Source organism: Rhinatrema bivittatum, chromosome 2 (assembly GCF_901001135.1).
Source record: "Rhinatrema bivittatum chromosome 2, aRhiBiv1.1, whole genome shotgun sequence".
In the NCBI taxonomy this organism is placed as follows: domain Eukaryota; kingdom Metazoa; phylum Chordata; class Amphibia; order Gymnophiona; family Rhinatrematidae; genus Rhinatrema; species Rhinatrema bivittatum.
In genome coordinates, this window is record NC_042616.1 from 8,881,550 (window position 1) to 9,025,728 (window position 144,179).

The 144,179-nt window shown below is 45.2% G+C and overlaps 1 protein-coding gene across 1 annotated transcript; it reads right to left on the reverse strand.

Annotated features, from left to right (window-relative positions):
• Positions 1 to 27,407: 27,407 nt before the first annotated feature.
• On the reverse strand, positions 27,408 to 94,853 carry LOC115086065 (zonadhesin-like). Its single transcript, XM_029592617.1, has 9 exons — positions 94,747 to 94,853; positions 86,581 to 86,637; positions 85,730 to 85,780; positions 79,964 to 80,379; positions 58,067 to 58,226; positions 42,535 to 42,567; positions 40,132 to 40,188; positions 39,276 to 39,326; positions 27,408 to 28,851 (listed from the first exon to the last, which is right to left on the reverse strand). The coding sequence occupies exons 2-9, from the start codon at positions 86,618 to 86,620 to the stop codon at positions 28,376 to 28,378; spliced, it is 1,284 nt and encodes a 427-aa protein (XP_029448477.1). The 5' UTR covers positions 86,621 to 86,637; positions 94,747 to 94,853; the 3' UTR covers positions 27,408 to 28,375.
• Positions 94,854 to 144,179: the final 49,326 nt, after the last annotated feature.

The window sequence follows — 144,179 nt, forward strand, 5'->3', positions numbered from 1 at the left end:
GTGTGTAAGTGAGAGAGAGAGAGAGAAGCAGCCAGCCTGTGTGTAAGTGAGAGAGAGAGAGAGAGAGAGAGAAAAGCAGCCAGCCTGTGTGTAAGTGAGAGAGAGAGAGAGAAGCAGCCACCCTGCCTGTGTGTAAGTGAGAGAGAAAGAGAGAGAGAGAAGCAGCCAGCCTGTGTGTAAGTGAGAGAGAGAGAGAGAGAGAGAGAGAAGCAGCCAGCCTGTGTGTAAGTGAGAGAGAGAGAGAGAGAGAAGCAGCCAGCCTGTGTGTAAGTGAGAGAGAGAGAGAGAGAGAAGCAGCCAGCCTGTGTGTAAGTGAGAGAATGCATTTGATTGAGAGCATGTGTGTGATTGAGAGAAACTGGTCAGTGAGCTCATGTTTGTGAGAGACAATGAAAGTGACTGCTCAGAGAGATGACTGATGTGTATGTGAGTGTGTGAGAGAGAAAAAGCATGGAAGTGAGAAATCTGGGTATGTGAGAAAGCATGGGAGTAAGAAGCCTGATTATGTGAGAGAGAGCATGGGAGCGGGAGGACTGGCTGTGTGTGTGTGTGTGTGTGCGCGTGCATGAGAGAGAGACTGGTTGATAAGGTGACGGTGTGTGTGAGAGAAAGAGACTGCTGTGTGTGAATGTGAGAGAAAGAATGTGATTCAGGGAATGAGAAGCCTGTGCACGTGGAGAGTGAGCATGGAAATGAGAGAGAGACTGGTGTGTGTGTGTGTGAGACAGAGAAAGTGATTATGAGAGTGAGAAGCCCGTATATGTACGGTAAGCAGAACACGGGAGTGGGAAGCCTGTGTGTGTGTATGGCATGAGAGAAACTGTTCAGGAAGGTGTCTGGTGTGTGTGTCAAAGACTGTTTGGGAAATGATTGGTGTGTGAGAGACAGAAACTGGTCATGGGGGCATGACTGGTATGGTGTGTGTGTGAGAGACATGGGCCCTAAGGAAGAGGAAGAGGAATAGGAGAGCTGCTGGAGGGGGTAAGGAAAGGTGGCTTTTTAAGTTTATTTTTCTTGATTGACTGCCATTTTAATTATTTAATATTATGTGATGTGTCTGCTTTTTTGAAATATTTTATTGGTGTTTGGAGAATGTTTAATAGTTTTTATGAGTTTTTAATTGTTGGATGTTATTCTGTTCATAGCTGTTTTGAAACATTTATTCTGCTTATTAGTGTAGTTTTACAATTATTTATGTGTGGGGATCTATAGCTGCTTGCTAGTTCTGTTTTCCTAATAAGAGGTATATTGGTTTTTAGGGCCTGATATACGGTATTTGTAGTGTTGCCTTTTCATAGATAGGGTTGCTCCTGTTTGAGTGTAAAATTATTTTTTTTCTTAAAAATATGTATAAAAAAGGGGGGGGTCGTCTTATACGCCCAGTCGTCTTATACACCGGAAAATACGGTAAATAAAATAAAATAAAAATGATTCTAACTAGATCCCACTTGGAAAGCTTGTATATATAACCAGGTTTTTAGCGTTTTCTTGAACTCTTTTAAGTTACTTTGCAACCTTAGTTCAATGGGAAGTGAATTCCAGAGACCTGGTCCCGCTAATGACACAGCTCTTTCTCTGACGGATGTAAGTCTGGCTGTGGAAAGCGAAGGGATTACCAGAAGGCCTTTACCAGCTGACCGTAAATTTCGTTGGGGAGTGTGAATGTGAATGGCTGCATTCATCCAGTCCACTTGTTCAGCATATACCGCTTTATGTATTAGACATAATGTTTTATATTAAATTCTAAATTCAATTGGCAACCAATGCAACTCAGCAAGGACAGGGGTAATGTGATCTTTTTTATTGGTGCCGGAAATGAGTCGGGCAGCAGAATTCTGTAGAATCTGAAGCCGTCTAATCGATGTTTTTGGAAGACCCAACAGCAAAGAATTGCAATAATCTAGGTTTGTGAAAATCAACGCTTGTAACACAGTTCTAAATTCCTCATAATTTAACAAAGATTTTAGGCATTTGAGTACTAATAATTTATAATAATCTTCTTGAATTTTTACTGCAATGTGTTTTTTAAGTGTAAATTCAGGATCCAGCCAGACACCTAAGTCTCTAACTTTATTCCCTAAAGTTATGGGTACATTTGGGGCGGATTTTAAAAGGCCTGCGTGCGTAAATCCTTCCGGATTTATGCGCGCAGGGCCCTCGTGCGCCGGCGCACCTATTTTGCATACGCCACCGGCGCGCATAAGTCCCGGGGCTTTCGAAAAGGGGCGGGAGGGGGGGTGTCCGGGGGCGTTCCCGAAACGACACGGCGTTTCGGGGGCGTGCCGCGGCGTTTCAGTGGCGGGCCCAGGGGCGAGGCGCCGGCCCGGGGGCGTGGTCGAGGCCTCCGGACCAGCCCCCGGGACCGGAGGATGGAGCAGGGCTGCCGGCCGGCGCGCGCAAAGTTACGTTTGCTTTCAGCAGGCGTAACTTTGCCGACAAAGGTGGGGGGGGGTTTAGATAGGGCCGGGGGGGGGTGGGTTAGGTAGGGGAAGGGAGGGGAATGTGGGGGGAGGGTGAAGGAAAGTTCCCTCCGAGGCCGCTCCGAAATCGGAGCGGCCTCGGAGGGAACAGGCAGCGCGCGCTGGGCTCGGTGCGCGCAGGTTGCACAAATGTGCACCCCCTTGCGCGCAGCTACGTGCGTATCTTATAAGATCCAGCGTACTTTTGTTCGCACCTGGTGCGCGAACAAAAGTACGCGATCGCGTATTTTTTAAAGATCTACCTCTTTAGATTGATCGACTGTTGATATTTTACGTTCCAATAGCATAATTTCTGTTTTTTTATAGTTCAGACTCAGTTTCATTTGATTCAGTAGCTGCTTAACGATATTTAAATACATGTTGGCAAGTTTAAAAGTCTTATCAATTGAATTATTTACCGGAAGAACGATTTGGATATCGTCCGCATATATATAATAGTTGTTGCATGCTTGACAATAATTTACATAAGGGTAACATATATACATTAAATAAAGTAGCCGAAAGGGCAGAGTCCTGGGGTACTCCTGTTTCCAGTAAAACAGTTTTTGAGTACGAATTATTAATGAAAACTTGGTATGATCTATTAGAAAGATAGGTGGTAAACCAATCCAATACTTTGTTTTTAATTCCAATTTCTGGCAATCTGTACTGGTAAATGTTAATCTAGTCCCTAGATTGAGGTACATACATCCGTTACCTGAGTTTGGTGTTTCCTGTTGGTTGAGTACAGTAATGGTTGAATGTTTTTAATCAAGTTTTTTGTTAGTCTGTCCACAGTTGCTTTTGAAGAGAATATGGGCAGGCTGGGGTCACTGCAGGGTTATCTATATACTGTGACGTCAGCTTGCTCTGTCTCCTTCTGCTGGCAGGGGAGCATAGACTCAGGACCAGTGGGTTTATCTGTCTACACTAAGAAAAACAAACAAAATTATCAGGTAATTTCTCCATTCCCCTGATGCAAAAAAATAAAATGTGTGCCTAACATGCACATTTTACCCTAAAAAATTAGCTCCTGCCCGGGAGCAGGCATTAATTCTTGAGGAGCCCAATAAGATTACAGAAAAGCAGAAAATACTACTTCTTCGTAGTTCCTCCGCCTTAATATCCTGGCGATATTATGTCGGAGGAACCGAAAAAGGATATCTTAAAAAAAAAAAAAAGCGTGCTGGCAGTCAGTTTATGAAACTCAGTTAACACTCAATTAACGATCCTTCATTTTCCTTACCCGCGCTGACAGCTACCTCTCCTGGGCACCCGCTGCGGAGGCGCAAGGGGCTCACATTTTCTCCTCGTGCCTCCTTTGTACACTGGCATCCCATTTGAACATCGGACGCCCCGGAGTGGAGTTAAATAAGCAGAAGTAATAGAAACCAAGCCATTTTTAAAGTTTTGCTAAAAAAATCTTTACATTAAGGGTTATAAATGAAAATGCACTAAAATGTCTCCCTGCTACCACGGCTCTCTGTATTCTCCTGGAATACCTAATGCCTTTGTTTACATGAGATTTGTATGCACCTGCACTAAGCATATCAAAAGTTTCTTTGTATGGGGGATATTTCGGCAATAACACTCCTATTCCCTGTACGTACCCGGTTCAGTCCAGACTGTGGATACGCCTCCCTTCCAGCAGGTGGAGACAGAAGCCGCACAGCTTATTACATCGGCCCCCATAGTTCTGACATAAAGACCCAGATAGCATGGAGGAGGGGCAGAGGACCAGCACAGTCCCCACACTTGTTAACCTTGAGCTCCCCAAAAATTCGATTTTCACTACTCCCCTGGCTGTGTCTCTATAGAAAATCCCCAGTTTGGCCTCTGGGAGGGCATTCCAGGCGTCCACCAGTCTCTCCATGAAAGATGGACTCCATGGAAGAGCCCCCCCACCCGTCCACCACCCCGACGCTCTCAGTGATTTCACTTAACAAGTTTGGGGAACCCTGGATTAGATAAAGCATGGGAAAAGAATGAAGTTTATACATTTAACATTTCAGGCAAGCACTGTGAACACAGCAAGGTTGATCCAGCGAGCTATAAGATAATTCAGATACAGCTGTGGGTGCTACCAACTCGGGTCAGAAAAATACATTTATTTAAAATGATTTCCTACCTGCTCACTCCATAAATCTTGGTGATTTTACAAATTAAAACATATATCAAGTATTAAAACCATAAAAACAAATGTTACACACATCCCATTTCACAGAAAAATAAAATCTTCGTTCACGCTTAATGTAAACAGTCATTGTTTCACATTTTGGTTTTAAATAATGGCATTTTTATGTTTTTTTCCAGATCTTGATATTCATAAAAAAAAGTTAGCTGCACCAAAGGCTTGTAGGTACAACCAGGTTTCTAATCCTTTTTAAAAAATCCTTGCATCTATTGTAGTTCATTAGTATTCAGGCATCAAGTTGCACATTATTGGTCTCACTGGTGAGATCGCGCATTCTCTAACTTCCCCCAAATGAGCTTGGTGGAGCGTAGGAACCTGTGAAAGCCTTCGTTTGCAGATGGTAAATTCATTTGCGGAATGATTGATTGATTAATTGAAGGTGTAAATTGCACCACTGATTACATAAACAGGAATATGCACAATAAGAGATGCTTAGTCACTCAGTACAAGAGTTCATAGATCTAATTGTGCAAAAGGACGTTACATAACAGAGAAAGAGGAAGTAAGAGCTGGAACATTCACATGACTCACAGCATTTAAATTGAAAGGAATCACCACTCTTTTTTTTAAAATTCTTTATTTATAAGCTTTATAAAAAAAAATGACTAAGCCAAACAAGTTTATACAGAAACAAGGAAATACATTTACTCTTAATCTCAATTCCCACAAATATAATCTTACAACCTAGACCACAAAGGAAAGAATAAGGCAGAAATAAGGGAGTTTCAACAATAATTCTTAAAGAAAATGCAATAGCATGAAAAGTCCTGCACTTCTAATAAGACATTTACCCCAGATTCTACCTATGGGACAATAGCAATATTTTCTTAGGTTCCTCAAAGGATTTTAATTGTTCTGGAAAAAAGAAAATCATACGATTCATTCTGAAATTTTACAAGACACTTGCAAGGATACCGAAGGAGAAAAGTAGACTCCACAGCAATGACCTCCTGATGCAAGGCCAGGAATCCTCTCCTCCTCTGCTGGGTTGCCCTTGCAAAATCAGGAAAAATTCTGATCGCTTGACCCTATAAAATCGTTATTTACATTTTTAAAGTAACACTTCATTACACAGCTAAGATCATAATCAGAAGAAAAAGGGAACTAGCAAGGTTGTCCTCTCCAAAACTTGAAAAGCAGAGGACTCTTAAAAAAAAAGAAATTCCTGAGATTCTATGTAGAAGGCAGAAAATATACTTTATTAAAGGCGGGAATGTTCTCTGGTGGTATGTAAATTCTCAGTCAAATATCTTCTCAATGTCAATTTGGGTAATTCTCCCAGCACTCTCAGGGAAATTAAGAAACCTTGGATTGAGTCTTCTTTGAAAATTTTCAACATACTCCAAGTGATAGTTACAGTCCCTTGTTCTTTAATAATAGCAGAATTAACTACCTGGACGGCATTAAGTTTATCCTGTAACGCAGAAACTTTAAGAGACATTTCTTGAAATTTAGGCACCTGAGCATTTTCCAAGTCTAACCTTGTCGAAATTGAATTTAGTTTTGTGGAGTTCTCAATAAAGCATTCCCAAGCTTATGTATAATTTCCTAGAGTGAGTCCAGGGTCACTACATCTGAAGGCAGTGCGAGCAGAGGAGCTTGAGGAGTAAAACTCGCCTCCCAATTCTTCATGATGGCCAAAGATCTCTGTAGACGCTGTCGAAACCAAAGGGCGCGCAAACTCCATAGCCAAAGCTCCCTCTAACGTGGTTGCAAGAATCGCCTCCGCGGCCTGGTCTCAGTGGTGCCCGGATATGAAGGAACATGCTCAGTCAGCAGTAGGCACTCATTTACGGGGCTAAGGGAAATCTCGTCCCCAGCAGCGGAAGACACTCCCTCGCCAACCGCCGCATCGGGGCCTGACCCCCTCCGAAGCAGGAGAGAAACAGATGCACACTCCAAGATGGAACAGTGAACCAGGGAGAATTGGGCTTCAGAGGGATAAACCCTAGCTCTCCCTTTCCTTTTTGGGAACATCTTGCAAGAGGAAACTTAAAATTAGAAATGCAAATAGGAGCTCAAGGAACCAGCGTCTGGTTCATGCCACCATTTTCATCGCCACTCTTTTATGGTCACCTTCAACTAATCATTGTTTCCTGACCGACTCATCCTATTTATACAAAATTAGCAATCCCACATTCCCATTTCCAAAATATCAATACCACATTCCTGTTCCCTACAAGGGAACCCTTGTTTCACCTGCATAGTTCTTCCTCAAGGGCAAAGTTTGTGAATTTAAAATCAGTTTATCTGACTAAAATGTGTCCGATTCTTCTTTCATTCCTCTCCCTCACATAAACATCCTTGGTCAATGAATATCTTCATTTCCTTACTGTATCGAATAATGAATACTTCTGCCCAGCATTTAATAGAGAGTCCTCAAGCCCCTCGATTTTATCTGGTTAAATGGACAATCTATACTTGTAGCACAAACTAAAAGTTAAATAAAGTACACCCCTCACTATTGTACTCTAATATCAAACTTTAATTAGCCCGCGTTTCTCCTTTTGTTTAACCCCAGGTTGTAAAACCCATGGCTTCACATACTGCAAGTCACATCCAAATTCCTTCTAAACTTATCTAACAAAGAAACAGAAGCAGCCTCTGTACTATGCTGAGGCCGAAAACCTGACTGGCCATAATCTAGCAGGTTATACTCTCCAAGAAACTATCCCATCTGAATGCTGACTGCTTTCGCCATACATTTGCCCATATACTGTATTTGTGTAAAAGGTACTACCTTCCCTTATCACTAATTTTCCATGTTTCCATCTCTAGAGTGAAAGTTTTGTCATTTTTAAGACCCATCCCTAAGATTTTCCCCACCTTGGGTGCTGAGATTGGTTAAGCTCCCCCGTATAACTGGGTTGGGCACGTGCAATGTGTGGTTGGTTGTAGTTTTTTGGTTTTGAGCAGAAGGAGTATTTTTCTGATAGAGCCCAGTAGGCCCCACAGCCTGCAGAATTGAGGAAACTACAAGGACAGCAGCCTTGCTGGAGCCCTCATGGACCTGGAGGGTAGTGCCTTGGGCGAGAAGAGAAAAGAAGAAAGAGTTGTGACTTTGAGCGAATGTGTTTTCTTTTTTTTTTTTTTTTTTTACCTACTTCTAGCTCAGGAGGGCAAATACCCCAGCCTGAGGGGATTGGCGTAGGCTGCTACATTGCCCTGCATCCAGTTAAAGTGGGATTGTAGTACTCCAGAGGTAAGAACTGTTTTGAGAAGTATTTCCCTTTATTTTCGAAGGGTGAGGATATTTTTACCACTCCCATACTACCCATTTTTTTAAGACAGAGTTTTACTTTTCCTGTTACCAGGAAGGGACAATGACTCGGAGTCGGAGAGACAGAGAGTAGGACTAAGGTACTTGAAGCGCATTCCGTCTATATCAATAGTCCATCATTTTAGCAATTTTGAGATTTTCTTTTTTTATTCTTTAATGTAACAGTAAACTTTTTATTTGAACACCACTTTGAATGTCCTCCCTACTTGTTTGGAGATTGAGATCTACAATGAGTGAGTACTACTGTGGGAGGACAAAGTGATCCTGAGAGACTGCAGTGATCCCCAGTCTCCTGCACCTAGGGCCCTAGAGGCCCTTTCTCCTCCCCATCAGTGGAACTCTGGTTACCCAAAGGCTTACCTATTGTGCTGTACCTGGAAGAGCAAGTTAGAGGTGTGGGCCTCTGTGGAGTTGAAAATCCATTACATTGGAGATGTTGTAGGCCAGCACTAGTAGAGGTGGAGTTGGAGATGAGCAATGGTCAGTGCGGGCAGACAGGGTCAGGTTATGGCCATGGTCAAAGGCAAGAAGAGTTCACTCAGTCATGGTTCAGGCAGTGGTCAGGGCAGACAGAGTTCTATCAGATATGGTAATCAGGCAGCGGTCAGTGGCAGGCAGAGTTCAAGCAGCATCAAGGTCCAATCTGATGTCAAGCCAGAAGTCCAATCCGAGGGGATGAGGAAGGACGAGGAGAATGGAGGAAGATTAGGAACCATGGGAGCAGGACAATTGCTGAAGACAAACAAGAAAGGGACTGACCACAAAGGCGAACTCAAGAAGAACCAGACTGCCAAGGGAACAAGTAACAGGACACCAGAACTCAGGAACACACAGCAAGAAGGAGGAAGCAGGAACCAGGAACATGCAGAGGCAAAGCACTACTTCAAGGAGTCTACCTATTGCCAAGGCACAGGAGAAGTGTTAGGCAGGCCTTAAATACAGAAGGGCTTGTGATGTCATCAGAGGGTGCCATGAAGGACTTCCCACCTCGAGCCCTTTAAATCCTGGCAAGATGGGCACATGCCTAGGGAACTCCTCACACATGCAGCGGTGGCCTTGGCCTAGCTGTGCTGTGATGGATGAGTGTATCTGGACCGTGGGAGCTGGGCGTGGCATCGGAGAATCACATCGGGGGACACGAGCTGGAGGAAAGAGCGGCGATCCATGGGATTAGACCGCCAATCGCAACAGTGACATTCATTTATTCATTCTTTCAATTTTATATTCACTTTTCTAAACCCAGAATGGAGTACAGAAAGATAAAAAAAATACAAAATAAAATAGAAATATAAAATAGGAAATGCAAGTGACAGAATGAGAATCTATAGCCAACTGGTTATGAATACATCCAAAACTGAGTACCAAATAACCAGAAAATTCCTCAAACAAAAGTCGAATCGTCACAAATAGAAACCCAAATATTAGACTAAGACAACCGAGCTAATCAAACGCAGAGAACAGAGCCAAGTTTCCAAGCTTTTTCTAATCAGAATAAGATTGGATGAAACAAGAATTTCCTTCAGGTTGCTGCACCCGAAAAAGCCTCTTTCTAGTGCTCATTTCAAATCTTGCAAAGGAGGAACCTTTAGCAGATGATCTATGGTACAATGAGGCAGAAAACTAGAATGGGCCTTTATTAGTCTAATCTTCTAAAGTAAGAACGCATAACTTTAAACTCAAGTTAAATAGGCTTAACGTTTTTTACTTCCATAGGAACCAGTTGACGTTGGGAACTTCTTGCATAGTCTAAGCCTGAGGTGGACAAGTCCAGTCCTCGAAGGCTGCATATCTGGTTGGGTTTTCAGGATGTCGTAAACATATTTATTTTCTTCGGGGCTGCTCCGGCTAGCAGATTACATCCCATGCTTGACTATCCCATGGTGGATTCTTTTTATGGAGGGAAGCTCTTGCTTGTGATCTGGACCATGGTGTCTTCCCTTCAGTGTACAGGAAGGATACAGAGTTACTTAGGACTGTTTTGTTGTGAATTTGGGGACCCCTCCAATAGGATTCCCGGTTAGCCATCGGGCGAGCTTTGCACACTTGAAACCACCTTGGGAGCTCTACCCAGATGCCTGAACATAAGGACTGCTCTCTACAGAGAGTCAGATTTAAATTCAACTTTTTGGACAAATGGACTTTAATTAATGATTTCCAATCAGTAAACTTTATTTTAACACCCAGAACCTGGTTCTGTCTGATTTATCCCAGCATCTCAAGCCATGGGATGCCCCCACTATCTGTAGACACTGAAAGGAAGACCCCATGGTCCAGACCATAAGCGAGAGCTTCCTCCCCTCCCGATAAAAAGAATCCACCATGAGATAGAGAGCCAAGCAAGGGAGGTAAATTGCTAGCGGGAACACCCCCAAGGAAAACAAATATAGTTGTGTGCCCTTGGGACTTAAACACCTCCCCCCATCCAGTAAAGGTTGCATAAATATACAAGAGAAAGATTTGCATGCACACTGCTTCCGATGTATGCAAATCTAGTTCATGCATATTCATTAGGATTATCCTAAAAACCAGACCGGTTTGAGGACCAGAACTGCCCACCCCTGGTCTAAGCAGTTTGAGCTCTATCTGTATTGTCAGGGAGGTTGGGGTTCTGTGAGGCCCTCACTGAGGAGGTTACAGGTGAACTTTCCGTCTGAGTCCCCTGCAATGAAGATTATTTTCAGCAAGCTTTTCTTTTCAGTATCTCGGATATCTACAGAACCACCTTCCCCCTCCACCAAATCCAGCACATTGCACTTCATCGTGTGCTGCACAGTCTGCTTGTATGGTTCCCTAGGCTCGACTCTGCTCTGTCTACCTACTCCAGGTGAGAGGGTCCCAGGGCTTTAATAAAAAGAAAATTAGAGTCCTGGCTGAGACCGATGAGAGCCGCTGATCCAAAGCAGCCCAGCTCCAGCTGGAATCCTGTGTGGAGATAAGGCTGGTGCAAGGGTATTAGGCACCCTAGGTGAACCTTACAGCCTAACAACCCCCACGCCCATCCCTCCCTACACACATTAAGAATTGTGCATTTATAATAATAGTACTTTTAATGTCATTTCATGAAAAATCATCTGAGGCAAAAATATCACTTACAACCACATGTATGTTCTATTTATGTGACCACCAGATGTTACTATCCCTGTATAGAACACACTATTAAGGAGCCATCCACCCCCCTCAGTCCCTGGATTGGATTCCTCAACACCATTAAACCCAGCCATTTTAGGACACTTTGGGATCAGTTTGAGGAAGCCTTGTAACAGTAGGATGCTTGAGTTTTCGACTCTGGTGAGATCACCCAAACGGAGTTTCAGTTAGAAGTGACCCCCATGGTTGGGAGAGGCCTCCAAGATGGCTGCCGGCAGGGTTTGCCCCCACCGAGGCTGCTTGTCTTAATACCCACGCTGTTCAGGTCCAAAAAATACTTTCTTGAAGTTAAAACCGGATCCATCTTCTGCCCTCACTGTCTCTGGCAGCAGGATCCATCACTGGTGCCTGCCCACTTAGGGTTTAGAGTGGGCGCTCAGGTCTTCGACCCCCTGGTGAGAGCCCTGTCGCCCCCATAATCACTTTTTTTAATTTAAATATTTCCAGAGCACCAATAAAATATTTCCAAACAGACCCATCAAAATAAAATCCAATAGTTAAAACTAAGGATAAAAAGAATTCCCTGCTTCTCCATACCTTTTTTTTTTTTTCACCTCTAGCTATTAAGATTTTCTCATCATCGCAATATTCATGTTGTTTTTATATTACTTGACATTGATTTCAATCCCTTCTGCAGATCACATTTAACTTAGACAATTACGCCTTATTTTATGATTTGGATTCTCAAAGAGACTTTACAATTTTCGCAATGTTATTTTTGAATCTGTTTTCCCTGTTCTCCAAGTTCTATAACCTTGTTATATGTACCGCCTCTTGGCGTAATTTTTATGTTTAAATGTAAACCGATGTGATCTGTATTTTAATACAGGAACACCGGTATATAAAAATCTAAAAATAAATAAATAAATAAATACCTGGAAACTTTTGATTCTAGTAACCCAGAGATTGTCATGGACTAGTCAGCAGTGGGGAGAGTAATCAAAATTTCTCATTTCTTTCATACACAATCTCTCCAACACACACATGTTCGTTTTTACACACACACACACACCCTCATATGTGCACTCACACACCCTCATATGCGCACTCACACACAAGCTCGCTGACTCATTCCCACACGTGCTCCTTCCCACATGCTCTCATTCAAACACATCCATGCTCACCGGTTCACTCAAGCTCTCATGCTCACATAACATGCTCATCCACTCTCATATGCTTACTGACTCACTTGCATTCACGCTGACTCTAATCTCCCTCCAGGACTGCCTCTTGATGCTCTTCAAGATCCCTTAGGCCCCGATGCAGGGTTTTTAAAAAAATTACTACTTTTTTCCGGCCCAAGGAAGAGGGAAGCCAGTGGTGGAGAGCAGAGGAAGTCAGTGAGGCAGCTGCAGGACGTCTGCGGGCTGCCTGCCACCACTGGGAAGAGGTAGGGTGGATGTGTGAGGTAAGGTGGCAGAAGTGTTTCCTGCCACAATGGTAATGGTGGGTTGAGGGGAAGAGTCTGAGGGTGGAGCCCAGGGAGCCACCGCTGTGAGGAAACTTTAGAGGCAGGAGTGAGTGGAGGGTTAATAAACATGTGGATAAAGGTGAACCGGTAGATGTAGTGTACTTGGATTTTCAGAAGGCGTTTGACAAAGTTCCACATGAGAGGCTTCTAGGAAAAGTAAAAAGTCATGAGATAGGTGGCGATGTCCTTTCATGGATTGCAAACTGGCTAAAAGACAGGAAACAGAGAGTAAGATTAAATGAGCAATTTTCGCAGTGGAAGGGAGTGGACAGTGGAGTGCCTCAGGGATCTGTATTGGGACCCTTACTTTTCAATGTATTTATAAATGATCTGGAAAGAAATACGACGAGTGAGATAATCAAATTTGCAGATGATACAAAATTGTTCAGAGTAATTAAATCACAAGCAGATTGTGATAAATTGCAGGAAGACCTTGTGAGACTGGAAAATTGGGCATCCAAATGGCAGATGAAATTTAATGTGGATAAGTGCAAAGTGATGCATATAGGGAAAAATAACCCGTGGTATAATTACACAATGTTGAGTTCCGTATTAGGTGCTACAACTCAAGAAAGAGATCTAGGTGTCATAGTGGATAACACATTGAAATCGTCGGTACAGTGTGCTGCGGCAGTCAAAAAAGCAAACAGAATGTTGGGAATTATTAGAAAGGGAATGGTGAATAAAACAGAAAATGTCATAATGCCTCTGTATCGCTCCATGGTGAGACCGCACCTTGAATACTGTGTACAATTCTGGTCGCCGCATCTCAAAAAAGATATAATTACACTGGAGAAGGTACAGAGAAGGGCTACCAAAATGATAAGGGGAATGGAACAGCTCCCCTATGAGGAAAGACTAAAGCGGTTAGGACTTTTCAGCTTGGAGAAGAGACGGCTGAGGGGGGATATGATAGAGGTGTTTAAAATCATGAGAGATCTAGAACGGGTAGATGTGAATCGGTTATTTACTCTTTCGGATAATAGAAGGACTAGGGGACACTCCATGAAGTTAGCATGGGGCACATTTAAAACTAATCGGAGAAAGTTCTTTTTTACTCAACGCACAATTAAACTCTGGAATTTGTTGCCAGAGGATGTGGTTAGTGCAGTTAGTATAGCTGTGTTTAAAAAAGGATTGGATAAGTTCATGGAGGAGAAGTCCATTACCTGCTATTAAGTTCACTTAGGGGCGGATTTTAAAAGGCCCGCGCGCGCCGGCGGCCTATTTTGCATAGGCCGCCGGCACGCGTAAAGCCCCGGGACGCGCGTAAGTCCTGGGGCTTTCGAAAAGGGGCGGGAGGGGGCGTGTCCGGGGGCGTTCCCGAAACGACGTGGCGTTTCGGGGGCGTGCCCTGGCATTTCGGGGGCGGGCCCGGGGGCGTGGTGCCGGCCCAGGGGAGTGGTCGAGGCCTCCGGACCAGCCCCTGGGACCGGAGGACGGAGCGGGGCTGCTGGTAACTTTGCCGACAAAGGTAAGGGGGGGTGGGTTAGGTAGGGGAAGGGAGGGGAAGGGAGGGGAAGGTGGGGGGAGGGCGAAGAAAAGTTCCCTCTGAGGCGAGCAGCCATTTTGATGCCCAATTTTCCAGTCTCACAAGGTCTTCCTGCAATTTATCACAATCTGCTTGTGATTTAACTACTCTGAACAATTTTGTGTCATCTGCAAATTTGATTATCTCACTCGTCGTATTTCTTTCCAAATCATTTATAAATATATTGAACAGTAAGGGTCCCAATACAGATCCCTGAGGCACTCCACTGTCCACTCCCTTCCACTGCGAAAATTGCTCATTTAATCCTACTCTCTGTTTCCTGTCTTTTAGCCAGTTTGCAATCCACGAAAGGACATCGCCATCTATCCCATGACTTTTTACTTTTCCTAGAAGCCTCTCATGTGGAACTTTGTCAAACGCCTTCTGAAAATCCAAGTACACTACATCTACCGGTTCACCTTTATCCACGTTTATTAACCCTCCACTCACTCCTGCCTCTAAAGTTTCCTCACAGCGGTGGCTCCCTGGGCTCCACCCTCAGACTCTTCCCCTCAACCCACCATTACCATTGTGGCAGGAAACACTTCTGCCACCTTACCTCACACATCCACCCTACCTCTTCCCAGTGGTGGCAGGCAGCCCGCAGACCTCCTGCAGCTGTCTCACTGACTTCCTCTGCTCTCCACCACTGGCTTCCCTCTTCCTTGGGCCGGAAAAAAGTAGTAATTTTTTTTAAAACCCTGCATCGGGGCCTAAGGGATCTTGAAGAGCATCAAGAGGCAGTCCTGGAGGGAGATTAGAGTCAGCGTGAATGCAAGTGAGTCAGTAAGCATATAAGAGTGGATGAGCATGTTATGTGAGCATGAGAGCTTGAGTGAACCGGTGAGCATGGATGTGTTTGAATGAGAGCATGTGGGAAGGAGCACGTGTGGGAATGAGTCAGCGAGCTTGTGTGTGAGTGCGCATATGAGGGTGTGTGAGTGCACATATGAGGGTGTGTGTGTGTGTGTAAAAACGAACATGTGTGTGTTGGAGAGATTGTGTATGAAAGAAATGAGAAATTTTGATTACTCTCCCCACTGCTGACTAGTCCATGACAATCTCTGGGTTACTAGAGTCAAAAGTTTCCAGGTATTTATTTATTTATTTATTTTTAGATTTTTATATACCGGTGTTCCTGTATTAAAATACAGATCACATCGGTTTACATTTAAACATAAAAATTACGCCAAGAGGCGGTACATATAACAAGGTTATAGAACTTGGAGAACAGGGAAAACAGATTCAAAAATAACATTGCGAAAATTGTAAAGTCTCTTTGAGAATCCAAATCATAAAATAAGGCGTAATTGTCTAAGTTCAATGTGATCTGCAGAAGGGATTGAAATCAATGTCAAGTAATATAAAAAGAACATGAATATTGCGATGGTGAGAAAATCTTAATAGCTGGAGGTGAAAAAAAAAAAAAAAAGGTATGGAGAAGCAGGGAATTCTTTTTATCCTTAGTTTTAACTATTGGATTTTATTTTGATGGGTCTGTTTGGAAATATTTTATTGGTGCTCTGGAAATATTTAAATTAAAAAAAAGTGATTATGGGGGCGACAGGGCTCTCACCAGGGGGTCGAAGACCTGAGCGCCCACTCTAAACCCTAAGTGGGCAGGCACCAGTGATGGATCCTGCTGCCAGAGACAGTGAGGGCAGAAGATGGATCCGGTTTTAACTTCAAGAAAGTATTTTTTGGACCTGAACAGCGTGGGTATTAAGACAAGCAGCCTCGGTGGGGGCAAACCCTGCCGGCAGCCATCTTGGAGGCCTCTCCCAACCATGGGGGTCACTTCTAACTGAAACTCCGTTTGGGTGATCTCACCAGAGTCGAAAACTCAAGCATCCTACTGTTACAAGGCTTCCTCAAACTGATTCCAAAGTGTCCTAAAATGGCTGGGTTTAATGGTGTTGAGGAATCCAATCCAGGGACTGAGGGGGGTGGATGGCTCCTTAATAGTGTGTTCTATACAGGGATAGTAACATCTGGTGGTCACATAAATAGAACATACATGTGGTTGTAAGTGATATTTTTGCCTCAGATGATTTTTCATGAAATGACATTAAAAGTACTATTATTATAAATGCACAATTCTTAATGTGTGTAGGGAGGGATGGGCGTGGGGGTTGTTAGGCTGTAAGGTTCACCTAGGGTGCCTAATACCCTTGCACCAGCCTTATCTCCACACAGGATTCCAGCTGGAGCTGGGCTGCTTTGGATCAGCGGCTCTCATCGGTCTCAGCCAGGACTCTAATTTTCTTTTTATTAAAGCCCTGGGACCCTCTCACCTGGAGTAGGTAGACAGAGCAGAGTCGAGCCTAGGGAACCATACAAGCAGACTGTGCAGCACACGATGAAGTGCAATGTGCTGGATTTGGTGGAGGGGGAAGGTGGTTCTGTAGATATCCGAGATACTGAAAAGAAAAGCTTGCTGAAAATAATCTTCATTGCGGGGGACTCAGACGGAAAGTTCACCTGTAACCTCCTCAGTGAGGGCCTCACAGAACCCCAACCTCCCTGACAATACAGATAGAGCTCAAACTGCTCAGACCAGGGGTGGGCAGTTCTGGTCCTCAAACCGGTCTGGTTTTTAGGATAATCCTAATGAATATGCATGAACTAGATTTGCATACATCGGAAGCAGTGTGCATGCAAATCTTTCTCTTGTATATTTATGCAACCTTTACTGGATGGGGGGGGGGGGGTGTTTAAGTCCCAAGGGCACACAACTATATTTGTTTTCCTTGGGGGTGTTCCCGCTAGCAATTTACCTCCCTTGCTTGGCTCTCTATCTCATGGTGGATTCTTTTTATTGGGGGGGGGGGGGGGGGGAAGCTCTCGCTTATGGTCTGGACCATGGGATCTTCCTTTCAGTGTCTACAGATAGTGGGGGCATCCCATGGCTTGAGATGCTGGGATAAATCAGACAGAACCAGGTTCTGGGTGTTAAAATAAAGTTTACTGATTGGAAATCATTAATTAAAGTCCATTTGTCCAAAAAGTTGAATTTAAATCTGACTCTCTGTAGAGAGCAGTCCTTATGTTCAGGCATCTGGGTAGAGCTCCCAAGGTGGTTTCAAGTGTGCAAAGCTCGCCCGATGGCTAACCGGGAATCCTATTGGAGGGGTCCCCAAATTCACAACAAAACAGTCCTAAGTAACTCTGTATCCTTCCTGTACACTGAAGGGAAGACACCATGGTCCAGATCACAAGTATGGGATGTAATCTGCTAGCCGGAGCAGCCCCGAAGAAAATAAATATGTTTACGACATCCTGAAAACCCAACCAGATATGCAGCCTTCGAGGACTGGACTTGTCCTCCTCAGGCTTAGACTATGCAAGACGTTCCCAACGTCAACTGGTTCCTATGGAAGTAAAAAACGTTAAGCCTATTTAACTTGAGTTTAAAGTTATGCGTTCTTATTTTAGAAGATTAGACTAATAAAGGCCCTTACCTTTGTCGGCAAAGTTACGCCTGCTTTCAGCAGGCGTAACTTTGCGCGCGTCGCCAGCAGCCCCGCTCCGTCCTCCGGTCCCAGGGGCTGGTCCGGAGGCCTCGACCACTCCCCCGGGCCGGCACCACGCCCCCAGGCCCGCCCCCGAAACGCCGGGGCCCGCCCCCGAAACGCCACGTCGTTTCGGGAACGCCCCCGGACACGCCCCGTCCCGCCCCTTTTCGAAAGCCCCAATTTTCCAGCGCGCAGCAAGGGGCTGCTCCGAAATCGGAGCAGCCCCTTGCGCGCGCTGACCCCGGATTTTATAAGATACGCGCGGCTACGCGCGTATCTTATAAAATGCAGCGTACTTTTGTTCGCGCCTGGTGCGCGAACAAAAGTACGCGCTAGAGTATTTTTTAAAAATCTGCCCCATAGAAAATAGCCACTGCCATTAGCAATGGTTACATGGAATAGACTTAGTTTTTGGGTACTTGCCAGGTTCTTATGGCCTGGATTGGCCACTGTTGGAAGCAGGATGCTGGGCTTGATGGACCCTTGGTCTGACCCAGTATGGTATGTTCTTATGAGAGCCTCAGGGGAGGCTCCTGCTGCACAAGAAGAGCTGCTGGGGGCCTGACTGACCCACTGGGACTTGCCCAAAGCACTGATGAGGAAATCCCTGTGCAGGGGTGGATTAGTCTATCATAAGTAGAACAGATAAAACCCAGCAGGGTTGTGGCATCCAGTGTATAAAGTGCAATATAAATATTTTAGGGCAGTGACAGTGACTGAGAGGATATTTACACACAATATTCAGTACAAACCTGAAATGTTTGGACTATGGTAATGAATAGAAGTGTAATAGGCACAAAACAGCAAGTGCATAAGGTAACATTTTGTATTTACATTTTTATTTTGGTAAGAGATATATAGAGGCCCAGTCTCACTTCCTGTATGTGCTCGGTGATTAATAAGAGTTGTGATGAATAAGTAAGTCTAGGAGGCTATATGGGTGATTACTGGTGCTGCAGGCATGTGCCACTTTTGATAATAGCGTTCATAGTTTGCTTCATTCCTCAGCGGTGCTTGAGTTATAGTTTGTAGTTTATTATTTTTTATATACCGACATATCGGGGTTCCATCATATCGGTTAACAATAAATAAACATAACATAATAAAATCACAATAAAAAAAACACAGTTAAACACTTAATACTAAAATCAGAACAACATCAGTTTGAACAATATCAACAACATCAGTTATAATTGTGGCCCTAAGGCTGCTTCAAGGAGCCCCGTTTTCTCTAGCCTCCTGAAGACTGGGAGATCTGGAGCTTGCCCGATGTGGGGATTGATCCCGAGAGAGATTTGTTTCTGGTGCTGGTGAGGTGCGTTTCGTTGGGGGATGGCATGAAACGTAGAACGGCGGGAGCGTGCCTTTCGGGGTGCAGTGCCCAGCCTTGGAGAGTCTCGTAGGCCAGGACCAGGATGTTGACCTTGGCACAGCAGAGCGTGGGGAGCCAGTGTAGGGTTCTTAGGACTGGCTTGATGCTGGTGGATTCACTTACAGCCTTCATGCAGCCTTCATGCCACAGCGTTCTGAATGAGCTGAAGATTCCTCTTTACTTTAATTGGGATCCCAATGTGAAGTGAGTTGTAATAGTTCAAGGGAGGGATGGTGGAGGCCTGGATAACTTTAGCAAAATGTAACCAGGGGTTAAAATAATTTTTTCTTTTTTTTTTTTTTTTACTGACCTGATTCCCTAGGCTGTAAGAAAACCTTGTGGGGAGGTGGCATGTTTTCCCTTCCTCACTGGGTATGTGTCTGCCTGGGGAGATGGATCTGTTGTGGCTCAAAGTGGAGAAGATTCTGGAGCTGTGTGACAAGTTTCTTTAAGTGCAGTCAGTGACAGACTGCAGAGAAAAGCAAAGAAAACCAGCAGCGTTGGGTTATCAGTGCTGGCAGGAACAGAGAAACCCCGGGGGGGGGGGGAGGTAAGGAATCAGCTGTGAGGGTTTTTTTTGTCTTCCTTCTCCCCTCCAGTTATAAAGGAGAGGTGGGGACTGACGTAGAGTGATCTGAGAAGGAGGAACAAGGCTGCAGATTTTGTTTGTCTGTTTGCTAGGCCAGTCCCGCTAAAGCTGGGGCTGATGGGAATTCCATGCAGAAGCAGATGCAAATTACCAGCCTTCGTGATCCGGTGAGAGCTTTAGCACGTGGAGAGAGAGAGTGGACACAGGGAAGAGCAGATTGCTGCTGTCGTGGCTCCTTTCATAGAGTCCGGCCTTTGTGTTCAATATTGTGAAATTGTTATGCGCCAAACACGCTTATGGCGCTTCTCCACGTTCACAAGAATACTGGACTTAGATTTTGTAGAAAGTATAATTTTTTTATTGAGCAATATAAGTATTCTTGGGAGATGCTGGATGCCATTTCTCTGACAAACTGACCAACCAGTAGGAACCAATCCTTCTTTTATAGGTAAAATACAATACAGTACTAGGTCAGAAATTCTTAGGTTGCCTGACCACCTGGAGTATCATTTACATAGGTTGTCATGTCAACAGTATGATAGAGTATCCCTACATTACCCTGACCAGTTCTCCAAGTTTGGGCCCATTTACCATCACTCTTTAGATAATCCTTTGTTCTGTTAAAATCTTGCTGCTCAGGGCAATCGTTACATCTTAGGCTGGGTGCAGTGTTTACAGATGCCCCTGTAATCGACGTTCCAGCCTGAGGTTCTGACCCTTGTCTTCTGCTCTTGTGACCCTATAATTGGGCATCACAAATTGGCGCCAGCTTCAACCGCTGTCCAGGTGTCCTTGGAATTCCTCCAGGTCAGGCTCAGTAGGGCATTTAAAGTTCACACAGCCAGAAAGGCTAAGATAGCAAAGGATTCTGGGTCAGTTGCCGTCTCCATGTTGATCTCAAGCTCAGGCACACATATCAAAATACAGAGAGAATTGAGGCAAACTTGATAATGTCTGCATGTTTAAGAGGGAAGGAAGTTGTTTTGAGAATATTTAATCTTAGAAACCCCAGGTAAGATGCAAGACAGACAAATACTTGTAAATGCATCTGGGCTGTGTGTCTTTTTTTCCAGTTTAATTGAGGTAGAACTGCTACCCGAAGATATTGTGTTTAAAGAAAATTAATTTTAAAACCACACTTTGATTTAATTATGTACCCTTTATGAGTTATTTGGCACAAACCTTCTGAGCTCATTCAGGTGTTTTTTTTAAAGCTCCTGCTTAATCCTGGGTTCAGACAGAGGGACAACTAGACTGAGAGAGAAAAAGAAATTGCAGCCAGGCGGCTGGTGTTAACCACTGTGACAACATGAATATTACTTTAAATGAAAGCAAAACTCTGCCCAGAAGGAAAGTACGGGAGGGCATCCTGTGTCTGCCCACATTGAGAAAACACCTGTGGAAAAGTCCGTGAATGACACAGGACCGTTTGAGAAACTGACATCAAGGTCATTTGTATTGGAGAGAGAGAGAGAGACACTAACTGCTATCTCCTCATTCCTGGCCAGGACACTACTTTTAAGAATAATTAAAACTTCTTCAGCCCTGACAATCTGAATAGCAGAGACAAGAAACGGAAGGGCAGTGGATACGGCATCCTCTGTCTCTGAATACAATGTACCAGCCCTGGGACTCGGCTCCCTTCTGCACCAGAGAAATAAAGTGCAGAAAGAGTGTGAAAGGAGGAGAGGGTAATGTATGCACGAAACCACTGCTGATTCCCTCTGTTAGCCAGAGCAGGGTCCCTCGCTTATCTTTTTATTTCTTCACTAAGTTAGAACAAGTTCAATTAGAGGCGAAGACACCACCTAGAGCAACACAGAGGGACAACTAGACTGAGAGAGAAGGAAGTTGTTTTGAGAATATTTAATCCTAGAAACCCCAGGTAAGATGCAAGACAGACAAATACTTGTAAATGCATCTGGGCTGTGTGTCTTTTTTTCCAGTTTAATTGAGGTAGAAGTGCTACCCGAAGATATTGTGTTTAAATTGTTCAGCCCACAATTGGTTCAAGTCCTTCCTCTGCAATAGAACCTTCAAAGTCAAAATCAATAATAAAGAATCACCCCTGACAAAATCCCCACTTGGTGTACCACAAGGATCTTCCTTATCTCCTACGCTGTTCAACATCTACCTCCTCCCCCTCTGTCAACTGCTAACCGATCTCAATCTAATCCACTACCTCTATGCAGACGACGTGCAGATTCTGATCCCTATAACAGAATCCATCTCAAAAGCTCTCACTCACTGGAACAACTGCCTTCTATCCATTACCAACCTTCTCAACAGTTTAAACCTGGTCCTCAATGCCTCGAAGACAGAGCTCCTCCTCATCTCCTCAAACCAAGATAACTTCCTCCCACTAACCACCCACAATACACATTTCACCCATCAACATGTAAGAGACCTCGGGGTAATTCTTGACAATCACCTAAACCTGAAGAAAATGGTCAATACCACAACCAAAGACTGCTTCTACAGACTCCAGGTTCTAAAACAAATCAAACCCCTCCTATTTTTCCAGGACTTCAGGACAGTTTTCCAACTTTGTTGTTCGCCAAAATTGATTACTGCAGCGCCCTCCTTCTAGGCCTCCCTAAATCTACCACCAAGCCACTACAGATGATACAGAACGCCGCAGCGAGATTACTGACCAACACCAACCGTGGAGACCACATCTCACCCATCCTCAGGAACCTACACTGGTTACCAGTGAATTTCAGAATCCTGCACAAATCAATCACTTTAATACACAAATCCATCCACCACCAACTTCAACTCGATCTCGAAATCCCCTTCAAACTACATTCTTCCAATAGACCAACGAGAGAAATCCACAAAGGAACACTGCAATTTCCCCCAACTAAAGCCACACGCCTTACCTCGACGAAAGATCGAGCCTTCTCGATAGCAGGCCCAGATATCTGGAATAACATCCCTGCAGACCTCAGATTGGAACCCTGCCTCTTAACATTTAGGAAAAAACTCAAGACATGGCTCTTCAGCCAAGCCTTCTCTAAACCCCCTTGACATTCACTAGTTTGCCCTTACTCTATGCCTGAATGATAGCCTTATTTTCTGTCTGTACAATAGACCCTGATACTCCTAAGCACTTTATGCACTATCTATCTTAACAATGGTATTATATTTATAATTGCTGCCTGCTCTAACCTATCTTTCCAGCTGATTAAGCTCCCAAGTTCTTACTCCCTGTTGAATGTAACTTTGCCTCTTCCACACCTTTGTTGATTTAAGTTAGTTGGCACTACAGTTGTTTACCCTGTTCGATGTAAACCGATCCGATATGGTTTTGTCCATGAAGGTCGGTATAGAAAAGTGTTAAATAAATAAATAAATAAATAACACCAGCAGTGCATCTTCGGAAGAGGGGGACGTGATAGAGTAATTAGGTAACACATGTGTTATGTTATTTAACGACAGTCAGGAAACCTGCGACAGACAAGGAGACGGCTGAGAGAACCGAACTACAGACGGTGCACTCAGAGATCTAGAGGCAGAGAGTCCGCAAGGCTCTACAGCGTGAGGAGCAGCGCCGGACTTTATTTGGAAGAGCTAAGTGTACACACTCAACACAAAGTCTAAGAAGTAAGATGGGAGAATTAGAATGTATAGCAATGAATGATGACATAGAATTAATGATGACAATGATGACATAGACTTAATTGGCATCTCAGAGACATGGTGGAAAGAGGATAACCAATGGGACAGTGCTATACCGGGGTACAAATTATATCGCAATGACAGAGAGGAGCACCCGGGAGGAGGTATGGCGCTTTATGTCCAGGATGGCATAGAGTCCAACAGGATAAACATCCTGCATGAGACTAAATACATAATTGAATCTTTATGGGTAGAAATCCCTTGTGTGTTGGGGAAGACTTTAGTGATAGGAGTATACTACCATCCACCTGGTCAAGATGGTGAGACGGACAGTGAAATGCTAAGGGAAATTAGGGAAGCTAACCAAATTGGTAGTGCAGTAATAATGGGAGACTTCAATTACCCTAATATTGATTGGGTAAATGTATCATCGGGACACGCTAGATGGAATGGATGGAATAAATGATAGCTTTATGGAGCAATTGGTTCAGGAACCGACAAGAGAGGGAGCAATTTTAGATCTAATTCTCAGTGGAGCACAGGACTTGGTGAGAGAGGTAACGGTGGTGGGGCCGCTTGGCAATAGTGATCATAATATGATCACATTTGATTTAATGACTGGAAGAGGAACAGTGTGCAAATCCACGGCTCTCGTGCTAAACTTTCAAAAGGGAATCTTTGATAAAATGAGAAAAATTATTAGAAAAAAAGTGAAAGGAGCAGCTACAAAAGTCCAAGGGGCGTGGTCATTGTTAAAAAAATACTATTCTAGAAGCAAAGTCCAGATGTATTCCACACATTAAGAAAGGTGGAAAGAAGGCAAAACGATTACCGGCATGGTTAAAAGGGGAGGTGAAAGAAGCTATTTTAGCCAAAAGATCTTCATTCAAAAATTGGAAGAAAGATCCAACAGATGAAAATAGGATAAAGCATAAACGTTGGCAAGTTAAATATAAGACATTGATAAGACTGGCTAAGAGAGAATTTGAAAAGAAGTTGGCCATAGAGGCAAAAACTCACAGTAAAAACTTTTTTAAATATATCCAAAGCAGAAAGCCTGTGAGGGAGTCAGTTGGACCGTTAGTTGATCGAGGGGTTAAAAGGGGCACTTAGAGAAGATAAGGCCATCGCGGAAAGATTAAATGATTTCTTTGCTTCGGTGTTTACTGAAGAGGATGTTGGGGAGGTACCTGTAATGGAGAAGGTTTTCATGGGTAATGATTCAGATGGACTGAATCAAATCACGGTGAACCTAGAAGATGTGGTAGACCTGATTGACAAACTGAAGAGTAGTAACTCACCTGGACCGGATGGTATACACCCCAGAGTTCTGAAGGAACTAAAAAATGAAATTTCAGACCTATTAGTAAAAATTTGTAAGCTATCATTAAAATCATCCATTGTACCTGAAGACTGGAGGATAGCAAATGTAACTCCAATATTTAAAAAGGGCTCCAGGGGTGATCTGGGAAACTACAGACCGGTTAGCCTGATTTCAGTGCCAGGAAAAATAATGGAAAGTGTTCTAAACATCAAAATCACAGAATATATAGAAAGTCATGGTTTAATGGAACAAAGTCAGCATGGCTTTACCCAAGGCAAGTCTTGCCTCACAAATCTGCTTCACTTTTTTGAAGGAGTTAATAAACATGTGGATAAAGGTGAACCGGTAAATGTAGTATACTTGGATTTTCAGAAGGCGTTTGACAAAGTTCCTCATGACAGGCTTCTAGGAAAAGTAAAAAGTCATGGGATAGGTGGCAATGTCCTTTCGTGGATTGCAAACTGGCTAAAAGACAGGAAACAGAGAGTAGGATTAAATGGGCAATTTTCTCAGTGGAAGGGAGTGGGCAGTGGAGTGCCTCAGGGATCTGTATTGGGACCCTTACTTTTTAATATATTTATAAATGATCTGGAAAGAAATACGACGAGTGAGATAATCAAATTTGCAGATGACACAAAATTGTTCAGAGTAGTTAAATAACAAGCAGATTGTGATAAATTGCAGGAAGACCTTGTGAGACTGGAAAATTGGGCATCCAAATGGCAGATGAAATTTAATGTGGATAAGTGCAAGGTGATGCATATAGGGAAAAATAACCCATGCTATAATTACACAATGTTGGGTTCCATATTAGGTGCTACAACCCAAGAAAAGATCTAGGCGTCATAGTGGATAACACATTGAAATCGTCGGTTCAGTGTGTTGCAGCAGTCAAAAAAGCAAACAGAATGTTGGGAATTATTAGAAAGGGAATGGTGAATAAAACATAAAATGTCATAATGCCTCTGTATCACTCCATGGTGAGACCGCACCTTGAATACTGTGTACAATTCTGGTCGCCGCATCTCAAAAAAGATATAATTGCGATGGAGAAGGTACAGAGAAGGGCTACCAAAATGATAAGGGGAATGGAACAGCTCCCCTATGAGGAAAGACTAAAGAGGTTAGGACTTTTCAGCTTGGAGAAGAGACGGCTGAGGGGGGATATGATAGAGGTGTTTAAAATCATGAGAGGTCTAGAACGGGTAGATGTGAATAGGTTATTTACTCTTTCGGATAATAGAAAGACTAGGGGGTACTCCATGAAGTAAGCATGGGGCACATTTAAAACTAATCGGAGAAAGTTCTTTTTTACTCAACGTACAATTAAACTCTGGAATTTGTTGCCAGAGGATGTGGTTAGTGCAGTTAGTATAGCTGTGTTTAAAAAAGGATTTGATAAGTTCCTGGAGGAGAAGTCCATTACCTGCTATTAAGTTCACCTAGAGAATAGCCACTGCCATTAGCAACGGTAACATGGAATAGACTTAGTTTTTGGGTACTTGCCAGGTTCTTATGACCTGGATCAGCCACTGTTGGAAACAGGATGCTGGGCTTGATGGACCCTTGGTCTGACCCAGTATGGCATTTTCTTATGTTCTTATGTTCTTAGTGATCTGTTGTATACTGTTGTATTCTGAAAGGAAGAGGTAGTGATTTGTTGAACCCTTGGTGTAACTATACTGTAGGTCTCGCAAGAGGCAGGCCATTCAGGGCAGTCGGGCAGATCCGTTCCCGCTGAGCGTGGGAACGGCGGCCATTTTGAATACCTTTGCTGAGGCACAAGCAAGAGCATCGGGAGGAGGGGAACTAACTCCATGCATCTGAGATTTACCTTTTGGGCAGGGAAGGGGAGCTCTGTCCCTTACAGGGTCACCTTTGAATGTATGTGATGGGGTCACTAGGTGATAGTATAATAAAAATAGTAACTCCATGCATCTGAGATTTACCTTTTGGACAGGGAAGGGGAGCTCTGTCCCTTACAGGATCACCTTTGAATGTATGTGACGGGGTCACTAGGTGATAGTATAATAAAAATAGTAACTCCATGCATCTGTGATTTACCTTTTGGGCAGGGAAGGGGAGCTCTGTCCCTTACAGGGTCACCTTTGAATGTATGTGACAGGGTCACTAGGTGATAGTATAATAAAAATAGTAACTCCTTGCATCTGTGATTTACCTTTTGGGTAGGGAAGGGGAGCTCTGTCCCTTACAGGGTCACCTTTGAATGTATGTGACAGGGTCACTAGGTGATAGTATAATAAAAATAGTAACTCCTTGCATCTGTGATTTACCTTTTGGGCAGGGAAGGGGAGCTCTGTCCCTTACAGGATCACCTTTGAATGTATGTGACAGGGTCACTAGGTGATAGTATAATAAAAATAGTAACTCCATGCATCTGTGATTTACCTTTTGGGCAGGGAAGGGGAGCTCTGTCCCTTACAGGGTCACCTTTGAATGTATGTGACAGGGTCACTAGGTGATAGTATAATAAAAATAGTAACTCCTTGCATCTGTGATTTACCTTTTGGGCAGGGAAGGGGAGCTCTGTCCCTTACAGGATCACCTTTGAATGTATGTGACAGGGTCACTAGGTGATAGTATAATAAAAATAGTAACTCCATGCATCTGTGATTTACCTTTTGGGTAGGGAAGGGGAGCTCTGTCCCTTACAGGGTCACCTTTGAATGTATGTGACGGGGTCACTAGGTGATAGTATAATAAAAATAGTAACTCAATGCATCTGAGATTTACCTTCTGAGAGCGCTGCTCCCTTCCTCAGGTCAGTGATCATGTGATTAATGCACTGTGCTTCTGTGGATCAATTTATGCAGAAATACAAGACAGATCCTGCTCAGGGCAGATAGAGAAAGCAGGAAAAGAAACCAGGCTTCCTAGGACACTTTGACGCTGCTTAATGTTGATTTTATTTTGGATGGATGATTTCATGTGCTCTATAGTTAATCATTTCTACCACAATACAAGAGGCTCAGTGACACAATGATGCTTCATGATACAGAGGTACAGGAGAGAATCTGAGAGGTGATCTCTCATACTGCAGGTGCTGTGCTCTGATCTTTGCCCGCTCAATCCTTTATCCCTTTTTCCAAATCAACATCTACGAAATATCCCAGTGACCCCATTGGTTCTCTTACAGACACCGCATCCGACCTCATCCAGGACTGGAAGCTGCAGCCGGGGAAACTCATGTGCTGCTCTGTCACCCACAGAACCGGAGGCCCAGCGCTGACCTCCCTGACCCGGGCAGCCATAGCTGTGGCCAATGGACAGAGAGCCAGTGACCGGAAGGAGCAGCAGTTGTGATTCAGTTGGTGGTGAGTTGAAACAGGATTTATGTATATGGGGCAATGTATGGGTTAGGCTAAGCTTCTAAGGCTTTTTATCACAGTAATGTTCTGTGAATATTTAGATATATGAAACATGAACTTTGTGCTGCCCCTACCAGTGAGAGAGCGATGGTAGGAGAGAGGTCGGTGGGAGAAACGGGTCCTGTGCAGGGAGGAGGAGAGGAAACGAGGCTGCCGGTATCAGTGGGATGGGAAGAGGGGAGCAGAGAGCTTGTTCTCCCAATTCTGCAGGAAGAAGGAAAATTATGGGACAATTCCTGCAGGAATCTGCGGGTCAGGGCATCCATCTGTCACTGTTTGGACCCACAGGAAAAAAAAAGGAAATCAAAAAAGAGCTAAAGGTATTAATGCTTGAAGGAAAGGGTTTCTGATTTTTAGCATGATGGAGTTTTATTTCTCTGGTGAGCAGCGAGGTTGTTGGGAGCCGAGGTGTCTCCTCTGAGCTGAGGATCAGGGTTGTGTCAGAGGACCCCTCTTCCAGGCTCTACTGCTGCCCAGTTACTCTCAATCCTGTGGTTCAATCTTTCTAGGAGGAAGCTTTGGAGGAAAAAACTTTGTGGGGAAAATGATTGGGGGAATTAATTTTATGGGCGTAAACTTCGGAGGGCAGTCACAGGGAGGGACACAGGGGCCAGATGTGCCCTTCTTATAAACATAGCCTGTTTTACAGAAGCAGCCGGAAACACACTCCAGGGTACAAAACACGGCTAACGTCCGCTTCGGGTCATCGTCGCAACTTTTCCACTCACAGCGACTCCCACAGGATTTATATTGGCTGTTCTCTGGGCAAATCCCTTGGCACTCACTCTCGGGCACACACTCCCCAGATTTACCACTTTTAAACACATAACCCTCATCACAGAAGCAGCCAGAGACACACTGCATTGTGCAGATTCGGGCCGTGTCAAAGCGATTGAAGCAGTTCGTGGGACAGGCAGAGCCACATTCGGTATAATGCTGGTGCAATCCACACCGTGCTGCTGTGGAAGAAAGAGTTATGTGTTAGCCATGTGCACATTTTTACTCACTAGTGTCTCCAAATAGGTTTTCTCAGTCATACATTACAACAGGCATGAAGCTCTCTTAAGTCAGAATATGATAGGGATCACCTTAATCTGTCATATTTACTGGTATTACTCTTTTAAAAGTCTGCAGAACTGAGTGTTCTCCAGACTTTTAAAGAGCTGACTGTTTGTTTTAATACTAACTGAGTGCATTGTACTGAAAAAAAAAAAAAAAACCCCCACAAAACCCCCCCCACAAAAAAGTAGCCAGAAGCTAGAAATAAGCTAGGAGCAGTGTATACCAAAGTAAAAAAGTTGAATAGTTCAGCTCAGTTCCTCACCTTGGAAAGGTGTTGAGGTAGTGTGATTTGGTTTGAATAGGGACCAACATTTGTTAATCAAGGGAGCAGTGAGTCACTCAGGCTGACTAACTGAAGTTAGACTGTTTGTATTTCCCAACCCTCCCACCTCTAGCTCATCCCTTATTTTATAGGCAGGTGCCACTTTCACAAAAAAAAAAAAAAAAACCATCAACAAAAACTTTATTGAGAATTCGATCAGACCCCGGTAGGCCACTACTAGACACATAGTGAATTCACTAATACATTGAAAGGAAGTTAGACACATTCCTACTCCCATAGCAACCTAAAACTTAACTAAGAACTGAACAAATTTGAGATGACAGCAGTCCAGCAGCAAGAGGGGGGCTTCCCAGTCTTTTGCATCGAGTGTCACATGTATGATTTTTTTCCCACCGGTGAGAAGTTGTACATGTGCATGCGATGCAAAGAGCTCCTGGCTCTCAGAGAACGAGTCCGATCTCTGGAGGCTAGAGTGGCAGACCTGGAGGAGCTGAGGCAGACAGAGAGGTATATAGATGAGACCTTCAGGGACATAGTAGTCAAGTCCCAACTTCAGACTGGCAGCCCTGGTGCTGCCTTGGAGGAAGAAGGTCTCATGATGGGAGAGCACCAACCAGGTGTATCAGGAAAGGATCCTGTAGCAAGGACCTGCTCTCCAGGTGATGCATTGTCCTTTCGCACTGAGGATATCTCCCCAAGGCCTACTGCCCAGGAGGGAAGGGTTAGGTCGGTCGTCATAGTTGGTGATTCGATTATTAGGAATGTAGATAGCTGGGTGGCGGGTGGGCGTGAGGATCGCCTGGTAACTTGCCTACCTGGTGCGAAGGTGGAGGACCTCACGCGTCACCTAGATAGGATTTTAGACAGTGCTGGGGAGGAACCGGCTGTCGTGGTACACGTGGGCACCAACGACATAGGAAAATGTGGGAGGGAGGTTCTGGAAGCCAAATTTAGGCTCTTAGGTAGAAAGATTAAATCCAGAACCTCCAGGGTAGCATTCTCTGAAATGCTCCCTGTTCCACGCGCAGGTTACCAGAGGCAGGCAGAGCTCCGGAGTCTCAATGCGTGGATGAGACGATGGTGCAAGGAAGAGGGATTCAGTTTTGTTAGGAACCGGGGAACCTTTTGGGGAAGGGGGAGTCTCTTCCGAAAGGATGGGCTCCACCTTAACCAGGGTGGAACCAGACTGCTGGCGCTAACCTTTAAAAAGGAGATAGAGCAGCTTTTAAACTAGAACAAAGGGGAAAGCCGACAGTCGCTCAGCAGCGCATTGTTCGGAGAGATGTATCTTTAAAGGATACTAATGATGCATTAGAATTAGGGCATCCCGACAGTGAGGTTCCAATAATTAGAAAAGTAGTCCAAGTGCCTCTAACTAAAAACTCACCTGAGCTAAAAAATTCTAACTTATCCCTATCAATTAAAAAGCAGAATAAAAATACAAACAAAAAACAAACTTTGAAGTGTTTGTATGCTAATGCCAGAAGTCTAAGAAGTAAGATGGGAGAATTAGAATGTATAGCAGTGAATGATGACATAGACTTAATTGGCATCTCAGAGACATGGTGGAAAGAGGACAACCAATGGGACAGTGCTATACCGGGGTACAAATTATATCGCAATGACAGAGAGGAGCAGTCAGGAGGAGGTGTGGCGCTTTATGTCCGGGATGGCATAGAGTCCAACAGGATAAACATCCTGCATGAGACTAAATACAAAATTGAATCTTTATGGGTAGAATTCCCTTGTGTATCAGGGAAGACTACAGTGATAGGGGTATACTACCGTCCACCTGGTCAAGATGGTGAGATGGACAGTGAAATGCTAAGAGAAATTAGGGAAGCTAACCAAATTGGTAGTGCAGTAATAATGGGAGACTTCAATTACCCCAATATAGACTGGGTAAATGTATCATCGGGTCACGCTAGAGAGATAATGTTCCTGGATGGAATAAATGATAGCTTTATGGAGCAATTGGTTCAGGAACCGACGAGAGAGGGAGCAATTTTAGATCTAATTCTCAGTGGAGCACAGGACTTGGTGAGAGAGGTAACGGTGGTGGGGCCGCTTGGCAATAGTGATCATAATATGATCAAATTTGATTTAATGACTGGAAAAGGAACAGTGTGCAAATCCAAGGCTCTCGTGCTAAACTTTCAAAAGGGAAACTTTGATAAAATGAGAAAAATTGTTAGAAAAAAACTGAAAGGAGCAGCTACAAAAGTAGAAAATGTCCAAGAGGCATGGTCATTGTTAAAAAATACCATTCTAGAAGCACAGTCCAGATGTATTCCACACATTAAGAAAGGTGGAAAGAAGGCAAAACGATTACCGGCATGGTTAAAAGGGGAGGTGAAAGAAGCTATTTTAGCCAAAAGATCTTCATTCAAAAATTGGAAGAAGGATCCAACAGAAGAAAATAGGATAAAGCATAAACATTGGCAAGTTAAATGTAAGACATTGATAAGACAGGCTAAGAGAGAATTTGAAAAGAAGTTGGCTGTAGAAGCAAAACTCACAGTAAAAGCTTTTTTAAATATATCCGAAGCAGAAAGCCTGTGAGGGAGTCAGTTGGACCGTTAGATGATCGAGGGGTTAAAGGGGCACTTAGAGAAGATAAGGCCATCGCGGAAAGATTAAACGATTTCTTTGCTTCGGTGTTTACTGAAGAGGATGTTGGGGAGGTACCCGTAATGGAGAAGGTTTTCATGGGTAATGATTCAGATGGACTGAATCAAATCAAGGTGAACCTAGAAGATGTGGTAGGCCTGATTGACAAACTGAAGAGTAAATCACCTGGACCGGATGGTATACACCCCAGAGTTCTGAAGGAACTAAAAAATGAAATTTCAGACCTATTAGTAAAAATTTGTAACTTATCATTAAAATCATCCATTGTACCTGAAGACTGGAGGATAGCAAATGTAACCCTAATATTTAAAAAGGGCTCCAGGGGCGATCCGGGAAACTACAGACCAGTGAGCCTGACTTCAGTGCCAGGAAAAATAGTGGAAAGTGTTCTAAACATCAAAATCACAGAACATATAGAAAGACATGGTTTAATGGAACAAAGTCAGCATGGCTTTACCCAAGGCAAGTCTTGCCTCACAAATCTGCTTCACTTTTTTGAAGGAGTTAATAAACATGTGGATAAAGGTGAACCGGTAGATATAGTATACTTGGATTTTCAGAAGGCGTTTGACAAAGTTCCTCATGAGAGGCTTCTAGGAAAAGTAAAAAGTCATGGGATAGGTGGTGATGTCCTTTCGTGGATTGCAAACTGGCTAAAAGACAGGAAACAGAGAGTAGGATTAAATGGGCAATTTTCTCAGTGGAAGGGATTGGACAGTGGAGTGCCTCAGGGATCTGTATTGGGACCCTTACTGTTCAATATATTTATAAATGATCTGGAAAGAAATAAGACGAGTGAGATAATCAAATTTGCAGATGACACAAAATTGTTCAGAGTAGTTAAATCACAAGCAGATTGTGATAAATTGCAGGAAGACCTTGTGAGACTGGAAAATTGGGCATCCAAATGGCAGATGAAATTTAATGTGGATAAGTGCAAGGTGATGCATATAGGGAAAAATAACCCATGCTATAATTACACAATGTTGGGTTCCATATTAGGTGCTACAACCCAAGAAAGAGATCTAGGTGTCATAGTGGATAACACACTGAAATCGTCAGCTCAGTGTGCTGCGGCAGTCAAAAAAGCAAACAGAATGTTGGGAATTATTAGAAAAGGAATGATGAATAAAACGGAAAATGTCATAATGCCTCTGTATCGCTCCATGGTGAGACCGCACCTTGAATACTGTGTACAATTGTGGTCGCCGCATCTCAAAAAAGATATAATTGCGATGGAGAAGGTACAGAGAAGGGCTACCAAAATGATAAGGGGAATGGAACAACTCCCCTATGAGGAAAGACTAAAGAGGTTACGACTTTTCAGCTTGGAGAAGAGACGACTGAGGGGGGATATGATAGAGGTGTTTAAAATCATGAGAGGTCTAGAACTGGTAGATGTGAATCGGTTATTTACTCTTTCGGATAATAGAAAGACTAGGGGGCACTCCATGAAGTTAGCATGGGGCACATTTAAAACTAATCGGAGAAAGTTCTTTTTTACTCAACGCACATTTAAACTCTGGAATTTGTTGCCAGAGAATGTGGTTAGTGCAGTTAGTATAGCTGTGTTTAAAAAAGGATTGGATAAGTTCTTGGAGGAGAAGTCCATTACCTGCTATTAAGTTCACTTAGAGAATAGCCACTGCCATTAGCAATGGTTACATGGAATAGACTTAGTGTTTGGGTAATTGCCAGGTTCTTATGGCCTGGATTGGCCACTGTTGGAAACAGGATGCTGGGCTTGATGGACCCTTGGTCTGACCCAGTATGGCATTTTATTTATTTATTTTATTTATTTAATTTTATATACCGGCAACCGTTTGCAGATAACTTACAACAAGGATATGTAGGCAAGGCCTTTACAAGAAACAGTGTAAAACATAAGCTCAAAAACAAACAAACAAAAAAAACAAAAAACGGAGCAAATAACTAGATAACTTGTGGAAGGAGGGGGTGGGGGATTTTCTTATGTTCTTATGTTGTTCTTTACACTTAGATTATGTCAGAGGGGCTCAGACATAATCATATGAAGGTGTAAGAGCCTATGGAACATGTGCCAGTCCTTAATAACACAGAGCTCCAGAGCAGCGCATCTGAAAATCACTGGGGCCCTGGCTGCTGAGGCCTCTCTCACTCGTTCCTTCTCCCTTCCCCACAGAACATCTTGGGTCCTCACCTAAAAACAGCCCAACCCCCTGATATCATCCCCTCTCATTTTCACACCTCACCCAATCTGTGGATCTCGGCACCAGCAGCCACCCCCCTTGCAAACCTCAGGGAAGCTTCTGGTGAAGCAGATCTCAGTGATCCAACAGCACAAGGAAGCTGTGGCCCCTGGTTTGGTTCCTGATGGCAACAGCAGAAGCAGACAGTGAAGTTCTTATTCAGAAAACCAGCAGGTGGATAAATCTGGATAGTTATCCAGATAAGTTTCCCACTTAATTATCTGGGTAAACTAAAGTTATCCAGATGATGCTGAATATCAGTGTTACCCAGGCATCTGGATAAATCAAGATTAAACTGAGTTTTATCTACCTAAAGCTTTGCTTGGATAAATCGGAGGCAGTCACCAGGATGGGATTTTTAAATCCCAAAATTTCTCTTGCTCAGTCTAACGAACCTCCACGGTGGCATTCTCTGAAATGCTCCCTATTTCACGTGCAGGTCCCCAGAGGCAGGCTGAGCTCCAGAGTTTCAATGCGTGGATGAGATTATGGGATTCAGCTTTGTAAGGAACTGGGGAAACTTTTGGGGAAAGGGGAGACTTTTCCGAAAGGACGGGCTCCACCTTAACCAGAGTGGAACCAAGCTGCTGACACTAACTTTCAAAAAGGAGATAGAGCAGCTTTTAAACTAGAACAAGGGGGAAAGCCGATAGTCACTCAGCAGTGCATGGTTCGGAGAAATGTATCCTTGAAGGATACTAATGAAACAGGAGAGTTAGGGCATCCCAACAGAGAGGTTCCATTAAAAGTAAACATAGTCCATGTGCCTATATGTAAAAAATCACCGAAGCTGATTTCCGAATTATCCCTAACAACTGAAAGGAGGTTGTTAATACAAACAAAAAACACACTTTGAATGTCTGTATGCCAATGTCAGAAGTCTAAGTAGTGATGGGAGAGTTAGAGTGTATAGCAGCAAATGATGAGATTGACATATTTGGCATCACAGAGACTTGGTGGAAGGATGATAACCAATGGGACAGTGCTAAATCAAGGTACAAATTATATCGCAATGATAGGGAGGATCAACTTGGTGGGGGTGTGGCACTTTATGTCCGGGAGGGTATAGAGTCCAACAGGATAAAGATCATACAAGAGAGTAATTGCTCAGTAGAATCTATATGGGTAGAAATCCCATGTGTGTTGGGTAAGAGTATAGTGATAGGAGTATACTACCGTCCACCTGGACAAAATGGTCAGACAGATGATGAAATGCTAAGAGAAATCAGGGAAGCAAACCAATTTGGAAGTGCAATAATAATGGGAGATTTCAATTACCCTAATATTGACTGGGTAAATGTAACATCAGGACTTGCTAGAGACATAAAGTTCCTGGATGTAATAAACGACTGCTTCATGGAGCAATTAGTTCAGAAACCAACAAGAGAGGGAGCTATCTTAGATTTAATTCTTAGTGGAATGCAGGATTTGGTGAGAAAGGTAATGGTGGTGGGGCCACTTGGCAACAGTGATCATAACATGATCAAATTTAAACTAATAACTGGAAGGGGGACAATAAGTAAATCTGCAGCTCTAACACTAAACTTTCAAAAGAGAAACTGATAAAATGAGGAAAATAGTTAGAAAAAAACTGAAAGGTGCAGCTGCAAAGGTTAAAAGTGTTCAACAGGCATAGACATTGTTTAAAAATACAATCCTAGAGGTGCAGTCCATATGTATTCCACACATTAAGAAAGGTGGAAAGAAGGCAAAACGATTACCGTCATGGTTAAAAGGTGAGGATAAAGAGGCTATTTTAGCCAAAAAAAACATCCTTCAAAAATTGGAAGAAGGATCCATCTGAAGAAAATAGGATAAAACATAAGCATTGTCAAGTTAAGTGTAAAACATTGATAAGACAGGCGAAGAGAGAATTTGAAATGAAGTTGGCCACAGAGGCAAAAACTCATAATAAAAACTTTTAAAAATATATCCAAAGCAAGAAATCTGTGAGGGAGTCGGTTGGACCATTAGATGACCAAGGGATTAAAGGGGCTCCTAGGGAAGAAAAGGCCATTGCAGAAAGACTAAATGAATTCTTTGCTTCCGTGTTTACTAATGAGGATGTTGGGGAGATACCAGTTCCAGAGATGGTTTTCAGGGGTGAATAGTCAGACAAACTGAACGAAATCACTGTGAACGTAGAAGATGTAGTAAGCCAGATTGACAAACTAAAGAGTAGCAAATCACCTGGACAGGATGGTATGCATCCTAGGGTACTGAAGGAACTAAAAAATGAAATTTCTGATCTATTAGTTAAAATTTGTAACCTATCATTAAAATCATCCATTGTACCTGAAGACTGGAGAGTGGCCAATGTAACCCCAATATTTAAAAAAGGCACCAGGGGCGATCCGGGTAAGTATAGACCAGTGAGCCTAACTTCAGTGCCGGGAAAAATAGTGGCAACTATTCTCAAGATCAAAATCGTAGAGCATATAGAAAGACATGATTTAATGGGACACAGTCAACATGGATTTACCCAAGGGAAGTCTTGCCTCACAAATCTGCTTCATTTTTTTGAAGGGGTTAATAAACATGTGGATAAAGGTGAACCGGTAGATGTAGTGTATTTGGATTTTCAGAAGGCATTTGACAAAGTCCCTCATGAGAGGCTTCTAAAAAAACTAAAAAGTCATGGGATAGGTGGTGATGTCCTTTCGTGGATTGCAAACTGGTTAAAAGACAGGAAACAGAGAGTAGGATTAAATGGTCAATTTTCTCAGTGGAAAAGGATAAACAGTGGAGTGCCTCAGGGATCTGTACTTGGACTGATGCTTTTCAATATCTAACTAGATAAACGACGCTTGACCGACGTGCCGCAAATGCGCAGTAGAGAGCAGCTCTACTGCGCATGTGCGGGCGAGCACGTCGGTCTTAGGCAGCGTCAAAAAAAAAAAAAACATGGCGGCGGTACCGGCAGCGGGCGGCGGCGGTAGCGGCAGCGGGTGGCGGCGGCGGTGGTAGCGGGCGGTGGCGGCAGCGGCGGCGGCAGCGGCCAGTAGCGAGGGAGGGAGGCGAGAGAGAGAGGGAGGGACGGACGGACTGAGAGGGAGGGAGGGAGGGAGTGGGAGGGAGTGACTGAGTGAGTGGGGGAGGGACCTGAGTGGGAGGGGAAGGGGACTGGTGGGGGGAGGGACTGGGAGGGAGGGACTGAGTGAGAGGGAGGGAGGAGTGGGTGAGTGTGTGGGAGAGAGGTAGGGGGGGTGGGAAGAGTGAGGGGAGAGTGAGAATGAGGGAGGAGTGAGAGTCAGGGATGTGAGTAAGTGGAATGGGGAGAGGGAGAATGAGGGAGAGGTGAGAGACAGGGCCGCAGCGGCGGCGGCGAAGACAGGCGGCAGCAGTGAGGGAGGAGAGAGAGAGGGAGGGACTGACTGAGAGAGAGGGAGGGACTGAGTGAGAGGGGAGGAGAGAGAGGGAGTGGGACTGAGTGAGAGAGAGGGAGGGAGTGGGACTGAGTGAGGGGGGAGGGAATGAGTGGGACTGAGTGAGTGGGACTGAGGGAGGGAATGGGACTGAGATAGAGGGAGGGAGGGAGTGGGAGTGAGGGAGAGGAGGGAGGGAGTGGGACTGAGTGAGAGTGAGTGGGACTGAGTGTGAGTGAGAGGGAGGGAGAGAGGGAGGGAGAGAGGGGGGAGGGAGTGAATGAGACTGAGTGGGAGGGAGGGACTGAGTGAGAGGAGAGGGAGGGTGGGGAGGAGTGGGTGAGTGTGAGGGAGGGAGGTAGGGGGTGGTGAAGAGTGAGGGGAGAGAGAATGAGGGGGAGGTGAGAGAGAATGAGGGGGACTTGAGAGACAGAGGGATGTAGCCCGTTTTAACGGGCTTAACGGCTTGTATTTATATAAATGACCTGGAAAGGAATACGACGAGTGAGGTTATCAAATTTGTGGACGATACAAAATTATTCAGAGTAGTTAAATCATAAGCGGATTGTGATACATTACAGGAGGACCTTGCAAGACTGGAAGATTGGGCATCCAAATGGCAGATGAAATTTAATGTGGACAAGTGCAAGGTGATGCATATAGGGAAAGATAACCCATGCTGTAGTTACACGATGTTAGGTTCCATATTAGGAGCTACCACCCAGGAAAGAGATCTAGGCATCATAGTGGATAATACTTTAAAATCGTCGGTTCAGTGTGCTGCGGCAGTCATAAAAGCAAATAGAATGTTAGGAATTATTAGGAAGGGAATTGGTTAATTAAACGGAAAATGTCATAATGCCTCTGTATCGCTCTATAGTGAGACCGCACCTTGAATACTGTGTACAATTTTGATTGCCGCATCTCAAAAAAGATATAGTTGCGATGGAGAAGGTACAGAGAAGGGCAACCAAAATGATAAAGGGGATGGAACAGCTCCCCTATGAGGAAAGGCTGAAGAGGTTAGGGCTGTTCAGCTTGGCTGAGGGGGGATATGATAGAGGTCTTTACGATCATGAGAGTTCTTGAACGAGTAGATGTGAATCAGTTATTTACACTTTCGGATAATAGAAGGACTAGGGGGCACTCCATGAAGTTAGCATGGGGCACATTTAAGACTAATCGGAGAAAATTCTTTTTCACTCAAAGCACAATAAAGCTCTGGAATTTGTTGCCAGAGGATGTGGTTAGTGCAGTTAGGGTAGCTGGGTTCAAAAAAGGTTTGGATAAGTTCTTGGAGGAGAAGTCCATTAACGGCTATTAATCAATTATACTTAGGGAATAGCCACTGCTATTAATTGCATCAGTAGCATGGGATCTTCTTAGTGTTTGGGTAATTGCCAGGTTCTTGTGGCCTGGTTTGGTCTCTGTTGGAAACAGGATGCTGGGCTTGATGGACCCTTGCTCTGACCCAGTATGGCATGTTCTTATGTTCTTAAGAGCTTCCATCGAGCATAACCACACGAGCCGCGTCCATGGACTCTTAACGGTGTGTACAGATTGCATTCAGCGTCGTTTTTGTAGGTGTGTTTAGATCATGTACATGGGATTTCCAAATGCACATGTGCTATTAGTCACCTGCACAGCTGGTAGGTGCAAAGCACGCAGCTGCTTTCCTCGCACAGGCGTGGCACCTGCTCATCCCCAGAGGGCAACAATGCACAGGGCGGGCAGAACAGGCCAAGCTCTTATCGCACAATGCAGGCCTCTATATGCAGATAAAGTTATTTAGCAGAGTAAATTGAGTCTCTTACGTTTTATCAAAGCTGCCATCGTCTGTCCTTCCACAAGTAAGGCAGGTAATGCTGGAATAAGAAGTGTAAGAATTAGTACCATGATTTGCACTTCTCTCTGTAGTAAAATAATGTAAGGGGCTCTGGGAGAGCATCACATCTTGTAGGGGCACACAGAGCAATACTCTCCAGGAGCTGGGGGATGGGCTGGCCCTGCCACCCTGACCTCAGCAGGAGGCCTTAAGTAATGGGACAGAGGTTGGCGGCTGAGCCTCAGAGCGCGGCTGCAGGAACAGCAGTGGGCAGGCTGGTGAGGTATCCCAGGCCTCATCAATGGCAGGAAGACCAGAGGAGAGGTGGAAGGGGTTGAGTGAGAGGAGAGATAAGTGGGCTGGGAAGTGGTGAGTGAGAGGCAATACAGGAGGGGAGGGAGAAGATGAGACGGAAGACAGTGAAGGGGTAAAAGGAATGGGAGAGAAGGTGAGTGAGAGGGCAGGGAAAGGAGGGGAGGGAAGATAAGGATGGGGTGAATGAGGTGAGTGATGGCAGAGAGCACAGGAGGATTGAAGCAGAGGGGAGAAAGGGGACAAAGTTAGGAGAGTGCAGGGGGGAAAGAGCCGAGTCCCCCATCCCCCCCTGCCCAGAGCAGAGCCCCCTGTTGGGGGAGTTGATCAGGGGTGCAGCCCTTTGTAAAATCATCATTCAGCCTACGAGTGAAGCACTGAGAGTCTGAGCAATGAGCGCAGGGCAGTCCCTTCATGAGATCGAGAGCCTGTACAATACAGGAGGGGTAACGTCCTTGCCACCCGACCACACTGAGGGCGCAATTTTTATAATCCCTTGCAGGGATCCTTATACAGGGTTTGCTGCCACTCACCCATCAGTAGGAAGAAGAGGCTGCAGTGTGACTTCATCATGCTCAGTCTTCTGGTGTCTGCAAAGAGAATCGAAAAGAGACCATCCTCAGTCACTCCAGTGTCAGCAGAGACAGATGGAGAGGCAGAATGAGAGAGGAAGAGAGACAGAGAACAGGTAAGAAGAGACCACCCTCAGTCACTCCAATGTCAGCAGAGACAGAGAAAGGAGGGGGAGCAGAGAAAGATGGAGAGGCAGAATGAGAGAGGAAGAGAGACAGAGAACAGGTAAGAAGAGACCACCCTCAGTCACTCCAATGTCAGCAGAGACAGAGAAAGGAGGGAGCAGAGAAAGATGGAGAGGCAGAATGAGAGAGGAAGAGAGGCAGAGAACAGGTAAGAAGAGACCACCCTCAGTCACTCCAATGTCAGCAGAGACAGAGAAAGGAGGGGGAGCAGAGAAAGATGGAGAGGCAGAATGAGAGAGGAAGAGAGGCAGAGAACAGGTAAGAAGAGACCACCCTCAGTCACTCCAATGTCCAGCAGAGACCAGAGAAAGGAGGGGGAGCAGGAGAAAGATGGAGAGGCAGAATGAGAGAGGAAGAGAGACAGAGAACAGGTAAGAAGAGACACCCTCAGTCACTCCAATGTTCAGCAGAGACAGAGAAAGGAGGGGGAGCAGAGAAAGATGGAGAGGCAGAATGAGAGAGGAAGAGAGACAGAGAACAGGTAAGAAGAGACCATCCTCAGTCAGTCCCATGTCAGCAGAGACAGAGAAAGGAGGGGAGCAGAGAAAGATGGAGAGACAGAATGAGAGAGGAAGAGAGACAGAGAAGAGGAGATAAAGTTGGTACGGAATGAAAGAAATTAATAAACACAGGAGAGAGATGGGAGAGATACAGAGAATAGGGAGAGAGGACAAATTAATAAGGAGCTGAAGGTCTTGAGGATGATACAATAAAAGGAATCAGAAGGAAAGAAAGAGATGCAGAGAGAGAGAAGATAGGAAACAGAGAGGAAGAAGAAGGAACAGGAAACAGAAAGAGAAGCACAGAGAGCACAGAAGAGAAACATAAAGAAAAAGGGAGATCCCATGAAGGAGGAAGCTATAAAGAGGATAAGCAGGAGAGAGGGGAAGGTACAAACAGAACTAAAGCAAACCCCGACTCTCAGCAGCATAAAACGTTAGAAACGGTGGAGGATTTCTGGGAATATTTTGCAGCAGGAGCTGGAGAGGACTCGCCTGCCATAGAAAATATAATTTTGCAAATGTGCTAGGAAAGGGATTGCAGAAGATGCTGAAAGTTAAATGCACTTATGGGTGCAAGCCCCCATGCTTAGGTGTGTGCAGGCGTCTGTGGGGGACACAGAAGGAGAGGTTATCCTGGGACTCTGGATGGGAGCAGGGGGGAGAGGAACCTGGCAGTAATTGATGGTGGTGGAGGTTTCCACCTTGACATGGAGTCTCTGCTCATAAGTACCCAGACGTTTCCTAATCCCTGTAAAACACCTGGAACATCTGCACATGCTTACCAGAAGGTTCTTTACTCTTTCCTATCCCAGAGCTTTTCTTACTTACATTAACTTGCAACTGAGCTGAATACACGGCCGTGGTCAGAAAAGCAAATAGAAAGTAAGGAGAGATATGGAAAGGGATGGAGAATAAATCAGGAAATATCGTATTGTCCTTGTACTGAGCCTGGGAGGGACCCTACCTTGAGTATTGTGGGCAGTTCTGATCTCCCCATCTCAGGAAAGATAATAGCAGGACTAGAAAAAGTGCAGAGGAGGAGGACGGAAATGATAACAGAGAGAGAACATTTCTCCAAGGATGAGAGGCTACACAGGCAAGGGCTCTTCAGCTTGCAAAAGAGACGGCTGAGAGGGGACAGGATGGAAGTTTTATATAATCATGAGTGGGGTGCAATGGGTACATTAAAGATGGTTATTTATCCTTTCAAATAATACTAAAACAAGGGGAAATGCCATGAAATTTACCATTAGCAGATGCAAAACTTTTCTTTCCCATTTAGTGTACTATCAAGCTGGGGAATCTGCTGCCAGAGGACGTGATCGAGGCAACGAGCATGGTGGGGTTTAAAAGAGGCTTGGAGAAGCTCCTGGAGAAAGGGTCCCTGATACATTATTAGCCAGGTAGAGTAAAGAAAGCCAATGCTATCCCTGGGAGTGAGTGATAGGTGTTAGATCTACTTTATGGGATCTGCCGGGTCTTGCACCTGTATTGGCCACTGTCTGATAGAGGATGCTGGGCTCAGTGGACCTTGGTCTGACCCAGCAGGGCAATTCTTATGTTCTAATATAAAAGTAAATATGATTAGGAAATAGTTGCCCTTGTATTTCTCCTATTTTATCACTGGTTCTAGCTCCATCCCTTGCAGCTGGGACACAGGGTTAAAATAACTCACCTCTACCCTCTTCAGCCCGTGAGATGCCCTTCTCTTAGTTGTTGCTTGCTGAGGTGACCAAAGCTGTGGAGATCTGAGGCTTTATGGGAAATGTCCCAGAGGGTGTTCCTGCGCCCTGACCAATCACAGAAGGAGTTGGGCTCTAGACTTTGTACAGTCTTTAATGACCTCCCCTACCCCCATGCATTGTCCCTTTCCCAAACACACATCAGTGATGGGCTGTTCATTTTTACAAAAGCAGAAAGTCCGGTGACTCAACTGACCAGGCATCAGAGTTTTATATTGTTTGCTTGCAGCAATGGATTGGGACATCTCTTTCCTCACAGCCTGGAATTCAGGTTCCTCCGGAGCTGCCCCGTACTTCCTCAGCCAGATGTGGCAAACACTGTCAGACTGATTGATGTGACCTTTGCATAAGTCTTCGTGCCCTCTGTCCTAACGTGTAAGACCTCAGATCCATAGAACTGGGATCCCTTGGGGCTACCTTGGGTGACAATCTCTAATAAGTCAGAAAAATGTCTGCACATGGAGGTCCGTATTCAGCAGTCTGGTGAGCAACAAGTAACCTGGGTAACTTGATCCAGACATTCAAAAGAGTATTCCTGACTAAAGTTTCCCAGGTCACATGAGGACAGCATTTTTTCTGACCAGACTTACCGGGCTACGTTTCTCCAGCTCTCACTGAATATTGGCACTAGCTGGACAGATGTTAGATGCCCTCCACACTCCCCTCCCCTCCAGGACCTGGCTCTCTTTATCTGGCTAACTTTTTGCCAGTGAGAGGGGTAGCAAATTGAAATGTCATTATTTGTCCTGCTAACGTACGTTACCCAGATAAACTCTTTTGACTATTGACCTCTTGGCAATAAACAAACAAAGTGATCGAGTTAGCACAAGTTTGAAGTTTGTCATCAAGGTTTCAGCCCAGGCTCCCGTGCCGTCCATCATGTGTCTGACCCGTGCACTATTTTTCGGTGTGGTTACGTGGATTTTGTACTGTACATACCAAGGGTGCTCTTTAAAAGCCTGTTCTAGACGCGTATGACTTCTGCACTGTCCTGCGAGCTCTGGTGTTAAACAAGCGGATATACCTAGATTCACCTGCATGCACCATCCATCTTTTGCAGCTGATTCAGATTTCCACAGCAAACTTACTGGTTCATTCTAAGAGATCATAGTCCTCCTGCTTTATATTTATTTATTTATTTATTGTTTTTATATACCGACATTCGATCGAAATATCACATCGGTTTACATATAACTAAAACAAATAAGACATGACCTGCTTATTTTACATTATAACTAGTAACCTTTTGTAACATGGTAACAGGGGGGAGAGAACAAGGGACTATACATGGTAACAGGAAGGAGACTATACATGGTAACAGGAAGGAGGGAACAAGAGACTATACATGGTAACAGGAAGGAGACTATACATGGTAACAGGAGTGAGGGAACAAGAGACTATACATGGTAACAGGAAGGAGACTATACATGGTAACAGGAGTGAGGGAACAAGAGACTATACATGGTAACAGGAAGGAGACTATACATGGTAACAGGAGTGAGGGAACAAGAGACTATACATGGTAACAGGAAGGAGACTATACATGGTAACAGGAAGGAGACTATACATGGTAACAGGAGTGAGGGAACAAGAGACTATACATGGTAACAGGAAGGAGACTATACATGGTAACAGGAGTGAGGGAACAAGAGACTATACATGGTAACAGGAAGGAGACTATACATGGTAACAGGAGTGAGGGAACAAGAGACTATACATGGTAACAGGAAGGAGACTATACATGGTAACAGGAGTGAGGGAACAAGAGACTATACATGGTAACAGGAAGGAGACTATACATGGTAACAGGAAGGAGACTATACATGGTAACAGGAGTGAGGGAACAAGAGACAATACATGGTAACAGGAAGGAGACTATACATGGTAACAGGAGTGAGGGAACAAGAGACAATACATGGTAACAGGAAGGAGACTATACATGGTAACAGGAAGGAGACTATACATGGTAACAGGAGTGAGGGAACAAGAGACTATACATGGTAACAGGAAGGAGACTATACATGGTAACAGGAGTGAGGGAACAAGAGACAATACATGGTAACAGGAAGGAGACTATACATGGTAACAGGAGTAAGGGAACAAGAGACAATACATGGTAACAGGAAGGAGACTATACATGGTAACAGGAAGGAGACTATACATGGTAACAGGAGTGAGGGAACAAGAGACAATACATGGTAACAGGAAGGAGACTATACATGGTAACAGGAGTGAGGGAACAAGAGACTATACATGGTAACAGGAAGGAGACTATACATGGTAACAGGAAGGAGGGAACAAGAGACTATACATGGTAACAGGAAGGAGACTATACATGGTAACAGGAGTGAGGGAACAAGAGACTATACATGGTAACAGGAAGGAGACTATACATGGTAACAGGAAGGAGACTATACATGGTAACAGGAGTGAGGGAACAAGAGACTATACATGGTAACAGGAAGGAGACTATACATGGTAACAGGAGTGAGGGAACAAGAGAATACATGGTGTTTGAAGAGAACAAATAATCAGCGGAACATGGGGCTGACTAGGTATCAAGAACTGCTTATTTACAAAGTAAGAAGGTAACTGCTAACTGCGAGGAAAGCGAAATTTACAGGTGTGTTCAAACATAGCACGGTGGAGAGAACAAGAGACTATAGGAGAGAGAGGACAAGAGACTATACATAGTATTTGAGGAGAACGAACGATTATCTGAGCATGTGGCTAACTAGTTAGCAAGATCTACTTATTTACAAAGTAAGAAGGTGACTGCTAACTACGAGGAAAGCAGGATTTACAGGAGTGCTCTAACATTGCACGGCGGAGGTGCTGTCAAGTGAGGTAGGGGTAGGGGGGTGGGGGTGTCTTTCAGGGAGAGTTGTGTGCGGAGGGGGGTGAGTTAAGTATCTGGTGGGAAGGCTTTTCTGAAGAGCCAGGTTTTGAGTTGTTTTTTGAAAACTTGAGTGGAGGGTTCATTTCTGAGGGGGGGTGGGAGGATGTTCCAGAGTGCGGGGCCTGCCACGGATATGGCACTTTTGAGGGTTGATGAGCGGTTTGCTGTTTTAGGGTTTGGGACGTCTAGGAGTCCGGTGTTTGAGGATCTGAGGTTTCTATGTGTGGAATGAGGGAGAATGGCATTGTTTAACCATGTCATATCCTTGTTGTTAATCTTCTTATGGATGAGGGTGAGGGTTTTGTACTGAATTCTTTGGTTGATGGGAAGCCAGGGAAGCTCTTTTAGCGTGGGAGTGATGTGGCTGCATTTTTTTATGTTTGTTATTGATCTTGCGGCAGCGTTTTGTAGTAGTTGAAGGGGTCTGATGGTGGCTTCAGGGAGACCAAGGAGTATTGTGTTGCAATAGTCAATTTTCGAGAAGATTATTGTTTGCAGGACAGTTCTGAAGTCGTGAGCGTGGAGAAGGGGTTTGAGCTTTTTCAATGTTTGCAGCTTGAAAAAACCATCCTTGATCATGTTGGAAATGTGGTGCTTGAAGTTGAGTTCCATGTCGATAGTTACTCCCAGGTTTTTTGTGGCTGGTGTGAGTTGCATCCCAGTGTTTTGTATGGAGGTGTTGATTTTGAGGGAGGTGGTGGGGTGATCGTTGGATAGGAGTAGGAATTCTGTCTTGTTCTGGTTGAGGCAGAGGGATAGTTGTGATAGTAGAAGGGTTATTTTTGTGCTAATTTGTTTCCATCTGTCTAGGGTGTTTTCAATGGTTTTGTTTATTGGGAGTAATATTTGGATGTCATCCGCATAAACAAAATATGTGAGATGTAAGTCTGTTAGGAGTTTGCAAAGTGGAAGGAGGTATACGTTGAAAAGGGTGGATGATATTCTTTGCATTGGCTTCCAGTGGCCTATAGATTACAGTGTAAAACACTTAGACTAATCTTTACCTTATTGCGTAATGATGACAATTCATCTGTATGGCTAAATGCCTCCCTTCGCATTTGCAAACCTGCCAGGCAACTGCACTCCGCTGACAGGTTCTTGTGGGAAATTCCTACCTTGCAGCCAGGCCACAAACCCTGCAACTCGAGTCCTGAGTCACTGCTAACGAGCTCCACGCTGAAAGGGCCTTCTTCTTTAAACAGGAAACAGCTTAAATTGAATCGGAAAGCGGAAGGTCCTATAAAGAATTAAACAGGTTTTGAAAATGTGATTGTAAGAGGACATGGATCATGGAAGAATCAGGGGCAATGAGTGAGTCTTGCTGTATTTTTTTGTGATTTGTAGCTCCATTCACCAGGACTGCATCCCAACTATTCTATAATAAATAATTAGTGCTTCTCTTCTCCCCTCTCCCGGAACAGAAAAATCTCCTACAAACCTGTTTGCCTGTTGATATTTGGGCGAAAGCACAAGAGGAGGGCGGAGTGGAAAACACACACATATAGATACATCACAAAGGAGAAATGTGTGGCAAAAATTGTACTGGACAATAACAGTTCATCAACAAGGGATTACTTTTATTTTACATATGCACACTAGACATTGTGCACGAAATTAAATACCACAGTAAACATTAGGGTCCTTCGCATGTACACTAATGTTTACTGTGGTATTTAATTTCGTGCACAATGTCTAGTTTGCATATGTAAAATAAAAGTAATCCCTTGTTGATGAACTGTTATTGTCCAGAACAATTTTTGCCATACATTTCTCCTTTGTGATTGTGCCTTTTGATATTTACATTTTTCAAGGTAATTCCTTAAGAATTGCAGCCTAAATGCTGTTCAGTCATTTCAGATGGAAGCATGAGGTAAGTAAATATATCAGATTCTTTCCACTTCAGAATTTGCATGAAACATGCGAGAAGAGACAGTAGCCAGGGACCAACCCTTGACGATTGACGTTTGTGAGCAATATGGTCACACTTGAGCTAATTCGGGCTATGAGTGTGTCTCTAATGCATGGAATACTTGTGACTTTCTATTTAGAAAGAGAGATGCCATTGAAGTCTGGGGGAGGGGTGAGATATAAGAGGATGATAGCATTGGACTCTCTATAAGTTAATGACATGAGCAGTAAAACCTAACACATGCTAATTCATCCTATGAGTGTGTCTTTAATACATGAGATACTTCTGATTTTCTATTTAGAAAGAGCAATGCCACTGAAGTCTGGTAGAGAGAATGATGAAGGGGTGAGATGTAAGAGGATGGTAACATTGGATTCCTTGTAAGTTAATGACGTGAGCACTGACAGTATGACCAAACGTGCTAATTCAGGCTATGGGTGTGTCTCTAATGCATGGAATACTTGTGACTTTCTATTTAGAAAGAGAGATGCCATTGAAGTCTGGGGGAGAGAATGATGGAGGGATGAGATGTAAGAGATGATAGCATTGGATTCATTGTGAGTGAACGACGACGTGAGCACTATGACCCAACACGTGCTAATTCAGGCTATGAGTGTGTCTCTAATGCATGGAATATTTGTGACTTTCTATTTAGAAAGAACGATGCCATTGAAGTCTGGGGGAGGGGTGAGATGTAAGAAGATGATAGCATTGGACTCGTAAGTTAATGACGTGAGCAATATGACCAAACTTGCTAATTCAGCCTATGAGTGTGTCTCTAATGCATGGAATACTTGTGACTTTCTCTTTAGAAAGAGAGATGCCATTGAAGTCTGAGGGAGAGAATGATGGAGGGGTGAGATGAAAAGGATGATAGCATTGGACTCATTGTAAGTTAATGATGTGAGCAGTATGACCAAACATGCTAATTCAGCCTATGAGTGTGTCTCTAATGCATGGAATACTTGTGACTTTCTCTTTAGAAAGAGCGAATCCATTGAAGTCTGGGGGAGGGTGAGATGTAAGAGGATGATAGCTTTGGACTCATTGTAAGTTAATAACGTGAGCAGTATGACCCAACACGTGCTGATTCAGCCTATGAGTGTGTCTCTAATGCATGGAATACTTGTGACTTTCTATTTAGAAAGAGCGATGCCATTGAAGTCTGGGGGAAAGAATGATGGAGGGGTGAGATGCATAAACGTTGGCAAGTTAAATGTAAGACATTGATAAGACAGGCTAAGAGAGAATTTGAAAAGAAGTTGGCCGTAGAGGCAAAAACTCACAGTAAAAAACTTTTTAAAATATCCGAAGCAGAAAGCCTGTGAGGGAGTCAGTTGGTCCGTTAGATGATCGAGGGGTTAAAGGGGCACTTAGAGAAGATAAGGCATCGCAGAAAGATTAAATGATTTCTTTGCTTCGTTGTTTACTGAAGAGAATGTTGGGGAGGTACCCATATTGGAGAAGGTTTTCATGGGTAATGATTCAGATGGACTGAATCAAATCACAGTGAACCTAGAAGATTATGGTAGACCTGATTGACAAACTGAAGAGTAGTAAATCACCTGGACCGGATGGTATACACCCCAGAGTTCTGAAGGAACTAAAAAATGAAATTTCAGACCTATTAGTAAAAATTTGTAACCTATCATTAAAATCATCCATTGTACCTGAAGACTGAATGATAGCAAATGTAACCCCAATATTTAAAAAGGGCTCCAGGGTCAGTCCAGGAAACTACAAACTGGTTAGTCTGACTTCAATGCCAAGAAAAACAGTGGAAAGTGTTCTAAATATCAAAATCACAGAACATATAGAAAGACATGGTTGAAATTGTCGGTTCAGTGTGCTGCAGCAGTCAAAAAAGCAAACAGAATGTTGGGAATTATTAGGAAGGGAATGGTGAATAAAATGGAAAATGTCATAATGCCTCTGTATTGCTCCATGGTGAGACCGCACCTTGAATACTGTGTACAATTCTGATCACCGCATCTAAAAAGGATATAATTGCGATGGAGAAGGTACAGAGAAGGGCTACCAAAATGATAAGGGGAATGGAACAGCTCCCCTTTGAGGAAAGATTAAAGAGGTTAGGACTTTTCAGCTTGGAGAAGAGACGGCTGAGGGGGGGATATGATAGAGGTGTTTAAAATCATGAGAGGTCTAGAACGGGTAGATGTGAATCGGTTATTTACTCTTTCGGATAATAGAAAGACTAGGGGACACTCCATGAAGTTAGCATGTGGCACATTTAAAACTAATCAGAGAAAGTTCTTTTTTACTCAACAAACAATTCAACTCTGGAATTTGTTGCCAGAGGATGTGGTTAGTGCAGTTAGTATAGCTGTGTTTAAGAAAAGATTGGATAAGTTCTTGGAGGAGAAGTCCATTACTTGCTATTAATTAAGTTGACTTAGAAAATAGCCACTGCTATTACTAGCAACAGTAGCGTGGAATAGACTTAGTTTTTGGGTACTTGCCAGGTTCTTATGGCCTGGATTGGCCACTGTTGGAGACAGGATGCTGGGCTTGATGGACCCTTGGTCTGACCCAGTATGGCATGTTCTTATGTTGGATTTTAGGAAAAGGCCTCTCCCAAGTAAGAATGGGGCCCGAAGGATATTAAGCGGTCTAGAGAAGTGCGTTAGTTTGAGGAGAGATTGTAACTGACTGTGAAAGTGAGCCTAAATTCAGTCACCCTCTTAAAAGAAAAATATTCTTGCTGAGGAATCGATTAGTGATTGGAACCAGTTCTGTTCAATATCATTGTGATTGACTCTGCAGAAGGGACAGAAGGTAAAGTTTGTCTATTCGTGGATGATACTAAGATCTGCAACAAAGTGGACGTGCCTGAAGGAGTAGAGACAATGAAAGATGATTTAAGAAACCTTCAAGAGTGGTTGAAGATTTGGCACTGGGATTCAGTGCCAAGAATTGCAGAGTTATGCATCTGGGATGCAGTAATCCAAAAGAGCTGCACAGATTGAGAGAGGGACCTTGGGGTGATAGTGTCTGATGATATGAAGATGATGAAGCAGTGTGACAAGGTGATAGCTAAAGCCAGAAGAATGCTGGGCTGATAGAGGAATAACCAGTTAGAAGTGGTGTGAAATCAACATAAGAAAATGCCATACTGGGTCAGACCATGGGTCCATGAAGCCCAGCATCCTGTTTCCAACAGTGGCCAATCCAAGCCATAAGAATCTGGTAAGTAAATCTCAAGCCACTATTGCTTATTAATTAATAGCAGTTTATGGACTTTTCCTCTAGGAACTTATCCAATCCTTTTTTAAACCATTACACTAACTGCTGAAACCATGTCCTCTGGCAATGAATTCCAGAACTTAACTGTGCACTGAGTGAAAAAGAATTTTCTTCAATTTGTTTTACATGAGCTACTTGCTAACTTCATGGAGTGCCCCCCCCCCCCCCCCCCCGGTCCTTCTATTATCTGAGAGAGTAAATAACTAATTTACATTTACCTGCTCAAGTCCTTTCATGATTTTGTAGACCTCTATCATATCCCACCTCAGCCCTCTCTTCCCCAAGCTGAACTGCCCTAACTTCCTTAGCCTTTCCTAATAGGGGAGCTGTTCCATGTCTTTTATGAAACAACCCCACGCCCACAAGAGACAGAGGTTTGAGCATGCCAATATCTAAGTGAATTGCAGCAGAGGAAAAAAAGGACAATGCAGCCGCCAGCCCAGGAAATTGAAAAGATTGCTAAACCCCTTACTGTGAAGATACTTAAATGACCATTGAATAGGTGAGTCAGAGATTCAGGTAGGGGATTTGCATGTCACAGCCCCCTGGATAACAGCTGGTAATTTTGTGGGAAATATCACTAAAAATCAGAGGATTCAAACTCCTAAATTACAGAGCCATGACTGGGAAAAGGATTTATGAGAGAAATGTATTGGAAAACAGTCCTAGGAAGCAAAGAGATTTTCTCCCTGACTAACGAGGGTATTCAGACACTTGGGTACAAAGTTCCCAGACAACAGGGGGATGGCCAGGTACCATGGAGGAGGGTGCACATGGTCCCTCTCCGTAGTCCTGCCTGGGTCTTGGCCTTTTGGCCGAGAGAAAGTGACCCATACAGGGTCAAACATAGAAATGATGGCAGAAAAAGACCAACCGGCCCATCCAATTTGCCCAAGAAGCTCCCACACTTATTTTCCCATACTTATCTGTTTCAATGACCACCAAGTTCAGGGTCCTTGTTGTTGGTAACTGTTTGCTAACAGACAGATCGATCCAGTAAAGTGCGGCCGCGTTTACCCCGCTCCTAACTCGCGTTCTACTCACTTTCCGGCCGTGTTAGCCCTTCCTGCGATACACTATCCCCTTTAACCTACTCCTACCGCGTCCTAAAATCCCCGGGCAACCCCTTCCGCACGCCACATGTATATTGCATGTAAACAATCGAATTAGCTATTCCCTACCATCCAGTAACCCGCGCCCCGACTATCGCTATTTTACCCTGCCGTTTTGCCGTGCGTTTAACCTGCTAACTTACCACCTACCCTTACCCCTGCGTTAGAGGCAGGGGTAAGGGTAGGCGGCAAACTTTCCCCCAGCCCCCGCTCACCTGCCCTGGCCGCGTCCATGGGTGCTGGTCTCCGGGGCAGCCCCAGTCCTCTCCCTCCTCCCTAAGCAAAAAAAAAAAAAGCGAAAAAAAAAGTTGCAAGAGAGCAAGGGGAGAGAGGACGAGCAATCCTACGCTCGGGATTGCCAGTCCCCCTCCCCTCCTCCCAAAGCAGGGCGCGAAAAGCAGCCTTGCTCCGGGAGGAGGGAAGAAGGGACTGGCAGTACGAAGTGGCGAAGCGACTTACTTTTTGCAGCCCCCCCCCCTCCGGACATCGGCGAGGATGACCGCGGCTCCCCTCTCCTGCCTCCAGCTGCCCGCGAAGATGGACGCCTGCACGGGCGAAAGCGGCCCCTGTTCGTGCAATTGGGCCGCTCAAGGCGTGTCGTCACGACGTTTGGCGTCATGGCATGTGACGTCACGTCTTGAGTGGCCCAATTGCACGAACAGGGGCCGCTTTTGTACATCACAATGCCGGTTAGAAATCTACATATACCCAAAAGAAATATAATTAATAATCAGGATCCAAGGCCTCAGGAAAAGAGAGACCAGCCTGCTTAATAAACACCTGGAAGCAGGTAAAAACTCCCAACTGACTCTCAATTCCCATCATCATCTCACATCAAGAAGCAAACTGCGAGCCTTAGCATTTAAGGACATAATGTAGGCATGCCAGATGTCCAGAAAAATATTACCGGTACATTTAGCCACTGAAGAATGATGAGCTGTTAAATGTTCAAATACCGTCATCTGATCTTATTTCAGTTTCCAATATGTCAAGGAGAGACTGTCCTTCTTAGTGCAGAACTCCGGGATGGATTTTTTTAGCTAGAAAAAAGCTTTCTGTAAAAATAAACTTTGTAGCTTCATGGTAGAGGGGTAAATATATCGTCCAAGCAATCAAATAAACATAAATGCGAAGACTCCAAAATATGGATGTGAAGCAATTTGCTCAAAAAAACAAAACAAAACACAAAACAGTAAAGACTTGCAGAACGATTGTATAACAGCACAGTCCCAAAAATAATGAACAAGAGTTCCTGGAACTAAACCACTTTAAAAGCCCAAACAACAGAAACAGACATACGTCTGAGAAATTTACAATCGGCTCTCATGAAGCAACCTATTCTCTGAAACCATATTAATATGCATAAAACAAGCTTTTAAGATTTTACATGTGATGGGAACACATTTAATTCCTGATTCCATCCCAAAACCAAGACCTGCGGCTTCTCAGTGGTATCGATACCTTTGATAGCTTTAGCCAAAGAAGCACAGGATGGGTAGAGGAAAGAAACTATCAACTTTTGAATAGAAACTAAACTGGATTTTATAAAAAGATCCCGTTCTATAAAGTGTCGGACCTGGAAATAAGCATAAAATTCCTTATGAGACAGACAAAATCCTAACCCAAGGTCCTCAAATGGTCGAACCAAACCTATATCGGCCTGAATGATATGATGTAAGGACATTAACCCTTTGTCAGCCCAAATATTAAATTTCAAATTCTCGAACCCTGGGAGAAAGTGCAGGGAGATAAATGGAGGAACTATGGAGAGAATTGAGAGAGCCCGAGCCTGATACACAACACACGCCAGGCCTGTCTGCAGGACCTAATAACTGGATTATAATGAATGGTGATCGGCAACTTGTGCCCTGGGACATGTAACAAATTCTGTATTTGAAAGGGGCTACACCAGGCCTGAAGAAAGCTAAGAGGAGAAAACAAATAAGACCTGTATAACCAGTCCTTTACATGTCGTAAGAGGCAAACCAAATTATATGTTTCTATATTAGGGCAATCCATTCCTCCCTCCCTCCATGAGAGTTGCAACTTAGGTAACACTAAGTGGGCTCTTTTCTTTCCCTAAAGAAATTTACAAAGCCCCTTTTCCAGTTCCCATACATAGTTCTGCTTCAGCCAGACTGGTAGCATTTGTAACAAGTAGAGCCAGCGTGGCAGATTCATCATTTTAAACAAATTAATCCGGCCACCAAGAGAAAGAGGTAATGTCTGCTAAGTGACCAATCTCTCTTTAGTTTTAGCCAACATAGGGAGAATATTGCAGTTAAAAATATTGGAAATATCCACCAGGACCTTGTCCACCAGGATACTTCATCTCCTTGCCAACCCAATGCCTCGGAAAGGGACCTGGCCAACGCGCCCTTAATGATCCAATAACTTCCAGGGCTTCAGACTTATCTAGATTTATTTTGAGGCCAGAAAATAGACCAAACTGTCTCTGAAAATCCATTACTCTATAAACTGGTTCACTTAGGAAGACTAAAACATCATCCGCAAAGGCAGCTATTTTAAAGTTCTCCCCACCAATCTCAAAACTCTGTACCTCCTGAGAATCTGCTATTTTCCTAAGTAGAGGATTGAGAGAAAGAATGTACAAAAGAGGGGAAAGTGAACAGCCTTGTCTAGTACCCTGTTTAAGCTCAAATTCCTGTGACATGCACCCATTTGCCAGAATGCTGGAGCAAGGCTCCTGGTAGAATAAAGAAATGTTACGCACAATGTCACCCTCAAAGCCATATCTTCATAAGACAGAAAAAAGATATTGCTAGACTCCCCCAGTTGAATGCCTTTTCCGCATCAAACCCCACCACTAATGCAGTCATATCAAGAATTTTACTCTGAGCCATAGCAGTCCATAATTGCAAATATGTTTACTAGCGGTTCTACCCTTAACAAAACCTGTTTGATTTTGGGAGACCTGGAAGGGCAACACTACATTCAGTCGAATGGCTATTATTTTAGCAAAAAGCTTTAAATCAAAATTCAGTAAGGAAATTGGTCTGTAGGATTCCGCCAACAAAGGATCCTTCCCACCCTAAGGAAGAACAGTGATAAATGCTTTTTTCGCTTCTTTAGGGAAAGAACCTTGAGTTAAAGCTTCTGAAAAGAAGCCCCTAAGGACCGCCCCCAGATCACTACGCATGATTTTATAATAGTCCACATTAAACCCATCAGGTCCGGGGGTTTTAAGAGAAAGACTAGACTTAATACCATCTAAGATTTCTTGTAAGAAGAAAGGCCTATTTACCCAGGACAATTGCTGCTCAGATACTTTTGGTAAAGACAGGCCTTGAAAGAAAAGCTGTTCAGCGGCAGCAGCCCCCTTCAGTCTCATCATTACTATAAAGATCTTCATAGAAGGACCGGAATATTCTGCAGATCCCCCCCCCGGCAGAAGTCTGCCTTAGACCACCCTGATCCTTGAGGGCTTCAATGTAAGTTTGTCCCTTCCAAGCTTTTACTAGGGTGGCCATATGTTTACCAGCTTTGGTCCCAAAGCAGTATAGGTTATGGGAAGTATACAATAATTCACTTGTTGCTTTCTGATGTAGATAACAATTGAGGGGTATAAGGACTCTCTATCAAGCTTTTTAGCGGCTGCAGGCGGGTGCCAGGTCAACTTTGCTTTTGCTCTACGGCGCTCTCTTTCCAAATCTAAGATTCATTGGTTAAGCAATTTGGATTTCCTAATCATAAAGGCAGTGAACTCGCCTTGCATTACTGCTTTCCCAGCTTCCCAAAATAACAAAGGGTTCAGCTTATGTTGGAAGTTATGGGCTTCATATTCTGTCCACTTTTCTTTAGATAAGCCTGAAAATCACCATCTCCCTCAATATGCGTAGGAAGCTTCCATCTACTATGCCCTCTTCTTGCCCCTCCCCATTTAACATCAACCCATAACACTGAGTGATCAGAAAACTCAGGATGCCCTATGACCGCCCTAGTAACTGCAGGAAAGCTGTTGAGACCAATATGTAGTCTATCCTAGACATGGTCATATGTGCAAGGGAAATATGAATGAAATCATTTTCCTCGGGGATGGAGGACCTTCCAAACATCAAGAAGCTGTAAATGCTTACAAAGAAATGGGATACCTTTAGTATGACCCAAAGCTGGTATAGTCACAGAAGGAGATTTGTCAAGGGTAGGGTCTACTACACAGTTGAAATCCCCAGCTAGCTGCAGGGAACTCTGAGCACAGATTGAGAGATCTTTCATTAAATCAACAAAAAACAAATGAGAATAGACTTTGGGAGCATACATAACACAAAGAGTAATAGACCGGCTGAAAATATTTCCAACAACATTATCATATTTCTCCATGGGATCCTTATTAGTGGAGATATGTTCAAAAAGTACTTGCTTCCCCAAGAGTATTGCTACCCCTCCTTTCCTGTTCACTGCTGATGAATCGAACACAGTGCCCACCCAATCTCTTTGCATTTTAGTGTGCTCCAAATCATTTAAATGAGTCTCCTGGAGACATGCAATTTGTGCCTTATGCCTTCGAATTGAAGCTAAAAGGTTTGCAAGCTTTACAGGCGAGCCAATACCCGCTACAATCCAAGAAAGAATTTGAAGGGTATCAACCATATTTAATCCAATTTAATGGATGCTGTTTGTGAAAAAACCCACCATGTATGTGAGTCTATGTCTAATCACCCCCAGCCTAGGGCCTGAACACCCACCACAGGATATATCCTTCCGCCTAAGGAACTAGATTTATGCAATCTACACCAGCAAAATACCCTTGTGATGTCTTCAGTCTTCTCCCCCGCCCCTAACCCCTATCTGCCACCGATCCCAACCCCTCTGCTTCCCTTCCCAGTGCAATCCCTACCCCAAAAAACAAAAAGAGGCCCAGAAACCACATCAACAACCCCCCTCCATATCAGAGGCCCCTTCCATTATCAAAAACTGACCCAAGGTATCAGTGACTCCATAACAGGAAGCAGCTTGTATGAAAATGGAAAGAACTTGAGAGATACGTAAGTAAAAGAATGGAAATACTGCAACATTAAGAAAATTTAGAACAACAATTTATTTATTTATTTATTTTTATTTTTTCTATACCGACATTCTTGTAGAGATACAAACCATACCGGTTTACATTTAACTTCAATTTCGCCTTATAGCGATACAGTAAACAAGTTAGCGAATTCAACAATTTTAACAGGAAAAAGAAATGTAACATTGTGATCTGAACATTGCATTTTAAGATCAATGGAAATTATTTATACATATCAGATAATAAGCTCATCCAAGAATCAGAGGAATTGAAATACTCATCTTAAAGGGATGGGAGTAAGGTTAAATAAACAACAATCTGCTGAGAATGAAACAGGACCAAAGACCGTGTGAAATCCAGCCTGAAAAGGAAGATCACTTCTCGGTTAACGATTCCAAGAATTGTTAAGCACTGGCAGCAAAAGCAAATGTATGCCAGGATCCATTATTTATTTATTTAACAACTTTTCTATACTGACATTCGTGGGTACATCATATCGGTTTGCAATGAACTAATAGAAATACATCTTATCGAATTACAGGGACTAAGCAAAATACAGCAAACAGAGAAGGGAGGGAAGCTACGTTACCCATGCAAATGCATCATAAAACTGGCCAGGAATACGTATATCTTTTTTATACCAGATCAATTGAAAGCCTTTTTGTCTGGCAGGAGAATCCCCGATGAGAATATAGGGATGATAGAGAATTAGATGTGACAAGGGCAGCATATTTGTATTTGATTTCCTAGTAAACTCCTTTTGATATTTCCTTTCTCTCCATATTTCCTATGTAACAAGAGTGATTTAAATTTAAATATTATGTTATTCTCAGATGTTAAAAGTCTGGTGAGGAATAAGATCCTAGAGACTATTTTGTTATCTTCTGTATCTCTGTTTTTTCTGATACAAATTTCATTTGTATAATTGTTAAAAGATGATAAATAAAGAATTAAAAAAAAAAAAAAAAGAGTGAATGTCCCAATCTGAGAGAGACTCTGGAAATCCCACAAAGTGGAGTTTTGTTCCTCCACGACCTGTTCTCCAGATCCTCCACCTTTCACTCCTGCTTTTCCAAGGACCCCTGTTCTTGTTGCAGGGCCTGCGTATCTGATTCCACTCCTGCCATTCTATTCTGGGTGCCCTCTAACTGCCACTTGATGTCATTCAGGGTATCATTCCCCATAGTTATTGCTGGGAAATAGCCTGAAAACGAGCATCCAATGCGAGCACCACAGTGCAGGTCATCTCCTTTACCAAAGCACTGCTGTTTGACGCCAGGCTCGGAGCTCGGAGGGCCATCAGCCACTTTAGATTCAGCCAGCTTACCCGATGTTTTCGTTTCTCGCTGCAGCTTTCTAGACATTTCACTGCTCCCGTTCAGGAAGCCACAGATGAATATTTTGGTGGCCCAAAACTGCGAAAAAACAGGTAAAAATGGTGATTTTGGAGGGGGCACTGGGAGCGAGTCTGACTAGCGTCTCACTCGCACATCAGATCACGTGGTCTCCTCCTGTTTCCTATCTTTTAACCAGTTTGCAATTTACAAAAGGACATCAGCTCCTATTCCATGACTTTTTAGTTTTCTTAGAAGCCTCTCATGAAGGACTTTGTCAAATGCATTCTGAAAATCTAAATGAACCACATCTACCGGTTCATCTTTGTCCACATGTTTATTCACCTCTTCAAAAAAATATAGATTTGTGAGGCAAGATTTCCCTTGGGTAAAGCCATGCTGGCTGTGTTCCATTAAACCATATCTATCTAAGTGTTATGTTTATCTATTCTTTATAACAGGTTTCACAATTTTTCCCGGCACTGAAGTCAGGTTTACTGGTCTATAGTTTCCTGGATCATCCCTGAAGCCCTCTTTAAATATTGGGGTTACATTGATCACCTTCCAGTCTTCAGATACAATGGATGATCTAAATGATAGGTTACAAATTAATTGTAATAGATCTGAAATTTCATTTTTGAGTTCCTTCAGAATCCTGGAGTGTATACCATCCAGTCCAGGTGATTTACTACTCTTCAATTTGTCAGTCTGGCCTACCACATCTTCTAGGTTCACCGTGATTTGGTTAAGTTCATCTAAATTGTCACCCTTGAAAACCATCTCCAGAACAGGTAACTCCCCAACATCCTCTTCAGTAAACACCAAAGTAAAGAATTCAATTAGTCTTTCCGTGATGACCTAAGGTCCCTTTCCACCCTTGGATCATCTGACAGTCCAACCAATTCCCTCACAGGCTTTCTGTTTAGGATATATTTTTTAAAGTTTTTACTGTGAGTTTTTGCCTCTACGGCCAACTTCATTTCAAATTCTCTCTTAGCCTGTCTTATCAATGACTTACATTTAACTTGCCAACGCTTATGCTTTATCCTATTTTCTTCTGTTGGATCCTTCTTCCAATTTTTGAATGAAAATCTTTTGGCTAAAATAGCCTCTTTCACTCACTTTTTAAACATGCCAGAAATCATTTTATCTTTCTTCTACCTTTCTTAATGTGTGGAATTCATCTGGACTGTGCTATTAAGATGATATTTTTTAACAATGACCATGCCTGTTCCACACTTTCAAACTTTGTAGCTGCACCTTTCAGTGTTTACAAACTATTTTTCTCATTTTATCAAAGTTTCCCTTTTGAAAGTTTAGTGCTAGAGTCATGGATTTACTTACTGTCCCCCTGCCAGTCATTAATTCAAATTTGATCATATTATGATCAATATTACCAAGCAGCCCCACCACAGTTACCTCTCTCACAAAATCCTGCACTCCACTGAAAATTAGATCTAAAATTGCTCCCTCTCTCATTGGATCCTGAACCAATTGCTCCATAAAACTGTCATTTATTCCATCCAGGAATTTTATCTCTCACTTATCCAGTCAATATTGGGGTAATTGAAATCTCCCATTATTACTGTATTACCAATTTGGTTAGCTTCCCTAATTTTTTTTAGCATTTCACTATCTGTCTCATCATTTTGGCCAGGTGGATGGTAGTATACTCCTATCGCTATACTTTTGCCCAACACACAAGGGGTTTTTACTCATAAAGATTCAATTGGGCATTTTATTGGTGTTTGGGAAATTTTGGATATTCTATTTGTTAACTGGTTTGACATATTTATTCTTTTTATGACTATGATTTTACTGTTATGATTGATGTTTTATATTTCTTGATTTTATTTTTTAATGATCTATGAAGAATGGAAATGTTTCTGTTTTTCCTTTGTTGCTCTGCTTGTAGAGACTGGCTTGTTGCGGGTTCCAATTCAGTTCTTCTCTGCATGTTTCTATTCATACTTTCTGGTCTCTTAATTCTGTATTTGGTCAGGGTCTGACTGTGTTCTTGATGTATGACTGAGGTGAGGTATTCTGCTACCATATAATTTATGTGCAGTGATCTATAGCAGTCTTATTTGTTCTGTTTTCCTAATAGAAAGTGTATTGGTGTTCTAGGGCCTGGTGTAATATGTGCACTGTTACCTTTTCATAGATAAGGTTGTTAACTGTTTGAATGCTAGCAGTGAGGCTTGTTTTGGTATGGGAGGATTACTGTATTGTAATGGTAAATCTGTTTGTTCATAGCTTTCTGAGGGCCAAGCCCCTCACCCAGCGCACATTACAAAAAGTCTAATTCCGTAGGAGCTCCAGGTGTCTTTTATGCAGGATTTTCTGGTTGGCACCACAGCAGTGCATGTAAATATAATATGCATGCTGTAGGTGATATTTTTTGCCTCAGAAGACTGTACTTTTGAATGTTGCTTTTTCATGTAAAATCTGTTATAAATGCATAATTGTATGTCTGTAGAGGGTGCGTGTGTGTGTGTGTGTGTGCGTGCAAGCCTGTAAGATTTGCTTAGTGTACCTAATTACCCGCCCTTCACTATGGGTTCCGTTTTAGGGGGTGTCAGATTTTAAAAATATAGATCCCTGGCTGGAGATGAGCTTTTTTTTTTTTTTGATGGGCGCGGGACAGAGACTTGTTCGCACCAGCCATGCATGAATACTTAATGGCATTAAGGGATCCCAAATGCTCAAATAGTGCTAAAGACTGAAAGCAGACAAGCACCATCAATCTCAGTCCTTAAGCTTGGGCCATTGCTCCAGAGAATGGAGGGGAATGACTGAAAATCCTCTAGCACATGAAGGAAAAGAAGCTTAAGGGGTTCAGGGGGTCCCCTAAGGGCCATAGAAGTATTTATTTGCAGGGGGCGGTCTCCACACTGATTTTCCCCCTTCTCCCCAGCTCCTCTGCGGCCCCGTGTAATGGGCTGCTGTTCTCCCATGCGGGTGCTGCTGATCTCAAGGGGTGAGATGCTGAGACAAAACAGGCTGGACACTTTGCCGGGTGTTCAAAATAAAACATACCGTTTCTCCTAAAGTTAAATCGATGTCCAATCTGTCCGAACGGTGAGATTACAGCGCTGCTGCTTACATGTATTTTTCTCTTTCTCTGGGCATGCATCTTGTCTCTCAGATCCCTGGGACGGAGTTTACTACTTCTTTCCTTGGTGAATGAACTGTCCCAGATGTTCAAGGAAATCCTATGGGTGATGGGACCTCCCTTAACCGTGGAAAACTCCCATCTCGGCCCAAAGTACCCAGCCTGTGTCCGTGCCCCCGAGGTGCGAAGATCTTGATGGAGGGTCCTTCAGAAATTCCTGCTCCCGGCCTCCTTGCTCCTTTGGTTTTGCTGTGACCTTCCGGATGGGATTGTCTGAGGATGAAAATCTGGCTCCTGCCGCCCTATGTTCCAGAAACCTCCCACGTCAAAAAAAAAAATCGATATTATAACCGATAAAATTGAAGCCTCGTGGAGGGAACCAAAAATCACTTTCACTGCAGCTCAGCCTTGCCCCTAGGCAGGTTACTACAGCTTCGGTGCCCTGGCTTCTAGCACGGGGAAAGGGCCGCCTTCGCTAAAAACCAGGCATCCATTCCAGATTAAAGGAAAAGTCTGTGAGGACACGAAGGCGAAATCCTACTGGCACGGAGTACACATCGGCGTCAGCCTCCAAAGAAACAAACAGTGAGGGGGATAGGCCACACACTTTAAAGGAAAAATCCAAGGTGCTTCTTGCTCCCCCAAGTCTCTAACAAAAAAATTCCACACCTGCCCTGACCTATCCTAACCCCATTAAGTAACCTGACACAACCAATCACAACCAACCTCAGAGGAGGAGTCATTAGGGCTATGATCTCAATACTTAAGCTGTTATAATTCCTAATGTGTAAGGGGACATACTGCCATCTAGTGGCTAACCAGAGGGCTGGCCACATTCTTCCCTCCCCACACAAAAAAAAATAATTGAGTGGATGGACACATTCGCAGATAGTATTTTTTTAGTTGTAAATTTAAAACTGGTCACCAGGAGGAGCTCTTGCCTCACAAATCTGCTTCATTTTTTTTGAAGGAGTTAATAAACATGTGGATAAAGGTGAACCGGTAGATGTAGCGTATTTGGAGTTTCAGAAGGCATTTGACAAAGTTCCTCATGAGAGGCTTCTAAGAAAACTAAAAAGTCATGGGATAGGAGGAGATCTCCTTTCGTGGATTACAAACTGGCTAAAAGACAGGAAACAGAGAGTAGGATTAAATGGGCAATTTTCTCAGTGGAAGGGAGTGGGCAGTGGAGTGCCTCAGGGATCTGTACTTGGACCGGTGCTTTTCAATATATACATACAAGCCGTTAAGCCCGTTAAAACGGGCTACATTAAAAAAAATTTTCAGTCCATTTTCGAACACAGCACCCTTCTACACTTTTTCTCCCTCACTCCCCCTTCCCCTCGTTCACTCACCCCCTTCCCTCCACTCAGTCTTACTCACCCTCTGTCTCCCACTGCCTCCTTCCCCTCACTCTCACCTCCCTCCCCTTCCCTCAGTCACTCCCACCTCTCTCCCCTTCCCTCAGTCACTCCCCACCCTCTCTCAATCCCATCCCCTCTCCCTCAGCCCTCCTCCACTCCCTTTTTCTCTGCTCCACAACTTCTTACCCTTCCACTTACTCACATCCCTGTCTCTCACCTCCCCTTCATTCTCTCTCTCCCCTCACTCTTCCCCACCCCCTCCCACACACTCACTCCTCCCTCCCTCCCTCCCACACACGCACTCCTCCCTCTCCCTCTCAGTCCCTCCCTCCCTCAGTCCCTCTCACTCCCTCCCCCTCCCTCAGTCCCTCCCCACCCTCTCTCAATCCCATCCCCTCTCCCTCAGCCCTCCTCCACTCCCTTTTTCTCTGCTCCACAACTTCTTACCCTTCCACTTACTCACATCCCTCTGTCTCTCACCTCCCCTTCATTCTCTCTCTCCCCTCACTCTTCCCCACCCCCTACCTCCCTCCCTCCCACACACTCACTCCTCCCTCCCTCCCACACACACACTCCTCCCTCTCCCTCTCAGTCCCTCCCTCCTTCAGTCCCTCTCACTCCCTCAATCCCTCTCACTCACTCCCTCCCCCTCCCTCTCCCTCTCCCTCTCACTCTCTCCCTCCCCCTCCCTCTCACTCACTCCCCCTCCCTCAGTCCCTCCCCCTCTCACTCCCTCCCTCTCTCTCACTCCCTCACCCCTCCCTCTCACCCCCCCTCCCACTCCCTCCCTCCTCCCTCCCACGCCCCCTCCCACTCAGTCCCTCCCTCTCTCTCTCCTCCCTCCCTCTCACTCAGTCTCTCTCTCTCTCCTCCCTCCCTCTCACTCAATCCCTCCCTCTCTCTCTCCTCCCTCCCTCTCACTCGCTCCTCCCTTGCTCCTCCCTCGCTACTGGCTGTCGCCTCCGCTGCTGCCGCCGCTCCTCGTCGCCACCGCCGCTCCTCGCCGCCGCCGCTCCTCCTCGCCGCTGCGGCCGCTCCTCACCGCCACCGCTGCCGCTCCTCCTCGCCGCCGCTGCTCGCCGCCGCCATGTTGGTAAATTCAGCTGACGCTCGCTGAGACCAACGTGCTTGTCCGCACATGCGCAGTAGAGTTGCTCTCTACTGCGCATTTGTGGCACGTCGGTCAACCTTTGTTTATTAGGTTGATAAATAAATGATCTGGAAAGGAATACGACGAGTGAGGTTATCACATTTGCAGATGATACAAAATTATTCAGAGTAGTTAAATCACAAGCAGATTGTGATAAATTGCAGGAAGACCTTGTGAGACTGGAAAATTGGGCATCCAAATGGCAGATGAAATTTAATGTGGACAAGTGCAAGGTGCTTGTTAGGTTCTATATTAGGAGCTACCAACCAGGAAAGAGATCTAGGTGTCATAGTGGATAACACATTGAAATCGTCGGCTCAGTGTGCTGCGGCAGTCAAAAAAGCAAACAGAATGTTGGGAATTATTAGGAAGGGAATGATGAATAAAACGGAATTAAACAGAGCTACACTAACTGCACTAACCACATCCTCTGGCAACAGATTCCAGAGTTTAATTGTGCGTTGAGTAAAAAAGAACTTTCTCCGATTAGTTTTAAATGTGCCCCATGCTAACTTCATGGAGTGCCCCCTAGTCTTTCTATTAACCGAAAGAGTAAATAACAGATTCACATCTACCCGTTCTAGACGTCTCATGATTTTAAACACCTCTATCATATCCCCCCTCAGCCGTCTCTTCTCCAAGCTGAAAAGTCCTAACCTCTTTAGTCTTTCCTCATAGGGGAGTTGTTCCATTCCCCTTATCATTTTGGTAGCCCTTCTCTGTACCTTCTCCATCGCAATTATATCTTTTTTGAGATGCGGCGACCAGAATTGTACTCAGTATTCAAGGTGCGGTCTCACCATGGAGCGATACAGAGGCATTATGACATTTTCCGTTTTATTCTCCATTCCCTTCCTAATAATTCCCAACATTCTGTTTGCTTTTTTGACTGCCGCAGCACACTGAGCCGAGGAGTTCTTTCTCATGTGGCCAGCTGCAGGCCAATGGTAAGTGAGAGCGATCAGAGTCTGAGCTAGGATCATGGCAGGTGGCAGGCAACCACGTAGTCAGTGATGAGGCAAGAATCATGGCAGGCAGGGATGTAGTATGTGTTCAGGCAAGGGTCATGGCAGGCATAATGATCCACGGATATGATTATTATAGGAGAATTCAGTCCAAGTGAGGAGTTGGGCCCAATTGTCTTGTCTGTATAGGGATTTCCTTATCCTAAGTACAACAGATAAAAATCCAGCAGGGCTGTGGCATTCAGTGGTATGAAGTGCAGGACAGTGAGGGTAACTGAGAGGATATTCACACACAGTACTGAATTCTAACCTGAAATGTTTGGACTGTGCAATAACAGGTACAAAACAGCAAGTGCATAGGGTAACATTTTGTATTTATGTTTTTATTCTGGTAGGAGATACATAGAGGCCCAATCTCGCCTCCTTTGTGTGCAGGGTGATAATAAGAGTGGTGACGAATGGGCAAGTCTAGGAGGTAGCTTTTGTGGTAAGATCCTGACATACAGTGACTGTATGAATGGGTGGCTACTGCTGCTTCAGGCATGCGCCACTTTTGATAACAGCGTTCATGGTTTGCGTCGCTCCTCAGCGGTGCTTGAGTTATGATTGTGGCCCTAAGGCTGCTTCAAGGAGCCCCGTTTTCTCTAGCCTCCTGAAGACTGGGAGATCTGGAGCTGCCCGATGTGGGGATTGATCCCGAGAGAGATTTGTTTCTGGTGCTGGTGAGGTGCGTTTCGTTGGGGGATGGCATGAAACGTAGAACGGCGGGAGCGTGCCTTTCGGGGTGCAGTGCCCAGCCTTGGAGAGTCTCGTAGGCCAGGACCAGGATGTTGACCTTGGCACAGCAGAGCGTGGGGAGCCAGTGTAGGGTTCTTAGGACTGGCTTGATGCTGGTGGATTTACTTACAGCCTTCATGCAGCCTTCATGCCACAGCGTTCTGAATGAGCTGAAGATTCCTCTTTACTTTAATTGGGATCCCAATGTAAAGTGAGTTATAAGAACATAAGAAATTGCCATACTGGGTCAGACCAAGGGTCCATCAAGCCCAGCATCCTGTTTCTAACAGTAGCCAATCCAGTGCCTCTGGCAATGAATTCCAGAGCTTAATTATGCCCTGAGTGAAAAAGAATTTTCTCCAATTTCTTTAAGATGGGCTACTTGCTAAATTCATGGAGTGCCCCCTGTTCATTCTATTATCTAAGAGAAAATAACTGATTTATATTAACTTGTTCAAGTCCTTACATGATTTTCTAGATCTGTCTCATATCTGCCCTCAGCCTTCCCTTCTCCAAAATAGTTCAAGGAGGGATAATGGAGGCCTGGATAACTGTAGCAAAAGCCAAGCCATTGAACATTGGGCAAAGATGGAAGACTGCTGACTTTGTCGCTGCTAGGACCTGGGCTATGATGGTAAGTCAAATATCTCATATGAAGCCCACAATCCGGGCTTGGGCAATGAAGGGGAGCTCTGTCCCTTACAGGATCACCTTTGAATGTATGTGACGGGGTCACTAGGTGATAGTATAATAAAAATAGTAACTCCATGCATCTGAGATTTACCTTTTGGACAGGGAAGGGGAGCTCTGTCCCTTACAGGGTCACCTTTGAATGTATGTGACGGGGTCACTAGGTGATAGTATAATAAAAATAGTAACTCCATGCATCTGAGATTTACCTTTTGGACAGGGAAGGGGAGCTCTGTCCCTTACAGGATCACCTTTGAATGTATGTGACGGGGTCACTAGGTGATAGTATAATAAAATAGTAACTCCATGCATCTGAGATTTACCTTTTGGACAGGGAAGGGGAGCTCTGTCCCTTACAGGGTCACCTTTGAATGTATGTGACGGGGTCACTAGGTGATAGTATAATAAAAATAGTAACTCCATGCATCTGTAGATTTACCTTTTGGGCAGGGAAGGGGAGCTCTGTCCCTTACAGGGTCACCTTTGAATGTATGTGACGGGGTCACTAGGTGATAGTATAATAAAAATAGTAACTCCATGCATCTGTGATTTACCTTTTGGGCAGGGAAGGGGAGCTCTGTCCCTTACAGGGTCACCTTTGAATGTATGTGACGGGGTCACTAGGTGATAGTATAATAAAAATAGTAACTCCATGCATCTGTGATTTACCTTTTGGGCAGGGAAGGGGAGCTCTGTCCCTTACAGGATCACCTTTGAATGTATGTGACGGGGTCACTAGGTGATAGTATAATAAAAATAGTAACTCCATGCATCTGATGATTTACCTTTTGGGCAGGGAAGGGGAGCTCTGTCCCTTACAGGATCACCTTTGAATGTATGTGACGGGGTCACTAGGTGATAGTATAATAAAAATAGTAACTCCATGCATCTGAGATTTACCTTTTGGGCAGGGAAGGGGAGCTCTGTCCCTTACAGGATCACCTTTGAATGTATGTGACGGGGTCACCAGGTGATAGTATAATAAAAATAGTAACTCCATGCATCTGAGATTTACCTTTTGGGCAGGGAAGGGGAGCTCTGTCCCTTACAGGGTCACCTTTGAATGTATGTGACGGGGTCACTAGGTGATAGTATAATAAAAATAGTAACTCCATGCATCTGTGATTTACCTTTTGGGCAGGGAAGGGGAGCTCTGTCCCTTACAGGGTCACCTTTGAATGTATGTGACGGGGTCACTAGGTGATAGTATAATAAAAATAGTAACTCCATGCATCTGTGATTTACCTTTTGGGCAGGGAAGGGGAGCTCTGTCCCTTACAGGGTCACCTTTGAATGTATGTGACGGGGTCACTAGGTGATAGTATAATAAAAATAGTAACTCCATGCATCTGAGATTTACCTTTTGGGCAGGGAAGGGGAGCTCTGTCCCTTACAGGATCACCTTTGAATGTATGTGACGGGGTCACTAGGTGATAGTATAATAAAAATAGTAACTCCATGCATCTGAGATTTACCTTTGGGCAGGGAAGGGGAGCTCTGTCCCTTACAGGATCACCTTTGAATGTATGTGACGGGGTCACTAGGTTATAGTATAATAAAAATAGTAACTCCATGCATCTGAGATTTACCTTTTGGGCAGGGAAGGGGAGCTCTGTCCCTTACAGGGATCACCTTTGAATGTATGTGACGGGGTCACTAGGTGATAGTATAATAAAAATAGTAACTCCATGCATCTGAGATTTACCTTTTGGGCAGGGAAGGGGAGCTCTGTCCCTTACAGGGTCACCTTTGAATGTATGTGACGGGGTCACTAGGTGATAGTATAATAAAAATAGTAACTCCATGCATCTGTGATTTACCTTTTGGGCAGGGAAGGGGAGCTCTGTCCCTTACAGGGTCACCTTTGAATGTATGTGACGGGGTCACTAGGTGATAGTATAATAAAAATAGTAACTCCATGCATCTGTAGATTTACCTTTTGGGCAGGGAAGGGGAGCTCTGTCCCTTACAGGGTCACCTTTGAATGTATGTGACGGGGTCACTAGGTGATAGTATAATAAAAATAGTAACTCCATGCATCTGAGATTTACCTTTTGGACAGGGAAGGGGAGCTCTGTCCCTTACAGGGTCACCTTTGAATGTATGTGACGGGGTCACTAGGTGATAGTATAATAAAAATAGTAACTCCATGCATCTGTAGATTTACCTTTTGGGCAGGGAAGGGGAGCTCTGTCCCTTACAGGGTCACCTTTGAATGTATGTGACGGGGTCACTAGGTGATAGTATAATAAAAATAGTAACTCCATGCACCTGAGATTTACCTTTTGGGCAGGGAAGGGGAGCTCTGTCCCTTACAGGGTCACCTTTGAATGTATGTGACGGGGTCACTAGGTGATAGTATAATAAAAATAGAAACTCCATGCATCTGTGATTTACCTTTGGGCAGGGAAGGGGAGCTCTGTCCCTTACAGGGTCACCTTTGAATGTATGTGACGGGGTCACTAGGTGATAGTATAATAAAAATAGTAACTCCATGCATCTGAGATTTACCTTTTGGGCAGGGAAGGGGAGCTCTGTCCCTTACAGGGTCACCTTTGAATGTATGTGACGGGGTCACTAGGTGATAGTATAATAAAAATAGTAACTCCATGCATCTGAGATTTACCTTTTGGGCAGGGAAGGGGAGCTCTGTCCCTTACAGGGATCACCTTTGAATGTATGTGACGGGGTCACTAGGTGATAGTATAATAAAAATAGTAACTCCATGCATCTGTAGATTTACCTTTTGGACAGGGAAGGGGAGCTCTGTCCCTTACAGGGTCACCTTTGAATGTATGTGACGGGGTCACTAGGTGATAGTATAATAAAAATAGAACTCCATGCATCTGTGATTTACCTTTTGGACAGGGAAGGGGAGCTCTGTCCCTTACAGGATCATCCTTTGAATGTATGTGACGGGGTCACTAGGTGATAGTATAATAAAAATAGTAACTCCATGCATCTGTGATTTACCTTTTGGACAGGGAAGGGGAGCTCTGTCCCTTACAGGATCACCTTTGAATGTATGTGACGGGGTCACTAGGTGATAGTATAATAAAAATAGTAACTCCATGCATCTGAGATTTACCTTTTGGGCAGGGAAGGGGAGCTCTGTCCCTTACAGGATCACCTTTGAATGTATGTGACAGGGTCACTAGGTGAAAGTATAAAAAAATAGTTTCTCACAGGACAAGCAGGATGGAGGTCCTCACATATGGGTGACATCACAGGATGAGCCCAATCACGGAACACTTTTGTCAAAGTTTCCAGAACTTTGACTGGCCCCTACTGGGCATGTCCAGCATGGCACTAACCCTGCAGCCAGCAGGGGTCCCCCTTCAGTCTTCTTTTTTCTGCGCAGCAGTAGCCACGCAGTTAAGGAGCTCTGCAGAGATTCCTGACAGGAATTTTCTTCACCGAATTACTAAAAGTTAATTTGCCCCACAGGGGTCACTCCTTTACCTTTTTCAAGCTGCGGTACTCCGGTAAGTTTTCTACCCGTTTTCCGTCAATTACCGTCGAGTTTGGCCCTCGCGGCCTACTGGCCGTTGACCATACCGCGGCTCAATTTTTCCATGGCCATGGCGTCGGGGTTCCGTCGGTGCCCGGACACTAATCGCATCATGTCTATCACAGACCACCATAATGTTTGTGTAATGTGTCTTGGACGAGAGCACGATATCCTAACCTGCACCAAATGTGCTTAATGACACTGAAAGGTCGCAAGGCCAGAATGGAGAAGATGGAGCTTCTCTTCCTTGCTCAAACCCCGACTCCGTCCATCGCATCGACGTCATCGGAACCGGCACCGTCAACTTCACGCCAGTATCGACCACCGGCCGGTGACCATCCGGCATCGACGCCATCTCGGCCTTCGACTCCCTCTACTCCCCCTCAGGAACGAGGGGATCGCAGAGAGAAACATTGCCATCGACATCAAAAGTCTCGGACCATCAAGGGAGCAAAATCATCGACCGAGCCATTGTGCGAGCCGCCATCGAAAAAACCCCGTCCAGAAAAGGCACGACCTTTTCGGCGACCGGGTCACCGAGGCAACCCTCACCCGGCAGGGGATCGGGAACCGTGACTCCGCCTTTAACGGTGGTCCCTCCGGCTATGCCTCTGCCTCCTTCTTCTGTTCTGGAGCCGGGGTTGCTTGCTCCAGGTCTCTGAGAAGAACTGGACCGGATGGTTCAGGAGGCCATCGACAAGGCGATGCAATGACTCCTGGCTCCTCCGGCACCGACACCGGTACCGATTGTGGAACCGAGCATGACCCGATTCCGGCAGCGTTGGCACCGCTGCTCTCCAGGATGGAAGCGCTCATTGCCGCTTTTCCACCAATGGACCCCCGTGTCACCGATGGCTCCGGTGCCCTCTCCACTTACTCTGTCATCGGGAGGAGAAACACCTTTCCACATCCCTCCATCCGGAGTCCTGCCTCAGCCATCGATGCTAATACGTCCCTCGCCACTGATCCAACCATCGGTGCCGATACACCTGTCGGCGCCACCGAGCCATCCATCGATGCCCTCGATGCCTGCGCTGGTGCCTTCAATGCCTTCATCGGTGCCTCCGATAATTCCTCCGATTCCTTCGGAGCCTAGACCAGGACCTTCAGGTATCCCACCACCCCATCCCCCGCTAGTTCATAGAGGAACAGGTACTGATCCCTATGATATCTGGACTGATGATTCTTCACCAGACAACGATGATTTACCTTCACCACCTTCACCCACTGAAAGTAGGAAGCGTTCTTCTCCAGAGGACCTCTCCTTTATAAATTTTGTGAAGGAAATGTCTGAATTGGTTCCCTTCCAGTTACAGACTGAACAGGATGACAGACATCAGATGATGGAGTTGCTCCAATTCCTGGATGTTCCCAAGGAAATAACCTCCATTTCTATCCACCATGTTCTTCTCGATCTCCTCAAGAAGAACTGGGAACATCCTGGCTCCATTGCTCCAGTGCACAGAAAAGCTGACACTACCTATTTGGTGCAGTCAGCTCCAGGCTTTCAGAAAACTCGATTGGATCACCAATCTGTAGTTGTTGAATCTGCACAAAAAAGAGAAAGATCAAAGCCTCACACTTCTTTTCTCCCTGGCATGGAACAGAAGTTTCTAGATGCCATTGGCCACCGAGTATTCCAAGGCTCAATGCTTATCTCCCGGATTGCCGCCTATCAGCTCTATATGACCCAATATAATACTGTAATTTTTAAGCAGATACAAGATTTGACAGATACCCTGCCTCAACAATTCCAAAATCAGCTTCAAACCCTAGTAAACAAGGGTTTTGAGGCAGGCAAGCATGAGATCAGATCATCTTATGATATCTTTGACACTGCTACTTGGGTATCTGCAGCAGCTATTTCGGCAAGGAGATGGGCCTGGTTCAAGTCTTCCGATGTTTGCCCTGAAGTACAAGATAGGTTATCCGACCTGCCCTGTGTGGGAGACAATCTGTTTGGCAAACAGATTCAGCGAACGGTGGCGGAACTTAAGGACCATCATGAGACCCTAAGACAGCTCTCTCTGATGCCTTCTGACTACTCTTCAAAACAGCCCTTCCGCAACGACTCGAAGAAGTCATTCTTCCGCCCAAAGAAGTCCTACCCGCCACCAGCTAGATCCTGTTCAACGAGACCTTTTCAAAAAGCCCAGTCTCGTCAGACACAGAAACAAAAACCACAAGCAGCTCCTCAACCAGGTCCTGCGTCAGGTTTTTGACTTCTACCTAGAGAGCAGCAGCCAGCTTCCATTGCCTCACATACCAGTGGGGGGTCGATTGTGCCACTTCAACAACAGGTGGCACTCAAGCACCTCAGACCAGTGGGTACTGGCAATAATTGCTCAAGGTTATCATCTGAACTTTCTCTCCATTCCATCAGACTCCCCACCTCTGCCGATGTGGAGAACATCCGATCACTCCATCCTTCTGGATCAAGAGGTCTCCCTCCTTCTCCAGTCCAAGGCAATAGAACCTGTGCCTTTCTCTCAGCACGCCCTAGGGTTCTATTCCCGGTACTTCCTAATCCCCAAAAAATCGGGAGGCGTTCATCCAATCCTGGACCTACGGACCCTCAACAAGTACCTCCAATGAGAAAAGTTCAAGATGGTAACCTTGGGCTCTCTTCTTCCTCTTCTACAAAGTGGAGACTGGCTCTGCTCTCTAGACCACCAGGATGCTTACACTCATATTGCGATCTCATCGCAAATACCTGAGGTTTCTAGTAGGCCCAAGCACTACCAGTACCGAGTGCTTCCATTTAGCCTAGCGTCTGTGCTACAAGTCTTCACGAAATGCCTCGTAGTGGTTGCAGACTTCCTAAGAACTCAGGGTGTTCACGTCTACCCCTATCTAGACGACTGGTTAATCAGGGCTCCCACTCAGCAAGCTGCTCAGTCGTCCCTCAATTTAACCTTACACACTCTAATTTCATTAGGATTTCTCATCAATTACGACAAATCCTCTTTATTCTCATCTCAAACCTTGTCGTTCATTGGGGCAGACTTGGACACCTTGCAGGCAAAGGCTTTTCTACCTCGACAACGAGCTCTCACTCTCGTGTCTCTTGCACACCAGCTGCAGTCTCAGCAGTCCGCAACTGCACGCCAATTTCTCATTCTCCTGGGACACATGGCGTCCTCAGTTCAAGTCACACCAATGGCCTGTTTGGCCGTGAGAGTCATGCAGTGGACTCTATGGTCACAATGGACTCAAAGCATTCAGCCCTTGTCGAGCATTGTCCACGTAACCGACTCACTCTGTCAGTCTCTTGCCTGGTGGAGAAATCAGAACAATCTCATCCAAGGATTGCCCTTCCAGGCTCCAGACCCTCAAATAACTCTCACCACCGATGCTTCCAACTTCGGATGGGGAGCCCATGTGGCCAATCTGCAGACACAAGGATCTTGGTTTCCAAAGGAAGCCAAACAGGAGCTTCGAGCAAACAGATGTGCTCTCAGGGCATTTCAGGATCACCTCTCAAATCAAGTTATCCTGATCCAGATGGACAACCAGGTGGCTATGTGGTACATCAACAAACAGGAAGGCACAGATTCCTTCTTTTGTGTCAGGAAGCTGCACAGATATGGGCAGAAGCTCTCTCACATTCGATGTACCTCAGGGCCACCTGGTTACCGGGAGTGGACAATGTGTTGGCAGACAAGCAGAGTCGCATCTTTCAACCGCACGAGTGGTCTCTCAACCCCTCAGTAGCGAAATCCATCTTCCAACAATGGGGATATCCTCAAATAGATCTCTTTGCGTCTGCTCAAAATCGCAAAGTAGAGAACTTCTGCTCTCTCATTCGCAGCGAACACTCTCAGCCCAGAGACGCATTCTCCCTCTCGTGGGCAACCGGTCTGCTTTATGCATTCTCTCCACTTCCTCTTCTCTTGAAGACTTTCATGAAGTTATGTCAGGACAAGGGAACCTGATAGCACCTCACTGGCCACGCCAAGTGTGGTTCCCAATCCTTCAGGATCTCTCCATTTGCAAGCACATTCCCCTGGGAAAGGACCCGCTTCTGATCACTCAAAACGACAGGTGCCTCGCCACCCAAATCTTCAAGCTGTGTCCCTGACGGTATGGATGTTGAAAGGTTAATCCTTCAGCCACTTAACCTTTCTGAACCAGTTTCCCGTGTCCTGATTGCTTCGCGGAAGCCTGCCACGAGAAAATCTTACTCTTACAAATGGAACAGATTTAAGTCATGGTGCTCTTCTCAGTCCCTTGACCCCTTTATCTGCCCAGTCACCAAGTTTTTAGACTGTCTCTGGCACTTATCAGAGTCAGGTCTAAAGACTTCTTCCATCAGAATGCATGTCAGTGTTACGAGCGCGCGCGGGCGCGGTCGTCTCGGGCGGGTGGTGAGCCCTTGGGCCACGGCAGGACCCCAGGAGGAGCCCAAGGCCACACCGTGGGAGGTGAGCTGAGCAGGCATGGTGAGCCAGGCAGGCAGGGATAGAAGCAGGGAGTCCGGCCCTCAGCCGAACCTGCATGCCCATGGTAGCCAACACGGGGAAGTTGACTAATGAACGGTCCTCCGACTGTTCCCGGCCCTTTCGGACCTGCCGCAGGGAACGGCAATGGGCAGCAGGCCGGACAGAGGCGAGGGCAGACAGAGTCCTTAAACAGAAGACATCAGACGTGGCAGAAGCAGGCTGAAGCAAGACAGAGACATCAGGACAAGGGCTGAAGCGAGACACAGGAAAGATCCAGGCGAGCAGGAACTCCGATGCTGGGATACTCACATCCGAAGCCCCTTCGGCTGGCAGAAGCTCAAGAGCCCGTGGGACGAATCCCTCCTATTGGCCACTCCAGGGCCCAACAGGACAGAAGGCTCAGGAACCAGACGAGGACGTAGGTCAAGGCAGAGACAGGAAGACATCCGGGCAAGGGCTGAAGCAGACACTGTAGACAAGGCTGGATGGAAACATGGCACTGTCCATCAGGGCGCCCTACTCAGCCCACCCGTGGGACTGAGTCGCAGACCACCCTGTCCCAGACGCGCCCTACACAGCCCAGGAAGGCTGGTCGCGGACCACGCTGAGAAGGAGGGTGCAGGGAAACTCCAGGCGAACAGTAACTCCGATGCTGGGATACTCACATCCGAAGTCCTTACGGCTGGCAGGCAGGGAAGCTCCAGAGCCCGGGGGACGAATCCCTCCTGTTGGCCACTCCAGGGCCCAACAGGCCAGAAGGCTCAGGAGCCAGACAGGACGTAGGACAGAACAAGCGGAACTGGATCAGGATCAGGCAGCTTCAGGATCAGACATCAGGAAACACGTCAAGGCAGACATCAGGAAACACGTCAAGGCAGACATCAGGAAACATGGAGGACCTGGATCGGCAAGGTTACAGACAACTGTAATGCACAATCCGAAGGCCTTGTGCAAGTGAACAGAAAGTCCTTAAATACTGGAGGTAGAAGGCAACTCCCTGGGAGGAGCTTGCCAGGACCGCCCACCGCTGGTCCTATAAGTCAGGTGGAGAGCTGCGGGCCAGCCCCTAAGAGAAGGGCGTCGCCAAACAGGAAGTCCAAAGGCATGCAAGCCACAGGCACAGCTAGGCCTCTCAGGCCCTGGAGCAAGTCCCGGAAGGAACACAGGCGAGGCCCTGGCTTCAAGGCAGCCTCTGGAGGAAGGTAAGAGACCTCCTGTAGCGCAGCAGCAGGGGGGATCGCAACAGTCAGTGTGGTAGCCGCCTTCCATAAAGGTGTCGGGGATGCTCCTATATCAGTACAACCCCTTGTAACATGTTTTCTGAAAGACTTGCTTCACCTCAAGCCTCCACTGCATCCTCTGGCCCTTTCTTGGGACCTTAACCTGGTTTTGGGTCGGCTCATGAAACCACCATTCGAGCCTCTTCACTCCTGTGACCTTCGATATCTCACATGGAAAGTGATTTTCCTTCTGGCAATCACTTCGGCTCGCAGAGTTAGTGAATTACAGGCCCTAGTTACCTATCCGCCTTACACTAAACTCCTGCAGGACCGGGCAGTACTCCGCACTCACCCTAAATTCTTACCTAAGGTAGTTTCGGATTTTCATCTCAATCAATCCATCATACTACCTACCTTTTTTCCCAGGCCCCATTCCAATCCAGGAGAGCAGGCCCTGCATACCCTTGACTGCAAACAGGCTCTAGTATTTTATCTAGACCGTACAGCTGTCCACAGGAAGAGCACTCAATTGTTCATCTCTTTTCATCCTAACAAATTAGGGCACCCTGTGGGTAAGCAGACTCTCTCCTCCTGGTTGGCGGACTGCATATCTTTTTGCTAGCAGCAAGCAGGCATTCCTTTTCAAGACCGTGTTAAAGCACACTCTGTGAGGACCATGGCGACTTCAGTAGCACACCTATGCTCTGTGCCGCTTCCTGACATTTGCAGGGCTGCCACCTGGAGCTCTCTCCATACCTTTGCAGCCCACTATTGCTTCGACAAAGCCAGAAGACAGGATTCCATCTTCGGCCAGTCTGTCCTGCGTAACTTATTTCCAACGAGACGTACCAACACCCTTCCGCCTGCCTGGTGGGGTTCAGGATGCCCTTGCCCAAATTTCAGCCTAGTCCGTGTGCCTTTGTACACCTGGTCACATTTGGTGCATACCCAGACATCCTCAGCTTAGTACTCACCCATATGTGAGGACCACCATCCTGCTTGTCCTGTGAGAAAGCAAATGTTGCCTACCTGTAACAGGTGTTCTCACAGGACAGCAGGATGTTAGTCCTCACGAAACCCGCCCGCCACCCCTCAGTGTTGGGTTCGTAACGTTTACTTATTTTATTTTCGGCACTACCTGTAGCTTTTTAACAAGACTGAAGGGGGACCCCTGCTGGATGCAGGGTTAGTGCCATGCTGGTCATGCCCAGTAGGGGCCAGTCAAAGTTCTAGAAACTTTGACAAAAGTGTTCCGTGATTGGGCTCCATCCTGTGATGTCACCCATATGTGAGGACTAACATCCTGCTGTCCTGTGAGAACACCTGTTACAGGTAAGCAATATTTTGCTAACTCCATGCATCTGTGATTTACCTTTTGGGCAGGGAAGGGGAGCTCTGTCCCTTACAGGGTCACCTTTGAACGTATGTGACGGGGTCACTAGGTGATAGTATAATAAAAATAGTAACTCCATGCATCTGAGATTTACCTTTTGGACAGGGAAGGGGAGCTCTGTCCCTTACAGGGTCACCTTTGAATGTATGTGACGGGGTCACTAGGTGATAGTATAATAAAAATAGTAACTCCATGCATCTGAGATTTACCTTTTGGACAGGGAAGGGGAGCTCTGTCCCTTACAGGGTCACCTTTGAACGTATGTGACGGGGTCACTAGGTGATAGTATAATAAAAATAGTAACTCCATGCATCTGAGATTTACCTTTTGGACAGGGAAGGGGAGCTCTGTCCCTTACAGGGTCACCTTTGAATGTATGTGACGGGGTCACTAGGTGATAGTATAATAAAAATAGTAACTCCATGCATCTGAGATTTACCTTTTGGACAGGGAAGGGGAGCTCTGTCCCTTACAGGATCACCTTTGAATGTATGTGACGGGGTCACTAGGTGATAGTATAATAAAAATAGTAACTCCATGCATCTGTGATTTACCTTTTGGGCAGGGAAGGGGAGCTCTGTCCCTTACAGGGTCACCTTTGAATGTATGTGACGGGGTCACCAGGTGATAGTATAATAAAAATAGTAACTCCATGCATCAGTGATTTACCTTTTGGGCAGGGAAGGGGAGCTCTGTCCCTTACAGGGTCACCTTTGAATGTATGTGACGGAGTCACTAGGTGATATATAATAAAAATAGTAACTCCATGCATCTGTGATTTACCTTTTGGGCAGGGAAGGGGAGCTCTGTCCCTTACAGGGTCACCTTTGAATGTATGTGACGGAGTCACTAGGTGATATATAATAAAAATAGTAACTCCATGCATCTGTGATTTACCTTTTGGGCAGGGAAGGGGAGCTCTGTCCCTTACAGGGTCACCTTTGAATGTATGTGACGGAGTCACTAGGTGATATATAATAAAAATAGTAACTCCATGCATCTGTGATTTACCTTTTGGGCAGGGAAGGGGAGCTCTGTCCCTTACAGGGTCACCTTTGAATGTATGTGACGGAGTCACTAGGTGATAGTATAATAAAAATAGTAACTCCATGCATCAGTGATTTACCTTTTGGGCAGGGAAGGGGAGCTCTGTCCCTTACAGGGTCACCTTTGAATGTATGTGACGGAGTCACTAGGTGATAGTATAATAAAAATAGTAACTCCATGCATCAGTGATTTACCTTTTGGGCAGGGAAGGGGAGCTCTGTCCCTTACAGGGTCACCTTTGAATGTATGTGACGGAGTCACTAGGTGATATATAATAAAAATAGTAACTCCATGCATCAGTGATTTACCTTTTGGGCAGGGAAGGGGAGCTCTGTCCCTTACAGGGTCACCTTTGAATGTATGTGACGGGGTCACTAGGTGATAGTATAATAAAAATAGTAACTCCATGCATCTGTGATTTACCTTTTGGGCAGGGAAGGGGAGCTCTGTCCCTTACAGGGTCACCTTTGAATGTATGTGACGGAGTCACTAGGTGATATATAATAAAAATAGTAACTCCATGCATCAGTGATTTACCTTCTGAGAGCACTGCTCTCTTCCTCAGGTCAGTGATCATGTGATTAATGCACTGTGCTTCAGTGGATCAGTTTATGCAGAAATACAAGACAGATCCTCCTCAGGGCAGATAGAGAAAGCAGTAAAAGAAACCAGGCTTCCTAGGACACTTTGACGCTGCTTAATGCTGATTTTATTTTGGATGGATGATTTCATGTGCTCTATAGTTAATCATTTCTACCACAATACAAGAGGCTCAGTGACACAATGATGCTTCATGATACAGAGGTACAGGGGAGAATCTGAGAGGTGATCTCTCATACTGCAGGTGCTGTGCTCTGATCTTTGCCCGCTCAATCCGTTATCCCTTTTTCCAAATCAACATCTATGAAATATCCCAGTGACCCCATTGGTTCTCTTACAGACACCGCATCCGACCTCATCCAGGACTGGAAGCTGCAGCCGGGGTAACTCATGTGCTGCTCTGTCACCCACAGAACCAGAGCCCAGTGCTGACCTCCCTGACCCGGGCAGCCATAGCTGTGGCCAATGGACAGAGAGCCAGTGACCGGGAGGAGCAGCAGTTGTGATTCAGTTGGTGGTGAGTTGAAATAGGATTTATGTATATGGGGCAATGTATGGGTTAGGCTAAGCTTGCTGAGGCTTTTTATCACAGTAATGTTCTGTGAATATTTAGAGATATGAACCATGAACTTTGTGATTATGGGATCATTAAATGTCCTTCATTCTGCAGCCATAATTAGGAAATGAGTTGGGTCCTGCTGCCCTCTGCTGGTGGTGCCTCAGTACTGCACGTTAGGTGAATGGTTCTGCAGGAAGGCCTCCAGGTTTCTGTTGTGTTTCAGGGGTGGATTCTGCTGCAGGGCTTTTAAGATTCTGTGGCACACTTACATACATCTCACATACATGGGTTTCTTGTAAACACTGGGGTCCCTGTGCACCTCCCTCTGATGTCTGTCTTCCTCTTCCCTGCAGACACTGATCTCTCTCCTCACCCCGTCCCTTGCCTTTCCCCGCTCCCTCATCGTTAGCCGCTTGCCCTGGTGCTGCTATTCCGAGCCTCCTTTGGCTCCTTATGCCCTTCCTTACTGTGCCAGTCAAGCTCTCGTCAGATTAGCAGGCACTGGCAGCAAACACTTCAGAGGAGGCAGAGCTGTGTAATACCGGGGGAGGCTCAGAGCAGGGGCAGTCTGTGCCGCCTCTACCAGTGAGAGAGCGATGGTAGGAGAGAGGTCGGTGGGAGAAACGGGTCCCTGTGCAGGGAGGAGGAGAGGAAACGAGGCTGCCGGTATCAGTGGGATGGGAAGAGGGGAGGAGAGAGCTTGTTCTCCCAATTCTGCAGGAAAGAGGAAAATTATGGGACAATTCCTGCAGGAATCTGCGGGTCAGGGCATCCATCTGTCACTGTTTGTATCCACAGGAAAAGCAAGGAAATCAAGAAAGAGCTAAAGGTATTAATGCTTGAAGGAAAGGGTTTCTGATTTATAGCATGATGGAGTTTTATTTCTCTGGTGAGCAGCGAGGTTGTTGGGAGCCGAGGTGTCTCCTCTGAGCTGGGGTGCAGGGCCGTGTCAGAGGACTCCTCTTCCAGGCTCCATTGCTGCTCACTTACTTACAGTCTCTTGGTTGCTAGGATCAGGCTTTGCAGGGCAGTCACAGGGAGGGACACAGGGGCCAGATGTGCCACTCTTATAAACATAACCTGTGTTACAGAAGCAGCCGGAAACACACTGCGAGTTAGCTGGGTCTTCTGACGTCTGCTTAGAGTCAGCATCGCAGCTTTTCTGATCACAGGGAAAACCACATGTCTCATAGTGGCTGTTCTCTGGGCAAATCCCTTGGCACTCACTCTCGGGCACACACTCCCCAGATTTACCACATTTAAACACATAACCCTCATCACAGAAGCAGCCAGAGACACACTGCATTGTGCAGATTCGGGCCGTGTCAAAGCGATTGTAGCAGTTCGTGGGACAGGCAGAGCCACATTCTTCAAGATGCTGGTTCAATCCACACGGTGCTGCTGTGGAAGAAAGAGTTATATGTTAGCCATGTGCACATTTTTTCTGGCTTGTGCTGCTATTACTCTTCTGAACATTTAGATTATGTCAGAGGGGCTCAGAAGGTGTTTTATATAAAAATCATATCAAGATGTAAGAGCCTATGGAACATGTGCCAGTCCTTAATAACACAGAGCTCCAGAGCAGCGCATCTGAAAATCACTGGGGCCTGAGTGCTGAGGCCTCTCTCACTCGTTCCTTCTCCCTTCCTCACAGAACATCTTGGGTCCTCTCCTAAAATCAGCCCAACCCCCTGATATCATCCCCTCTCATTTTCACACCTCACCCAATCTGAGGATCTCGGCACCAGCAGCCACCCCCCTTGTGGACCTCAAGAAAGCTCCTGGTGCAGCAGATCTCAGTGATCCAGCAGCACAAGGAAGCTGTAGCCACTGGTTTGGTTCCTGATGCCAACAGCAGAAGCAGACAGTGAGGTCCTTATTCAGAAAAGCAGCAGGCGGATGAGTTTCGATGTCTGGGTAAAGTTATCTGGATAACCTTAGGCCTGTTATTTGTATGGACGAGCACTAAGCAGCTAAATGTTAGCCCCTCCTTGCTGTAACCCAATCCCTCTGTGTTTTTGTCCATGGAACTTTGCACAGTTTTGGAAGGGAGAAGGGTAAGAGAGAGGGCAGAGGAGAAAGTGGAGCAGGAGAGGCGGAACAAGAGATTGGAAACCCCCCCTCCCCCCCTCCCCAAAACAGCTACACCAGGGTTAGGCAGCTCCAGACCTGGAGTGCCACAAACAGGCCCTGCCTTTCAGGAAACCCGCAATGAATATGCAGGAGGTAAATTTGCCTACAAAGGAGACAGTGCATGCAAATATACCTCCTGCATATTCATTGCAGTATTGTGCAATCTAGAGAACGCTAGAGGGAGGGGAGACGAGCAACCAACCACAGGGAAGATGCATGACCTGCCCAGAGGTCGCCATCACCTGGACAGTGAAGCGAGGAGCTGAGAGATGACCTAAGCCTGGACTGAGACGTAAGGAGAAAGCTCTGCTCGTCTGGACAAAGGTTTCCCTCATGGGACCTTAAAGTGTATCAGACAAAGTGTATCAGACAAACTTGAGTCCTAAACTTTGGGAGGCAGCTTCTAATCTACCTTTACAATTGGGAAGGATCCTCACAGCAGTACAAAGCAGAGAAATGAAAGAAAAGAATTCTTACGATTTACAAAGTCACAGATTTTATTTCTAAGTGGATTGGATTCTATGAGGATCTGGAAATAGTCAGGTTCACTATTCCATCATCAAATATCAGTAAAGGTAAGTTGGAAAACACAATAGCTTGCATCGTGATTGCCACTGCTGTATGCAAGGACTGTCTTATCAATGCTCAATAAGTCTCCTCCACCAACACCACCCTAAGAACGTAAGATATGCCATACTGGGTCAGACTAAGGGTCCATCAAGCCCAATATCCTGTCTCCAACAGTGGCCAAGCCAAGCCATAAGAACCTGGCAAGTACCCAAGCATTAAACAGATCCTATGCTAGTAATGCCGGCAACAAGCAGTGGCTATTCCCCGTTGATTAACAGCAGTTTATGGACTCCTCTAGGAACTTATCCTAACTTTCTTTTTAACCTAATTACACTAACTGCCTTAACCATGTCCTTTGGCAATGAATTCCAGAACTTAAATGTGCGTTGAGTGAGAGAATTTTCTCCAATTTGTTTTAAATGTGCTACCCATTCTAGACCTCTCATGATTTTGTAGACTTCTATCATATTCCTCCTTAGCCGTCTCTTCTCCAAGCTGAACAGTCCTAAAATCTTTAGTCTTTCCTCATAGGGGAGTCGTTCCATCCCTTTAATCATTTTGGTCACCCTTCTCTGTGCCTTCTCCAGTGCAACTATATCTTTTTTGAGATGCGGCAACCAGAATTGCGTACACAGTATTCAAGGTACGGTCCACCCAATGAGCAATACAGAGGCATTATGACATCCTCTGTTTTATTTGCCATTCCCTTCTTAATAATTCCCAACATTTTGTTTGCTTTTTTGACTGCCACAGCACACTATGTCAACGATTTCAATGTAATATCAACTATGATGCCTAGATCTTTTTATTGGGTGGCGATTTCTAAAAAGGAACCTAACATCGTGTAGCTATTGCGTGGATTATTTTTCCCTATACGCATCACCTTCTACTTATCCACATTAAATTTCATCTGCCATTTGGATGCCCAATCTTCCAGTCTTGGAAGGTCCTCCTGCAATTTATCATAATCCACTTGTGATTTAACTACTCTGAATAATTTTATTTTAGCTGCAAATTCGATCACCTTACTCACCATATCACTTTCCAAATCATTTATAAATATATTAAAAAGCACGGGTTCAAAAACAGATCCCTGAGGCACTTTTCTGTTTACACTTTTCCACTGAGAAAATTGACCATTTAATCCTACTCGCTGTTTCCTGTCTTTTAACTAGTTTGTAATCCACAAAAGGACATCCCTGGGGTGTAAACCCATCTGGTCCAGGTGATTTACTACTCTTCAGTTTGTCAATCAGGCCTACCACTTCTTCCAGGTTCACCGTGATTTAGTTCAGTTGATCTAAAACATCACCCATAAAAACTTTCTCCGGAACGGGTATCTCTCCAACATCCTCTTCAGTAAACACTGAAGCAAAGAAATCCTTTATTCTTTCCGCAATGGCCTTATCTTCTGTAACTGCCCCTTTAACCCCTTCATCATCCAACAGTCCAACTGACTCCCTTGCAGGCTTCCTGCTTTAGATATAATTTAAAATTATTATTATGAATTTTTGCCTCTATGGCCAACTTTTTTTCAAATTATTTTTTAGCCTGCCTTATCAATGTTTTACATTTAAGTTGCCAATGCTTATGCTTTATCTTATTTTCCTCTGATGGATGCTTCTTTCAATTTTTGAAGGAAGATCTTTTTGCTAAAGTAGCCTCTTTCACTTCACCTTTTAACCATACTGGCAATCGTTTGCTCTTCCTTCCACCTTTCTTAATGCATGGAATACATCTGGACTGCACTTCTAAGATGGTATTTTTTAACAATGTCTACACCCGTTGTACACTCAACTTTTGAGCTGCACCTTTCAATTTTTTTTCTAACTATTTCCTCAATTTATCAAAGGTTCCCTTTTGAAAATCTAGTGTTAGAGTTGTAGATTTACTTATTGTCTCCCTTCTAGTCATTAATTCAAATTTGATCATGTTATGATCGCTATTGCCAAGCGGCACCACCACCGTTGCTTCTCTCACCAAATCCTACGTTCCACTAAGAATTAGATCTTAAATAGTTCCTTCTCTCATCTCTTCCTGAATGAATTGCTCCATGAAACAGCATTTATTCCATCCAGGAACTTTACATCTTTAGCATGCTCTGATGTTACATTTAAGTAATCAATATTGGGGTAATGGAAATCTCCCGTTATTACTGTACTACCAGTTTGGTTAGCTTCTCTAATTGTTTTTTAGCATTTCATCGTCTATATAACCATTTTGCCAAGGTGGATGGTAGTATACTCCTATCGCTATACTCTTCCCCAAGACACATGGTTTTTCTACACATAAATATTCTATTGTGCATTTAGGAGTAGATTTTCAGAACTTATGCGCATGCCTCCATATGCGCGCGCTACCCGGCACGCACACATGGACGTGTGATTTTATAACATGCACGTGCTGGCACGCGCATGTTATAAAATTTCAGGTTGGCGCGCACAAGGGGGTAGAGAGAACTAAGGAGCAGACTGGGAGGGAACTTCCCAACCCCGTACCCTTACCTCCCTTCCCCTTCCCCTATCCTGCCCTCCCCCTATCACTAGCCTAAATATCCCCAAATTTCTTATTTTACCTTTTGCTCCTACTTCTGAGCAGGAGCAAGTCACATGCCGGCTCAGCGGCAAATGGCTGCTGTGCCGGGCGCCTCTAGACCCGCCACCCCCGGACTGCCTTGCCCTCTTGGACCCCCCTTTTTCTAGCCCTGGGAGTTACATGCATTCCCGGAGGTTTATGCGCATGGCTGGGCCCTTTGAAAATTTGCCCCTGGGGGCGTAAAGCCCGGCCACGTGCATAAGCCACGAAAATCCAGCCTTTAGTCTCTTGCTGGATCCTTATCTTGTTGGAATCTATGCTATTCCAGACATAAAGTACCACCCCCTCCCCACCCAATCAAGTTGTTCCTTCCTATCATGGTGATATAATTTATACTCTGATATCCCATTGGTTATCCTCCTTCCACCATGGCTCTGGAATGCAATTAAATCTCATCATGCACTGCTGTACACTCTAACTCTCCCATCTTCTTAGACTTCTAGAATTGGGATGCAGACATTTCAAAGTGTGGTTTTTGTATTTTCAGTTGATGTGCATAGAATCTAACAATTTCTACAAATTCCATTGAGCGTAACCGCGCGTGCCGCATCCGTGGAGTCTAACGGTGTGAAGAGCTTCCATCGAGCGTAACCACGTGAGCTGCGTCTGTGGACTGTAACGGTGTGAAGAGCTTCCATCGAGCGTAACCACGCGAGCTGCGTCCGTGGACTCTAACGGTGTGAAGAGCTTCCATCGAGCGTAACCAAGTGAGCTGCGTCCATGGACTCTAACAGTGTGAAGAGCTTCCATCGAGCGTAACCACGTGAGCTGCGTCCGTGGACTCTAACGGTGTGTGCAGATTGCATTCAGCGTCCGTGGACTCTAACGGTGTGAAGAGCGGTGTGAAGAGCTTCCATTGAGCATAACCACACGAGCTGCGTCCGTGGACTCTAACGGTGTGTGCAGATTGCATTCAGCGTCCGTGGACTCTAACGGTGTGAAGAGCGGTGTGATGAGCTTCCATTGAGCGTAACCACGCGTGCCGCATCCGTGGGGTCTAACGGTGTGAAGAGCTTCCATCGAGCGTAACTACGTGAGCTGCGTCCGTGGACTCTAACGGTGTGTGCAGATTGCATTCAGCGTCCGTGGACTCTAACGGTGTGAAGAGCGGTGTGAAGAGCTTCCATCGACCGTAACCACACGAGCTGCGTCCGTGGAGTCTAACGGTGTGTGCAGATTGCATTCAGCGTCGTTTTTATAGATGTGTTTAGATCATGTACATGGGATTTCCAAATGCACATGTGCTATTAGTCATCTGCAGAGCTGGTAGGTGCAAAGCACGCAGCTGCTTTCCTCGCACAGGCGAGGCACCTGCTCATCCCCAGAGGGCAACAATGCACAGGGCGGGCAGAACAGGCCAAGCTCTTATCGCATAATGCAGGCCTCCTCAAGTAGAGTGATAAAGTTATTTAGCCGAGTAAATTTAAAACAAGTAGTTAATTGAGTTTCTTACGTGTTGTCAAAGTTGTTGACGAATATTCTTCCGCAAGTAAGGCAGGTAATGCTGGAATTAGAAGTGTAAGAATTAGTACCATGATTTGCACTTCTCTCTGTAGTAAAATAATGTAAGGGGCTCTGGGAGAGCATCATATCCTGTAGGGGCACACAGAGCAATACTCTCCAGGAGCTGGGGGATGGGCTGGCCCTGCCACCCTGACCTCAGCAGGAGGCCTTAAGTAATGGGACAGAGGTTGGCGGCTGAGCCTCAGAGCGCGGCTGCAGGAACAGCAGTGGGCAGGCTGGTGAGGTATCCCAGGCCTTATCAATGGCAGGAAGACCAGAGGAGAGGTGGAAGGGGTTGAGTGAGAGGAGAGATAAGTTGGCTGGGAAGTGGTGAGTGAGAGGCAATACAGGAGGGGAGGGAGAAGATGAGACGGAAGACAGTGAAGGGGTAAAAGGAATGGGAGAGAAGGTGAGTGAGAGGGCAGGGAAAGGAGGGGAGGGAAGATAAGGATGGGGTGAATGAGGGGAGCGATGGCAGAGAGCACAGGAGGATTGAAGCAGAGGGGAGAAAGGGGACAAAGTTGGGAGAGTGGAAAGGGGAAAGAGCCGAGTCCCCATCCCCCCCTTCCCAGAGCAGAGCCCCCTGTTGGGGGAGTTGATCAGGGGTGCAGCCCTTTGTAAAATCATCATTCAGCTTACGAGTGAAGCACTGAGAGTCTGAGCAATGAGCGCAGGGCAGTCCCTTCATGATATCGAGAGCCTGTACAATACAGGAGGGTAACGTCCTGCCACCCGACCACACTGAGGGCGCAATTTTATAATCCCTGCAGGGATCCCGATACAGGGTTTGCTGTTACTCACCCATCAGTAGGAAGAAGAGGCTGCAGTGTGACTTCATCATGCTCAGTCTTCTGGTGTCTGCAAAGAGAATCGAGAAGAGACCATCCTCAGTCAGTCCAATGTCATCAGAGACAGAGAAAGAAGGGGAACAGAGAAAGATGGAGAGAGAGAATGAGAGAGGAAGAGAGACAGAGAACAGGTAAGAAGAGACCATCCTCAGTCACTCCAATGTCAGCAGAGACAGAGAAAGGAGGTGGAGCAGAGAAAGGTGGAGAGACAGAATGAGAGAGGAAGAGAGACAGAGAAAAGGTAAGAAGAGACCATCCGCAGTCAGTCCAGTGTCAGCAGAGACAGAGAAAGGAGGTAGAGCAGAGAAAGGTGGAGTGACAGAATGAGAGAGGACGAGAGACAGAGAACAGGTAAGAAGAGACCATCCTCAGTCACTCCAATATCAGCAGAGACAGAGAAAGGAGGTGGAGCAGAGAAAGGTGGAGACACAGAATGAGAGAGGATGAGAGATAGAGAACAGGTAAGAAGAGACCATCCTCAGTCAGTCCAATGTCAGCAGAGACAGAGAAAGGAGGTGGAGCAGAGAAAGATGGAGAGACAGAATGAGAGAGGAAGAGAGACAGAGATCAGGTAAGAAGAGACCATCCTCAGTCAGTCCAATGTCAGCAGAGACAGAGAAAGGAGGGGAACAGAGAAAGATGGAGAGACAGAATGAGAGAGGACGAGAGACAGAGAACAGGTAAGAAGAGACCATCCTCAGTCAGTCTCATGTCAGCAGAGACAGAGAAAGGAGGGGAGCAGAGAAAGATGGAGAGACAGAATGAGAGAGGAAGAGAGACAGAGAATAGATAAGAAGAGACCATCCTCAGTCCAATGTCAGCAGAGAAAAATGGGGAGCTTGCTGTCGTGGTACATGTGGGCACCAACGACATAGGAAAATGTGGGAGGAAGGTTCTGGAAGCCAAATTTAGGCTCTTAGGTAGAAAGCTTAAATCCAGAACCTCCAGGGTAGCATTCTCTGAAATGCTCCCTGTTCCACGCGCAGGTCACCAGAGGCAGGCAGAGCTCCGGAGTCTCAATTCGTGGATGAGACGATGGTGCAAGGAAGAGGGATTCAGTTTTGTTAGGAACTGGGGAACCTTTTGGGGAAGGGGGAGTCTCTTCCGAAGGGATGGGCTCCACCTTAACCAGGGTGGAACCAGACTGCTGGCGCTAACCTTTAAAAAGGAGATAGAGCAGCTTTTAAACTAGAACAAAGGGGAAAGCCGACAGTCACTCAGCAGTGCATGGTTCTGAGAGAGGTATCTTTAAAGGATACTAATGATGCATTAGAATTAGGGCATCCCGACAGTGAGGTTCCAATAATTAGAAAAGTAGTCCAAGTGCCTGTAACTAAAAACTCACCTGAGCTAAAAAATTCTAACTTATCCCTATCAATTAAAAAGCAGAATAAAAATACAAACAAAAATCTATCTTTGAAATGTTTGTATGCTAATGCCAGAAGTCTAAGAAGTAAGATGGGAGAATTAGAATGTATAGCAGTGAATGATGACAGACTTAATTGGCATCTCAGAGACATGGTGGAAAGAGGATAACCAATGGGACAGTGCTATACCGGGGTACAAATTATATCACAATGACAGAGAGGAGCACTCGGGAGGAGGTGTGGCACTTTATATCCGGGGATGACATAGAGTCCAACAGGATAAACATCCTGCATGAGACTAAATACAAAATTGAATCTTTATGGGTAGAAATCCCTTGTGTGTTGGGGAAGACTATAGTGATAGGGGTATACTACCGTCCATCTGGTCAAGTTGGTGAGACTGATAGAGAAAATAGGGAAGCTAACCAAATTGATAGTGCGGTAATGGGAGACTTCAATTACCCCAATATTGATTGGGTAAATGTATCATCATTACATGCTAGAGATATAAAGTTCCTGGATGGAATAAATTACATTTTTTCGAGCAACCGGTTCAGGAACTGACAAGAGAGGGAGCAATTTTAGATCTAATTCTTAGTGGAGCACAGGATTTGGTGAGAGAGGTAACGGTCGTGCGGCCGCTTGGCAATAGTGATCATAATATGATCAAATTTGATTTAATGACTTGAAGGGGAACAGTAAGCAAATCCACGGCTCTCGTGATAAACTTTCAAAAGTGAAACTTTGATAAAATGAGAAAATAGAAAAAAATTGAAAGGAGCAGCTGCAAAGGTAAAGTGTGCAAGAGGCATGGTCATTGTTAAAAAATACCAGTCCAGATGTATTCCACACATTAAGAAAGGTGGAAAGAAGGAAAACCAATTACTGACATGGTTAAAAAGTGCAGTGAAGGGGACGTAACCAAGATGGCCGATCGAGTGGCAGCGTCTCTCTGAAGCTCCGGCAGATTTCAGATTTCTTGGTTAGAAATTTCCGCTTTTACTTTGAATTATGCCCCACAAAAGAAAAGGTAGAGTGCGGGTTTACCCCACTGAATCCACCCTACCTTCAGACCAGAGATTAATTAGAGAGTTCGCTACTTCTACTGGACGGGCGGCAACTCCCGCTGGTGGAGTGATTGGAGGAGAGCCGGGAGAAATATCATTGAGCCCGCCGACGTCGAGACAATTGCTGCAGGCTTCCTCCCCGGAATCCCCAGGAGCAACTGGAGAGCCCCAAAGAAATTCGGGTGAAGCAAACCAGTCGGGGGGTGCCGAAGGTGTGATTCCTCGGGAAGTGATGACTTCCACCCCTAAAGGCCAGAATGGAGGAGAAGGGGAGATAGAAAGCGTGGATGACGCAGTGGTGAGGACTGATACGATTCTTGGAGCCAGTGGGGTGAGTCTGAATGCACGCAGGATTGAAAAACCAGCAATTGTAACTTTAGACTCCATTTGGGAGCTTATAGCTGGAATGGATTTTAAGCTACAAGAGCAGTCCCTAAAGCTACAGGGGGTTTCTGTTAAACTTGATCTAGTAGCACATGACCACCAGCAAATTTTACAAGAACAAGGAACAGCTATCCAAAAAGTTGAAACGGAGGTTAAAGAACTGAAAGAGGTTACCGCTGCCTTTTCAAGAGAAAGGCTAGCTACACTACGCAAAATGGAGTCATTAGAAAACTCTATCAGACATCTGAATATACGTATACTTAATTTCCCAGTGGTTAAAGACGAGTTATGTCTAGTAACCCTCAAGAAATACCTGGGAGATTTTTTGAAAATCCCTCAGGAGAAGATTCCTATAATAAAAAAAAGTGATACATTTGTCCCAAAGACAGGACAATACCAGAAATAACATTTTGGATAACTTGGCAAACCTGACACAATACCTGGAAGTTTCGGAAGTGGAGGTCACGAGGAGAGAGACACTTCTTGTGACTTTATTTTCTGAAGAAGATATAAACTTGATTATGCATACCTATTACAAGAATTTGAGAGCTTCTTTTTGTGGTGGCCTGGTAAGGATATTTCCAGACCTTGCCAAAGCCACCCAATTGCGCCGAAAGGCATTTCTTCAGATGAAGCCCGAGGTCATTGCTTTGGGCGCAAGTTTCGTTGTGAAATATCCCTGTAAATGTGTTGTAGGTTGGCATGGTTCTACATATATTTTCTTTGATATACCTCAACTTAGAGATTTCTTAAGTGCTATAAATCCAGTAACAGTTGAAACATCATGACGGATTAATATTTAAGAAGTAGCCACTCGAATGATCATTATTTGTTCTATTTCCTATATTATAACTCCTCTCTGATTTCTACTACGCCCCCCCGCAACTATTTCCTCTATAATGTGTTAGTGCTAAAAGATGAAGGTCTCTGTATAGAGAATGTTAATTTCAATGCATGTATATTGAGATGTTTTCTAAACTGTAATAGCACTTAGATTTCAAGATGGCAAAGAATATATTTGTTATTGTAAATTTGAAAAGTTTAATAAAATATAAATTTAAAAAAAAAAAAAAAAGTGCCGTGAAAAAAGCTATTTTAGCCAAAAGATCTTCATTCAAAAATTGGAAGAAGGATCCAACAGAAGAAAATAGGATGAAGCATAAGTGTTGGCAAGTTAAATGCAAAATATTGATAAGACAGGCTAAGAGAGAATTTGAAAAGAAGTTGGCCTTAGAGGCAAAAACTCACAGTAAAAACTTTTTTTAAATATATCTGAAGCAGAAAGCCTGTGAGGGAGTCAGTTGGACCGTTAGATGATCGAGGGGTTAAAGGGGCACTTAGAGAAAATAAGGCCATCATGGAAAGATTAAATGATTTCTTTGCTTCGGTGTTTACTGAAGAGGATGTTGGGGAGATACCCATACTGGAGAAGGTTTTCATGGGTAATGATTCAGATGGACTGAATCAAATCACGGTGAACCTAGAAGATGTGGTAGGCCTGATTGACAAACTGAAGAGTAGTAAATCACCTGGACCGGATGGTATACACCCCAGAGTTCTGAAGGAACTAAAAAATAAAATTTCAGACCTATTATTAAAAATTTGTAACCTATCATTAAAATCATCCATTGTACCTGAAGACTGGGGGATAGCAAATGTAACCCCAATATTTAAAAAGGGCTCCAGGGGCGATCCGGGAAAATACAGACCAGTTAGCCTGACTTCAGTGCCAGGAAAAATAGTGGAAAGTGTTCTAAAGAACAAAATCACAGAACATATAGAAAGACATGGTTTAATGGAACAAAGCCAGCATGGCTTTACCCAAGGCAAGACTTGCCTCACAAATCTGCTTCACTTTTTTGAAGGAGTTAATAAACATGTGGATAAAGGTGAACTGGTAGATGTAGTGTATTTGGATTTTCAGAAGGCATTTGACAAAATTTATTTTATTTGTTTATACAATTTTTATATACCATTGCACAGTAATATTCCATCGCTACGGTTTAGATAAGATAAACTTAGAATTGGTACCTAACATATTAAAGAAACAAGTTCCTCATGTGAAGCTTCTAGGAAAAGTAAAAAGTCATGGGATAGGAGGCGATGTCCTTTCGTGGATTACAAAGTGGCTAAAAGACAGGAAACAGAGTAGGTTTAAATGGACAATTTTCTCCCCTATTTCATGCAATTTTGGGGATCGAAGCAGAGCCGCAAGTGAAGGATTGGACTCGCCTGGATTGCTTTCCCAGAAGATAAACCCCTTTGCAATGATGGAGATATCTACCCCCTTTTCAGGATCTTGACTGATAGAACTAGACGGATGCATAGAATTCTTGTTGAATTCCGGCCTGCAGACTTCATATCAGTTCATCTTTCTCAGCGACTGGGGACTCAGACTTTCTCTTAGTAAACTTATTTTCCTTTTCAAAACTTATACGTTTGGTCCTTTCTTATCCCAATTGTTCTTTTAATTGTCATAGATGATTTTAAGTTTATTTTCCTGGAGTTGTTGCAGAGAAGTCTGAATTCCTCATAACTTTGTACAAGGAACTAGAATAGTCAGAAGGGGGGAGGCCATTATGTGCATGTATTGGGCTGGTATTGTGGATGATGATCTCCCAGTTGTGCATGTGTTGGGTTGGTATTTTGGATGATCTCCTAGCTGTGCATGTGTTGGGTTGGTATTGTGGATGATCTCTCAGCTGTGTCAGTGTTGGGTTGGTATTGTGAATTATCTCCTAGCTGTGCATGTGTTGGGTTGGTATTGTGAATTATCTCCTAGCTGTGCATGTGTTGAGCTGGTATTGTGGATGATGTCCCAGCTGTGCGTGTGTTGGGTTGGTATTGTGAATTATCTCCTAGCTGTGCATGTGTTGAGCTGGTATTGTGGATGATCTCCCAGCTATGCGTGTGTTGGGCTGGTATTGTGGATGATCTCTCAGCTGTGCAGGTGTTGGGCTGGTATTGTGTCTGATCTCCCAGATGTGCAGGTGTTGGGTTGGTATTGTGGATGATCTCCCAGCTGTGCAGGTGTTGGGCTGGTATTGTGGATGATCTCTCAGCTGTGCATGTGTTGGGTTGGTATTGTGGATGTTCTCCCAGTTGTGCATGTATTGGGCTGGTATTGTGGAAGATCTCCTAGCTGTGCATGTGTGAATTATCTCCCAGATGTGAGTGTGTTGGTCTGGTATTGTGGATGATCTCTCAGCTGTGCATGTATTGGGCTGGTATTGTGGATGATCTCCCATCTGTTCAGATGTTGGGCTGGTATTGTGGATGATCTCCCATCTGTGCAGATGTTGGGCTGGTATTGTGGATGATCTCCCAGCTGTGCATGTGCTGGGCTGGTATTGTGGATGATCTCTCAGCTGTGTCTGTGTTGGGTTGGTATTGTGAATTATCTCCCAGATGTGAGTGTGTTGGTCGGGTATTGTGGATGATCCTCACTAATGCATATGTTGCAATGATATTGTGGATGATCTCCCAGAAGTGTTTGTGTTGAGCTGGTATTGTGGATGAACTGCCAGCTCTGCATGTGTTGGGTTGATATTGTGAATTATCTCCTGGCTTTGCATTTGTTGGGCTGGTATTGTGAATTATCTCCTAGCTGTGCATGTATTGAGTTGGTATTGTGGATGATCTGTCATCTCTATGTGTGTTGGACTGGTATTGTGGATAATCTCTCAGCTGTGCAGGTGTTAGGCTGGTATTGTGGAAGATCTCCTAGCTGTGCATGTGTGAATTATCTCCCAGATGTGAGTGTGTTGGTCTGGTATTGTGGATGATCCTCACTAATGCATATGTTGCACTGATATTGTGGATGATCTCCCAGAAGTATTTGTGTTGAGCTGGTATTGTGGAAGATCTCCTAGCTGTGCATGTGTTGGGTTGGTATTGTGGATGATCTCCCAGCTGTGCCTGTGTTGGGTTGGTTTTGTGGATGATCTCCCAGCTGTGCGTGTGTTGGGCTGGTATTGTGGATGATGATCTCCCAGCTGTGCATGTGTTGTGCTGGTATTGTGGATGATCTCCCAGCTGTGCAGGTGTTGGGTTGGTATTGTGGATGATCTCCCAGCTGTGCAGGTGTTGGACTGGTATTGTGGATGATCTTCACTAATGCATATGTTGCACTGATATTGTGGATGATCTCCCAGATGTGAGTGTGTTGGTCTGGTATTGTGGATGATCCTCACTAATGCATATGTTGCACTGATATTGTGGATGATCTCTCAGAGGTGTTTGTGTTGAGCTGGTATTGTGGATGAACTGCCAGCTCTGCATGTGTTGGATTGGTATTTCTGTGTTGATTCAAGTGGCAAATCTTGTATTTTTGTACATCTCTGCGTACGCTGAGATGCACTATAGAGTAATAAATCATTCCGGGTGCCCTAATCAGAAGCCAGAAATCAGGACAGGATTTGCACAAATAACTTCATTGTAATCAGTTACTGCCCTGCTGCAAATCCTGCAGCCTGGTAATTGTGCAAATTTATAACTAAGAATCTGCATCTCCCCAGGGAGTCCCTCTTGTGGAGACTTAGATTCAGATGACTTTATTGGCGTGAGAAATTTTACATGCATTGTGAAGGTAAAGCATCTATAGGGGGGGTTTCTGTGGGCGTTACAGGCAGAAATGCTCTCTCTGATTACGAGAGTATGCGTGCACAGCCCGTACATGTGTACGGTTACATGTTCCTGGAGTCAGCTGGGGTTAGCACATAGTCCCATTGTGTTGGGGAAAGTCTCCGAGCAAGCAGCAGCTGCAGATGTGCGCAGGCACTTTCTCTGCCTCAGGTTTCAAAGAGAAGGTTTTCCCTTTGAAAGCTGACAAAGTCTGCAGGTAGAAGTTACCCACAGATTTACACTTCTGCATAGGGTTGGAAAGTTGCTGTCAAAGTGATTAAATAAAAGGGAAGACCTTTACAAAACAGCGACATAACCTACCCCAAAGGCAGCCGTGAGCTCGCTCCCTCTCAGCCTTACCAGGTCCTGCACCCAGAGAGCCCCCATGAGCCAGAACAGGGCCATAAGTGGCCTCCCCTGTGGCCAGCAATTAATGCTGCCGCTCACTGCAGCTTTTCCCCTACAGCCAGCATTTTCAGAAATAGACAAGCTTTAACCCTATCCTGTCCAGGTCATCCCAACACAGTCTGATAAAAAGAGTAGCACAGTCTGGAAAGAGTCATTAAGTGAAATAGATCATTGCACTACTGATCTGAGACACAGCGAGCCCAGGAAACACTGCAGGACTTCTATCTGATCCTTACACAGCGGCAGAAATAAAAGGGGACAGTGTCCTACCTCCAGCTTCTGAGGATCTCGTCTTCACAAGCTAAAACACATCTGAAAAGCTCCTGAAAGCTCCCAGGATTTATAACTGGGATCCCATGGGTGGTGCCAGTCAGTAACCAATAATCTGTGGGGTATATTTCCTCTCTGCTGGCAGTGCCTTGAAAAGACTTTTGTACCTCAGCAGGATATTATGCATAGACATGGATGCTGCAATCCCTCAGTGAATCACTTACTTCTCCGCATAGGTTATCTCATCACAGAAAGGGCTGTGTCTGCATGAAACAGCATCACAGCACTGTCAGAATTCAAGATGCCTGGGGTAAGCATGCGATCTCCAGTGGTGGGGAATGCGGGGTAAAGCCTGGGACAGGCAAAGAGGATTTCTGGTGGTGAGGGAGTGGGGGGTGAAGCCTGGGACAAGAACAGGTGGGGAAGTCATGGTCAGGCACAGAGGATCTTCAGTATTGGGGAACTGAGGGTAAAGCTAGAAACTGAGGAAAATATTGACTGTTCAACAATTTCAAAATGATTCCACAAACATGGCCCGTCTGGGAAGGAGGCAATAAGGAAAATCCATGTGACGTGCTGCACAGTATTTGCAAAGAATCACTTCGGGAACACTGCACACACGTGAGAGAAGGTTTTGTGCTCTGATGAGATCAAAGTGGAACGTTCTGCTCTCAGGGCTAAGCGATGTGCTTGGCATAAAACAGACACAACTCATCGCCCTGCTGACCCCATCCCTGAAATACAACACGGTGGTGGTGGTGGCAACATTAGGGATCGTTTCTTCTCTGCTTGTGGAGGGGAGAGCATGCAGCAGGAAGCAGAGGGCTGTTCTTATCTGAGTGAGAAGAGAAGAGCCGCTCTGCTCTCTTATCCAGTGGATGAGGTAGACCAGTGCAGACCTGCTCTCCTCCTTCATGCAGCCGCTCCCCTCCTGTACAGACAGGCCCACAAGTCACATCTCTGGGCCACTTGGGGATGGGATCACCAGATAGGACAAAGCACCCTTATGTATATTACCTTGTGAGTGATCTTAAAGTTCATATGGAACCGGGTAAATGCTTTCATTTAGGGACGTTTCTGTTATATTCATGGAACCAAAGATAGACAGGGCTGGAAACAAAGGCGTTGCTATGGGATGGCACTTGCCACCCCAGTTTTATACATCAGATTGGGCATGGATAAACCAAACTCTTTCCCAATCCAAAGCCGATTCAGTGCCATTAAAGCAACGCCGTGCTGTGCAAGATGCTCCTCCTTAAATCGCCCCACCCCCCCCGATTGCAACAGGAGTCGCATTTCAGCAAATATCATCTACCACTGCTGCTGCGCCAATCTTGCATCTTTTGCCCTGCAGCAGCAGGAGGTGACACTGCTTAAACACAACTCCTGCTGTTGCCCATGGACAGAGTTTGGGAGAGGGTATGAGGGCATTGCCCTCCCCAGATATAATCTGCTGTCCTTTCTCTGGTTTACTGCTTGAATTTAGTGTTTGCTGGCTAGGTGAAGCTATATTTGCTATATAATATTTTAAAATCCAAATCTATGATTCACTGGGGTACCCAGAAAACTGGTTTCAACTATACAATTGGGGGAGCGTTGAGCTATTTGGCCATAGAGACAAAAACTCATAATAAAACTTTAAAAAATATATCCGAAGCAAGAAACCTGTGAGGGAATCTGTTGGACTGTTAGATGGCCGAGGGGTTAAAGGGGCTCTTAGGGAAGATAAGGCCATTGCAGAAAGACTAAATGAATTCTTTGCTTCCGTGTTTACTAATGAGGATGTTGGGGAGATACCGGTTTCGGAGGTAGTTTTCAAGGGTGATGAGTCAGACGAACTGAATGAAATCACTGTGAACCTGGAAGACGTTGTAGGCCAGATTGACAAACTAAAGAGTAGCAAATCACCTGGACCGGATGGTATGCATCCTAGGGTACTGAAGGAACTAAAAAATGAAATTTCTGATCTATTAGTTTAAATTTTTTACCTATCATTAAAATCATCCATTGTACCTGAAGACTGGAGGGTGGCCAATGTAACCCCAATATTTAAAAAGGGCTCCAGGGGTGATGCGGGTAACTATAGACCAGTGAGCCTGACTTCAGTGCAGGGAAAAATAGTGGAAACTATTCTCAAGATCAAAATCGTAGAGCATATAGAAAGACATGATTTAATGGGACAAAGTCAACATGGATTTACCCAAGGGAAGTCTTGCCTAACAAATCTGCTTCATTTTTTTGAAGGGGTTAATAAACATGTGGATAAAGGTGAACCGGTAGATGTAGTGTATTTGGAGTTTCAGAAGGCGTTTGACAAAGTCCCTCATGAGAGGCTTCTAAGAAAATTAAAAAGTCATGGGATAGGAGGCGATGTTGTTTTGTGGATTACAAACTGTTTTAAAAGATCTTCGGCTAGAGCCAAGTACACAAACATTCAAAAAAAACAACTGAAGACTTGGCTATTCAAACAAGCCTTCCCGGAATACTGGATCCGAGTTCTTTGTAACCCTTGTTCTCTGTAAAGCTGTTATGCTATATACGTTTCACAGTAAACCAATGTGATATGTAATTGTGTACATAAACGTCGGTATATAAAAGTTCAAAATAAATAAATAAATAAATAAATGAATAGTACCACCCCTTCCACCCCCACACACCCCCCTTTCCACTTCCCTCGACACTTGCAGAAGCCCTTGTAACCTTCCCTTCTGCAATGTTCCCCCCACTACCTCCTTCCTCCTATAACCTCCTTATATTCTACCCCTAAATCCCCTCTCCCTTTACTTACCCTTTTATGAACATCATGGTACCCTTGTATTTCCACGAACTGCACTGCACATTTGTACATAACATGACTATACCCTTGTAATTATGACTTTATCCTCGTATCTACTGTATATACTGTTCCCCATTAATTCTGTACAAGTTACTCCCCCCAGTTCCGATCCACCCTGTTTTTGTACTTTCCATGTTCAGTTCCATGTAAACCGATATGATGTTTCGACAAATGCCGGTATATAAAAACGTTTAAATAAATAAATAAAAGACAGGAAACAGAGAGTAGGATTAATTGGTCAGTTTTCTCAGTGGAAAAGAGTAAACAGTGGAGTGCCTCAGGGACCTGTACTTGGACCAGTGCTTTTCAATATATTTATATAAATGACCTGGAAAGGAATACGACGAGTGAGGTTATCAAATTTGCGGACGATACAAAATTATACAAAGTAGTTAAATCACAAGCGGACTGTGATATATTACAGGAGGACCTTGCAAGACTGGAAGATTGGGCATCTAAATGGCAGATGAAATTTAATGTGGATAAGTGCAAGGTGATGCATATAGGGAAAAATAACCCGTGCTGTAGTTACACGATGTTAGGTTCCATATTAGGTGCTACCACTCAGGAAAGAGATCTAGGCATCATAGTGGATAACACATTGAAATCGTCGGCTCAGTGTGCTGCGGCAGTCAAAAAAGCAAACAGAATGTTGGGAATTATTAGAAAGGGAATGGTGAATAAAACGGAAAATGTCATAATGCCTCTGTATCGCTCCATGGTGAGACCACACCTTGAATACTGTGTACAATTCTGGTCGCCGCATCTCAAAAAAAGATATAATTGTGATGGAGAAGGTACAGAGAAGGGCAACCAAAATGATAAAGGGGATGGAACAGTTCCCCTATGAGGAACGACTAAAGAGGTTAGGACTTTTCAGCTTGGAGAAGAGACGACTGAGGGGGGATATGATAGAGGTGTTTAAAATCATGAGAGGTCTAGAATGGGTAGATGTGAATTGGTTATTTACTCTTTCGAATAGTAGAAAGACTAGGGGGCACTCCATGAAGTTAGCATGGGGCACATTTAAAACTAATCGGAGAAAGTTCTTTTTCACTCAACGCACAATTAAGCTCTGGAATTTGTTGCAGAGGATGTGTGTTGCGTCCATCGCTGCTCGATGCCCTCACTCCGCCCTCTCTACCTGTGTGGTGACTCCCTCCAGGTCTGATGGACGGCTACGGCTGTGTCATCTTCCTGCCTCTCTCTCCGGCGTATCCGGACCGGCACGACGCTGTGGTCCGCCATGTTGCCTGATGACGTAGGACGCGCGTACGCTCCAATGTATGTACCAGCAAGGGCGCGAACCTCGGGGGCGTTCCCCTGAATTGACATCATCCGCTTCCAGTATAAAAGGTCTCAGTAATTGCTAACATATTGAGTTAGCAAGGAAACGGGATTCGTTCCTGCTACTCTGCCTCCTCGGACTTACCAGGGGTACCCGCTCCTCGGGGGCCTCGCTCTCTTTCTCTATTTCAGATTGCTGACAGGAACCGGTACTCGCTCCGCGAGGGCCCATGTTCCTGGACACTCTGAAGACTCTCTACTGCCTGGAAGCTATCGCAGATACAGACATTCGTGAGTTATCTTTGCTCTCTCTGAGCTTTCCCTGGAACCAGGTACTCGCTCCTTGAGGGCCTAACCCTTTCCAGCTACTGAGCGTCCTTATGTGGGATTTACCATCTAGTTCTGACTATGAACACAGCTTACCCTGTCTCCTCACTATCTGAAGTCTTTCTACAGCTCAGCAACCCTGGGATCGCTGTTCCAGTTCCAGAGGGACTTCAGCCCTGCCGGGCACATCAGCTCACTACTGCCACCTCTGGTAGTTCTACTAACCTGTGTAATAAAAGAACTATCTGTGTCTGTCTCCATACCCAGCCTAGCCGGTGGTCCCTCTCAGGATATCCTCCTGGGGGCGCTGTCATCTGCCATCAGCCCAAGGATTCACCTATCTACATTTCTCTACAGATGAGCGCTCTCTCCAAGCACTCCGCTGATATTGATAACTCCTCCTTCCATAGGAGCCATATCCTAACAGACTGCTAACTCATTCCCCTAAGGAGTTAGATCCATAACAGTTTACTAACTCCTGCCTCAGAGCTAGCAGATTCATAACAAGATTGCTAACTCCTCCCCCTGAGGAGTTAGATCACTAACAGATTGCTAACTCCGCCTTCGGAGTCTACTTCTATTTGATGCTCCTCCCATCAGGCATGCTACTGATGCAATTAATAGCAGTGGCTATTACCTAAGTATAATTGATTAATACCAGGTAATGGACTTCTCCTCCAAGAACTTATCCAAACCTTTTTTGAACCCAGTTACACTAACTGCACTAACCACATCCTCTGGCAACAAATTCCAGAGCTTTATTGTGCGTTGAGTGAAAAAGAACTTTCTCCAATTAGTTTTAAATGTGCCACATGCTAACTTCATGGAGTGCCCCCTAGTCAGTAGCATGAACATAAGAACATGCCATACTGGGTCAGACCAAGGATCCATCAAGCCCAGCATCCTGTTTCCAACAGTGGCCAATCCAGGCCATAAGAACCTGGCAAGTACCCAAAAACTAAGTCTAGTCCATGTTACCATTGCTAATGGCAGTGGCTATTCTCTAAGTGAACTTAATAGCAGGTAATGGACTTCTCCTCCAAGAACTTATCCAATCATTTTTTAAACACAGCTATACTAACTACACAGGAAACATATTTTATAATACGTTGCTGAATTTATGTTGTGTTATTTTTACAAAATATTAAAATTTTAAGCTGAATCTATCCTTTATACACATAGGTAAATTTTAACCTTAATTTTATTAATTATTGATTTTTACAAGTTATTTACTTGTTTTAAATTTTGTTTTATTAACTAGTGTATATTTTTTTGTGATTCACTCATAGCCCCTGAGGCAGCCGTTGTATGAACGGTGAAACTCGGCCTGAGTCGGGCAGTTATTTTAAATACGTCTCCACCACAATAAAGATTTGAAAAAGACTTTGGCATCTAATCCTTTTTTGTTTTTCTAACAGCTTGTTTAGATCGTCTGCCTTCTTGTTTTTTGGGTCTAACCCAACGTCTTGCCTGCCTCTTCAGCCAGCCAGCCTCGTCACCGCCGCTTCCTGCCACCACTGACTCTACCAAGATCAGGCGAGTCCCCGATCTTACTGCCACCACCACCACCACGATTTAAAAATTTTTTTTTTTTTTTTTAAATGGAGAGACGAGCGTCGGGTCCTTAGAAAGGCCCTGGCACTGTGGCTAGGATGCCAGGCCTGCTCTAACTGACATCAGCAATGTCAGTTAGAGCAGGCCTGGCCTGACATCAGTGATGATGTCATTGGGACATGTGATCTGGGGGGGGGGGGCCCGAAAAATAGAGAAAAATAAGTTGAATTTGGGCAAAATAAAGGTGGTGGCCAGGAAAGGAGACCCTGGCCACCTGAAAGACCCCACATTATTTATTATTATTTTTATATACTGACATTTGATCTCAATTGAGATATCCCCAGAGGGCTTACAATCTAAGTTTTGGACCTGAGGCAATGGAGGGTAAAGTGACTTGCCCAAGGTCACAAGCAGGACTCAAACCCTGGTCTCCTGGTTCATAGTCTGCTGCTCTAACCACTAGGCTATTCCTCCTCCCATTGACATAGTGACTCCAGGGGTGACTTTAAGAAACGCTACCAGTTCTGTTTGGAGGAACCTGCTAGTTAGGGGCTAAACTCCCTAAAATCCCCTAGAAACCAGGGAATTTTAATTATGTGCTTCAGAAGGGACCCTGAAGATTTCAACTCTGGTAGAACTGAGATAGGAATGGAACATTTTAAATAATAAAAACAAATGTCTACTGTCAGCTAAAAAGTGACTTTTGAGGATGGAAATGACCTTTGAAAATAATATTAAAGCAGGATAATTTATCTGTTATTGACAAAAATGCTCTTAGACATCCACAGCAAAAATCAACCTAATAATTGAAGGTTGACCGACGTGCCGCAAATGCGCAGTAGAGACCAGCTCTACCGCGCATGTGCGGGCAAGCACGTCGGTCTAAGCCAGCGTCAGAAAAAAAAAAACATGGCGGCGTCGAGTGGCAGCGGTGGCAGCGGCAGCGGGTGGCGGCAGCGGGTGGCAGCGGCAGCGGCAGCGTCGGGTGGTGGCGTCGGCGGCGGCGGTAGCGGGCGGTGGCGGCAGCGGCGGCCAATAGCGAGGGAGGGAGGAGAGAGAGAGAGGGAGGGACGGACGGACTGAGTGAGAGGGAGGGAGGGAGTGGGAGGGAGTGACTGAGTGAGAGGGAGGGAGGAGTGGGTGAGTGTGTGGGAGGGAGGTAGGGGGGTGGGGAAGAGTGAGGGGAGAGGGAGAATGAGGGAGAGGGGAGAGACAGGGATGTGAGTAAGTGAAGGGGGAGAGGGAGAATGAGGAGAGGTGAGAGACAGGGAGGTGAGTAAGTGGAAGGGTAAGAAGTTGTGGAGCAGAGAAAAAGGGAGTGGAGGAGGGCTGAGGGGGAGGGGATGGGATTGAGAGAGGGTGGGGAGTGACTGAGGGAAGGGGAGAGAGGTGGGAGTGACTGAGGGAAGGGGAGGGAGGTGAGAGTGAGGGGAAGGAGGCAGTGGGAGACAGAGGGTGAGTAAGACTGAGTGGAGGAAAGGGGAGGAGTGAACGAGGGGAAGGGGGAGAGAGGGAGAAAAAGTGTAGAAGGGTGCTGTGTTAGAAAATGGACTGGAAAAAAAATGTAATGTAGCCCGTTTTAACGGGCTTAACGGCTTGTAAAATTAATATTTTACAACTATTGGTAGCATCCAACCTTCCCTAACACCAGTGGACTGATCAAGGCATCCCATAAAAAACAGGGACCATAGAGACCAAGAGAATTCCAAAGCCGTATCCCGGGGAAACATAGTACAGCTTCATTAGCAACAAGTGAGAAGGTCAGCGTAACATTACCAGAACTGGTAAAAGCACAAAGTCATTAGAGAAATTCAAACACTCTTGAATTAAAATAAAATGATGAAAAAATTCTAAAAACGATATTTAGATAAACCAATGTCTCGAGTAGGCTAATCAGTGCAGGGAAAAAGGAACACCTGGTATAAATAAAGAAAAATAGAGCTCGATGATGTCACGGCGCAATGATTCAGGAAACCCAGAAAAGGAAAAGACAGTTGAGAATCTTGACAGTTGAGAGGCTGAGCTTAACAGGAACAGATGCTCTGTCAAGGTGCTCTACTTAAGAGGCCTCTTCAGTGACAAAATACCTTAAAAGGGGGAAAGTAACTGAACACACAGGAAATAAGAGTGAATGAGTTTTGTGAATTTGTGATAGAATACACTGTATCCAGAAAAAGGTAAGGTGAGAGTAGGAAAGTTAATACAAAAGCTGCAATGCGGACAATTATAGCAGCTTAATGAAGTGGGTGTGAAGACTGAAATATACGCAGAGAGGAAAATATAACTTGTTCAGGGAACAAGGTGGTTGATTGTACAGTGATATTTATTTATTTATTTTGTGTTTTTCTATACCGGCATTCGCGATAGGTATCACATCATGCCGGTTTACAATTAACAAAGGGGTGTAAAAAGAAGATACAATAAGAACATTAACAGGTGCGGAACGAAAAACGTTGCAGTTACAATAAAACAGGGAAATACACAACTGGGAGCAGTGAAAAGTCGATAGGAATTTAACAGAGAGAAAAAAATTACAAATTTATGGTATTTACTAAGTTATGGAATTTCGCAGAGATATTGTTTACCATGTTAAGGTAAAGTCTGAGAGTCGGTTAATGGAGAGTTAAGATATACACCAATCTTCCACTGGGTTATTACCTCATTCAGTTCATAGCATCACTCAATAATACCAATTATTTACCTAGGCCACTTTGCCTTATTTGTTACAAAAGGTAGCAAACAGAAAATATATATAGTGTTAAAAGTGCTATATTTCAAAGAATACTAGACTTAAATGAGCGTAGCACACTTCTTCCTCTTAGCTAGGGCTTTTTAATTATCTTTAAAAAAAAATAGGCACAGTTTACAATAAAATGTCGGAGAAATACCCTGAGGGAACTCACATGTCTAATAGCCTGTGGAAGATATGTTAGTATATAGGGAGATAGAAGAAGAACTGACGACGAGATCACCACAGGAGAGATAAGTATGTGCACACACCAGCATTCATGGTACCACCAACATCAGCCAAAGCAAGAAAGAAAAAATAAGAGCAAAAATAGAAAAGAAAGAGAAAATCTAACAATATAATAAATGAAAGAGGATATATATATATATAAAACAGACAAAGAAAGAAAAGAAAAAACCCAAATACTTACCCAACACATTCTGAAATTCGGCTTTGTTGATCCAGAGAACCTGAAAGACATAAAGCAAATACAAAAGATCAATTCTTTTAAATATACACCAGAGACAATTTGTTGCAAGAGATGAGAACTTCAGTGAGCAATTTATACTTATCTGATGGCAGCTTTAAGCAGAAGATATGTTCTTGAATATATTCTATTTGAGGTCCTTAAGGACTTCATACCTGAAAGACAAAGAAAAGAGAAACACCTAGTCATGTGTGTATTATTTTAGATAAGCAAAGAATAGGTTATGAGTATAGAGAAAGATACCAGTTTTTCTTATACATCTATGCAAAATAATATATTTGTTTTTATTTGATCACTTTGTTAAAAATAAATTTTAAATTAATATACATGTGGTAATACCATATCACTTACTTTTATATTAAAAACTCTGCCTTTCCCCTCTACCTCTGAGGGACTGCTTGGATGGGTAAAATCCCTTTAGTCCTGGTAAGGTGCTCCAACCGAAAGGAGAGTATTCCTCATAGTGACCCACTTTGTGACAACATCTAGTGATGCCCTATTAGAAACATCTAAAAACCATCTATTATTAAACCTTAACCATCGATAGTGGGAGGGTAGTCATGGCTCAAAGGAGAGGGTTTAAATAGGTGAACCGGTATATACTATATTACACTTGTGACTTGTGAACTGATTTATATCTGTACGACTGCCATTAAACATTGGCTGCATCATAACAAGCTCGTTCTCAATGTGGCCAAAATTGAAACTGTATTTATTCAGCACCTGCTCTGTGAACAGATACCAAGATCAATATGTATTGAAAATAGTGAAACACTTATTGTGGCTTCCATTAAACTTTGGGTATATGGCTCAATTCAAATATTAATTTTAACCATCATATTAAGACAGCGGTCAGATCTGGATTTTATTTTATGCTGAGGATTTTCAGTCAGTTGTGTAGGTGATGAGCGTCATAGCATTTCTTGGCCCGTTGTCCTGTCTTCTCCAGAAGGCCTTTGGTCTGACTCCATGATTGATGAAGTTCTTCTGCAGAAGCCTGGGCAGCCGGAGATGGTACTGACAAAGGTAATGGTAAAGGTGGAAATGGCTGTCAGCCATATGCAATCTGGAATGGAGATGATCCAGTGGTGGCAGAAGGATAAGAGTTTAAGGCAAACTCAGCCTAAGGAAGTAGTTCTGCCCAATCACTCTGTCTTGAATTGACGTATGAGCGTAAGAACTGCTTGAGAGTTCTGTTGGTTCTTTCGGTTTGACCATTCGATTGAGGGTGGTATGCTGACGTTAGATCAAGCGCGATGTCCAACTTCTTGCAAAGAGCTTGCCAGAACCTCGCTGTGAATTGCACGCCTCTATCGGACAGGATGTGCTTGGGTATGCCGTGCAAGCTTGGCCAATTCTGGGGCCACGAAGTGTGCCATCTTTGAGAAGCGGTCTACCATGACCCATATTGTGTTGTTTCCATTGGAGAGAGGTAGGTTGATGATGAAGTCTGTCCTGATATGCATCCAGGGTACCTCGGGTCCCAGCAAAGGTTGTAGAAGGCTCCACGGGCGACTGGCCGATGGTTTTTGTCTGGCACAGGTGGCGCATGATTCAACATACATCTTCATATCCTCCTTCATGGTAGGCCCCCAATAATATCTTTCCAGAGTGGATAAGGTATGAGCTTGCCCGGGATACAGGCTAAACGAGAATCATGTGCCCTCATCAGAAGTTTCTTCCTTAGGTTCTGAAGTACTATGATTTTCTCCACTGGTATAGCATGGGTAGCAGCCAGCACGATCTTCTCTGGATTAATGATGTCTGGGACATCGTCTGGCATGAATGAATGAGAGAGGGCGTCTGCCCTTGTGTTCTTTTCAGCAGGACAGTATTTGAGTAGGAAGGCAAACCGATTGAAAAAGAGTGACCATCTGGCTTGATGATGGTTGAGTAATTGCACATGTTGCAGATATTCTAAGATTTGTGATCTGTAAACACCGTTATCTGGTGCTATGCTCCCTCTAACCAAGGACGCCACTCCTCGAAGGCGAGCTTGATAGCCAACAGCTCTTTATCTCCAATGCCATAGTTCCTCTTGGCAGGTGAAAATCATGTTGAAAAAAAAAAAACAAGGATGGAGGGTATGGCTGTCACTGTGCTGGCTAAGCACTGCTCCTTCTCAGACATCCGAGGCATCGACTTCCACTATAAACGGTTGTTGTGGATCTGGGTGGTGAAGGCAAGGTTTTTTCAGAAAGGCCTCCTTGAGTATTTGGAAAGACTGCAATAGCCTCAGGAGACCGTTGTGAGGGATTGGCTCCTTTTCTGGTCATGGCGGTGAGTGGTGCCGTCAGGGTAGAGTAGTGGTGGATGAATGAGCGGTAATAATTTGTGAAGCCTAGGAAATGGTGGAGAGCTTTGAACCCTATGGATTGTGGCCAGCTTGTATGCTTCTAGTCTTCTGAGGGTCCATCTGAAATCCTTTGTCACATATGATGTAGCCCAGAAAAGGAACAGACGTCTGATGGAATGCTCATTTTTCAAGTTTGGCATAAAGGCGGTTCTCTCGGAACCTCTATAGAACTCTAATGACATCTACTTGATGACTCTGTGGATCTCGAGAGAAAATGAGTATGTCGTCCAAATACACAACCACAAATTGATAAAGCATATCTCGCAGGATCTCATTCATCATATTTTGGAAGACTGTGGGGGCATTACATAGGCCAAATGGCATCACTAAATACTCGAAGTGGCCATCACGAGTGTTAAAGGCCATCTTCTACTCAACCCCTTGATGAATGCGCACTAAGTTGTATGCTCCTTTTAAGTCCAACTTTGTAAAAATCTTGGCCCCTTGGAGTCGATTGAATAACTCTGAAATCAGAGGTAAAGGGTATCTGTCCTTAATGGTGATTTCATTGAGGCCTCTGTAATTGATACAAGGGCGAAGGGATCCATCTTTTTTGCCAACAAAAAAGAATCCGGCTCCAGCTGGACTTTTGGAGGGATGGATAAAACCCTTCTGTAGATTTTCTTTTATATAGGGCGACATTGCCTCAGTCTCTGAAAGAGATAGCGGATAAACTCTACCTCTAGGGGGTTCGGAGTCTGGTTGTAGATTAATTGCCCAGTCGAAAGACAGGTGAGGTGGTAGGATATCTGCTGCGGTCTTCGAAAAAACATCCTGATACGCGGAATATTAAGTCGGTAATCCAAGTGGGCAGGTAGAGGTTGCCATGCAAGGCATAGGAGTTATCGTCTTCAGACATCAATTGTGGCAAGCTGCTCCCCATCGTGATAATTCCAACGTGGCCCAGTCGAACTGGAGGGGGGGGGGGGGGGGTTGTTCTTGTAGCCAGGGTAGGCCAAGCACGATGGGATGGATGGCTTTGTCGAGAACAAAAAAAAGAAATAGTTTCAGTATGAAGAGATCCTGTGCACAGGCATACAGGTTGCATAGAGCAGGAAACTTCTCCAGGCAGAGGCTCACCATAGATTGAAGACAAAAGTAGTGGGGTGGATCTCGGAATGGTAGGAATCTGAAGATGCTCAACCAGTCTTTTGAGTATAAAATTGCCCCCTGCTCTGGAGTCAACTAGTGCAAGCATTTGATATTCCAGAGTCTCAAAAATAAGTGAGTCTGGGAGTGTAAGTGGAGGAGATGGTGTAGTAGGCCCTAGGAAGAGTCCTCCCGCAGATCCTAGGTCTGCATGTTTCCCAGACAGATAGGGCAAGATTGAACCACATGGCCAGGTTGTCTGCAGTACATCTTCTTGCGGTGGCATCTCTCCTTGCTGGTTAAATGGCTGCGGCCTAATTGCATGGGCTCGTCTTCCTCAGAGATTGAAGCAGGTTGAGTCTGTATAACTAGGGTAGGTCGAGGATGTACACCTCCAGGTGATGGCTTCTTGAGGCTCTTGACCTCAGCCGAACGCTCCCGCAAGCGGCGATTAATTCTGCCTGCCAGATCGATAAGGAATCCAGCATCTCTGGTAGTTTGCGGGCTGTTAATTCATCCTTTATGCGGAAGTTGAAGCCTTCCAGGAAAATTGTACTTAGACACCACTGGTCCCAGTGAAGCTCTGAGGATAATGTCTTGAAGTCAATGACATAGTCCGAGAACAGCTTCGTTTACCTTAATTCACACATCTATCTTTAACTTTTTAAATATGACAGAATATGGGGTCCGTATTGTATGCTCTATAGTGCTACTTAAGTTGTACTTATGAGTGGATCCTGATTGGTTTCTACACTTGGCTTCATTGTCTGATTATTTATTTATTTATTTAAACATTTATATACCAACATTCATTTGCATATCACATCGGTTTACAATGAACAGGGAATAAAAATGTAACTTAGGAAAGGGAAATAAAAGTTACATGTAACAGGGAGATAAAGGAACAAGGTAGGAAGAGGAGAGAAGATAAAAAAGTGGGGTCAAGAACCCAGGAAAGGCAATTATAAATGAACTTTAAGCTTGAATAAATACAATTGTATGTTGGGGGGGTGGGGGGGTGAAGGGAAGGGGTGGAACTGGTAGAATAGTACCAAAGGGGAGGCGAGGTTATGTATATGCCTGTTTGAACAGCCAAGTTTTTAGTTTTTTTCTTAAGAGTCCTTGTACAATGTCTTGGCGTAAGTCCGGGGGCATAGTATTCCATATTGTTGGTCCAGCTATGGAAAGCACTCGTTCTGTGGTGGAGATGTGTTGGGTGAGTTTGGGAGCGAGTGTGGAAAGGGATCCTTTGTAGGCAGATCTGGTGAGTCTGTTAGAGGTATGGTAATGAAGGGAATCATTAAGCCAGTGAATATCCTGGTTGTGAAGGGTTCTGTGCATAATTGTGAGGCTCTTATGGAGAATTCTGGAGGGGATCAGCAACTAGTGGAGGTCCTTGAGGATTGGCGTGATATGTTCTGTTCTGCGGGAATTGGTGAGGATTCTGGCCACTGTGTTTTGCAGCATCTGGAGATGTCTGATGGTAGATGTGGGAAGGCCTAAGAGTAGAGTGTTGCAGTAGTCAATTTTTGTGAATAATGTGGCTTGGAGGACTGTCCTAAAGTCTTTGTGATGAAGGAGAGGTCTTAGTTTCTTTATGACTTGAAGTTTGTAGACGCAGTCTTTGGTGGTGTTGTTAATAAATATTTTTAGATTGAGCTGGCTGTCTAAAATGACGCCTAGGTCTCTTACATGCTGGGAGAAAGTAAAGGATTGGTCTGAGGGAGCGGGATTGTAGTGATCCGGGGAGATGATAAGGCGTTCTGTTTTTTACGTGTTTAGTGCAAGGTTGAGGTTAGAGAGGAGGTGATTGATTGACGTGAGGCAGTTGTCCCAGGGATTTAGGTAAGAATTCGGTGATGGGGATAAATATTTGGACAGCGTCCACGTAGATATAGTATGTAAGACCTAGATCAGCGAGGAGTTGGCATAGAGGCAGAAGGAAGACATTGAAGAGGGTCGGGGAGAGGGATGAGTCTTGGGGAATCCCATGAGTTAAGTTAATGGGGTAAGATACATTATTGCCTATTTTGACATTGTAGTGTCTATTGTTGAGAAAGGATTCAAACCAGCTAAGGGCTATTCCAGCGATACCTATTTCAGAGAGACGTTTTATTAGTATGTTGTGACTGATGGTGTCGAAAGCGGATGAAACGTCTAGCATAGCTAGAATGTATGATTGGCCCTTGTCTAATCCTTTGAGGATGGTATCTGTGAGGGATATTAAGAGGGTTTCTGTACTGAATTTCCAGAAGCCGAATATGGATGGGAATAAAGTATTATGTTTTGCCAGGTGATCAGTGAGTTGAAGATTAACTACCTTTTCCATAAGTTTAGCTAAGAATGGAAGGTTAGAGATTGGACAGAAGTTTGAGGGGTCTGATGGGTCTAGGGTAGGTTTCTTTAAAATGGGTTTGAGGATTGCTTGTTTCATGGGGGTGGGCACATATACATCGGAGAGGGAGCAATTGATGATTTCTGATAGTGGTTTAGCTATAATGTCTGGGATGGTCAGAAGAGATTTTGTAGGGATGGAGTCCGCTGGATGTGAAGATGGTTTCATTTTCTTTAGCAGTGTTATTATTTTGGATGGGGAGCTAGTTTCGAAGGAGTCCAGGGTGGTATTAGGATTTTTAGGAATGGCGTTGGGGTGGGAGGTGGATGGTGGGAATTGTTGCATAAGCTTGGCGATTTTGTTGTGGAAAAAGTCAGCTAGTTCGTTACATTTGTTTTTGGCATCATTGTCTGGGATGGGGGGTGGTGCCATTTTTGTGAGGTCTGAGACACATGAGAATAGGGCTTTGGGGTTGTCTTGGAAGTTATGGATTTTATGGGCGTAGTAGTCTTTTTTGGTTTTAAGGATGGTAGTTTGTATATGGCTAGTAAGATAGGGGAAGGATTTTTACGCCATTTCTTTTCTTTAGCTCTTAGTTCAAGTTTGAGTGACTTTAGTTCAGGGGTATACCATGGTTTTTTTGTGTTAATTCTGGGGTTTAGTTCTTTGGACACTAATGGGCAAATTTTGTCAGCGATATTGTTAGTTATTTCATTCCATGAGGAGAGGGCTGTGTCCGCATTAGAGAGGTCCAGCTCATCGAGGGCGTTAGTGAGGGAAAGAATTAGATCATCTTTGGTGCAGGATTTTCTGTATTGTATAGTATTAGTGTGTTTTTGGTTGGGGCAGGTTGTTTTCATTATAGCGAGCTTAGTTTTTATGAGTGAGTGGTCTGACCAAGGGACCGGGGTGCAGGTAAGAGTGTCGGCAGGGAGGAGGTGGGAGTTTGTAAATATTAAATCGAGGGTGTGGTCTGCTTTGTGGGTGGGGCTGGTTATAATCTGTTTAAAGCCCATGGCAGAGATGGAAGATAGGAAGGCTTCGCAGGAGGGGGGAGGGGGATTGGGTCTATGTGGAGATTGAAATCTCCAAGGATAATAGCTGGGATGTTCATATCTATGTGTTCGGCTATAAATTCAATGAGAGGGGAAGCATTGTGGTTGAGTATACCTGGGGGAGTGTAAACTAGGCACATTTGTAGTTGGGAAGATTTGAAAAAACCGATTTCAAATTTGGGGGCAGTGCTAACTGTCTGGGGTATTAATTTGAGATCTTTCTTGGCAGCCAATAAGAGACCTCCCCCTCTTTTTTTGTGTCTGGTTAGGGAGAAGATATTGTATAGTTGTGTAGGGAGTTGATTCAGAAGGACTAAGTCAGTTTGTTTAAGCCATGTTTCTGTTATAGCGCAGATGTCCGGCTGGTTGTCTAGCAAGAGGTCGACCAGGATTGGAGTTTTTTTGGTTAAGGATTGGGAGTTGAAGAATATAAGTGTGAGTGCAGTAAGGCCGAGGAACTGAGTTAGGGGGGGAAATCATGATTGGCACTAGGGATCTTAGGTTGGAGGGAGGAGAGATTGGTAGGGTTTTTTTGTGAAGATAGGAGTGGTATTTGAAAGTTGGAATGGGGTATGTTATCATGTCAGGATGATGGTGGGTGAATGAGTAGGGGGAAAGGCAGAAGGTGGAGGGTTTTAAAGGAGGAATATGTATGTATGGTTGGGAGAGAGGGGAGGTGGCTATAATAGGTTGATATGTTTAGAAAGGGGAGGTGGGGGGAGTATGGGGACCAGAGGTGAGTGTGGGTCGATTGGGTGGGGAGTACCCGAGTGCGGAAGGGCGAGATACCAAGGTGAGAAGAAAGGGTTAGATTGTTAAGGGTTGGGGCCTGTGTCCTGTGTGGATGTGAGGGGTTGAGTGGGGGAAGGTGTAGGTGCATGCTACCTGGAGTATTAGGCAGGTTATAAAAGGGGGGTGCCAGCACAATAGAGGCATCACAAAGGGGCGCACCAAGGAGCAGGCCCCTTTGGTCGTGCTCCTTCGGGCCACGGCGCCTCGGGTTGGGGCCTTGCTTTAAAGGGCCCTTAGCGTCGCAGCAGATGAGGTAGGAGGAGCGCCAGACCTCAGATAGGCCAGGGGGTGCGTCCACAAATCGGGCCTCAGACGGGTCTCAGGCGGCGGACGGGCCTTAGGCTTTGGACGGATGATCGGGCCTCGAGCTTCAGAGTGGGTCGAGGGTCGGAGGCGGAAGTCGGTGGCAAGGCTCTTATCCCGATGGGTGCCGCCCTATCGCCATGTTTTTATGTGACCTGCTCAGTCTTTATATACATATATCCTGTATATATAATTTTAGTTTAACCTTTTTATTGCAAAAACAAAAGCAATACAAATCCAAACAAATAATACAGGTGGCAAAAAGCAATAATATATAGTCTTCAGGCAACGTCAGAAATATATCGATACATAGGGGTCCAGATCTTCATCCAAACCGACCGATTTGATCGATCTGCTGCTCCCAGCTCATATTAGTGAAATTGTGAGACTAGCTCTGTCCTTCCAGTGTGTCTGTATTAAGAGGAGGGCAACAGACACGAATATAAACAATGCCTTTAAGAGAAGAAAGTGCTTTACGTTTTGTTCCAGATTTCCTACCTTTCAAATATTGAGCTGGAATGTGAGCCACCCTATTGTTGCCAGGATAATAATTAGCTCTTTGTGAGGCTAAAGGACATCCAGCTTGCTGACTCAAAGGGGTATTATATTTGAATTTCAACTTATGCAATGGCAACAATAACGTTTGGTCATGACTCCTAATATGTTGCAACTCCAACCACTTAATCTCATTGCGTAAAGGATCCAGTTCTAAGTGCCTCTGTTTATTATTCCCTGCTGAAAAGTTAACACCCTTCATAACAGCTTTATATGCATTCCACCAAATACTGGGGTAGTATCCCCACATTTACTAAATTGGAAGCATTCTGAACATGTATTGGCCATCAGAGAAATGAAATAGCCCAACATAAAACTTCCATTGAGGAGTATATTTAGAGACAATATATTACGGGAGTGGACTCTTGGGCTAGCGGAATAGGGCGCCAATGGGCAGGCAAGGCTATAGGAGACCTGAGGCCCCGCAGGACCTTCACCACTACCATTCCTCGTTCCCCGTGGGTTGAGCCTTTGGGTATCGGGGCCAGCTGGACTTACGTGGGGCCTCAGGCAGGGGGAACACTCGCAGTCAGGCAGGCAAGGGTCTAGGCAGGCAGCGTATCTCGTAGTCAGGCAGACAAGGGTCTTGGCACGGAGAAGACAGAAGACAGGAACCAGGAAATCAGACGACAGAGAATCCAAACAGGAACTGGAGCCAGGAGTAGCCAAGGCAAGGCTACTACTCCAGGTAGCATGCACCTATACCTTCCCTCACTCAACCCCTCACATCCACACAGGACACAGGCCCCAACCCTTAACAATCTAACCCTTTCTTCTCACCTTGGTATCTCGCCCTTCCGCACTCGGGTACTCCCCACCCAATCGACCCACACTCACCTCTGGTCCCCATACTCCCCCCACCTCCCCTTTCTAAACATATCAACCTATTATAGCCACCTCCCCTCTCTCCCGACCATACATACACATTCCTCCTTTAAAACCCTCCACCTTCTGCCTTTCCCCCTACTCATTCACCCACTATTCCAACTCTCAAAGCCTTAAATAGTTGCAGGCTTGGGAGGAGGAGTCCGAGCCCCTCCCGTGGTGACCCCTGAAAAGGGGTCAAGTGGCGCGCGCCTGGGAAGCCAGAGGTCAGGAGAAAGGCCAGAGCAGGAACCGGCGGCGTGCCATCCTGCATGCGGTGTCCCTGGGGGGAGGCCACGGTGCGGTCCATCGGCCGCCGGCTGACGCAAGGTTCCCGGGCCCCAGAAGGCGGAGGCGGCCGTGCCGGTAGGTGGGGGAGACAGGGTGCGGTCAACTTTCGCAACACAATATCCCAATCAAGGGTAAAGATATTAGATGCATGACCAGATAGCACAATACTACTGATTTTCACATCACAAATTCAGGGCACAAGTATACTGGAAACAAAAAGCAATCTCTTCTGGAGTGAGTTTGACGGGGCAATGCAAAGAAAGTAAAATCTTTATTTGTGGAGGAATGAAGTCTCCATGGATCAGAAAGAGCCAACATATCCCTCAGAGAGGGCAAAACCGTCCTGGACTTAGATAATCCCCATCGCACCTTAGACTGCCTATCTATATATGGGTCTAAAGGTAAATTAAAATCACCCCTTCCCCAGCAATTAAATCAGCAAGCTGACAGAAAAAAAAACCCAGGGTCATCACCAATAGGAGCATAAATATTTTATAAAAGAAATTATACACCATAAAGTTCACACTGAAGCAACACCCACCTCCCCTCAGAATCTGACTTCTGGGAGAGAATGTGAATTTTCAAGGATTGTTTGCCCAGTATTACCGCTCCATTCTTTTTATTCTAGGCAGCAGAAAAGGCCAACATAGAAAAATCGTGTCGTGATAGCTTATGAGATTCAACCAAATCCAAATGAGCTTCTTGAAGAAATACAAAATCAGGATTGAAGTGCTTAACATGAAGTAATATTTCTTTACACTTAATAGGGCTCCTAAGACACTTAACATTCATCGAAAAGAATTTACTTGCATAGCCATGATATATGGAGTTTTGTGCTAAATATATAGGAAACCTCCACATTCTCCCCCATTTTACCTAAATCCACACAGGCGCATAATCTGAAATCTCTGTTTGATCAATCCCTGCTGCCAGAATCTGTGAAAAAGCATTCCTTGGGGATTAACCAATAATCAGTTCTCGTAAAAGTGAAATGGGCCTTCTACAGATAAGTATAATCTCACTCAAGGGGGTGTAAAACCCTCCAAGTGTCCACTGTTTGTAACTGCTCATTAAAATATGGGACTCCCTTATGAGGAGTCAGCCTCACTTGCACAGGGCCATGAGATTTATCCAGTTCTGAAGTACGGGTGATATTAAAATCCCCACCCAGAAAAAGAACACGAGTATCATATGAGATTAATTCTGGGAGGCTGCCGCATCAGGGAGCAAAGAATGAGGCCTACCCCATGGGGTAAGTGTGGCGGTTCTCGGGAGAAGCCTGTGAACTGCAAACCACAACAGTACCCCCCCCCCCTCACCTTAAGCCCCCTCCCTGATGCTCGGGGTTTCTTGGGGTGATGTAAATGGAATTAATTCAGTACATTTTGGTCCAATACATTAGCGGCTGGCTCCCAAGAGTTCTCTTCAAGACCCTAATTCTTTCATGAGAGCAGGTATTCCAACTGTTTTTGCATCTGTGGCATGAGTCCAAGACGTCTGCAACCTCATATATTGCATCTCCATTGGTGACTATTTCCTGTGGTTCAGGTGGTGCCCTGGAGGGTCATGAGAGCACTAGAGGTTTGAGTAGTGATGCATGGAAGACATTATGTATTCTAAGAGTGGTTGGCAGCTTTAATTGATACGTGATGGGCCCCAATCATCAAAGTACAGGGAAGGATCCAATGTAGCGCGGAACCAGGCTCATAGATGGAACTTGCAGGCGAAGAGTGCCATGTGCTTAGCCTCACTTTCTCCCCAATCTTAAATTGAGGTGTTGGTCTCCTGTGGCTATCTGTGGTCCTTTTGGCCCTGTCATCAACCTTCTGGATTAGAATGTTGGTCTGTGCCCATGGTTCTTGCAATTCCTGGGCAGACAGTTGGGCCGCTGGTGAGGGCACTATGAACAGTAGTGGCAGAGGGGTTAATGGCTGTTTCCCATAGACCAGTCGAAAGGGAGAGGATCCAGTGCCTGCATTAACATGAGAATTGTGAGCAAACTCAGCCCAGGGTAAGAGAATAGCCCAATTGTCTTGATGCTCGTTGAAGTATGAGCGGAGAAAGGTCTTGAGAATCGGGTTGTTGTGTTCAGCTTGTCCGTTTCCTTGTGGGTGATATGCTAGAGTGAAGTTTAATGTGAATTCAAATTTTTTATATATATAGAATTTCAGTTGAATATTTTCAACCCGTAAACTAGGCTACATAATTGTCAAATTTTCCATGGTTAGCTTTCTATTGTAAACAAATAATCTGAATTGGCTGTATGGTAATTTGCTTTCATTCTCCAAATTAATTAATCTTCATATGTAAATGTTTTCTTGGAATTTGCCAGCATTAGGAACCTTTATTTATTTATTTATTTAACAGTTTTTTATACCGACCTTCATAGTAAATAACCATATCGGATCGGTTTACAGTTAACAAGGTATAACAGTGGTAACAATTCAGGTGAACAAAAAATGAACAATAGGAAGGAATAAGTCAAAGTTACAATCAACAGGGAAATAGAACTTGGAAGCTTGTAACAAGCTGGAAAGAAGATAAGGCAGGAAATAAATATAAAGTGATATCATAGATAATAAATATAAAGTGATAAATAAATAAATAAATATAATAAATATAATAAATAAATAAATAAATAGATAAATAAATAAATAAATATAAATTGATATCATAGAACCTTGTGTCAATTAGCCTCGCCCTTGTTCTAGTTCTAGATATGCTTCTATAATCTTAGATGGAATGGAAACTAACCTCATCCCTGTTTTCAGATGGAATATCAAATAACCTCATATCAGTTCAAAACGTTCTACAACCTTGTAGTTTATAGCATCTGACTGTCTATACAAACAACTACAACATTGCGACACAAATGTCATGTTACAATGCTATACTTGTCAACAATTGTAAAGTCTGCTTATGAAAAATCAAAAACTTAGAAGATCAGCAATAATGACTTCTTGCGTGACATGTCAAAAAGTGTTTTATTATGACTAAGGGACTTTGAGCATCCACATCAAGGGGAGAGATTCTCCAGACTGTTGGAATGAGAAGATGGTTCACCAGCTCTACCATGATAAGATTCCTGCCAGAACCCAAGGTCATAAATGCGTGTGTGGAAAAGCTGATGTGAACCAGTTCCAAGGTCATGGGTAGTAGTAGTTGGGGAGCTGGATCCTAGGTTCTGGAGGTTCCCAGCTTCAATGGGCATTGAGCCACACATTGTCCCTGGCCAGCACAATATAAGCACAGAATCTGTTGCTTGTAGTGGTGCCTCTCCTTGGGGTCCAGACAGCTGCGTTCCATTTGCATGGGCTCTTCAGAGGAAGCAGAGGTCAGAGAATCAAGAGCTGGAGGGGAAAGCGGTCCCTGGAACTGGGGAGCGAAGGTAATATTCCTGCACAAGGGGCGAATCTCCAGTGCCTGCTGTAGGAATCAGTGGTCAGTCTTCCCAGTGAGGGCAATAATCTCTTCTAAAGTGGTTGGGAGGTCTCAAGCAGTGAGTTTTTCCTTGATCTTAGGTGCCACACCTTCCAGAAAGATGATGGTGAGGCTGTCTTTTTGCCAGTTGAGTTCGGTAGCTAAGGTCCAAATCTCAATGGCCACCAGTATTCTAGAGCCCTAATGAAGATGCAGCAATTCAGAGTCCATGGAGGCCATCCAGCCTAGCTCTTCGAAAACTGTGCTGAATTGGTCTATAAATTGCTGTAGGCTATGCAGCAAAAGATCCACATGCTCCCAAATGGGAGAGACCCATGCAAAGGCTGCTCCATTCAACAACAAGAGGATATACATGGGTTTCATGAGATCATCTGAAAATAGAGGTGCTTGTTATGAGAAGTGCATTCAGCATTGATTCAAGAAATCCCAGCACCACTCAGATTTTCCAGTGTACAGGGGTGGAGCCAGAAATTGCAGTATGGGATGGTGGCGGTGCTGGCACAGGAGGTAGCGAAGCCACCATGAAGGAGAGTACATCCAGTTGCATGGACAACCAGTCCATGGTGGTCGTCAGGATCTCTAGGATCTTTGGTTGGTCCTGTAGCTTATGGGCAAAGCCTTGGATGGTCTACAGAGCCGTCACATCCGGATTCATGGACCCTTGGACCAAGGTAGAGTCGGTGCAACCCTGCAGGGTGGAGCCCTGCATGTCCCCATGGTTGGCAGGTGGACTTGGATGACGCAGAGGCCCAACTGGAGCTTCACCTTTAGCAACCCACATTCTCTTCAGGTTGAGCCTATGGGTGCCAGGGCGAGCAAGTCTTAGGTGGGGGCCTCTGCTAACGATAAGGAGATCTGTCAGAGTAACCAGGTAGGAGCAGAGGGAATTAATTCCAAAAAAGAGGAGATGAAACTGAGTGGCTATAAATATAAGAATAAATAATAAGAAAAGCCTGAGTTACCTATGCTCTGCCGCACTGGTAATTACTTAGATGGGAGGAAAAACGCCAGATGCTTGATCTCTGCGATGATTGCTTGTGATCAGGTGACTAAGGCACCATCATTAGTTAAAAAAAACCTCAAAGATGATTTTTACTACTGTTTTTTGTATTTTAAAACAATTTCGATTTTGCAATTATTTTTAAATAAACAAAAGTGGATTCTCGCATACAGCTGTTCTGTTAGAACACTTTGATTTTATTCTAATCACAAAAATAAAAACCTTTTTTTGCAAGTCTCAGCCGTGATCCCATCAGTGGAACATCTCATAGAGGAGCTTAAAGAAAGTATTTTTTGTTGTAGAGTGCTAGGAGAGCGGTCCGCTTACCAGGAGATGTGTGTTCTTGGGCCACGGCATGACCCCAGAGGAACTCTGAAGAGGTACCGCGGTAGGCGAGGCATGCCCGAGCATGGGTTGAATGGGTGCGAGGCTGGACTGAAGATGGAGATACTGACCCTCCTCCAGACCTGCACGCTTCGGAAGACCAACAACGCAATGGTGGTCTTATGAATAGTCCTCCGACCGTTCCAAGCCCTTTCGGACCTGCCGCGGGGTATGGCAAGAAGTGGCAGGCCGGATGGAGTCCAGGGCAGCAAAGACCGGAACATGAAGATTCAGACGAGACTCAGGAGCAAGGTACTTGGATGCACAGACGAGACTCTGGAACAAGGTAATCAGAAGACTCAGGCAAGGCTCAAGGTAATCAGAATATTCAGGCAAGGCTCAAGGTAATCAGAAGACTCAGGTAAAGCACTGGGGTGAGACTGCAATGCAGCGCACCCTACACAGTCCACCCGCGGGACAGGTCACGGACCACGCTGGACTCGAAGATCCTCTAGACGAGATGTGGAGCAATGAAAAGGGACATGTCTCAGAAGCTGTAGAGACCTGCACCGAGGTGCACCCTACTCAGCCGCCAGTGGCTGGTCGCGGACCACGCAGGGTCAGTACAGGTTCTGGCAGAGTCTTTGGCACGGACGGAGCAAGCACTAGGGACTCCGTAGACCAAGAACAAGTACTGAAGAGGAAGTCTCCCGGAGGCTAGTGCTGCAGAAGAGAGGCAGGCATCGTAGCATGAGGCTCTCAACACAGCCCGTCCATGGGGCCGGTCGCGGACCACAACAAGGCACGCCAGGAAGAGTGGCACGAGGAACCAGGGGTTCAGGACAGCTGAACCCCTGGTTCAGAACCAGGGGTTCAGGACTTCAGGATCAGGAGAAACAACATCAGAGCTGGATCACGGACATCAGGAACAAACATCTGGACTGGAACATGGATTAGGTAGGATCAGGAGACAGACCTTAGGGCTGGATCATGAACATCAGACGGACATCTGGACTGGAACATGGATTAGGTAGGATCAGGAGACAGACCTTAGGGCTGGATCATGAACATCAGACGGATATCTGGACTGGAACGTGGGCATCAAGACAGGACGAGGAGCTCCAATGAAGAACAGGAAACACAAGACCTTGAAGAAGTGCTGGAACAAGGATGACTCCTGGAGCGAAGGACAGCAGGATCCCAGGAGTGACCAACTCCTTGCGAAGGCAAAGCTGGAATGGATGCTGAGCCCTTTTGTAGGGCTGAAGAGGACAATGCCCAGGGAGGGGTCAGCAGAGGGCCACACCTGGCTGGCCCTTGAAAAACAGACGAGAGGCGTGCGCCCGCGCCTAAGGAAAGCTGGATGAAGAGACAGCTGGAAGCTGGTGGCGTCCTCAGCCACGTGGAAGGCCCTGAGGACGCCAGGCAGGCAGCGGAGCAGCCCTGCCATGGAGCTGAAGGTAGGCAGGCTGCTGGAACGGCTCCATGCCACGAAGACTGAAGCAGGAAGGACAGGAAGAGAAGAAGGGCTGGCTGCAGGAGAGCAGGGAGCTGTAGGCACCGGCAGGGACAGCTTCCTTGCCGGGCAAGGACCTGGGCTGAAGCAGGCACCAGCAGGGACGGCCTCCCTGCCAGCTGAGGACCCCGGGAACGGCTGAGGTCGCCGGGGAGAGCAGAAGCGGCAGTGGTGGTCCCGGCCGCAAGGGAGAGCCCTCGTCGGCCCAACCCTTCCGCGCAGGACCGGAGGCAGCTGGGGAAGAGCTCGGCGAAGGCGGCACGCTTGCCGCGAAGGTAGAGGCGTCTGCGGCCCGACTGGCCGCGAGAAGGTAAGAGGCCTGCCCGCGCTCCTCGCGGGCAGGATCACAACATTTTTACTGGTTTTATATCAGAAGGATATCAGTGGTACGATTCCTGTTAATTAATGTTATCTAAAATTCCTTTTTCTGAGTTATTTTGATTTCATCTGTGGTGCATTTTGTAGATCGGTGGTGTCATTCCTTTTTCAAAATATGTGGAAGACTCAACAATATACATTTTTTGTTTGAGTATTAAATCAAAAAGGGACATATATCAGTTCGAACTTCATTCTTCGCTTTATTCCTTTAATTGCAATCATTATTGAGATTGGTCAGAAAACCCTTTAAAAGAAAGCCAGAAGGAAGTGTACCATCTGCAGCCACATTTTGGAAACATGTAGACTTCACATTCTAAAGAGTTTGATTTAGTAAGTATGCACTGTGTGGTAAGTAGTAATTATCTTTTTATTTTTTGTTGGTTTTTTTTTTTAATTCTAAGCTTTTTTGTTTTTTCAGATACATTGTCATTAATCTGGACTGGATCCCTGACGCAGCCCTTGGTGGGCGAAATGCTGTCAACATCATAAGAACATAAGAACATGCCATAGTGGATCAGACCAAGGGTCCATCAAGCCCAGCATCCTGTTTCCAACAGTGGCCAATCCAAGCCATAAGAACCTGGGAAGTACCCAAAAACTAAGTCTATTCCATGTTACCATTGCTAATGGCAGTGGCTATTCTCTAAGTGAACTTAATAGCAGATAATGGACTTCTCCTCCAAGAACTTATCCAATCCTTTTTTAAACACAGCTATACTAACTGCACTAACCACATCCTCTGGCAACAAATTCCAGAGTTTAATTGTGCGTTGAGTAAAAAAGAACTTTCTCCGATTAGTTTTAAATGTGCCCCATGCTAACTTCATGGAGTGCCCCCTAGTCCTTCTATTATCCGAAAGAGTAAATAACCTATTCACATCTACCCGTTGTAGACCGCTCATGATTTTAAACACCTCTATCATATCCTCCCTCAGTCGTCTCTTCTCCAAGCTGAAAAGTCCTAACCTCTTTAGTCTTTCCTCATAGGGGAGCTGTTCCATTCCCCTTATCATTTTGGTAGCCCTTCTCTGTACCTTCTCCATCGCAATTATATCTTTTTTGAGATGCGGCGACCAGAATTGTACACAGTATTCAAGGTGCGGTCTCACCATGGAGCGATACAGAGGCATTATGACATTTTCCGTTTTATTCACCATTCCCTTTCTAATAATTCCTAACATTCTGTTTGCTTTTTTGACTGCTGCAGCACACTGCACCGACGATTTCAGTGTCCACTATGTTATCCACTAGTTATCCACTATGATGCCTAGATCTCTTTCTTGGGTTGTAGCACCTAATATGGAGCCTAACATTGTGTAACTATAGCATGGGTTATTTTTCCCTATATGCATCACCTTGCACTTATCCACATTAAATTTCATCTGCCATTTAGATGCCCAATGTCCGTCCAGCATTGAAGTTCCTGTCAACTTGCAGCAGGAAGACTAAGTTAAGTTTTCAAACTTAACTTTTGGAATAAGACTGTATCATTTTGAACTCATTCAGGTTCACTTTATTTCACAATTGGAGGCTCTAAATAAGATATAGGTTAGTTTTTCACACATTATAGGAGGTTTTATGTGCTTAAGAATGAACAGCAGTGGACATAATAAGAATATGCTCTTTATAAAAAGTTATTTGGTTTAAAATTACAAATAAAACAGTAGTAAAAAATCATCTGGTCTCCTCAGCGTTCTCTCTCAGCCGCAGCGGTTTTGAGCGTGCGGCTCCTCCCTCTCACTTCCGGGCTCGGGGAGGGTGGATGGTGGTCCGGCCCTGAATCCACCATCCACCCTCCCCGAGCCCGGAAGTGAGAGGGAGGAGCCGCACGCTCAAAACCGCTGCGACTCCGGTGCTTGCCACCGCCGGTGCGTCGCTTAAGCCGTGCGCGCCCAAGGGGTGCGCACGGCTTTGTCCGGCTTAGTCCGGACTAGGACGGACCAGGACGGACTGAGGAGAGCCCAATATCCTCTCCGATTGCTGAGACGCAGACAAAATCAGCTCATAACGACCGATAACCCTGTTTCCAAAAGAGATGCCTCCAAAAAGAAAAGGGAAGGTAAGGGTGTTTCCACCAGAGCCCTTGCCTTCTCTACTTCAATTGGAAATCGATCATTTTATGACCCAGCTGGAGAAAGAGAGTACCAATGAGTCTGTTGGAGGTAACCCGGAAGGAGAACGGGTTTCCCCCCTTGATGAGGCATCTCTCAGTCCTGACACGCGACCGCCTCCGGCCCAACGGGGTGCTAATGGAGATGCAGCAACATCAAATACCGAAGAGGTAAAGCGATTGTTGTCTACTGGAGGAGCAAGCTCCATACTGGACTCAGTGGAAATAGAGGGATTGGTCCCTCAATTAGAGAAACAAGATTCTTCTCACCCTGAGGATCCAGGTACTGTGCGGGCAATAAATTTAAGACCAGAGATGGTAACTTTAGGGGCAATCTGGGATCTAGTAAATGGACTAAGTGTCACTGTTAATCGACTGGAAGGTAAAATAGACTCAGTATCTTCTGATCTACAGCAAAAATTCATGGGGATACAAAGACAGACAACTGAAGCAGTAAATAGAATAGGGGAAGCTGAGAAGAAAATAAAGTCCTTACAAGATTTGAGTATAGTTATGGTAAAAGATCAGTTGGGTTGTTCTAGATGATTAGAAATAATGGAGAATAATATTAGACACTTAAATATAAGGGTAATAAATTTTCCCAGAATAGCAGGGGAAATTCCTTTTGTTTCATTTAAAAAGTTTTTGGCAGAAGTTCTTGGTTTTTCCGATACTAATAATAATATGCTTGCTATAAACTCTTGCTTTTTTGTGAAAAGAACTTCTGCTCAAGCTTTGACCATCCCAGCTAACCTTACGAGTTTCTTAGAAAACTCTGATATACAAGAGTTAGGCAGAGAAACTTTGATTGTCTCTTTTATTACATCAACAGATATTAGTAGCCTTATGAAAGTCTATTTCCAAAAATTCCCCATTACATATTGGGGCGGATTTTAAGAGCCCTGCTCGCCTAAATCCGCCCAAATCCAGGCGGATTTAGGCGAGCAGGGCCCTGCGCGCCGGTGAGCCTATCTTACATAGGCTCACCGGCGCGCGCAGACCCCGGGACTCGCGTAAGTCCCGGGGTTCTCCGAGGGGGGCGTGTCGGGGCGTGTCGGGGGGCGGGCCCGAACCGCGCGGCGTTTAGGGGGCGTGCCGGGAGCGTTTTGGGGGCGGACCCGGAGGCGTGGTTACGGCCCGGGGCGGCCCGGGGGCGTGGCCGCGCCCTCCGGACCCGCCCCCAGGTCGCCTCCCGGCATGCAGGAGGCCCACTGACGCGCGGGGATTTACGCCTCCCTCCGGGAGGCGTAAATCCCCCGACAAAGGTAAGGGGGGGGGCTTAGACAGGGCCGGGTGGGTGGGTTAGGTAGGGGAAGGGAGGGGAAGGTGAGGGGAGGGCAAAAGGAAGTTCCCTCCGAGGCCGCTCCGATTTCGGAGCGGCCTTGGAGGGAACGGGGGTAGGCTGCGCGGCTCAGCGCGCGCCGGCTATACAGAATTGATAGCCTTGCGCGCGCCGATCCAGGATTTTAGTGAGCCGCGCATATCTACTAAAATCCAGCATACTTTTGCTTGCACCTGATGCGCCAGCAAAAGTAGGCCTATTCGCATAGTTTGAAAATCTACCCCATTGTGGGCAGAATATAAAGATCTTTCCAGACCTTGCGCCAATTACAAGAACAAAGAGGCGTGAAGTTTTGGATCTGAGACAAAGAGTTATAGCTTTAGGTTTTTCCTTTTTGTTAAGGTACCCCTGCCGGTGTATAATTAGAAGGGGTACTGAGTCATTTTGCTTTAGTCAGTCAGATCAGCTGCGTCAATTTGTGGAATTACGAGAACCACTTGCTTCATCCCCAGTAGAATCCTAAATAGTGCAGGCAAATACAAAATGCCAGCTGTAAATGAGCTGTTTCATAATTTAAATGTTTCCAATTTTTCTTTTTTTCTCCCTTGAAATTGTCTTGCTATCTCAGAAGTAATATTTAATATTCCTGGAGGAGATATGGTTACTATTTAATTTAAGTTACAAATCACATATTGTGCAATTATGTATATCTCTAAGGAGTACTGTCCTTGAAAATATTTCTTTTTTTTTCTTTGTTTGTAATTGCAGATATGTGTGAGTGATTTTGCAATTCAATTAAGATTGAATGTAATGATTAACCAATTGTAAATTGAAAAAATTATAAATAAATGATGAAAAAAAAAAATCATCTGGGAGGTTTTTTAACTAATGATGGTGCCTTAGTCACCTGATCACAAGCAATGATGGCCGAGATCAGCCATCTGAAGTTTTTCCTCCAATTTGAGTAATTACCAGTGCGGCAGAGCATAGGTAACTGAGGAGTAGAGGGAAGCCAGGCAAATCTAGAAGAAGACAATGTTCCATGGTAGGTGGCGTTTGAGAATGTCCACAAGTCAGGCAATGGTCAAGAACAGGTGGCATTCAAGAATGTCCAGGAGGCAGGCCAAGGTCAATACTGGGAATCTATCTGAAGGGAAAGGTGGGACGGAGAGGAAGGACAGGAAGGTAAGGTGCAGAGCAAAAGCACAGGCAAGGAGACGAAAAGAACCGAAGAACTGTCCACAGGGACTGACGAGGAAGACAAGAATCAATGGAACTGAACATAAGAACATAAGAAATTGCCATGCTGGGTCAGACCAAGAGTCCATCAAGCCCAGCATCCTGTTTCCAACAGAGGCCAAAACCAGGCCCCAAGAACCTGGCAATTACCCAAACACTAAGAAGATCCCATGCTACTGATGCAATTAATAGCAGTGGCTATTCCCTAAGTAAACTTGATTAATAGCCATTAATGGACTTCTCCTCCAAGAACTTATCCAAACCTTTTTTGAACCCAGCTACACTAACTGTACTAACCACATCCTCTGGCAACAAATTCCAGAGCTTTATTGTGCGTTGAGTGAAAAAGAATTTTCTCCGATTAGTCTTAAATGTGCTACTTGCCAACTTCATGGAATGCCCCCTAGTCCTTCTATTATTCGAAAGTGAAAATAACCGAGTAACATCTACTCGTTCAAGACCTCTCATGATCTTAAAGACCTCTATCATATCCCCCCTCAGCCGTCTCTTCTCCAAGCTGAACAGCCCTAACCTCTTTACTCTTTCCTCACAGGGAAGCTGTTCCATCCCCTTTATCATTTTGGTTGCCCTTCTCTGTACCTTCTCCATCGCAACTACCATATTTTTCGCTCCATAAGACGCACTTTTTTTCCCCCAAAAGTGGGGGGGAAATGTATGTGCGTCTTATGGAGCGAATATAAAAAAAAAACTAAAAATCTAACAACCCCCCCCCCCACTCTTCTGACTCCCCCAAGACCTGCCGACTTAATTTACTACAACCCCCCACCCTCCTGACCCCCCCCCCCAAGACCTGCGACTTAATTCACTACAACCCCCCACCCTCCTGACCCCCCCAAGACCTGCCGACTTAATTCACTACAACCCCCCCACCCTCCTGACCCCCCCCCAAGACCTGCCAAACGTCCCTGGTGGTCCAGCGGGGGTCCAGGAACGGTCCGGGAGTGATCTCCTAGGCTTGGGCCGTCGGCTGCCAGTAATCAAAATGGCACCGACGGTCCTTTGCCCTCACTATGTCACTGGGACCGACCGCTGCTATTGGTCGGTCTCAGTGACATAGTGAGGGCAAAGGACCGTCGGCGTCATTTTGTTTACTGGCAGCCGACGGCCGAAGCCAAGGAGATCGTTCCCGGACCGCTCCTGGACCCCCGCTGGACCACCAGGGACGTTTGGCAGGTCTTGGGGGGTCAGGAGGGTGGGGGGTTGTAGTAAATTAAGTCGGCAGGTCTTGGGGGAGTCAGAAGGGTGGGGGTTGTTAATTAATTTAAAGGGTTGGGATGGGGGGTTTTTTTGGGGGGGAGGGGTTCCCAGAGAAAGAAAAGTTTTCTGATCTGGGGAGTGGACCGAAATGGCCCTCCCCAGACCCGAAAACAAAATGGGGAGAAAAAAAAAAAAGCTATGCACTCCCCTAATTTGCTCCATAAGACGCACAGACGCAGAGCCGGTTTAGCACACTTTTTTTTTTTTTAATTTTCCCCCTCTGAATCCTAGGTGCGTCTTATGGTCAGGTGCGTCTTATGGAGCAAAAAATACGGTATATCTTTTTTGAGATGCGGCGACCAGAATTGTACACAGTATTCAAGGTGTGGTCTCACCATGGAGCGATATAGAGGCATTATGACATTTTCCGTTTTATTAATCATTCCCTTCCTAATAATTCCTAACATTCTATTTGCTTTTTTGACTGCTGCAGCACACTGAGCTGACGATTTTAAAGTATTATCCACTATGATGCCTAGATCTTTTTCCTGGGTGGTAGCTCCTAATATGGAACCTAACATCGTGTAACTACAGCAACGGTTATTTTTCCCTATATGCAACACCTTGCACTTGTCCACATTAAATTTCATCTGCCATTTGGATGCCCAATCTTCAAGTCTTGCAATGTATCACAGTCTGCTTGTGATTTAACTACTCTGAATAATTTTGTATTATCTGCACATTTGATAACCTCACTTGTCGTATTCCTTTCCAGATCATTTATATATATATTGAAAAGCACCGGTCCAAGTACAGATCCCTGAGGCACTCCACTGTTTACACTTTTCCACTGAGAAAATTGACCATTTAATCCTACTCTCTGTTTCCTGTCTTTTAACCAGCTTGTAATCCACGAAAGGACATCGCCTCCTATCCCATGACTTTTTAGTTTTCTTAGAAGCCTCTCATGAGGGACTTTGTCAAACGCCTTTTGAAAATCCAAATACACTACATCTACCGGTTCACCTTTATCCACATGTTTATTGACCCCTTTAAAAAAATGAAGCAGATTTGTTAGGCAAGACTTCCCTTGGGTAAATCCATGTTGACTATGTTCCATTAAATCATGTCTTTCTATATGCTTTACAATTTTGTTCTTGAGAATAGTTTCCACTATTTTTCCCGGCACTGAAGTCAGGCTCACTGGTCTATAGTTACCTGGATCGCCCCTGGAGCCTTTTTTAAATATTGGGGTTACATTGGCCACCCTCCAGACTTCAGGTACAATGGATGATTTTAATGATAGGTTACAAATTTTAACTAATAGATCAGATGAAGATGAAGACAGAAACTGGAGAAAATGAAGGTGCAGAATAGACACTGAAGCAACTTACACTACTTGGACAGTTGAGAGATCTGTTACTGAGGTGTCAGTAGAACACCTGAAGGGGCTTCTTCTGGGTCAGAGGTGTGACATCATCTGGAGGATTCTGGGAGGCTGGCTACAGTGGGGAGCAAAGAAAGAGGTCTGCCACATGGGGTAAATGTGGCTGTTTGCGGGAGAAGCTGGTATTGGCAGGTTGAACCACAAACAGCCTTTCTTATAATGAATAAACTCTTGTCTCCTGCAACAATGGAAGTATAGAGCACACTGAGGCAGTATTGTTCTGTACCTAAGAAACAAAATGCATTTAGAAAAATAAACAGACAACTGTGGATTACTGAAGAGGAGGCCTGGGGGAAACACTGTTCTTCCTGAATGATGAAAGACAAGTTTTTCCTTACTGGTCCTCTGACGTTGTTTCTCATCTCTGTGGGGAGGGAGCTTGACTCTCACCGCCTGAAGCACTTGGTATGGGACCATCTTTCTTCCTCTTTCACCGCTATGTTTGCCAACAAGCTCACGTCACACATGTGTCAAAGTTTCCAGAACTTTGACTGGCCCCTACTGGGCATGCCCAGCATGGCACTAACCCTGCAGCCAGCAGGGGTCCCCCTTCAGTCTTCTTTTTTCCGCTCAGCAATAGCCTCGAAGTTTAGGAGCTCTGAAGAGATTCCTGACAGGAATTTTCCTCACAGACTTAATTAAAATTAAATTGCCCCACAGGGGTCCCTCCTCTATCATTTCTCAGTCCGCGGTACTCCGGTAAGTTTTTCACCATTTTTTCGTCAATTACCGTCAAGTTTGGCCCTCATGGACTACTGGCCTTCGACCGTACCGCAGCTCGATTTTTCCTATGGCCATGGCATCGGGTTTTCGACGGTGCCCGGAATGTACTCGCACCATGTCTATCACAGACCCTCATAGAGTCTCTGTATTGTGTTTAGGTCGTGAGCACGATGTCCTGACTTGCACCAAATGTGCCCTCATGACACCTAAAGGTCGCAAAGCCAGAATGAAGAAGATGGGACACCTTTTCCGTGCTCACACCCCGATGTCGTCCATCGCATCGACGTCTTCGGAACTGGCACCGTTGAAGTTGCACCACCATCGACAATCGTCCGGTGACCGCCTGCCATCAACGTCTCCACGGCCATTGACTACCGTCCCTTCCCCTCAAAATCGAGGGGATCGGAGGGAGAAACATCGCCACCGGCATCGAAAGTCTCGGACCGTCGAGGGAGCGAAATCATTGACCTCGCCACCATCCGAGCCTCCATCAAAGAAGCCCCGGCCAGGAACGGCACCGTCCACTCCTGTGACCGGGACATCGAGGCCACCCTCACCCGATCGGGGTTTGGGAGTTGCGATTCCGCCTGTAAAGGTGGCCCCTCCGACTGTGCCTCAGCCTTCCTCTTCCGTCACGGAGCCGGGGCTCGTTACCCCAGGTCTCCGGGAAGAACTGGACTGGCTGGTCCAGGAGGCCATCGACAATGCGATGCAGCGACACCAGGTCCCTTCGGCACCGACACCGGCACCGAGAGTGGAACCGGTCACCGACTCGATTCCAGCAGCGCTGGCACGGCTGCTATCCCGGATGGAGGCGCTCATAACCGCCCTTCCACCGGTGATTCCTGGGTCTCTGATGGCTCTGGTGCGTTCCCCGATGACAGCGTCATCAGGAGGAAAAACACCATTTCGCATTCCTCCTTCGGGGGTATTGCCTCAACCATTGATGCCATGTCGTCCCTCGCCACCGACTCATTCATCGGGGGCGATACGCATATCGGCGCCACCGATGCCTTCGATGCAGGCACCGATGCCCCCCAGGGGATCTTCGGTGGTCCCGCTGATTCCTTTGATTTTCTCAGAGCCTCAGCCAGGCCCTTCGGGTATCCAACCCCCTTCTTGTCCTACAGGTCAGCCCGCTGATCCTTATGACACTTGGGGTAATGATACATCCACAGACACCGACGATTTACCTTCACCTCCTTCTCTTACTGAAAGCAGAAAGCGTTCTCCTCCAGAGGACCTCTCTTTCATTAATTTTGTGAAGGAAATGTCGGAATTGGTCCCTTTTCAGCTTCAGACGGAGCAAGATGACAGGCACCAGATGATGGAGCTTCTCCAATTCCTGGATGCCCCTAAAGTGATTACTTTCATTCCCATTCATCAAGTTCTTCTTGACCTCCTCAAAAAGAAATGGGAAAACCCTGGATCCATTGCTCGTGTACACAGAAAGGCTGACTCTACTTATCTAGTGCAGTCAGCGCCTGGCTTTCAAAAACCTCAGCTTGACCACCACTCAGTAGTGGTAGAATCAGCTCAAAAGAAAGCAAAAAGGATGAAGCCATACTCCTCCACACCTCCTGTCATTACTCCTCCACACCTCCTGTCAAGGAACACAAGTTCCTAGACAATATTGGTCGACGAGTATTCCAAGGGGCCATGCTCATCTCCAGAATTGCTTCATATCAGCTGTACATGACCCAATACAATAGGGTCATTTTCAAGCAAATGCAGGATTTCTCTGAAACCCTGCCTGACCAATTCCAAGAACATCTTCAAACCCTTGTCAACAAGGGTTTTGAGGCAGGAAAGCATGAGATCCGAACAGCTTATGATATCTTCGACACCTCCACTAGAGTGTCTGCAACTGCCATTTCCGCAAGACGCTGGGCCTGGCTCAAGTCTTCTGACCTTCGCCCAGAAGTACAAGACAGGCTCTCTGACCTGCCCTGTATAGGGGATAATCTATTCGATGAACAGATTCAGCAAACAGTTGCTGAATTAAAGGACCATCATGAGACCCTCAAACAGCTCTCATCGATATCTTCTGACTTCCCTTCCAGACAGCCCTTCAAGAAGGACTCTAAGAAGTCATTCTTCCGCCCAAGGACGTACTATCCCTCACCGATAAGATCCCGAGTTACGAGGCCTTACCAGAAATCTCAGCCTCGCCAGTCCCGGAAGCAAAAGCCGCAAGCAGCTCCCCAGCCAGGGCCTGCTTCAGGTTTTTGACTTTCACTCGGAGAGCAGCAGCCTGATTCCTCTGCCAGGCATACCAGTGGGAGGTCGATTAGGCCACTTTCAAGGAATGTGGCAATCAATCACAACCGACCAATGGGTGCTAGCAATCATTGCTCAGGGTTACCACCTGAACTTCCTTACTCTTCCACCGGACTCCCCACCTCTACAAGCATGGAGAGTAACCGACCACTCTGCCCTTCTGGAGCAGGAGGTTTCCCTTCTTCTCCAGTTAAGAGCAATAGAACCCGTTCCTCTTTCACAACAAGGCCTAGGGCTCTATTCCCAGTACTTTCTGATCCTCAAAAAATCAGGAGGACTTCGTCCAATTCTGGACCCACGTGCCCTCAACAAGTACCTCCAACGGGAAAAGTTCAAGATGGTAACCTTGGGCTCACTTCTACCTTCTACTATTCACAAGCGAGCTCTTTCAACAGCAGGTCCACTACATTGGAATTCACTTCCACAAGACTTACGCCAAGAACAATGCCATTCAACTTTCAGAAAGAAATTGAAAACCTGGCTTTTCGCAGAAGCCTACCGCTGAAGGATCTCCTCAACCATCACTGACTCTCACTCCCCCACCCCTCCCCTATCCCTTCCCCCCACCCAACCTCACCCTTTCCTTCTCCCTCTGGACATACCAGGCTAATAACTGCCTAGGACAAACCTATGTTTTGTATCTTACAGTTTTTGTTGATTTATATATTTATCTCTCTCTAATTGTTTCTTAGTTTAAACTCTGCACTGTCTTCCATTGCCCAGGTTTTATGCTCCCTGTTTAATGTAACTTTACTTTCTACCTTGATGTTAATTGGTTTCCCCTCAGTTACATTGTAAACCGGTACGATAAGACCTAGTCTTGAGCATCGGTATAGGAAAAGAAATTAAATAAAATAATAAATACCTCTTCTACAAAGAGGAGACTGGCTCTGCTCTCTGGACCTCCAGGACGCATATACCCACATTGCGATAGCTCCAGCTCATCGCAAGTACCTCCGGTTTTTAGTAGGCCCAAGGCACTATCAATACCGGGTGCTCCCATTTGGCATAGCATCGGCACCACGAGTTTCCACCAAATGTCTCGTAGTTGCCGCAGCCTTTCTCAGGAAAGAAGGTGTTCACGTCTACCCCTATTTGGATGACTGGTTAATCAGGGCCCCAACCCAGCAAGTCACTCGGTCGTCCCTGAATCTGACCCTGCACACTCTAATTTCTCTAGGATTTCTCATCAATTACGAGAAATCCTATTTAGCCCCATCTCAAACCTTATCCTTCATTGGGGCAGACTTGGACACCTTACAGGCAAAAGCCTTTCTACCTCAACAGCGAGTGCAGACCCTCATGTGTCTCTAGCCCACCAGTTGCAGTCTCAGTATACAGCAACAGCTCGCCAATTCCTCATTCTACTGGGACACATAGCGTCCTCAGTCCATCTCACACCAATGGATGCATGGAAGAGACATCCCCAGTGGAGGAAAACACAATAACAGTTCAAGAAAGCAACGGACAATAAATAAAAAGGATTTTCTATGATTTGTTTTAAGTCAACTATTTGCTAACTTCATGGAGTGTTCCCTAGTCCTTGTATTATCTGAAAGAGTAAATATCCAATTCACATTTACCTGTTCAAATGCTTTCATGATTTTGTAGACCTCTATCATATCCCCCCTCAGCCGTCTCTTCTCCAAGCTGAACAGCCCTAACCTCTTTAGTCTTTCTTCATAGGGGAGCTGTTCCATTCCCCTTATCATTTTGGTTGCCCTTCTCTGTACCTTCTCCATCACAACTATATCTTTTTTGAGATGCGGCGACCAGAATTGTACACAGTATTCAAGGTGTGGTCTCACCATGGAGCGATACAGAGGCATTATGACATTTTCCATTTTATTAACCATTCCCTTTCTAATAATTCCCAACATTCTGTTTGCTTTTTTGACTGCTGCCGCACACTCGGGCGGATTTTAAATGCCCTGCTCGGATTTAAGCGATCAGGGCCCTCGCGCGCCCGTGGCCTATTTTGCATAGGCCGCGGGCGCACGCAGAGCCCCGGGACGTGCGTAAGTCCCGGGGTTTTTTTAAGGGGGTGTGTCGGGGGCGTGGTCGAGGCCTCCGGACCAGCCCCCGGGTTGGATGACGGCGCGCCAGCAGTCCGCTGGTGCGCGTAGATTTACGTCTGCTTCTAGCAGGCGTAAATCGAGGGACAAAGGTAAGGGGGGGGGTTTAGATAGGGCCGGGGGGGGGGGTGGGTTAGGTATGGGGAAGGGAGGGGAAGGTGAGGGGAGGGCAAAAGAAAGTTCCCTCCGAGGCAGGCTGCGCGGAAGCCTTGCGCGCGCTGATCCAGGGTTTTATAAGATACGCGCGGCTATGCGCGTATCTTATAAAATCCAGCGTACTTTTGTTTGCGCCTGCTGCACGAACAAAAGTACGCGATCGCGCTCTTTTTTAAAATCTACCCCACTGAACTGACAATTTCAATGTGTTATCCACTATGACACCTAGATCTCTTTCTTGGGTTGTAGCACCTAATATGGAACCCAACATTGTGTAATTATAGCATGGGTTATTTTTCCCTATATGCAACACCTTGCACTTATCCACATTAAATTTCATCTGCCATTTGGATGCCCAATTTTCCAGTCTCACAAGGTCCTCCTGCAATTTATCACAATCCGCTTGTGATTTAACTACTCTGAATAATTTTGTATCATCCGCAAATTTGATTATCTCACTCGTCGTATTTCTTTCCAGATCATTTATAAATATTTTGAAAAGTAAGGGTCCCAATACAGATCCCTGAGGCACTCCACTGTCCAGTCCCTTCCACTGAGAAAATTGCCCATTTAATCCTACTCTCTGTTTCCTGTCTTTTAGCCAGTTTGCAATCCACGAAAGGACATCGCCACCTATCCCATGACTTTTTACTTTTCCTAGAAGCCTCTCATGAGGAACTTTGTCAAACGCCTTCTGAAAATCCAAATACACCACATCTACTGGTTCACCTTTATCCACAGGTTTATTCACCCCTTCGTAAAAATGTAGGAGATTTGTAAGGCACGCTGGCTATGAGGCATGAAATCCTGTCTATCTAAATGTTCTGTGATTTAATCCTTAATATAGTTTCCACAATTTTTCCCAGCTCTGAAGTCAGGCTCACCGCTCTATAGTTTCCAGGATCTCCCCTGTAGCCCTTTGCAGCAAAAAATCCTAAAAAATATATATGAATGTACACATGACTGATTAAAAAATGTTAGCATAAAGAAAGGATTTGAAAGCATGAATTCATTGTTCCCACCCGGTGCTATATGATGTTCATTCATAACTTTAAAGATTTACTTAATAGTCCCACATTTCATTGTTTTTGTAATAAGATTGTATTTGTGATTACATTTAACTTGCCAATGCTTATGCTTTATCCTATTTTCCTCTGATGGATCCTTCTTCCAATTTTTGAATGAAGATCTTTTGGCTAAAATAGCTTCTTTCACCTCCCCTTTTAACCATGCCGGTAATCGTTTTGCCTTCTTTCCACTTTTCTTAATGTGTGGAATACATCTGGACTGTGCTTCTAGAATGGTATTTTTTAACAATGACCACGCCTCTTGGACATTTTTTACTTTTGTAGCTGCTCCTTTCAGTTTTTTTCTAACAATTTTTCTCATTGTATCAAAGTTTCCCTTTTGAAAGTTTAGCACGAGAGCCTTGGATTTGCACACTGTTCCTCTTCCAGTCATTAAATCAAATTTGATCATATTATGATCACTATTGCCAAGCGGCCCCACCACCGTTACCTCTCTCACCAAGTCCTGTGCTCCACTGAGAATTAGATCTAAAATTGCTCCCTCTCTCGTCGGTTCCTGAACCAATTGCTCCATAAAGCTATCATTTATTCCATCCAGGAACGTTATCTCTCTAGCGTGTCCCAATGATACATTTACCCAGTCAATATTGGGGTAATTGAAGTCTCCCATTATTACTGCTCTACCAATTTGGTTAGCTTCCCTAATTTCTCTTAGCAGTTTAATGTCCGACTCATCATTTTGGCCAGGTGGCTTCTGCCTGCCTTCTGACTAGCTGTCTAATACAGACACACAAACTCCTGGCTTCTGCCTGCCTTCTGACTAGCTACCGTATCTAATACAGAATATACCCCAATAGTTTACTTCTCCCCAAAACATTTTAAATTCTAAAGTTTCCCAAAGCAGTACTTACTGAATCTCTTCAGCCAACAGCAAGGTGATCCTCTCCGTTCAGTTTTCCCACAAGATCTAATATGATGCCTCCAATCAGCTGATAAGAAATGTACTTAATTTGTTCTAGCTGCAAAAAACATAGAATGAGCTAATTCACTTGCTCTCACGCCTTTTTCTCTCTTGTCCTGAAAATTAATTACTTGCAATACAATGGTATTACAAATTAATCTCCTCCTGAAACTAAATTATTTCCTTGTGATATTCTGCCAACCAAGGTCCACACCCCTAATTAGTAGGTTAGTCTGTAAAGTTAGAAGGGAGGGTACCTAAGAAACAAAAAAAAAAAAAAAGCAATACGAAAAAATCCCTTTTTTCAAAACTTAAAAGAACAAAAAAGTTATTAATATAAATGATCCCCCTTCAAAGTAAGGTCTTCGCAGTTGCATTCAGCCAGAAAAGCTTGCCTGTTGTGGTTTAGCTCCTCCGATAAAGGCAGAATTGTTCTTAGCTGCGGTGACCTATATGCAGAGCTCAGATCCTGATCCAAGTGACACAGGCAGTGAGCTGCTTTCAACACCCTAGCTTTAAAGAAAAAGCTGTCCCTTTGATCTACCGAATCCGAAGGCGGAAACAAAAAGAGCAGGGCAACCCCTTCCCCTCTACTCTCTCTTTCTAAAACTAAGTAGAAAAAAATGCCTAAGAAACAAAAAAAAAAACCCAACAAAAAACCAATGTAAAAAAAATCCCTTTTTCAAAATCTTAAAAGAACAAAAAGTTATTAATATAAATGATCCCCCTTCAAAGTAAGGTCTCCGCAGTTGGATTCAGCCAGAAAAGCTTGCCTGTTGTAGTTTAGCTCCTCCAATAAAGACCTAGGAAAATGTGGGAGGGAGGTTCTGGAAGCCAAATTTAGGCTCTTACGGGCCGATTCAGTAAAGTGCGCTCGGCCAAGCGCACCTTCAGCCCCGGTCTGGCCACGCGTTTTCGACGCACTATTTTTACCCCTTATACAGTAAGAGGTAATAGCACGTCGAAAACGCGCAGCCAACCCCCCCCCCCCTCCCCAAAACTAATAGCGCCCACAACATACAAATGCACGTTGATGGGCCTATTAGTTATTCCCGTGCGATACAGAAAGTAAAATGTGCAGCCAAGCCGCACATTTTAATTTCAGCCGGCACCGGGAAAGTGCACAGAAAAGCAGAAAAAACTGCTTTTCTGTACGCCCCAAAAATAAAAAAAAATTAAAAATCTGCCCTGCGGGTTGGAAGATGGACGCTCAGTTTTGCCAGCATCCATTTTCCGAACCCGTGGCTGTCAGCGGGTTCGAGAACCGATGCCGGTAAAATTGAGCGTCGGCTGTCAAACCCGCTGACAGCCGCCGCGTCTGTCAAAAAGGAGGCGCTAGGGACGCGCTAGTGTCCCTAGCGCCTCCTTTTTACTGCGGGCCCTAATTTGCGTATCTTTTTTTACTGAATTGCGCGCCCAGGAGAGTGGCCTGGGCGCGCGTCGGAGAGCAGGCGCTCACCGGCAATCCCGCGCGTCTTACTGTATCAGCCCGTTAGGTAGAAAGCTTAAATCCAGAACCTCCAGGGTAGCATTCTCTGAAATGCTCCCTGTTCCACGCGCAGGTCACCAGAGGCAGGCAGAGCTCCGGAGTCTCAATGCGTGGATGAGACGATGGTGCAAGGAAGAGGGATTCAGTTTTGTTAGGAACTGGGGAACCTTTTGGGGAAGGGGGAGTCTCTTCCGAAGGGATGGGCTCCACCTTAACCAGGGTGGGATCAGGCTGCGGCTTGCAGGGGGAAGATTTCATTAAGTACTCGGCCGGCACGCGTAAGATACTTCTGCTCAGGAAGAGCAGTAAGTATGAAAAAAAATAGGGGATAGTTAAGTTTAGGTTAGAAGTCGGGGAGGAGAAGGGAAAAGGTAGGAGTGGACTAGGAGGGAACTGGTCTAGGACCGATCGAGTCGCCACGAGTACTTAATAAAATCCCCCCCCCCCCCTTCACAAGCTGCAGGGCGCCCGCACATGCACACGTGGTTGTTAAAATGTGGGCGCAGATATCGCATTCTATAACGTACAGCGAGGCGCGCAGGTTATAAAATAGGCACATCCAAGTATTACCCCTGATTTTTACACGTGAGGGCCTTTTAAAATTGGATCATTAATGCACAGTAGAAACTTTAAGAACATAAAGTTTGCCATGCTGGGTCAGACCAAAGGACCATCAAGCCCAAAAGTGGCCAATAGAGATGTGAATCGTGTGATCGATCGTCTTAACGATCGATTTTGGCTGGGGGGGAGGGAATCTGATCGTCGCGGTTTTGTAAATCAGGGGAGGGCGGGAAAACCAGCACACTAAAACAACCCTAAAACCCACCCCGACCCTTTAAAATAAATCCCCCACCCTCCCGAAATGTTTTAAATTACCTGGGGTCCAGTGGGGGGGTCCCGGTGTGATCTTCCACTCTCGGGCCACGGCTGCGTTAATAGAAATGGTGCTGGCGCTACCTTTGCCCTGTCATATGACAGGGCAAAGGTAGCGCCGGCACCATTTTGGTTCCTGTCCCCCGACGTCACGAGCGCAGGAGATCGCTCCCAGACCCCCGCTGGACCCCCAGGGACTTTTGGCCAGCTTGGGGGGGCCTCCTGACCCCCACAAGACTTGCCAAAAGTCCAGCAGGGGTCCGGGAGCGACCTGTAAAAACTCGAATTATAGAGCATTGCTCGAATATCCGCCATTCGCGAGAAAAAGAACCCCTCGTGGATCACTGGGTAAAAAAATCACACACTCTTTCAGATCTATTTTATAGTGTTCTTGAGGTATTTCCACGGCCCCCCCGAGGAGGTAACTATGCCGAACAGCTGGGCCGGGTTGAACAACGTTGGATTTTTACTCTAGACTCAGTATCTCCCAAGGGCTTGAACCGAGATATTGAGTGGTTTCTTTTTACTTAAAGTGGTCTTTCTGTGCAGAGTCTTCTATCTGATCGGATGATTCCCATAGTCCTGCAGCGCTGCAGTACAGGCATGGCAACCAATGAACGGGGCCGTGAGCTCCCACGTGGGTTGTCTTCCTGTTTTGGCGCCTAAAATCAGCTTTAAATACCTGTCAGCGTTTAAGGGCAGTGCGCTCCCTGTCACTTCTAAGGTATCTTGCTGTCAGGTATGTTATAATGTTTATTACCTTTTGTTCACATGAAATGTTCGGCTATAAGTCCTATTTTGTCGTCCTGATGTATACTTATGTCTTACAGCTATTGTTTGAACCCCTATTGGCGAGCCCTCCCGATGCAGCCCGCGGCGAAACACGGGAACCGTGTCGGGGGACGCCATTAAGCTACTGCCTGTATGAATCAGAGGAGTTGCCATATTGAAGAATAAAAACAAGTACTTATACACTGGATTGTGAGTGCTTTGTCAGGACTTAAATTCTTGACTGCACCTTTGTATTCTGCGATTTTGCTATAGTGCAGTTTCTGCTCACCATGTACTTTTGGTAATTGAAGTCTCCCATTATTACCGCACTACCAATTTGGTTAGCTTCCCTAATTTCCCTGAGCATTTCACTGTCCGTCTCACCATTTTGGCCAGGTGGATGGTGGTAAACTCCTATCACTATTGTTGCAGTCGGACACTGCAGGCGAAATAGTGGACCCTTGGGTCGGCCTACCTAGGGTGACAGGGCAGGCTGGGGGGCGGAGCCACAAGCAGAAGGTGGCTCCGCCCCCCCAGCCAGGTGGGGGGGGAGCCAGGCACCCTCCGGGAGGAGCCCGTAGGGCACCGGGTCCTCGGGACTTGGTATAGAGACAGAAAGTCCAGGAACTCAGATAGGCTAGACCGGGACCAGAGTAAGCAGGAGGGATAGGAAGTCCAAGGTACCCGGGAGACAGGAACCTGCTGTACAGGGCTGAGGGCCGGCTGAAGGCAGGACAGCGGGCCGCAGCGGAGTCAGTAGCAAACCGGAGGCGGAAGCAGGCTGTAGGCTGAAGCGGAATCAGTAGCAAACCGGAGGCTGAAGCAGGTTGTAGACTGAAGCGGGCGCAGGCCGAGGTCAGAGGCTGGCTGCAGACTGAAGCGGAGTCGGAGGCAAACTGGAGCCGGGGGCAGGCAGCAGGCAGAAGCGGAGTCAGAGGCAAACCGGAGTCGGAGGCAGGCAGCAGGCTGAAGCGGAGTCAGAGGCAAACCGGAGTCAGAAGCAGGCAACGTGGAGATCACCAGGAACGCAACTAAGAACAACTATGGAGTTGTGAACCTCGTTGAAAGGCGATGAGAGAGAGTTTGAGCGTCGGTTATATCGGGACTTGGGCGTGACGTCTCCCGCACGGGCGGGGCCAAGCTTCCGGGGGTTGAGCGCTCAAGACGGGCGTCCTCGCGCGCGCGTGCGAGACAGAAGAGAAGCAGGCACGTAATGGCGGCCACCACGTGGAGTGAGAGAAGCCCCCGGGGTCCGGAGTGGACGGAGTGTGGTGATTCCTGAAGCGGAGGTAGGCAGGTTTGGGCCCTAACAGGAGGGAAGCGGTAGAGACCGCAACAACTATAGTCTTCCCCAACACACAAGGGATTTCTACCCATAAAGATTCAATTTTGTATTTAGTCTCATGCAGGATGTTTATCCTGTTGGACTCTATGCCATCCCGGACATAAAGCGCCACACCTCTTCCCGAGTGCTCCTCTCTGTCATTGCGATATAATTTGTACCCCGGTATAGCACTGTCCCATTGGTTGTCCTCCTTCCACCATGTCTCTGAGATGCCAATTAAGTCTATGTCATCATTCACTGCTATACATTCTAATTCTCCCATTTTACATCTTAGACTTCTGGCATTAGCATACAAACATTTCAAAGTTTGTTTTTTGTTTGTATTTTCATTCAGCTTTTCAGTTGGCAGGGATACATTGGAATTTTTTAGCTCAGGTGAGTTTTTAGTTACAGGCACTTGGACTACTTTGATTATTAGTGGAACCTCACTGTTGGGATTTCCTAACTCTAATGCTTCATCTGTATCCTTTGAAGATTCCTCCTTCCGAACCATGCACCACTGTCTCTGAATAATTTGGTATCATCTGCAAATTTGATTACCTCACTCGTCATATTTCTTTCCAGATCATTTACAAATATATTGAAAAGCACCGGTCCAAGTACAGATCCCTGAGGCACTCCACTGTTTACCCTTTTCCACTGAGAAAATGACCATTTAATTCTACTCTCTGTCTCACGTCTTTTAACCAGTTTGTAATCCACGAAAGTGCCTCAGAGAATAAAGGACAGAGGACCAGTAAGGAAAACTTGTCTTTCAACATTCAGGAAGAACAGAGTTACCCCCAGGCCCCTGCTGCACTCTTGGGCAGGTGTCTGTTTATTTTTCTAAAAGTATTTGGTTTCTCGGGGCAGAACAATACTGCCTCAGTGTGCTCTGTACTTCCATTGTTGCAGAAGACAAGAGGTTTATTCATTATTCCTAAGGCTGTTCGTGGCTCACACCTGCCAATAGCAGCCAGTGACCTTTAAAATACCAATCTACGCATGTCACTGCTTAGATGCATCATCCTTGGGTATATTTCATATGCTCCTTTTGTCCCCAGTATATTTTTCTTAGTATTTGGATAGGTGGATGCACGACCAGTGGGTTATGCACCTCTACCAGCAGATGGAGACGGAGAAAAGCTGACATTACGGTATATATACCCCCACAATCAAATCATCCCACCAGTATTCTCCGTTTCCAGCAGATGGTGGACGTTCATCTCCCTACTGGGGATTGCTTAAAAAAAGAAAAGAAGGAGAAGATAGGAAGAAAGTTTATTCGGCTGGCTCTCCTGTGGTGATACCTTATGATCCCTCCCTCAGTCGAGAATTCCTGAGGTGATATCTTTGGATCCCTCCCTCAGACCAGTGCCTTGTTCCTGTAGCTGGTTTTTGGCTGGCATGGACTTAGCTGTAAAAAAAAAAAGCTGAAAGGCAAGCGGGTGCAGGAAACCAAGCATGGCATTGATGTTCCTTGCCCTCTCCCCTGGCAACCGGAGTCTGACTTTGTACTCGGCCGGGATGGGCTGAGCTCAGGTCAAGAGTAATTAAAAATATATAAAGAAAGAAGGGGAGTCAAATAGAGATTCCTCTCTCCTCCATTCTTTGTGCTTGGTGTACCAGTCCGACGTTCGTCCCCTCCTCCGGGGGAGCTTGGGGGATTCAGGCAGCTTGGCGGGTTGAGCAGCCTTTTGGCTGGTTCCCGCTCTCAGGCTTGATTTGTTTGCCACGGGGTAGGCCGCAGAGGTGTGTTTGCACATTTTGTCTGTGCATATGGCTTCTGTTACGTTGGTTCATATTGTGGGCCCAGCTGTGCGTCCAGGTTGTGCGTCCAGTTTGTGCACCCAGTTGTGCGCCTAGTTAGGCGCATAGGGAAGCCTACGTGGGCACTCAGTTGTGCGCATACACACACTTGGGCACTTATTGTGCGCACTCTTCTGAACGCACTGATGGGAGCTCAGTTTCTGCGCCTATGGGGGCAGTGTGTTAAGCACCTCATTTTTGGGCACCTATTTTTGCAGCATGAGCACAGCTGGTTTGCACTGTTATCAGACACCTGTTAGAGCGTACTGGCAACCTGAAGGTGCCGATAGCAAAGAAGCCTAAGCGCCTTACCCTTTGTGCTGCTTGCCACATATGGGCATCCCAGCCTGGCATTCCCTCTAACGTGTGTCAGCGCTGTTTGGAGGTTCAGGGAGAATTGCCTCCGTCTGGTTTTACTAAGCCCAGTTCTTCCCAGATGGAATCAGGGATGGAAAAAGCACTGCCAGAGGTGTTATCTGATTTTGGGGCTCTCCTAAGTGGTTCGTCAGCAGGGGAAGGTAATTCAGTGGGAGCAGGACTGACACCCCCTGATCCCTCTGCCTTTTCATGGGTGGAATATTTTCAAGGGCTGCAATCCTATATTCAGGCGCAGTCCTCTGCCACGGCCAACCTTAGCAGTTCAGGATCGCAGGTTGTAAGTTCCCGCACTCCTGGTGCTGTGGGAAACTGTCAGAATATTCCTAGACCTGCTGCGGGTCACCCCGATAGGGACCCAGATGGCACGGATGATGAAGCCGATCCTTACTCCCTGGAAGATGGGGGAAACTCCTCCAGGATTGGAACTGTATAGAGCTATGTTGCATTTCTTTCATAGAAATTAGTTACTGGCCCTGATTTCCCAGACATTGAAGATGCTGGGGATACCGGGGGCTGAATCCATGTCTGAGCCAAAGAAAGATCCCATTTTGATTTCCTTATGTAAAGCCTTATGATTCTGCACTGATATGAAGGCCATTCAAGAATTGATTGGTCTTGACTGGGGCGCCCTAGAAGCTAATTTTAAAGGGGGATGAGCCTTGGAAAGACTGTACCCCCTGGATCCAGCTGCAAGAATGCAATTGGGCTTTCCAAAAGTAGATGCACTTTTGTGTGACAACACCAACAGGTTGACTATTCCCATAGAGAGAAGAGCAGCCTTGAAGGATGCACGGGATAGGAGTACTGAGGCAATCCTTAAGCAGACTTTTGAGGCAATGGCAATGACTTTGCAGATTGCTTCTTGTTGTTCCTTGATGGCTCGCTCTTGTTTGCTTCTCTCTCAGGAGGTCGATGAATCTGGTGTAAATTCCAGGGCAGTGATGGAGCCCTGGAATTTGGCAGATGCGGGCTGTGATTTGGTCTGTGCTTCAGCCAGAAGGGTGGCTTCAGTAATAGTGGCCAGGCATCAGCTATGACTTAGAAATTGGTTGGCCGATACAATTTTGAAGTCTAACCTTATAAAATTGCCATTTAAAAGATCACTTTTGTTTTAGAGCAAGCTGAAAAAGATAGCCAATAAGTGGGGTGAGTCCCAGTTTCCTCAGTTACCAGAGGATAAGAAGCAGATGCCGCACTGCTTTAGCACATGCTAGGGAGTTCAAATGTTTTGACCCTACAGTGGAACCCCCTTCAAGAGGGCTTGACCTTTCGGTAGATCTCAGTCTTTTAGTCCCAGGCATCCCAGGTGCCAACCCACCCCTGGGAACAGGAGATAGGAGGTCACCTCTCTCTTTTTTATTGGAGGTTGGTCAAGAGCATGTCAGACCAGTGGATTTTGGAGGTGATAAGAGATGGCTATGCTCTTAAATTTCTCAGTGTTTCTCGATACTTTTTCATGGTGTACAGAGAAGGGCAACCAAAATGTTAAGGGGAATGGAACAGCTCCCCTATGAGGAAAGACTAAAGAAGTTAGGGCTGTTCAGCTTGGAGAAGAGATGGCTGAGAGGGAATATGATAGAGGTGTTTAAGATCATGAGAGGTCTTGAATGAGTAGATGTGACTCGGTTATTTACACTGTCGAATAATAGAAGGACTAGGGGGACTCCATGACGTTAGCATGTAGCACATTTAAGACTAATCGGAGAAATATTTTTTTCACTCAATGCACAATTAAACTCTGGAATTTGTTGCTAGGGGATGTGATTAGTGCAGTTAGTGGAGCTGGGTTTAAAAAAGGTTTGGATAAGTTCTTGGAGGAGAAGTCCATTACCTGCTATTAATCAAGTTGATTTAGAAAATAGCCACTTCTATTACTAGCATCAGTAGCATGGGATATACTTAGTTTTTGGGTACTTGCCAGGTACTTGTAGCCTGGATTGGCCTCTGCTGGAAACAGGATGCTGAGCTTGATGGACCCTTGGTCTGACCCAGTATGGCAATTTCTTAAGTTCTTATGTTCTTAACTGCAACCTCCTCAGATGAGACAGATAGTGGAGTGTACACTGTCATGGCTCCTCATCCTGCAGGCTGTGGGTCCAGTGCCCATCTCACAAGAAAATTTAGGCCAATATTCCATTTATTTCATTATGCCCAAGAAGGAGAGCTCCTTTCGCCCCATCCTAGATCTGAAGGGGATCAACTGTCATTTGTGGGTGATTTGTTTTTGCAAGGAGATCTTGTGCTCAGTGATAATGCAGTACACTCGGGGGTGTTTTTTATGTCTCTGGACTTGTCAGAGGCTTACCTTCATATTCCCATCTGGCTAGAGCATCAATGATTTCTGTGTTTCGCGGTTTTGAGTGATATTATCAATTTCAAGCACTGCCTTTTGGTTTGGCCACCATGCCCAGAACGTTTTCCAAGGTTATGATGGTGGTGGTGGCAGAGTTGAGATAGGATGGGATTCTGGTACACCCATACTTAGACGATTGACTGATTTGGGCCAAGAATCTGGAAGAGAGCCTTTGGGTCTCGCACAAGGTGGTCTCTTTGTTACAGGAGTTAAGTTGAGTGGTGAACCTTGCCAAGAGCAATCTTCAGCCATCCCAGACCCTAGAGTATCTCAGTGTTTGGTTTGACTTGAAGCAGGGCAGGGTGTTCCTGCCAGAGGGTCATATTCAGAGGCTGATGGCACAGTTGCAGCTACTGACAAACACAATACGCCTGACAGTGTGGTCTTATTTACAGGTAC

Coding starts and splice junctions, on each gene's coding strand:
- LOC115086065 (XM_029592617.1), bottom strand. CDS start 86,620: ATGATGAAGTCACACTGCAGCCTCTTCTTCCTACTGATGG. Junction 42,568..58,066: donor CGTCAAACAGCAGTGCTTTG/GTAAAGGAGATG, acceptor GCAACAACTAAG/AGAAGGGCATCTCACGGGCT. Junction 40,189..42,534: donor ACGGGCTGAAGAGGGTAGAG/GTGAGTTATTTT, acceptor TTCTCTTTGCAG/ACACCAGAAGACTGAGCATG.